This window comes from Oncorhynchus nerka, linkage group LG3, assembly GCF_034236695.1.
Source record: "Oncorhynchus nerka isolate Pitt River linkage group LG3, Oner_Uvic_2.0, whole genome shotgun sequence".
In the NCBI taxonomy this organism is placed as follows: domain Eukaryota; kingdom Metazoa; phylum Chordata; class Actinopteri; order Salmoniformes; family Salmonidae; genus Oncorhynchus; species Oncorhynchus nerka.
Window position 1 is genome coordinate 29,592,155 of NC_088398.1, and position 144,179 is coordinate 29,736,333.

The 144,179-nt window shown below is 43.7% G+C and overlaps 3 protein-coding genes across 5 annotated transcripts in view; 2 read left to right on the forward strand and 1 right to left on the reverse strand.

Annotated features, from left to right (window-relative positions):
• Positions 1-32,606: 32,606 nt before the first annotated feature.
• On the reverse strand, positions 32,607-52,072 carry LOC115106449 (E3 ubiquitin-protein ligase E3D). Of its 2 annotated transcripts, XM_029629222.2 has the most exons (10): positions 51,991-52,072; positions 46,324-46,529; positions 45,278-45,368; positions 44,652-44,886; positions 43,753-43,825; positions 43,296-43,374; positions 42,944-43,052; positions 42,614-42,801; positions 40,967-41,105; positions 32,607-32,995 (listed from the first exon to the last, which is right to left on the reverse strand). In XM_029629222.2, the coding sequence occupies exons 1-10, from the start codon at positions 52,065-52,067 to the stop codon at positions 32,975-32,977; spliced, it is 1,218 nt and encodes a 405-aa protein (XP_029485082.1). In that variant the 5' UTR covers positions 52,068-52,072; the 3' UTR covers positions 32,607-32,974. The 2 variants fall into 2 exon arrangements, with proteins under 2 accessions (XP_029485082.1, XP_029485089.2); XM_029629229.2 differs by lacking the exons at positions 32,607-32,995; positions 51,991-52,072 and adding an exon at positions 50,775-50,934 and having other exon boundaries at positions 41,016-41,105; positions 42,570-42,801.
• Positions 52,073-52,321: 249 nt separating this feature from the next.
• On the forward strand, positions 52,322-90,095 carry LOC115106432 (protein dopey-1-like). Of its 2 annotated transcripts, XM_029629179.2 has the most exons (39): positions 52,322-52,731; positions 54,078-54,273; positions 54,469-54,650; positions 55,053-55,223; positions 55,421-55,610; positions 55,989-56,087; positions 56,386-56,485; positions 60,199-60,308; positions 61,124-61,238; positions 61,560-61,680; positions 61,815-61,934; positions 62,255-62,360; positions 62,804-62,833; positions 65,807-66,028; positions 67,732-68,227; positions 68,475-68,758; positions 69,340-69,492; positions 69,643-69,743; positions 72,158-72,432; positions 72,706-73,986; positions 74,181-75,084; positions 76,709-76,820; positions 78,526-78,708; positions 79,260-79,385; positions 79,501-79,635; positions 80,477-80,532; positions 80,917-81,021; positions 81,835-81,901; positions 82,271-82,415; positions 82,803-82,882; positions 83,396-83,505; positions 83,711-83,860; positions 83,975-84,036; positions 84,179-84,331; positions 84,476-84,612; positions 85,007-85,062; positions 85,451-85,615; positions 85,968-86,097; positions 89,481-90,095. In XM_029629179.2, the coding sequence occupies exons 2-39, from the start codon at positions 54,136-54,138 to the stop codon at positions 89,772-89,774; spliced, it is 7,464 nt and encodes a 2,487-aa protein (XP_029485039.2). In that variant the 5' UTR covers positions 52,322-52,731; positions 54,078-54,135; the 3' UTR covers positions 89,775-90,095. The 2 variants fall into 2 exon arrangements, with proteins under 2 accessions (XP_029485039.2, XP_029485057.2); XM_029629197.2 differs by lacking the exon at positions 62,804-62,833 and having other exon boundaries at positions 68,451-68,758.
• Positions 90,096-97,460: 7,365 nt separating this feature from the next.
• LOC115106470 (clathrin coat assembly protein AP180-like) overlaps positions 97,461-144,179 on the forward strand; it is a 61,204-nt gene continuing 14,485 nt past the window's right edge. Inside the window, exons 1-18 of the mRNA XM_029629240.2 lie at positions 97,461-97,741; positions 98,206-98,434; positions 122,297-122,439; positions 124,570-124,645; positions 124,861-124,963; positions 127,403-127,496; positions 129,356-129,467; positions 129,646-129,752; positions 129,865-129,906; positions 138,262-138,323; positions 139,170-139,193; positions 140,151-140,163; positions 140,341-140,489; positions 140,771-140,847; positions 141,400-141,414; positions 141,987-142,172; positions 142,854-142,925; positions 144,039-144,179. The exon at positions 144,039-144,179 is cut by the window's right edge and continues 96 nt beyond it. Of these exons, the coding sequence (XP_029485100.2) occupies positions 98,305-98,434; positions 122,297-122,439; positions 124,570-124,645; positions 124,861-124,963; positions 127,403-127,496; positions 129,356-129,467; positions 129,646-129,752; positions 129,865-129,906; positions 138,262-138,323; positions 139,170-139,193; positions 140,151-140,163; positions 140,341-140,489; positions 140,771-140,847; positions 141,400-141,414; positions 141,987-142,172; positions 142,854-142,925; positions 144,039-144,179 (1,546 nt within the window). The 5' untranslated portion in view covers positions 97,461-97,741; positions 98,206-98,304. The remainder of the gene's footprint in view (positions 97,742-98,205; positions 98,435-122,296; positions 122,440-124,569; positions 124,646-124,860; positions 124,964-127,402; positions 127,497-129,355; positions 129,468-129,645; positions 129,753-129,864; positions 129,907-138,261; positions 138,324-139,169; positions 139,194-140,150; positions 140,164-140,340; positions 140,490-140,770; positions 140,848-141,399; positions 141,415-141,986; positions 142,173-142,853; positions 142,926-144,038) is intronic.

The window sequence follows — 144,179 nt, forward strand, 5'->3', positions numbered from 1 at the left end:
ACCAAAAACCAATGTCTGTGGATGTGGAAATTAAGTCTGGACTGCACCAAAACAAGCTGTTGGGCCGTACTTACTGAGGTGTCACCGACAGCGTTGCCTGAAATTCAATTTTATGAATGCCCATCCATGTTGTAGGCGCACCGTTTGTAAAACATGCTGTTGCATTGGCTTTATTGGTCCTGATTCGTTACTAATCAATGTCTATTTAAGTTCTGAATATCAGCTACCCAACTTTCAAGCAATATTCGTGAGCCTATTTGCAATGTCTTTACACAGCGGGAAATGCAGGGGTATTTTCTTTTTTTGCGATCAGCTTGTCAAAAATTGATGGACACAAACTTGAAACCACTGATCATGACAATGGGGTGAAACTCCTGGACAACAGTTGTGATTGTCTGTCCATATGGTCCATTTGACTTTGATCTGTCCCGTTGTTAGGATATGTCGTTTGTTAACGTGACAGCACATTTCTTTATTTGATTGAGCGCCATTTAGGTTAGGCTATTTGATCAGAGAAACCTGCATAATGTAAAAAAAAGGGTGCGTCTCATTGCATTGTCATACATTTTATCTCCAGCCTGTAGGCTTCAGAAAAGGCCACAATCTTTCTACCATATCCTATATCTGCTACATGATTTATGTTAGATTCTTTTTTTGACACAATGTTGGTTGAACGCCGCAGCGATGCGTCTCTACAGCACCCTGGAGAGGCGCGCTGGGAATGGACAAACAAAATACTTTGCGCCCCTGCCTTTGATAAAGTGGGCACTGCTTGTCACAGAGCGGCATCACCTAAAAATCCCACATGCAACTGGTTAAGAGAAATTGTCCGTTTTTTTGGCAGGTTGTGTGTGTTTTTGGAGATGCGTCTTGGGTCAGTTTACCTCAGAAAATTCCGCCCTTGTCAATCTACCGCCATAGACGGCGCTCTAATCCTGCCTAATGAGCAGGCCGGCCATGGTGGGATGGTCTGAGAGGAGCTGAGGAGTGGGATTAAGGAGCTCATTATCGGTAATGGTATTACTGAAAACACTACATTGTATACCAGAGTAACATCTAATGTATGCAGTGGCGACCCGTCATTGTTTTGAGCCCTACTTTTCACATCAGTTTGCAAACAATGTAAACATATCATTGAGTTAATAAAGCTGCATACAAACATGGTATATTTCTTGTTTTCTTGAGTAAGGCATGTGTTTCAGCCTAGCTCGGTGCTTTCTGTGGTGATGGGGGCCAGCCAGCAGAAAATACTGACTTCTAAATAAATCACAGACCATGTCACCAGCAAAGCACCCCCACGCTTCACGGTGGGAACTACACATGCAGAGATCATCCGTTCACCTACTCTGCGTCTCACAAAGACACGGCAGTTGGAACCAAAAATCTCAAATTTGGATTCATCAGACCAAAGGACAGATTTCCACCGGTCTAATGTCCATTCCTTGCATTTCTTGGCTTAAGCAAGTCTCTTCTTATTATTGGTGTCCTTTAGTAGTGGTTTCTTTGCAGCAATTTGACCATGAAGGCCTGATTCACGCAGTTTCCTCTGAACTGTTGATGTTGAGATTTGTCTGTTACTTGAACTCTGTGAAGCATTTATTTGGGCTGCAATCTGAGGTCCAGTTAGCCAATGACCTTCCGTTCCTATGGCGGTCCTCATGAGAGCCATTTATCATAGCGCTAGCTGGTTTTTGCGACTGCACTTGAAGAAACTTTCTTGAAATTTTCCATATTGAGACACCTTCATGTCTTAAAGTATTGATGGACTGTCATTTCTCTTTGTTATTTGTGCTGTTCTTGCCATAATATGGACATGGTCTTAAACCAAATAGGGCTATCTTCTGTATTACTCCCTACCTTGTCACAACACAACTGATTGGCTCAAACAAATTAAGGAATGAAATTCCACAAATGAACGTTTAACAAGGCACACCTGTTAATTGAAATGCATTCCAGGTGACTACCTCATGAAGCTGGTTGAGAGAATGCCAAGAGTATGCAAAGCAGTCAAGGCAAAGGGTGCCTACTTTGAAGAATCTCAAATTTAAGCATGATGGGATTTCAATTCATCTGTGACCAAGAAAGTAGTTTTAAATTAATTCTATGAAATGATTTATTATTTAGTTCTAAATCCATCTGAAAATACCACAGAGAGATGAAACTAGTATTGTTGCATCTGCCAGATTCTCCCTTTAAATAAACATTTTTAAAAGTAATTTATTCCCCCTCTCAACAAATGAATATGACTCCAAATCCAGACCTCCATGGGTTGATACATTTGATTTCCATTGATCATTTTTGTGTGATTTTGTTGTCAGCACATTCAACTATGTAAAGAAAAAAGTATTTAATAAGAATATTTCATTCATTCAGACCTAGGATGTGTTATTTTAGTGAATTAATGAAATATTCTTATTAAATACTTCAATTCTATCAATGGAAATCAAATGTATCAACCCATGGAGGTCTGGATTTGGAGTCACACTCAAAATTAAAGTGGAAAACCACACTACAGGCTGATCCAACTTTGATGTAATGTCCTTAAAACAAGTCAAAATGAAAATAAGCCAGTGGTGCAGCTGTAGAACCTTTAAGGATCTCAGGACCCATGTCGAATCTTTTTAGTTTCCTGAGGTATAGGGGTATAGGTTTTGTCGTGCCCTCTTCACGATTGTCTTGGTGTGCTTGGACCATGTTAGTTTGTTGGTGATGTGGACACCAATGACAGACTCGGTCAGGGACAGGTTTAAAATGTCAGTGAAGACACTAGCCAGTTGGTCAGCTCATACTCGAAGTACACGTCCTGGTAATCCGTCTGGCCCTGTGGCCTTGTGAATGTTGACCTGTTTAAAGGTCTTACTCACATCGGCTATGGCGAGCATGATCACACAGTCGTCCGGAGCAGCTGGTGCTTTCATTGGAATTAAGTAAACTGTGATATGACCAAAGACTTAATTCATGTAATTTTCCATAAATAGACAGGTATTTACCTCTCCGTGGTGGCAACATCTTGTGTATTTTTGCTAACTTTCTATTGAAATTGGTTGTGGTAAGATAATGTATATTTTTAGAGATATGAATACCAGCTATGTCTACTTTGCCATTAGACCATTTTATTGGTAAACCACAAGGGAGTGTAAACGTTATCTTTTAATGATCCAACACGTAATATGGTACACTTACCATAATTTGGTTTTAGCCCAGAGATGCTAGAAAAGTGATCTAGATCTCAATGAGATCAAAATCAACTTGAGTCATCGGCATACATTGACACTTTTTTGTTTTTAATTCCTGGATTTCTGGATCCAGTTTTAATAGCTAGCATTTTGATGGCCATAATAAATATATAAGGAGACAACAGACAGCCTTGTTTTACTCCTCTTGACTGCTCAATACTTTTACACCTGGTGTTGCTATACATAATTTAACCCATTGTATAAGAGATTCACCGAAATTAAAATAGTCCAGGCATTTATGTATAAATTCTAGTCGTACTTAGATTTGAGTCATTAAAACTAGTTTTTCAACCACTCCACAAATGTCTTGTTAACAAACTATAGTTTTGGCAAGTCGGTTAGGACGTCTACCTTGTGCATGACACAAGTCATTTTTCCAACAATTGTTTACAGACAGATTATTTCACTTATAATTCACTGTATCACAATTCCAGTGGGTCAGAAGTTTACATACACTAAGGTGAGTGTGCCTTTAAACAGCTTGTAAAATTCTAGAAAACTATTTCATGGCTTTAGAAGCTTCTGATAGGCTAATTGACATCATTTGAGTCATTTGGTGGTGTACCTGTGGATGTATGTCATGCTATTTCCAAATGTGTGAAGGCACCACACGCACTATTGTTTGTACAAATGAACAAGTGTAAACGCCATAGGACCACGCAGCCGCCATACCGCTCAGGAAGGAGACGCATTCTGTCTCCTAGAGATGAATGTGCGAAAAGTGCAAATCAATCCCAGAACAACAGCAAAGGACCTTGTGAAGATGCTGGAGGAAACGGGTACAAAAGTATACAAAAGTACCACAGTAAAATTGACATAACCTGAAAGGCCGCTCAGCAAGGAAGAAGCCACTGCTTCAAAACCGCCATAAAAAAGCCAGACTACGGTTTGCAACTGCACAGGGGGGACAAAGATGGTACTTTTTGGAGAAATGTCCTCTGGTCTGATGAAACAAAAATAGAACTGTTTGGCCATGATGACTTATCGTTATGTTTGGAGGAAAAAGGAATAGGCTTGCAAGCCGAAGAACACCATCCCAACCGTGAAGCACGGGAAGGCAGCATCATGTTGTGGGGGTGCTTTGCTGCAGGAGGGACTAGTGCACTACTCAAAAGAGATGGCCTCATGAGGAAGGAAAATTATGTGGATATGTTGAAGCAACATCTCAAACATCAGTCAGAAGAGCAGAACTGAAAAAGTGTGTGCGAGTAAGGAGGCCTACGAACCTGACTCGGTTACACCAGCTCTGTCAGGTGGAATGGGCCAAAATTCACCCAAGTTATTGTGGGAAGCTGGTGGAAGACTACCCGAAACGTTTGACCCAAGTTGAACAATTTAAAGGCAATGCTACTAAATGCTAATTGAGTGTATGGGAACTTCTGACCCACTGGGAATGTGATGAAAGAAATCAAAGCTGAAATAAATCTCTACTATTATTCTGACATTTCACATTCTTAAAATAAAGTGGTGATCCTAACTGACCCAATTTTTACTAGGATTAAATGTCAGGAATTGTGAAACTGAGTTTAAATGTATTTGGCTAAGGTGTATGTAAACTTTCGACTTCAACTGCATGTCTTCAAGATGTAATTGTGTTTTACTTTTCATATTATTTTGACAAATGTTTGAATTTTTCTTCCAAATTGACGTTACAGGATATTTTGTGTGGATTGTTGACAACAAAATTACAATTAAATCCATTTTAATCCTACCTTGTAACACAACAAAATTTTGAAAAAGTCAAGGGGTGTGAATACTTTCTGAAGGCACTGTATTTTGTTAATGTGGCTGGACTGGTCTGTGTTAGCAATCAGAATTGGAATAATATTACGTCAACATATTTCAGTTATATGTTACCCAAAATATTGTAGTCTGACCTCTCATTTGATGAGGATTTCACTTGTTCCTTTGTTGGTTTTTGGGTCTGCTAAATCAACCCCTGCCTAAATCAGCTGGGATGGGGTCTTTTTAATAGCAGAGAGCCCTGTGTGTGCGTGCGCGTATGTGGAGACTGGCGAGGAGCCTAGCGCAGGCACCAGTGGATGAATGCCAGCGGACGTACAGTAGCCCCACCTCCTCCCAACTGGGGAGTGTTCTGTCCTGGGAGGAGATACAGATGCATGCTGCACAATACACACTCCACGCTACACTATCTCATGTTTCCACGGCGACCATCTCAGCCCTCACTCACGCCACTCAATGACTTTCTGCGAGGAACAGCACTCTGCATATTTTTAATAATAAGGGTATGCTACGCACCCCTGGGCATACTTGGAGGAGCAGGTGTAATTACGTGGGAGACAATGTGAGGAGTTGAACGGGGGCAGGGGGCGGAGAGAAGTGAGACTGATGAGGAGAGGGAGTGTTCCGACTCAATCACACAGACAGTGCCCCTTTTGTGCTTGTTAAAACAGGTCTCCAAACCGCTCCAACAAGTCCCTCATCACACCTGCTTGATTTATGTTGTTGAGGCCAGGCCAGCAAGGCAGGAGTCTATCAGACAAAGAGAAAGCTGTCTCTGGGTTTTTTATTACCACACACCAGCCTGTTGACAGAATCCAATTCACATTCAGAGAAAGCAGGACTGGTGTTGTTCCTGTCACAGACTAGAAGCCTTGTTACAGATACACTAGGTGAAGGGAGAGTGACAGTGAGACATTCTCCTTCTTCTTTTGCCTCTCCTGTTGCCATCCTCCTTCCCAATATGTTCCCTACAGATTTCCATCTCTCTTCGTCTCCACTTTCTACTAATACAATCCCCCTTGTCTACTCTCTCCTCAACAGAACATATACTGTACTTCCAGTAAGATATATATATACACACACACACACAGCCCTGCTCACACTCATGTTTGTCAAGCCACATTTCACATGCCAGTGCTCTCTCCCAATGTCGAAAAATTGAAGTTGTTATCAGATGGTCAGAGTCCCTAATTATACTGAACAAAAATATAAACCTAATATGTAAAGTGTTGGTCCCATGTTTCATGAGCTGAAATAAAAGATCCCTGAAATTTCCTATATGCACAAAAAGATTATTTTTCTTACATTTTGTCCACAAATTTGGTACATCCCTGTTAGTGAGCATTTTTTCTTTGCCAAGATAATTCATCCACGTGACAGGTGTGGCATATCACGAAGCTGATTAAACAGCATGATCATTACACAGGTGCACCTTGTGCAGAGGACAACAAAAGGCCACTTCTAAAATTTGCAGTTTTGTCACACAACATAATGCCACAGATGTCACAAGTTTTGAGGGAGCGTGCAATTGTCATGCTGACTGCAGGAATGTCCACCAGAGCTGTTGCCAGATAATTCAATGTTCATTTCTCTACCATAACTCTCTGTGTAATTTGAGAGAATTTGGCAATCCGCCCAACCGGCCTCGTGTAACCACGCCAGCCCAGGACCTCCACATCCGGCTTCCTTACCTGCGGGATTATCTGAGACCAGCCGCGTGGACAGCTAATGAAACTGGGTGTGCACAGCCAAAATAATTCTGCACAAACTGTCAGAAACCATCTCAGGGCAGCTCATCGTCCTCAACAGGGTCTTGACCTGACTGCAGTTTGGCATCATAACCGACTTCAGTGGGCAAATACTCACCTTCGATGAGCACTGGCACACTGGAGATGAATCCTGGTTTCAACTGTACCGGGCAGATGGCATCGTGTGAGGGAGCAGTTTGCTGATGTCAACGTATTGAACAGAGTGCGGTGGGGTTATGGTATGGGCAGGCATAAATTACAAACAACTAACACAATTGCATTTTATTAATGGCAATTTGAATGCACAGAGATACTGTGACAACATCACCTCATGTTTTAAGCATGATAATGCACGGCCCCATGTCACAAGGATCTGCACACAATCCTGGAAACTGAAAATGTCCCAGTTTTTCCATGGCCTGCATACTCACCAAACATGTTACCCATTGAGCATGTTTGGGATGCTCTAGGTTGACGTGTACAACAGCATATTCCAGTTCCCACCAATATCCAGAAACTTTGCATAGCCATCGAAGGCCACAAACAGCCTGATCAACTCTATGCGAAGGAGATGTGTTGCGCTGCATGAGGAAAATAGTGGTCACCAGATACTGACTGGTTTTCTGATCCATGCCCCTACCTCTTTTTAACGTTTATGTTACCAACAGATGCAAATCTGTATTCCCGTTCATGTGAAATCCATAGAATAGGGCCTAATGAATGTATTTAAATGGACTGATTTCCTTATATGAACTGTAACTCAGTAAAATCTTTGAAATTGTTGCATGTTTCTGTTTCTGTTTCTGTTCTGTGTACATTCACCGCTCTGCTCTTTTGTTTCGCAAGCCCCTGGCAAGCACCCCCAGCCACTGAGATGGAAATGATGTTCATGAATTGCAGGCACACACACTGAGTTAGGTGGAATCAGGATTAATATTGCCATGTGACCCGATAACAAAACACAACAGTCTTTGAACAATAGATTTGATTTTGTTCAGTCGCTACAGCCAGAGGTGTCACACACCTCATTTCTTTGAAGGGGCTCTGATCAAACTGAGGGGGCCTTGTCCCCCCCCCCCCCCCCCATTTTCAATGGTCATGATGCCCCTGGCTGTAGCAGCTCCTCTGACTTTGGCCTTCTCTCTAGCTGGGTGCTGTTGTGTCTGGTCTAGTCCATGATGGGTGCCAGCCCCTCTCTGTAATACGCCTCTCCCTCCACATGGGATGCTTCTTTCCATTCTAAAGGGAATTTATGGTGTCACGCATTAGCGGGCTGCGGCAACAGCCTCCTGTTGGGCCATGCTGGGCTTTATTAAAGATGCATCCTCCCAAATGAAGACAAATTTGATCTGACATCCCTGCCTCGCTGACCCGGGCCTGCCAGGCCTCCACTGAGCACCTGCCAGCCAGGAGAGAAGAGAGCTGAGCGGGGAGAGAACAGGAATTAGTGCCAGTGCTGAGGGGGAAGACATTTTCAACTCACAAAACTTTATGACATTGTGTAAAAACAGCATCAGCTACATTAGTGTTACATGCATGTACCACTTTTAAAAGTAGACAAGTTACCTTGAGTTCATTTAACTTAAACATGTCATTTAGAGCATGCTAGCCAGGCTAAACAATTTGACCACTGTCAATACATTTTAAATCTTGGTAGTGTAGCCTAATTTATTAGTGTAGGCCTACCATGTAATAGCTCATAAATACTTGTGTTATGTGATTCCTGTCAGACGTACTGTAAGTGTGGGGTCCAAAATTATTGCAACCCTTGATAAAGTTGAGCAAAAATGACTATATAAAATAAATAACTCAAATAATTAGCTATACCCCCAGTTCAATGTCTAGTTTTTATTTATCAAATAAGGTGAATTTAACATGAAATCAACAAAATAATTCATCGTGTCATTGAATTTAGGTTAAAAGATGGGTGAAAATACTAAATTCCCTTACGTCAATGACTTTTTGCAAATCCAATCAGTTTTCCACATTGATTCAACGTCATCACATTTTTTGTTGTTGTAGAAATGAAAAACATTGATTCCAACCTGTTTTTGCCCAGTGGGTATTGTATGCCCCCCCAAAATTGGGAAATTATATTATACTATTGCAATTGCTCAGAGAAAGAGATTTGGTTTAACAAGTAATGATCTATTTTCTCAAAAAGTAGGGGTCAAAACTAGTGACACCCTTGTTTTCAATACCGTTCAATAAAAATAGAATCAAATTGTATTTGTCACATGCGCTGAATACAAGTAGACCTTACCGTGAAATGTTTACTTACAAGCCCATTAACCAACAATACAGTTTAAGAAAACATTTACTAAATAATCTAAAGTAAAAAATAAAAAAAAGGTTTTTAAAAAGTTTTTAAAATCAGCCTGGATTTGAACCAGGGTGTCTGTAGTGACGCCTTTAGCACTGAGATGCAGTACCTTAGACTGCGCCACTCGGGAGCCGAGTGACATACATTGCATGGACTCACTCTGTGTGCAATAGTGTTTAACATGATTTTTTAATGACCTAATCTCTGTACCCCACACGCATACTATTATCTGTAAGGTCCTTTCAACCACAAAGACCAGGGAGCTTTTCCAATGACTCGCAAGGAAGGGCACCTATTGTTAGATGGGTAAAAAAAAGCAGACATTGAATATCCCTTTGAGCATGGTGAAGTTATTAATTATACTTTGGATGGTGTATCAATACACCCAGTCACTACATGCAGGTGTCCTTCCTAACTCAGTTGCTGGAGAGGAAGGAAACCGCAGAGGGACTTCACTCCCACACACATCTTCCTTCCCCAGTGTCCTGTCAATACAGGGCCACAGTAGCAAGCGAAAGAAAGACAGAGAGAGAGAGGGGAAGGGAGGGAGAGAGAGAGAGAGGAGAAAGACTGATTAAGTGAACCTCAACTGTATTTAAAATTGTAAAAATGTCCAAATAAACAGTGACTGATTTAATGGCTTTGAAGCCTGGGGAAGCTATGGGATGCTAGGAGTTATTTACAACAGGAGTGGAAAAGAGGTCAAATGGGTTAAAGGAGAACTGCACCTGCTGATTTAGCCTCGTTTTTGGGCGTGCTCCTCAAGAAATGCTGGGGTTCGTGACAGAAACCAAATGTGAGTTGGCTTGGGTGTGCAGTTTGATGTGGATGTTTCTTGGGTGTGTCCTGCCACGACCAAGACACACCCATCTGTCAGAACCTTGAGGCTGTTTCCCCCAACTCAGTCCCAACCCAAAAAAATGTATGGAAGTTCAATAACTACAGGCACATGTATGGTACGATGCCAGAGGAAGTTTTGAATAGGTCAGTAGACTACAGAGTAATATGAGAAGACTGCAAATGCTGAATTTATGTAGATATTCTAAACTAAGTGTTTTGATAACTTGCAAATGTTGTAACAGTTCCATGTAGAATAAACAACCCTTTACATAAAACCATAGAATCAGTGTTCTGCTAATATAACAATGTGCACCTTTCATCAGATACTGTGCATATTGGCATTTTGTCTGGTGGTAATGGGGCTAACTTGGTAAACATATCAGAGTGGTCATAACTTCCTGCGTGGTGTCCCGTATTCAACAGGAGTTCCTTGATCCTGGTGCAGAATACACAGGGTTTCTCCCTCCCCATATTAACTGTTAACATTCAATTCAATAATAAAATTAGACAATACAATTCAAAGTTGTGTCTAGTAAAATGTGTATGCCGAGTGCCAGGTCTCTCTCCATTCAGAGACATCAGTATCAAGTCCGTCTGTCATTTTCGATTTCATCACATCATCGTTCAAGTCTCCTTGTGCTTGCGCCCTATCTATGGGGTTGAAGGCTGGGCTGTATGTCAATGAACAGCATTCTTACAAAGGTATTCCTCTTGTCCAGATGGGATAGGGCAGAGTGCAGTGCGATGGCGATTGCATTGTCCGTGGATCTATTGGGGCGGTATGCAAATTGCAGTGGGTCTAGGGTGTCAGGTAAGGTGGAGGTGATATGATCCTTAACTAGCCTCTCAAAGCACTTCATGATGACAGAAGTGAGTGCTACGGGGCGATAGTCATTTTGTTCAGTGACCTTTTGTAACGAATGTCATTGGGTGAAAGATAGGAGGACCAAGATGCAGCGTGATGATAATCCATATATTAATGGGAATACTTAAACAAAGAAGAAAAACAACAAACCGACAAATGGAACGAAGACGAAACAGTCCCGTAACGTGAACACTGGAACAGGAACAATCACTCACAAAATACCCAAAGAATATGGCTGCCTAAATATGGTTCCCAATCAGAGACAACGATAGACAGCTGCCTCTAATTGAGAACCAATCTAGGCAATCATAGACTTACAAAAACACCTAGATAGAAACCCCCATAGACATACAAAACCCAAGACAAGACAAAAACACATACATCACCCATGTCACACCCTGACCTAACCAAAATAACAAAGAAAACAAAGAATACTAAGGTCAGGGTGTGACACCTTTGCTTTCTTCGGTATACAGTGGCTTGCGAAAGTATTCACCCCCCTTGGCATTTTCCCTATTTTGTTGCTTTACAACCTGGAATTAAAATAGATTTTTTGGGGGGTTGTATCATTTGATTTACATGACATCCCTACCACTTTGAAGATGCATTTTTAAAAATTGTGAAACAAACAAGAAATAACACAAAAAAACTGAACATTTGAGCGTGCATAACTATTCACCTCACCAAAGTCAATACTTTGTGGAGCCACCTTTTGTAGCAATTACAGCTGCAAGTCTCTTGGGGTATGTCTCTATAAGCTTGGCACATCTAGCCAATGGGATTTTGCCCATTCTTCAAGGCAAATCTACTCCAGCTCCTTCAAGTTGGATGGGTTCCATTGGTGTACAGTCATACCATAGATTCTGGGATTTGACTAGGCCATTCAAAGACATTTAAATGTTTCCCCTTAACCACTCGAGTGTTGCTTTAGCAGTATGCTTAGGGTCCCTGTCCTACTGGAAGGGGAACCTCCGTCCCAGTCTCAAATCTTTGGAAGACTGAAACAGGTTTCCCTCAAGAATTTCCCTGTATTTAGCAACATCCATCATTCCTTCAATTCTGACCAGTTTCCCAGTCCTGCTGATGAAAAACATCCCCACAGCATGATGCTGCCACCACCATGCTTCACTGGGATGGGTTTCTCGGGGTGAGGAGAGGTGTTGGGTTTGCGCCAGACACAGCGTTTCCCTTGAAGGCCAAAAAGCTACATTTTTGTCTCATTTGACCATGAGTACCTTCTTCCATATGTTTGGGGAGTCTGCCACATGCCTTTTGGCGAACACCAAACATGTTTGCTTATTTTTTTCTTTAAGCAATGGCCTTTTTTCTGGCCACTCTTCCGTAAGGCCCAGCTCTGTGGAGAGTACGGCTTAAAGTGGTCCTATGGACAGATACTCCATCCTCCTCTGTGGAGATTTACAGCTCCTTCAGGGTTATCCTTGGTCTCTGTGTTGCCTCTGATTAATGCCCTCCTTGCCTGGTCCGTGAGTTTTGGTGGGCGGCCCTCTCTTTGCAGGTTTGTTGTGTTGCCATTTCTGTTTTTTTAATAACGGATTTAATGGTGCTCTGTGGGATGTTCAAAGTTTCTGATATTTTTTATAACCCAACTCTGATCTGTACTGCCCCACAACTTTTGTCCCTGACCTGTTTGGAGAGCTTCTTGGTCTTCATGGTGCCGCTTGCTTGCTGGTACCCCTTGCTTAGTGGTGCTGCAGACTCTGGGCCTTTCAGAACAGGTGTATATATACTGAGATCATGTGACACTTAAATAAAGTCCACCTGTGTGCAATATAACTAATTATGTGACGTCTGAAGGTAATTGGTTGCAGCAGATCTTATTTAGGGGCCTCATAGCAAAGGGGGGGAATACATATGCATGCACCCCTTTCCCATTTCTTTTTTTTGTGAAATTGTTATTTATTTTTAAGTTATTTTTTAAATTTCACTTCACAAATGTGGTCTATTTTGTGTATGTCCATTACATGAAATCCAAATAAAAATCCATTTAAATTACAGGTTGTAATGCAACAAAATAGGAAAAACGCCAAAGGGGATGAGCACTTTTGCAAGGCACTGTAGGAACAATGGTGGACATCTTGAAGCAAGTGGGGACAGCAGACTGAGATATGGAGAGATTGAATATGTCCGTAAACACTCCAGTCAGCTAGTCTGTGCATGCTCTGAGGACGCGGCTAGGGAGGCCGCCTGGGCCTGCAACTTTGCGAGGGTTAACACACTTAAATGTCTTACGTCTGCTACGGAGAACGAGGGCCCACAGTCCTTGGGAGCAGCTTGTGTCGATGGCACTGTGTTATCCTCAAAGTGGGTGGAAAAGGTGTTTAGCTTCTTCGGGAGCAAGACTTCAGTGTCCGTGATGTGGCTGGTTTTCCCTTTGTAATCCGTGATTGTCTGGAGTCCCAGCCTCATACGTCTTGTGTCTGAGCCGCTAAATTGCGACTCCACTTTGACTCTGTGCTGACGTTTTGCCTGTTTGATTGCCTTATGGAGGGCATAACTAGACTGTTTGTATTCAACCATATTCCTAGTCACCTTGCCGTGGTTAAATGTGGTGGTTCGAGCTTTCAGTTTTGTGTGAATCCACGGTTTGGGTAGTCGTCACAGTGCTAACAACACCCCCGATACACTTCCCTATGAACTCGGTTACCGTGTCAGTGTATACGTCAATGTTATTCTCAGAGGCAACCTGGAACATATCCCAGTCTGTGTGATCAAAACAATCTTGAAGCAGGATTCCAATTGGTCAGAGCAGCATTGAATAAGCCTTAGTATTGGTACATCCTGTCGGAGTTTTTGCCTATAGGAAGGGAAGAGCAGAATGGAGTTATGATCTGATTTACTGAAGGGAGGGCGGGGGACGGCCTGGTAGTCATCCCGGAAGGGAGAGTAATTATGGTCGAGAGTTTTTGAGGCGCGAGTACTACAGGCGACGTGTTGATAGAACTTTGGTAGCGTTTTTCTCAGAATTGCTTTGTTAAAATCCCCTGCTACAATAAATGTGGCCTCGGGATATGCGGTTTCCAGTTTGCCCAAAGTTCAGTGTAGATTCAGTGTAGGTGTAACGGTTTTCTAGGTGTGAAGGAGAGTCGGACCAAAATGCAGCGTGTAGATTGCGATCCATGTTTAATCAAACAAACATAACACGAATCAATACAAAACACTACAAAACAATAAACGTAACGAAAACCGAAACAGCCTATACTTGTGTCAACTAACACAGGAACAAAGACACTAAGGACAATCACCCACAAAACAACCAAAGAATATGGCTGCCTAAATATGGTTCCCAATCAGAGACAACGATAAACACCTGCCTCTGATTGAGAACCACTCCAGACAGCCATAGACTTTGCTAAATCACCCCACTAGCTACAATCCCAATACATACCAAAACCCCAAGACAAAACACACCACAATACAAAAACCCCATGCCACACCCTGGCCTGACCCAAACATGAAGATAAACACAAAATACTTTGACCAGGGCGTGACAGTAGGGCCTATGACAGGGCCTATGAATACTTATTTTCCACCATAATTTGCAAATAAATTCATTAAAAATCCTACATTTTTTTCCTCATTTTGTCTGTCATAGTTGAAGTGTACCTATGATGAAAATTACAGGCCTCTCTCATCTTTTTAAGTGGGAGAACAATTGGTGGCTGACTAAATACTCCCCCCCCACTGTACATATAAACTCAGTTTTTCACAATTCCTGACATTTAATCCTAGTAAAAATTTCCTGTTTTAGGTCAGTTAGGATGACCACTTTATTTTAAGAATGTGAAATGTCAAAATAATAGTAGAGAGAATTATTTATTTAAGCTTTTATTTCTTTCATCACATTCCCAGTGAGTCAGAAGTTTACATACACTCAATTAGTATTTGGTAGCATTGCCTTTATATTGTTTAACTTTGGGTCAAATGTTTTGGGAAGCCTTCCACAAACTTCCCACAATAACTTGGGTGCATTGCTCCTGACAGAGCTGGTGTAACTGAGTCAGGTTTGTAGGCTTCCTTGCTCGCACACGCTTTTTCAGTTCTGCCCACACATTTTCTTTAGGATTGAGGTCAGGGCTTTGTGATGGCCACTCCAATACCTTGACTTTGTTGTCCTTAAGCCATTTTGCCACAACTTTGGAAGTATGTTTGGGGTCATTGTCCATTTGGAAAAACCCATTTGCGACCAAGCTTTATCTTCCTGACTGATGTCTTGAGATGTTGCTTCAATATATCCACATAATTATCCATCCTCATGATGCCATCTATTTTGTGAAGTGCACCAGTCCCTCCTGCAGCAAAGCACCCCCGTGCTTCACGGTTGGGATGGTGTCCTTCGGCTTGCAAGCCTCCCCCTTTTTCCTCCAAATATAACGATGGTCATTATAGCCAAACAGTTCTATTGTTGTTTCATCAGACCAGAGGACATTTCTTCAAAAAGTATGATCTTTGTCCCCATGTGCAGTTGCAAACCGTAGTCTGGCTTTGTTATGGCGGTTTTGGAGCAATGGCTTCTTCCTTTCTGAGCGGCTTTTCAGGTTATGTCGATATAGGACAAATATTTCACTAATCCTCAACTAAATCTTGTAATTAAATAATATGGAAATTGAGCAAGTTGAGGAGACTAAACTTCTTGGAGTAACCCTAGATTGTAAACTGTTATGGTCAAAACATATTGATACAATAGCTAAGAAGCGGAGAAGTCTGTCCATAATAAAGCGCTGTTCTGCCTTCTTCACATCACTATCAATAAGGCAGGTCCTACAGGCCCTAGTTTTGTCGCACCTGGACTACTGTTCAGGCATGTTGTCAGGTGCCACAAAGAGGGACTTAGAAAAATGTATATTGGCTCAGAACATGGTAGTTCGGCTGGCCCTTAGATGTACACACAGAGGTAACATTAATAATATGCATGTCAATCTCTCCTGGCTCAAAGTGGAAGAGAGACATGACTACTTGTATTTGTGAGAGATATTGACATGTTGAGTGCACCGAGCTGTCTGTTTGAACTCCTGGCACACAGCTCAGACAGCCATGCATACCCCACAAGACACGCCACCGGAGGTCTCTTCACAGTCCTCAAGTCCAGAACAGACTATGTGAGGTGCACAGTACTACATAGAGCCATGACTACATGAAACTCTATCCCACATCAAGTAACACATGCAAGCAGTAAAATTTGATTTAAAAAACAGATAAAAATACACCTTATGGAACAGCGGGGACTGTGAAGCAACACAAACATTTACACAGACAAGTTCCTCCCGAGTGGTGCAGTGGTCTAAGGCACTGCATCTCAGTGCTAGCTGTGCCACTAGATGTCCAGGCTCTGTTGCAGCCGGCCATGATCGGGAGACCCATGGGGTGGCGCACAATTGGCCCAGCATCGTCCGGGTTAGGGGAGGCTTTGGCTGGTTGGGATGTTCCTGTCCCATTGTGCACTAGCATCTCCTGTGCCAGGATGGGCGCAATGCACGCTGAAATGGTTGCCAGGTGTACAGTGTTTCCTCTGAAGCATTGGTGCTTCTGGGGTAAGTGGGCGTTGTGTCAAGAAGCAGTGCGGCTTGGCTGGGTTGTTTTGGGGGTTGCTCTCGACTTTCGCCTCTCCTGAGTCCGTATGGGAGTTGCAGCGATGGGATAGGACTGTAGCTACCAATTGGGTATAATTAACATTCACACTATACACACACGTACCTTTGGATTTTGTGTTGTAGAAGAGTAGGGGCCTGAGGGCACAAACTTAATGTGTTGTGAAATCTGTTGTGAATATATTATGTTTTTAAAATGTTATAACTGACGTAATTTTGCTGGACCCTGGGAAGAATACCTGCCTTGGCAGCAGCTAATGTGGATCCATAATAAATACAAATACACCATGAGCAGTTAATCATGAAACGTATACCTCCCCCTTTCTTTTTCGCAGAGAGTTCTTTATTCCTATCTGCATGTACTGAGAATCCAATGGCTTTATAGACGGGGACAGTATATCCAGAGAAGGCCATGATTCCTTGAAACAGATTATGTTACAGTCCCTGATGTCTCTCTGTAAGGAGATTCTCGCCCTGAGCTCATCTACTTTATTGTCCAGGGACTTGAACATTAGTGGGTAATATACTCGGAAGCCGTGGATGGTGTGCACGCCTCCTGAGTCAAACTAGAAGTTTACAGCCGAATACCTCTTCTTCGCCGGTGGCGTCTTGGAGCAGCCTTAGGGATAAGTTAAATTGCCTTGGAGGTTATGAACAAAGAATCCAATTCGTGAAAGTCGTATTTCTGGTTGGAATGCTAGTGAGTTACTTCCGCTCTGATATCCAAAAGTTATTTCCGTCTGTATGTAATAACGCAAAAAACTTTCTGGACTAATAATGTAAGAAATAACACACAAAAATGTATATCGGCGCCATTTTGCATCTAAAATAAGCAGCAAATATGTCAGATTACATAAGTTATGTTTCATAATTGGGTTATTAAATGTATGAAAGTAATGAAGTGGGTTACCTTTCGTATTTGTACAAATTATGAGTCTGTGAAAGCTGTTGCCACTGACAGGTGAAGGTTGCTGGCCGGATACTTGCCAACATGTGGCTGACTGTTCCATTCATAGGAATGCTCACAGCGAGGGCATGTCTTCATAATGCTGATGATGGCCCCCTTGTTGGTCTTCTCTATGTTGCATGTTCGGATACACCGTTCAAAGGCACTTAAATCTTTTGTCTTGCCCATTCACCCTTTGCATGGCACACCTAGACATAGCATGTCTCAACGCTTAAAAATCATACTTTAACCTGTCTCCTCCCCATCATCGACACTGATTGAAGTGGATTTAACAGGTGACATCAATAAGGGATCATAGCTTTCATCTGGATTTACCTGGTCAATCTGTCATGGAAATAGCAGTTTCTATTTATTTGTTTATAAAGCAGAGTACGTAGAGGTAGGTATCTGGATGATAGACTTGTTCTCACTGAAGTGCATTGCCCCTCATATACCAGTAGGAGTCACTGTTCAGTCAAATCTTGGGACTGTGGCTTCACAGTATTTCAATGTACCTCTTTATTTAGGTTGATACTGCAGTGTTATGCCCACCTCGCTCTCCCTGCCTCCTCTGTGTTAGTGCTTTTATTTGCAGATTGGGGACAGGTGGAGCTGATTGGGTCGTTAAGGTAACAATTTGCACCTGGGTTTGAGATCAACTCGGAGATACAAGTTCCTGGTGCCCAGTCCTGGCTTTCTCTCTCTCCACAAGCACCATTTTGTTTTGTGATCTGGTTGATGTTTTTTGCACCTTTCAACACTTATACACATTTTACCTTCATCCATGCATCTCCATTACACCCCTCCCATGCCTACTTTCACACGTCACAGGTTAGTTTTCCTTTGTAGTTTTATGCTTGGTTAGTTATTTAATAAATATTTTTGTTACTCCTTAATTGCCAACGTGTGGACTCCCTTTCTTGTCACCATCTAAGAGCCAGGTTGTGACAGTAGCATGACGTTGAAACAATGACGTTGATTCAAACATACCATTTTACTATCATCATTGAAACAAGGTCAAATCAAATCTGTCTGATCAAATATGAAATTCTACATAAAATCATTCTATATTGGGTGGTTGGAATGACGTGGAATTTTCAACGCAATTTCAACATATACATCGTTTTAATGATTATGTTGAAATTAGATTGATCTAACAATTTGTTAGTCAGGTTAAGTGAATGTATTTAAGTTGAAGCTTACCCTAATTTCAATGTTTACAACACTGGATGAAATTAGATGAAAACAGTACTGCTTGATTACCTTTTTCAAATCCAATTCCCACGTTGATTCCACGTCGCAATACATTGACAAATTACGTTGAAACAATGTTTATTCAACCAGTAAAGGTTATTAAACGTGTTATTAAACTTCTGGTAATATGATGCAAACCAGTGCATGTCACAGTGAATAATGACATCACCACCACAGAGGCATGGCGGTGGAGTCTAGAGCGTCAGAGGGAGGAAGCTCGACCACGCCGCACGGCACGGCACAGCGGAGCCACTACCAAGGCCAGATGGAGGCAATCATATTAAAAAAATGTATTTCTTCCAAATTAAAATACTCAACAGACCTTGAAGAGGCAATGCGGCAGTCCCTCCTGAATACAAAAGCTGTGTCCCTGCCATTGATCTGTCTGTCTGGATGTTGGAGAACGGTTAAAGCTACTTACGGAAATCTGTCTCTGTGATATTCTATTTGAGATACACTATGATGTTTTACAGTGTTACACACTGGTCCTACACAGATGCTGTGCGAATTGATTAAACTCAAATGCACTTATCCCAAAGGCGTTATGGCTCATAATTGTAAGCCCGGTTGAATATATTAACACGGATCTTATTCTCTATTTAGGTGCCAACAAGTTCCCGCCTGGGTCTAAGAGGTGTGGAGTGTTCTATGTCTGAAACGACATGAACATACCATGCCATTCACCACTTACGTGCATTTGTGTGTGTGTGGGTGTGTATCTTTGTGTGTGTGTGGTGTATGCATGTGTGTATGCATTTATGCACTTGCACATTCATGACAACCCCCGAGTCCATCCATGAAACCTGAGTGCTAGTGGAAACACTCCCATACTACATTTCTCTGGTTACAATATCAGCTCCCTGTTGTCAACTGCATCGCCGTTCCGCCCGCCTGATCTCCATCTTGTCATTTTCCATTCTCTTTATGAAATGAGACGAGTCGCCTCACCAGGGAAGCTTACTGGCAGTCGACACGGGGAATAATGAAATAGGCCTGGGACAGTGAGACACAGCCACAGACCGCCTCCCGAGTCGCGACAGATGTAATGCAATATTCTTAAAGTGCTGTGTAATCTGAGTATTACATGTAGATATCAGATCAATTATGTGGCACTTGACTAGACCTCCCGCTATAGTCTACAATCCAACGTTTTGTGCAATTATGCCCCTCTCCACTTACTAACCCCTTCCAATTGGCTCATTCTTCCCCCCTCCTCTCCCCTGTAACTATTCCCCAGGTACCTGGTAAAATAATGGTTAAGTAAATAAATACAAAATAAAAGTCTATGAGCTCAGAGGAGATGACAAGGATTAAAGCTAATTTAGGTTTGCAGGGACTTGCCTATCTCCCTTGTGCCAGCCCATCTCTAACCACAGACCACACCCAGGTACTTTGTTGTTTCAAACACTGACATTTTGCAAGGGTTGACTGTTGTACTCACGACTCGTGATTTCAAAATGGAAATCCAAATTGTCCTGATAAAAGCAAATTCCTGAAATCCGCTGGAGTAGAGCAGAGCTGTAGAGAGGATTAATCTCTTGTGCTCTCCAACAAATCCCCTTAACTATGTGAAAATAAACGGTGAATAGACCAATAGACGGTTAAACTGTTTCTTTTTAAACCCGATACGACAACTTAGCCTTGAGTTTTTACATGTATTTTATTTAACCCTTATTTTACCAGGTAAGTTGACTGAGAACACATTCTCATTTACAGTCAATCAATCAATCAAATGTATTTATAAAGCCCTACTTACATCAGCTGATGTCACAAAGTGCTGTGCAGAAACCCAGCCTAAAACCCCAAACAGCAAGCAATGCATGTGTAGAAGCACGGTGGCTAGGAAAAACTCCCTAAACAGCAACGACCTGGGGAACAATTACAGGAGAGAAGATGGAGGTGAATGAGCCAACCTCATTCAATAACCTGTCCAGGGACTGCAGTTGAAAATTAGCTGGCTGGCTAAAACCGGCTGGCAAAAAACCAGGCACTTTTACTGAAACGTTGATTAATGTGCACTGTACCTGTAAAACAAATTAACTCAATAAATTAAAGAAAAAGTTGAATGATAGGGCAACATTTTTATTTCTACATAAATAGACACCCCAAAAGTATTTTTTTCCCCCAAGAGATGGCCATAAACAATCAATCTTTCTGGAACTCACCTTTCTGGTAAAATAGTAAATTGCTGAGGTGTACTCACTTTTGAGGACCCAAGCTCAAGTACATAGTACAAATATGATGAAAATATGAATATTCTTATTTAACAAAAGTAGGCAATAAGGCTTGAAATGACTGGAATGCTTTCTAAATATAGTAACAATACAACTTACTATAAGATTTCACATATCTTATAACTGTAAAATTAGTGGCAGTACAATATTGGCAGTATTTCATATATCCGCCGGAAAATAATTGTCTCCTAAACGTCCACTGAACTGCACATAGACACCGTTCAAATGTGGCCAGACTCATTACAACTTCAGCTTCAAGCATGAAGGGTTTCATCTATCTGTGACCAAGAGAAAGTGGTCTTAATTTCATTCTATAAAATTATTTACTATTTCTTTCATGTTGAGAGCTCTAAATCCACAACGAGATTAAACTAGTATTGTTGCATCTGCCAGATTCTCCTTTTTCATTAAATAATTTATTTCCCCGAAACAAATTAATATTTGGGGGGGTCTATCTTGCAATATAGGACACGGGACCATACTATGTTCACAGAGCACTTTGTACACCAAAATGTCAGTCGGAACCAGCCAGAACCGGTCAAAGTCCCCCAAATAGGACACTTGACATCTAAGAGGTTTTAATGGTACTTGAGTGGGTATTTAGGAATCTGTGCCTATAGGTTTTAATCATTGTTATGCACCTACTCATTCCACGCTTTTTCTTTATTTTTACTATTTTCTACATTGTAGAATATTAGTGAAGACATCACAACTATGAAATAACACATATGGAATCATGTAGTAACCAAAAATGTGTTAAACAAATCTAAATATATTTTATATTTGAGATTCTTCAAAGTAGCCAAGGTTCGGGATGAGTTGGCATATGTGGGAACTTCTTCAAGACTGTTGAAAAAGCATTCCAGGTGAAGCTGGTTGATAGAATGCCAAGAGTGTGCAAAGCTGTCATTAAGGCGTGGCTACTTTGAAGAATCTAAAATCTAAAATATATTTGGATTTGTTTAACACTTTTTTGGTTACTACATGATTCCATATGTGTTATTTCATAGTTTTGATGTCTTCACTATTATTCTACAATGTAGAAAATAGTAAAAAATAAAGAAAAACCCTTGAATGAGTAGGTGTGTCCTAACTTTTAACTTGTACTGTATATTGTGGATACTGTATAGCTATAAGAATCAGGAATACGTTATACCAATAATCTGCTGTGTATGCTCTCTGCCACTGAAAATGAATTTAGGCTGGTCTAAAACTTACTTTATATCCCTCTTATGTTTTCTCTCTCTCTCTTTCTTCTCTCTTTCCCCAGAGCAACTTGAACAATGCTGAATTCAGATGAATCATTTTAATCACATCACAAAAAACAAATATGCCAAGATCTGGGGAGGAAATCTTCCAAAACAATGGCCGCAGGGCACTGTTCCTTCCAAGTGCATGAAGGAGGAACACGATACAGCCCACTGCATGCTGGGAACTATTCTGTAAATATCTCTGTGATTAGAGTGGATATATGATGATCAGAGCAACCACAGGCAGACCATTCAATTCAAATATCTTTCATTCTGCATTTGTATTCAGCTCGGGTCTCCCTTGTTTAGCTCAGTTTGACCATGCAGTGAGAATATTCAAGTGCATTGAAGACTGAAAACAAAGTGCTACACTACAAGCTCACTCAGCCCCGGCAAGACAGCAGGTGAGGCTCCGGCAGTAATTACAGGGATCGATTACGAAAGACGGATAGAAGAGAGAAAATGTTTGCTGTGAGAGGGAGAGAAAGGGGGGAAATCAGGAGGAGGGAATAAAAAGGGGGATCGAGGGGGTTGTAAAGACGGAGTCAAGCTGGCATCTGCTGTGTTAAACGACCGTTTCCTCCACGTGGTTCTCATTAAGCAAACATTTAGGCAATGTCTCATCAACGCTGAGCCACAAAATGAACTCAGAGTGAGGGCTGAGAGGGGGGATGAGTCAGGGACATGACCGCGGGCACCTACATTTTGGAGATATTATGTCACAAAGGTGTAGTAGTTCTGGCCCTGGTGTAAGTATTAAGCTCTCTCTACCTACATCATAATGGCACTCAAACATAATGCAACATCATCACATATACTTATACAGAATGTGTACGCATACACGCATCTTTATTTGATTTGTTTGACTTATATGCGTATGAACATACGTCGGTGGCTCACACACATGCACAAACTAATGGCCTATAGTGTTCTGATGTGAGACAGTGAGTTTGGACTCCACTCCTCTCTGCGGTTTGCAGCAGGAAACTCCATTCCAATAATATGGAACCCAGTCAACCCCACAAACCAATCCTCCGGCCCGCTCATCTGAACAGAGTGCCCTGGGATTGCATGGCAGAAACAGGCATCCCGGCATAGGAATAGAAAGAGAGAGGGAAAAAAGAGAGAGAGTGAGAGAGAGAGACATTCTAATTCAGAGATGGAGACAGGCTTGTGAGACGTCAGATGGAGGCTAGGGATAAATGATAGCTAACAGTTCACTATGACAGCCAGAAACTACTGTAAGTGTGAGGGCATATGAAATTTAAAAAAAAATGGAAACTATTGATAGCGAACTGGAATTTTATACTTTTTTGTGTGTACGTGAATTAGCAAGGCTATGCCATGAGATACAAAGATAAAAATGTGTTAACATGTTGAAATGCCACATGGTCTCCAGTTACAATACACTACACAATCTCCTAGCTTTTGATGAGAAGCTGCAATTTGAATTTCAGAAGTCAAAATGGCAGCTAACTGACTGATGAAATAAAGATGGATTTAAAAAAAGGAAAAAGCAGCAACACAGCAGCACAGACATTGCATCAAAAGAAAATAGGGTGTCAGGGGGCGCTTTGAAGAGTGAGACCAAGAAATAAATGTATATTGTCCTCTCTATTTGTTAGGGTGAGCCCGCTCACTTCCTCCTCACCCCATTTGGTTGAGTCTGTCAGAAGACACGGTAACATAAATAAAGTCTGCGATCGGATAGAGCGAGCTGCATCCAAGACCTTTGTTTGGGGTGAACTGCAATCACAGACTGCTCTGTGAGACAGAACTAACAGATCACAAAGCACATCAGCGCATCAGAATAATGTGGAAAGTGCATGCCTCAATTCAGTAAGCAAAAGAAAGGTTTTTGGTTAGGATGACTTTCAAGTATCCTGCCAAACTCAGATGAATCCAGGGAAATGTGCATGAGACTTCTTCTGCAGAACTTAACAGTACTAGGACAACCTTTAGCCATACACAGACACGCATTCGGGATTACTGGCCAGCAGGATTAGCTGCTGGACATTATTTAATTTGGTTTCCAGCTCTCTTGAGCTAATCACATGAGTGGGATATTGCTCCCGTGTCCTGAGGCTTTGTCTCCCGCACAAACAGCAGCCCCTCTCATCAGGACCATGATAACTGAAAACAGAGAGACGAAGTAGGAGTGGAAGAGTGAGTGGGGGAGAGAGAGAGAGAGAGAGAGAGAGAGAGAGAGAGAGAGAGAAGGCGAGAGAAAGACATTTCTCTCTACAGACCTAATTTTCTGATCCTGCTATGACCCGGCAGTTTGAGGTGACAGAACATTTTTCCCTCTGTGCCGATGCTCCTACATGGGTAATGTAGGCTCAGGACACAGCTGCTGCAGGGAGGGATGCCACGAGGCAAACAGAAAAGACATTGTCCTGCTCAAATAGGGCCATTCATCTTGGCTTTGGATGCTAACAGATTGCCTCGTCCATAACCCCCTCCATCCATCCATGTATCTATTCACCTCTCATGTAGCACTCACCTAGAGAGGTCAAGTCAGCTAAGCAGTTCACTTTACTGGCATGTCATCTGGCACTTGGTGAGAGATTCGTCCCCGTGTTGGGAGTAAGTGGTTATCATCCCAACTTTCTTTTGTCATGGGGACCTCAGCTAGTCCAACTAGTCATACAAACCCTCAGATACCAGAACTCACACAGCCGAAGACCATGTTAATATATACTGAACGAAAAATATAAAACGCAACATGCAATAATTTCAAAGATTATACTGAGTTACAGTTCATATAAGGAAATCAGTCAATTGAAATAAATTCATTTGGCCCTAATCTATGGAATTTCACATGACTGGGCAGGGGTGCAGCCAAGGGTGGGCCCGTGTGCGCATAGGCTCTCCCACTGGGGAGCCAGGCCCAGCCAATCAGAATTCGTTTTTTCCCACAAAAAGGTTTTATTACAGACAGAACTACTCCTCAGCACTCCTCCCCCCCCCCCGTCCCCCCGTCCCCAGATGATGCCGCAGGTGAAGAAGCCGGATGTGGAGGTCCTGGGCTGGCGTGGTTACAAGTGGTCTGTGGATGTGAGGCCAAATTCTCTAAAACGACATTGGAGGCAGTTTATGGGTGAGAAATTAACATTAAATTCTCTGGCAACAGGTCTGATGGACATTCCTGCAGTCAACATGCCAATTGCATGCTCCCTCAAAACTTGAGACATATGTGGCATTGTGTTATGTGACAAAACTGCACATTTTAGAGTGGCCTTTTATTGTCCCCAGCACAAGTTGCACCTGTGTAATGATCATGCTGTTTAATCAGCATATACCACACCTGTCAGGTGGACAGATTATCTTGGCAAAGGAGAAGTGCTCACCAACAGGGATGTAAACGTGTGCGTGCACAACATTTGAGAGAAATAAGCTTTTTGTGCGTATGGAACATTCCTGGGATTTTTTTATTTCAGTTCATGAAACATGAGACCGACACTTTACATGTTGCGTTTATATTTCCGTTCAGTGTAGATCGCTATCTTCATTATAGAAACCATTCCTTTTCCATTCACTTACTTCAGCGGTCTGCTCACCAACTTGACTAAGCTGCGACCCAGCGTGCATTTTTGTTCCAGCCCTACACTAAAACATAGGATTCTACTTAACACCTACTCATCTCAGGTTATTGCCGGGCCGCAACCAATGCCACTATATCCTGTAGGTCTTTATGACCAAGGTTGATCACCACCATATTCTATGGTTACCACATCATGGAACTTTTCCATATTTATACTATGTGTATGTAATGACACTAATATACACTGAGTATTCAAAACATTAAGAACATGGATGGGTGCAAGCTATGATCCCTTATGGATATCACTTGTTAAATCAACTTCAAAGGAGAGGTTAATAAGGAATTCTAAGCCTTGAGACAATTGAGAGATGAATTGTGTATGTGTGCCATTCAGAGGGTGAATGGGCAAGACACAAGATGTTTCGTAAACTCCGTGCTTCTAACTTGCCCCTTATGCGGTTGACCTCGGACAGTGACGTTTATATCTCACTCTAAAATACTGAGCAGCTGTTCTGTTCCTCTTGAAAGATAATAAAATATCTACTGCTGCACCGTACAGGCGCTGTACACCCCGGTCTCATCATGACCAACGCTCCAATCTCTCCTGTCATCTGTCACTGGAAGGTCTATTCTCCTGACTGTCAGACCTGCCCCCTCTGACACTCCATCAATGTATTGAGAACTCCACGCTGCTTTTAAGGAAAGGTTTTTAAAAAATACTGAAACAACAACACATTGGTGTTCAAATGTTTCTTATATAGTTTAGATATACAAGTAACTGCCAAAATAAAGGAAACACAGAGTGTCTTAATAGGGCGTTGGCTGCCAGAACAGCTTCAATGCACCTCTAAAAGTGTCTGGTACTCTATTGGAGGGATGCGACACTGTCCTTCCATGAGAAATTCCATAATTTGATGTTCTGTTGATGGTGGTGGAAAACACTGTCTCAGGCAATTGGGTTGAGATCTGGTGATTGAGACACACACACCTTTTGAACCCCCTATGCTCCTTTGAGACCCCTCTTCCAAATTTACTGAGATCTCTTCTTCGAGTCATGGTAGCCACAATAATTGGCAACTGGGCATTTTATACAAAACCCTAAGAATGATGGGATGTTTTAATTGCTTAATTAACTCTGGGACCACACCTGTGTGGAAGCACTTGCTTTCAATATACTTTGTATCCCTCTATTACTCAAGTGTGTCCTTTATTTTGGCAGTTACCTGTATATAGATAGATATACCGTGTATTAAACGTTAGGAACACCTTCCTAGTATTGAGTTGCACCCCCTTTTACCCTCAGAACAGCCTCAATTCGCCAGAGCAAAGACTCTACAAGCCCATGTTGAGTCCAATGCTTCGCACAGTTGTGTCAAGTTGGATGTCCTTTGGGTCGTAGACCATTGTTGACACGCGCGGGAAACTGTTGAGCGTGAAACACCCAGTAGCATTGCAGTTCTTGACACACTCCACCCGGTGCACCTGGCACCTACTACAATACCCTGTTTAAAGGCACCTACAGTTTAAGTAGGAAATTTACATACACTTAGGTTGGAGTCATTAAAACTCGTTTTTCAACCACTCCACAAATTTCTTGATAACAAACTATAGTTTTTGCAAGTCGGTTGGGACATCTACTTTGTGAATGACAAGTAATTATTTCCAACAATTGTTTACAGACAGATTATTTCACTTATAATTCCCTGTATCACAATTTCAGTGGGTCAGAAGGAAACACGTTTTGTCTCCTAGAGATGAATGTACTTTGGTGCGAAAAGTGGAAACCAATCCCAGAACAACAGCAAAGGATCTTGTGAAGATGCTGGATGAAACAGGTACAAAAGTATCTATATCCAGAGTTAAACGAGTCCTATATCGACATAACCTGAAAGGCAGCTCAGCAAGGAAGAAGCCACTGCTCCAAAACCGCCATAAAAAAGTCAGACTACGGTTTGAAACTGCACATGGGGACAAAGATGGTACTTTTGGGAGAAATGTGCTATGGTCTGATGAAACAAAGGGGGGACTGGTGCACTTCACAAAATAGATGGCATCATGAGGCTGGAAAATTATGTAGATATATTGAAGCAACAACTCAACACATCAGTAAGGAAGTTAAAGCTTGGTTGCAAATGGGTCTTCCAAATGGACAATGACCCCAAGCACACTTCCAAAGTTGTGGAAAAATGGCTTAAGGACAACAAAGTCAAGGTATTGGAGTGGCAATCACAAAGCTCTGACCTAAATCCTATAGAGCATTTGTGGGCAGAACTGAAAAAGCGTGTGCGAGCAAGGAGGCCTCCAAACCTGACAGTTACACTAGCTCTGTCAGGAGGAATGGGCCAAGATTCCCCCAAGTTATTGTGGGAAGCATGAGGAAGGCTACAAAAAATGTTTGACCCAAGTTTAAATTGTTTAAGGCAATGCTACCAAATACTAATTGAGTGTATGTAAACTTCTGACCCACTGAGAATGTGATGAAAGAAATAAAAGCTGAAATAAATCATTTCTCTCTCTACTATTATTCTGACATTTCACATTCTTAAAATAAAGTGGTGATCCTAACTGACCCAAGACAGGGAATTTTTAATAGGATTAAATGTCAGGAATCGTGAAAAACTGAGTTTAAATGTATTTGGCAAAGGTGTATGTAAACTTCCGACTTCAACTGTAAATCTTTTGGCTTGCCCATTCAGGCTTAAAAATCCTTCTTTATCCTCATCAACACTGATTGAAGTGGATTTAATTGACATCAATAAGGGATCATAGCTTTCACCTGGATTCACCTGGTCAGTATATGTCATGGAAAGAGCAGGTGTTCCTAATGCCTTGTATAAATCATAAAATATAGATACTGAGTGCACAGATGCTGCTTCAGATTGTTTCGATTAGAATGTTAAAATTGACTGACTGAATGCCATCACACCATCTTGTACTATCATGAGTTTTCGTGGACAGCTGTGGGAGTACAACTCGCCAATTAACAGTTAATTAACATGTAACATACATTAGTAGTGTTTATAAGTGTAATGTGTGTCTGCTATGCTATTTACCCATATATGATGGCTTTTTATGTTTTGGAGAACAGTAGCACAGAATCCAGAGCAAGATTTAATCTTGAGCATCTCATGCCCACAGATGTAGTGGTACCACCCTTGCCCAGGGGAGGGCTGGCACTACTGAATGCTCAAACCTTTCATCGTGGGCATGGCATTTTCACGGGTTCTCGTTCGGGGGTGGCACCCAGGCCAATGGGCAAAGGAATGAGTCACAGATGACCCGCAGACACACCACGGTGCCATATTAGTGAGCGGTAAGGGAGGGAGAGGGAGTAAGGGAGGCGCAGAGGAGAGAGGGGGGGGGGGGGGGATGGGGAGAGAGGATAAGGAGCATAGGAGGGTAATAGTGGAAGTAGCTGAAGGTTTGGAGAAGGACAGAGGGGGATGAGGAAAGGGTTAGGAGAGGAAGAGAAGAAGCTGACAATGTAGTCGTAAGAGCAAGAAGAGAAATGTATAAGACGAGAAAATGAAAGAACAAGACGAATTATAGAAAGATGGGAAGAGTAATAAGCATGCTCAGAGACGGAGAAAAGAGAGAAATAAAAGATGGCAATATTATCTTGGCGTTCCCTACAGCAAAGAAAGATATATTAATTCCACCTGCTTTTGATAGCATTTATTTTTTACCCATATATTTTAACCCCAGTAATGACACTGATTCACAAAGAGAGAATATCAAAAGGTTCAGGAATCATTTGTAGGGGGAATAAGCTTGAAGATGCACTTAGGCAGAGAAAACATTAGGGCTGGTTGACTGCAGCAGGAACTCTATCCGATGCCTCATTGACTAAAAGAAATGAGGTAGGAGCTCGGTTCCTCTGACTTTATACCAATGGATCTCACCCTTTACACAGGTCACATGTAATCGCAGACACCACCCGTCCCAGTTAATCTAAAAATAATACAGAACTAATTCATTTGGGCACATGCCTGGAACATCCAATCTGAAAATGATATCGTAAAGCTCTGAATGGGTCTGTCCATACGTATGTGATGTTATCTAATAATGGACTATCTACAATGGGAGTTGGGAGAAAACTGAAAACACTAGCAGGGGTTGGAGAGTAAAATGGGGTATCCGTGTCTTATTCTCACTGGACGGTTTCCAAGACACAGATTTTAAAAAATTACAAAATCAGTCTCCAATGAAAATGTGTCTTAGTCCCGGATTGGACTTAATCTGTGTCTGTTTTGAGGGCACTGAGAACTCGAGAGAGTCAGTGAGGAAGGGGAGAAATGTCTATGAAAGGTGTTAATGCCATCCACAACTGAATGAGTTTGAATGGGTCCCCTTTCTTAAATTGGTGTGTGTTCTCCAGAAGTAGTGTGCCTAATCTCCCATGCAACACATTTTCAATCTTGCTATCACATACAAGCTCCCTGTTTGACAAACACACAGTCGCACGCAGCCAGTGTTACCCCTTAGATTAGATACAAATGTAAGACCGTAATCACATTTGAGAGTTACAGTAATAAAGGCTAGTTATAACCTTTTATTCTCTCAAGGTGGGTTCTCTCAATCTCTTCCTTTTCTACCTTTTCTAAAAGGCATCCCTCTGAGATGAAAAAACCTGTCAAGCCATATCCAAATCATAGGTCGAAATAGGACGAAAATGATTCCTGAAAATGATACGATTTTCAGTTGTGCATCTCTCTTGACATAACTAGCTGAGGAGCCTAATGAGCAGTACAATGACAACATGGGGCAGCCTGACGTCACCTTGGAGGATCACTTTTTCCCATTTGATACCGTTTTCTTTGATCAAAGATGAGGGGAATGAAAGAAGCTGCAAAACGCAGTGATTCCCTACAATAAACACTGTTAATGTATCTGTCGTGTGTGTGTGTGTGTCTTCAGAACGAGGGCAACTCTTCCAGTACCTCTTCCCACTCAGTCTGCTTCGGTTCACGCTGATGGTTTATTTAGAGCTCACATAATTGTCTCTCGTGTGACAAGGGCTGGAAAGAGAGCCGAGACCCTCTTGACTGTTCAACACTGGATATATTTAATTAGCCAATTCACTCTCTGCTTTGCCACCTCAGTGAGCACAATGTGCCTTTGTATTTAAAAAAAAAGTAATTGTTGCCGCATCAGCACATGGCAGATCCAGGGAGGCAAACAGGGGTATCTACATCTTCTGGGGAGCTTGTAAAAATAACATGACACCTTACGTTGGCAGAGACAATGCTGAATCGTCTCTCATTGTCTGCTATATAACCTATGCAGATAGCTTGTCTTAATCACAAGACAATGGAGAGGGGTAGGCCTGAATAGCTCCAAAACAGAGACAGCAAAAAAATTATCCAGGAATCGAGCTTAGTGCTTGATACATTTGTTATTTCTGTTGGATCCGTGTTGAGAAGCCCCCCCCGTTATACAGTACTGTTATCGTCTACCTCTGATCTTACTATAGACAGATACAAGCTGGTCTGACTCTGTATCAGCTAGGGTAGACCCTGTTACAGCTACCAACAAGGACCACCTTATACTGTACCCGTGTTGGGATTCACTATAGTTGTGTCCTTATATTGGTTAACAAAACCATGAGACAAGATGGGTCTGAAAAGCCTCAAAATAGAGGACAAAAAAAAATAATCAGTACATTTGGGTAACTTAGTTTTTCATGAAGCTCAGCTCCTGCTATTCAAATCATGACCTTTCAGCTTCTTAACTATAGACATTAAGTGATACTGAATATAACTCTTCCCTTATTCTTAGTAGTGCAGACCCTGTTCCACTTCATTGCCATTCGGTTTACAGTTGCTACCAACAATGACCTCCTTATAGCCCATGGGGATGCACAATATGTGTGTCCTATTATTGGCTATGCCCTGTTTATAGAGCCACTGTAAGAGAACATTCAAATCCTCAAAATGAAACGGAATCACACTGGCTTTCCTCGAGTCTAATGGAGCGTTAGAAGAATATTCTGCATAATGTATAATCATTCTGCATCGACCATATGTTGTCATGTACTTGTAAAGCTGGCTGATTTTCTAGTGCACATGAATCTAGGGAAGTATTTGTAATTAAAGCTTTGCTAGCTGACATTCAGAAAACTCTGTAGCGTTCGATCTCATAACCAACCACATAATTACTAGCTCTCTGGTAAAATATATATATATTTTTAAAGTAATTATAGCGGTTATTATAATGACACTGTCAGCTGATTATCCTCTCACACAGCAGTAGGTAGTGTGGTGAGGAAAAGTGGTTGAGAGGTCAAATGAAAAGCCTGTCCAAAAAGGTACCGCCTGTCACAGAGGTTACATACAGTGCCCTCCGTAATTATTGGGACAGTGAAGCATTATTTCCTCTTTTGGCTCTATACTTCAATAGTTTAGATTTGAAATCAAACAATGACTGAGGTTAAAGTGCAGACTGTCAGCTTTAATTTGAGGGTATTTTCATCCATATCGGGTGAACCGTTTTTTGTTGTTGCACATAGTCCCCCCATTTTAGGGGAGCAAAAGTATTGGGACAAATGTACTTTTGTGTATTAAAGTAGTAAAAAGTGAAGTATTTGGTCCCATATCCATAGCATGCATTGACTACATCAAGCTTGTGACTACAATTTTTTGGATGCATTTGCTGTTTGTTTTGGTTGTGTTTCAAATGATTTTGTGCCCAACAGAAATTAATGTAAATAATGTGTCATTTGAGTCACTTTTATTGTAAAAAAAAAAAAAAAAAAAAAGGGTAATCCTGAAGGAATCGTGAACAATGATGAGTGAGAAAGTTAGACACAAATATCATACCTACCCCCAAGCCATTTTTTGGGGGGTATGATATTTGTGCATCTGTAACTTTGTCACTCATCATTATTCACGATTCATACAGGATTATCCACAATCATGGTAGCATCCACATTCATGCCGAAGTGTTTCGAAACATATTATTTTCTTATTTACAGTAAAAGTGACCCCCCGCTAAAAAACATGAACTTCAACACGGGCATGTTAGTCAGATTCACTATTTAATCTGGGCAGGTCATCCATAACTCAGTCATTCCATTGGAATGATTAGTTACAAGTCTTTTTTTACATGGTCTGCATTACAGCAGCTATCAGGGTCATGTTCAGTAGGACCAAATTGAAGAAACCTTTTCAAAACGTATAACGGAATGATCGTTCTTTTAGGAGGAGAACGCTCGACTCGGAGGTATGCACCAGCTGAACTTGGGCAATGGAACTTGGTTTTCCATTACGTGCGTCTTGAACACAGCCTAAGACAGATAAGTAACTGTACTCTAGTGTTCCAGTGTTTCTTCTGCTGATCCTCCCTCTAGGAAAGATGAGTGGATCCATGGCTCTTGACCTCTGACATTACAGTCTCATGTACGCCACCTGTAAACAATTCAGACAGATCGGCTTAGATCCCTAGTGTAACAATAAGAGATACAGTATTACTTTTCTCACCTGTATATGTAGATTCAGATATACAGCCAGACAAAAATGACGTACAATTACGTACAATGAAACTGACTTATGATGAGTATACTGTATGGATTGTGTTAAAACAAACGAAAAAACAGTGACATTTAGGTAAACAATGTGTTCAGATGAAATGTGGATATTTTGTCGGCTCGTGGCACATCCTGTCCTCTCTTACACGGTCAGATGCCTGACATAACAGTGCAGGTCTTGCACATACACGCACACATACAACTTAAAGCCATCTCCTAGTCCTGGTTGTTTGCCTGGAAGAGGGTCACAGCTCTGCCTGACTGGATCTCCTGTGAGACCGCTATATTGGGATGATGGATGAGGGCATTGGCTTCACTCAAGGCTCCCCCCGAAACTCATGACTCAGCCTGCACACCGCATCAACACTCATTAACACAAATGATAACAAATTAGTCTGTGATGGCAGATTAAGTCCAAAGGTGAACGTGCTACAAAATAGCTAAGCCCCCAAAGAAAAATACAAGGAAAAACGAAGCAAGAAACAAGCTACTATTAATTCCCTTTGACTTAAGAGAGTGAACCTCAACCTCTAACGTTAACGCTTTCAAGTATGCTTGCAGTTGCTAGCTAATTTGTCCAATTAAGCTAGCTTTCTGTCGCTAGCTAATTTGTCCTGTGATATAAACATTGTGTTGTTATTTTACTTTAAATGCACAAGGTCCTCTACTCCGACAATTAATCCACACATAAAAACAGTCAACCCGAATCGTTTATAGCCATCTCTCCTCCTTCCAGGCTTTTTCTTCTTTGGACTTATATACTTAAATCTAATACTTCTTCCACCACACTTTCTCCCTCACCTCAAACTTTCCAAATGCCAGTTGTTTTTCGGTTACAGCTCATGAAGTATGCTTCATCACCTTCTCACCCCAGTCTCTGTGGCCAGGCTTCTCACCTAACATGCTGACCGTGTTGCGTGCGTCGCAAAATGAATTTAAACATGCATGTTATTCAATTATTGCACCCACACTGCTCGAGTGCGCCAACGAGCGTCTGCGTTGCCAAGCGCTAAAATAGAAGTCAGTTCTATTTGTGACGCTGAACACGGTGCAAGTCCTGCCTCTCCCATCTCATTGGTTTATAGAAGCAGATACCCACGTGCCATCTACTCATTGGTTATACCCACGTGGGTGATTGAAAGATGAACTGAGTTTGGTCATCGTCGTGGTAACTCTGAAAGTTAGATGCCAATCGCCATGTAAAAGTCCAAAGAGGAAAAGTCCTGGAAGGAGGAGAGATGACTAAAAATTATTCGATTGACCGTTTTATGTGTGGATTAATTGTCGGTGTAGAGGACCTTGTGCATTTCAGGTAAAATAACAACTGAACGTTTATATTCCAGGACAAATGTGCTAGCAACAGCAAGCTAGCTAAATTGCCATAAATGTTTAATGCTTTAAGATCTCTCCACAAATGAATATAATTGCTTCAGTTTGTTTTGATATTTCAACCTGTGTGTCGTGATTGCGTTTGGTGTGGGGGACAAAATCAATTTGCAAGCTGCCAGTTTGGGTACGGTGTTACTCGTTATCGTTCAGGGGACGCGCTGCTGTAACTGACAAGCTGCCTTCCTTTCCAGAGCACGCACTGATGTTGTAACGACTAAATTGGTTGTCTCTTCTTTCTTCAGTCGCGTGCTGCTCTGCATTCTGTTATGTGAACGATTGGCTGAGCTTTAGATAAAGCCAGTATTGCTCCAAACGCGCATCACTCGATCAGCCAGTAGTGACCCACCCCCCCAAAAAAAACTCATTGGATCTACACAAATCACGTAGGTCACCTATTTCGGATTCAAAACAGCAAATTCCACTGAAAGTTGACTAGTTTTCATCCCTAGTGGCAGACTTGGTAGTTTACTCCTGCAAACTTAATTATTAAGTGTTTATGTGCATTCTAAAATAACAAACTTAGTTTTTTGTATTGAACACATCTAGTTTTTCTTTTTTAAATCAACAACATTTAAATTAGTTAACATATTTGACTACTTCTGGCTAATAATTTGGATTCAAATACCAGCTCAGATCCTTATATCTCTTCTTATCTACTGCGCCAAAGGCTGAACCAAAAGATACAGAAATGGCAGCAACTATCGCTCACTACACCCAATGATTCCTCAGATGTTTATGAACATATTAAAACAACCCTGTGCAGGGAGCAATACGGGATCCTCTGGAAAAACTACAGACGGCGAGATCGAATGGGCGGTAGGAGACTAATGAACAGACTTAAATATTTTGTGTGCACTTGCAATGCGAACAGTAGATCATGCACACTGGATGTGGATGATAAAGGACAAAGGCCAGTTCTGCAGGTTCCCCCTCAGGCAACTTCCAAAGTAATTCAACCGAGGCTTTTAAATGTATCCATAAACAACAAAGGCTTACTAATGAATGACATCACTAAGAGGTCGAGACATTCACTGTGAAGTCTACTCCAGTACCAGCTGTCTCATCTTTTGAATGCATGGCTTTCAAAATCACTGGCAATGTATCAGTACTTGCTGTGCTGATTTATCGGCCTCCTAAACTCACCTGACTTTCTTGTGAAACTATCTGCGGCTCAATATAAACACTGCCTTGGCCTCCATACTGGATGAAGTTGCTCCTTTAAAAACCCACCTGGTGTCTTTATCCAAATCTTCTCCCTGGTACACTGAGGAGCTACACTCTCTCAAAGCAACGGGCCGTCGTCTAGAACGACAGTATCAGACAACTGGGCTAACAGTACATGCGCAGATGTTTGAGCAACATCAGCAAGAACACAAACAGACCATAAATGCAGCTTGGGCAATCTACCTCTTCCAACTGCTCAGGACCTTGCAGTGGTAACTCCCGGGTGCTGTTCTTTACTGTGAGTAAGCTCCTCCAACCTGACAACAATTCGGTTACCTCAGCCTCCCTAGAACAGTGCAACAAATACCTGTGCTTCTTCCAAAGCAAAACATAAAACCTCAAAACACCATCCTGTCCTCTCCAGCCCCTGTAGTTGATCTACCCAGTCCTACGCTCCGAGTCAAGGTCTTCCACCTTCACCACAGTCACTGCAGCTGATGTAAGCTGGCTAGAACAATGAGGCCCACCACTTGCTCACTTGACCCTATCCCCACCTCCCTTGTAAACACCTGCTTACCTGCTCTAGAGCCTTTCTTCACAGAAATGATCAACAAGTCCCTCATCCCTGGATGTGTCCCTCCTTAGCTCAAAATTGTTCGCAGTCACAGCAGTACTTAAAAGGGCTGAATATGACCCAAACAACCTCCAGAAATACAGGCCTATTTCCAACCTGCCATTCCTGAGTAAGCTCCTTCCTCAAATATGCCGTTTCTGACCAACTCCAAAACCACCCGGCCACTCACAACCTACTTGAGCCCTTCCAGTTGGGTTTCAGAGCTAGACACAGCACCAAGACTGGCCCGGTAAGGGACACCAATGACCTCCTCATGAATGCTAACTCTGAGCCTGCCATCATCCTCATACTCGACACGGTCAGCCACACCATCCTGCTGGACTGCATGGAGAAGCACCTGGGCCTGTCAGGACCTGAACAGTCTCTCTCTCACTGCTCGCTACCAGTTTGTAGCCATCGGTCCTAGTAGGTGAGACAGTTGTGGTGCAACAAGGTGTCCCCCTCAAGGCTTAGTTCTGGGGCCACTATTGTTTTGCATCTACATGCTGCCACTGAGAAACATCTTGAGGAAACACGGACTGGGCTTTCACTTCTATGCTGACAACACTCAGCTGTATGTCTCCACAAACACCGACAATGCAGTTTAGTTTCCTGCAGAACCTCTTAAGGATTAGCCCCTTTTTAAAATGTTCACTTACCCAAATCTAACTGCCTGTAGCTCAGGCCCTGAAGCAAGGAGAAAGGAAACACTGACATTTATGGAAATGTGAAAGGAATGTAGTAGAATATAACACAATAGATCTGGTAAAAGATAATACAAAGAAAAAACAACAACCGTTCTTTCGTATTTTTTTAACAATCTTTGAAATGCAAGAGAAAGGCCATAATGTATTATTCCAGCCCAGGTTCAATTTAGATATTGGCCACTAGATGGCATCAGCGTATAGGTCTTAAGTTTTAGACTGATCCAATGAACCATTGTATTTCTGTGTAATTTTGTATCAAGACTGCCCAAATGTGTCTAATTTGTTTATTAATAAACTTTATGTTCAAAATTGTGTACTCTTCTCAAACAATATAATGGTATTATTTCACTGTAATAACTACTGTAAATTGGACAGTGCAGTTAGATTAACAAGAATTTAAGCTTTTTGCCAATATCAGATATGTCTATGTCCTGGGAAATTTTCTTGTCACTTACAACCTCATGCTAATCGCATTAGCCTACATTAGCTCAACCTTCCCGTGGAAGGGACACCGATACTGAAGATGTCTTTTTAGACAGAGGTCGTCTTGATTGGCACTCGCATCATCATTGACTAAATCAGCAGCTACAGCCTTAATATTGATGGTGTCAAGGTCCTCCCCTCCAGTGAGGTTCACAACCTGGGCGTGATTTTTTAAGTCCGCTCTCGTTTGAAGCCCACATCAAGAGTGTGGCCAAAGTCTAAGGTGCGTGTCCTCACCCACACCTCCCCCGTGAGCACATACATTTACATTTACATTTAAGTCATTTAGCAGACGCTCTTATCCAGAGCGACTTACAAATTGGTGCATTCACCTTATGACCTCCAGTGGAACAGTAGTGCATCTAAATCTTTTCAGGGGGAGGGGGGGTGAGAGGGATTACTTTATCCTATCCTAGGTATTCCTTAAAGAGGTGGGGTTTCATCAATCCAGCGCTATTCAACTTCCACTGGCTCCACATATGGTCACGCATCAACTACAAAATCCTGTTTCACACCTACCAACCTATCCTAAACTCTGGACACAAGTACCTGTCTGACCTGTTCTATCCTCCTGCCTCACACGCCCCCTTCACTCCCTCCAGGTCCGTCTTCCTTCAGCAGACTAAAAAACTATAGGTGACAGGGCTCACACTATTATGGTAGTCTCTTCCAGACATTATTAGTGCAGTGTCTCGGTCCTCCTTGAAAACACTGCTCAAGACAGTGCTGTTCACAAAAGCTTTTCACAGACCTCTGCTAATTCCGTTCTCATGTCCTCCGGACCTGATGATACCTGTATATAGCTTTGTTTCTTGTCCACGTTCTGTTTCTTTGGATTGTTTTTATTATTTCAAAGAAAATGCCACCTTGGGTGTGAGACAAACACTTTCAATTAAATGAATTATTATTGACACAAGGTCCTGCTATACATTCCAAGAATAGTTGTGATGTGCTGATGTACTACCCAGGGGTGAAACGGTTTCTCATCACAGCTTCGTCGTGAGCTCACTGCAGTTACAAATTCTAATAATGGAAATACAATTTCAGCCCGCCTCGTTGAAAAACATCTACTCTCCTAGGGATATGATTATTATTTTCTTTTAGATACATGAGAGAAACACTTCTTCCCGTACCAGGAGATTGCATTTGCCAGTACAGTTGATTTCCTTTCCATCACTGTACTATGGCTCTTTTTCTGTCAGAGGTAGTAGTATTCACAGCGGGGTGTTTATCTGTCAGCATTAAAAGGGCTGATACGACTAGAGAAGAGCAGCCTCAGAAGCTAAATGCTCAGCTTCGGTGCTCTCGTACAGGCGTTCTGTTATCACAACACTCAACATCTTGGCGAGGTGACAGAGGGAATATTATTTACTCCACTTGACGAGAAATATACTGGGGGGGGGGGGGGGGGGGGACAAATGACATGTGTGAATGGTGCTGCTGAAGTGAAAGCAGTTTACCTACACTGAAACTGTGTTCTGTAGGGAATAAGGCATTTCTGAAAGTGTGGTCTAAACTACTGACTGAGGGATTCTGATTGAGGAGTGCCACAGCAACTGACCGAGTAATCTAAATTATGGGGACCAGCCACACTGACTGAGTGTCACAAGCCATTCAGTCTAATACAATACAGTGCTGGTTAGCAGAGAATTCTTCTTCCGACAAATCCCATTTTTCATGCATTCCCTTACCTCCCTCAGGCGCGTGTACCTGAGGGAGGTAAATCGTTTCAACAATACGACACAGGAGTGTGCAAGACATCGTCAGGGTGAGACTTGATATAGATCTCATTTTTCCAGCATGTTGCCCCTTGCCTTTTTCTGTCCAGTTTTTATCTTCCAGTGTGCCTCTCTGTGTGGGAGATTAATGAGCTGGCAAGCGGGGGGGGGGGGGGGGGGGTCTGTGGCAGGGGTGGCACACTGCACTGGAAGTACTTTACACCCCATTACACCGCAGCACAGCTCGGAGGTGGAACACAACATCCCAGACAACACACCATTCCTCCTCCTCCAGTAATGAGAGGCAAGATCTGGTTAAGAGGGCTAACACAATAGACTGGCACTGGAAGGCCCACTCACCATTTCACATGCCCACACACACACACTATTAGGGCTACATTATCAATTTGGGAGTTTTCAGCCCTCATCCGCTGTAACTCTATCTGACTACGTGATCGCATTACTCTCTGGTACTCCTAGGTCTACAGCAGAGCAGTGAATCCATCTCTCTAGTGGAGGTATTTAAGTGGCTAAATCAGACGCTCTTCATCACTCCCCTTAGTCCCTCTCGTCTCTTCCCCATTTTAGTGACATGCAGTCAGTGTAAAGTACCCCCGTCCTAAAACAAGTCCCTTTTCAGCAGTAGCATAATCACTCACGGTCAGGACAAGACATTGATATCCTCGATTTCCAGACTTTCCAGCTGAGTGATGAACGGGACTTGGGAATATGGTAACATGGGGGGGGGGGGGGGGGAGTATGGCATCGCAACTGTAGACAACTGATGGTTTCTCTGGAAAATATATATTTTTTTTTACTAAAAAGACTTATTGCAACACCTGGAATGTACCGAATGACTCACTCTTAACACCCTACAAGCCTATCAGACTGAAATACGACAAACTGAAGATAAATGGAAAAAGTAAGGAAAGAAGTTCTCTCCAATCCCCTCCATCTAAGTGGAATTGATAGCGTCTGCCAGAGTCAAAATGAGTTCCTCCTCCCTTGTACAGACCCAGAGGGCAAGTAACAGAATTTTGTGAAAAAGGGAAGGAACACAAAATATGAGATTGCAGAGCGTGGGAGAGAAAGAGAGGGAGTGCTGAAATATAATAAGCAGTCTCGTAGAGGTTTGGTAACATAGTAGTGGTGGGAAGTGAAAACAGTAACTGGTAAGCATTTTAATCAAAGGGCCCAGAGTCATGATAACTATATAATGAGACAGGAGCCAGTGGCCTTATTTTCAGCCACGTTGAATATGCAGGAGCTCAACTGTTTGTTTACTTTATTTTTCAAAAATGTTAGGCTACTTCCAACTTCTCAAACCTGACGTCGTGCTCGCAGGTGAGTGCTGCTGTGACAGGTAAAGAGGCAGGGATGAGACAATGGTGGTAATTACTGTGCAACTGTCTGGAATGTCTCTGGAGAGTCCCTGGTGAAGTCAGCCAAATTTACAACTCCTAGTCTTGCCTTGGTGCAAGAAAACTCTCCCTTTTTTGTACTGTAGAGGAGATTGTTGTTGTGGGCACTAAAACAGACTGCCCAGCAGTATTGGTGGTGCTCCGGCATCTTCTAAGAACAGTTTGTCACAAAATCCCTCTGAACCTCTTTTCGAAAATGTGCTTTACATTTTTTTTTTTTTTTTTTTAAATGGTCGCAACGATAGTTACTAGGGTAGAGGCTGTAAATAATGGATATCAGACATATGGAATCAAACAGTGTCATGTTCATCCTGCCAAGGGAGAAGCTCTGCCTACATTACCCAGAGGCCCTGTTACCTGGTAGGAGTTCATGGAATGCAGCGACGGAGGGAGACAGGAAGTACTGGCTGTCAGCACCGACAACAGCTCCTGGCACGTGGTCAGGGGCAGTTCTAGGGGGTGGACACCGATGTCCTTCTCCCAGGTGTCTACAACGCTGGACACACACAGAGATAAGGGATAGCGAGAGAAAGAAAAATAATGAGACCGAGAGAAAGACACGAAGAAAGAGAGAAAATGTACAACACTGCATCAGTCAGAATAATACATAAAAAGTCAAATATCTCCCCGAGGTTCACATCTTCTAGGCAAGGGGACATAAATCCCAGTTTGAAGCATTACGATGCTAATCAAATCATTATAATCTATCACTGGGTAATGTTGAACAGAGTTTGAAAGGGATGGAGGAATGAGAAATTGAGGGAGAGATTGATTCCCTGTCACAGGTCGTGGAAGCGATCTAGGTTTTTTCATTACATTTGGCCATCTGTGCAGTGGCTCTGCGACAGACACTCTGAGTTAAAATGCTGATAAGTCCTTAGTATAGAAAGTAACACTCACTTAGTATACAGTGAATGCTACTGCTTTTACAGTAAAGCAAATCCTAACACATACAGCACTGGTTATAAAACCTCAACGGTCACCCAAGGGTGTAGTGTTTAGGAACCATTGTCCAAAAGGAAACAAATGGGCCGAAACAGGGAGGGACTAACCTGAACTTGTCCAATGAGAAACCCTCGTATTCGTAGCAAAATGTTTTGCTACGGTTTGTACTAATGAAAACACCGCTGGTAGTAAATTTGATTAGTTCTGCAGCCGTCAACTCCACACTAATCAAGTCATCGCCCTCGGTGACAGTCACAATTCAATTAAGCAGAGGCTCACTGATTCTCCCACCAATTAGAGACACGTTACTGGCGTGCATCTCCAACGTCACCTCCAGTGCGTTCAACCAAGACAGACGGTGCTCAGTGACTTACACGGCTGACTGAATTAAAACATGGTCAGGGATGAATGTCACGTATGTAACAGTATGTAGGGCCTAGAGGAAACAGATGTTTCTCTAACACTTCCCCACCTTCATACAAGCTGTGTCAGCCAACCGCCACGTTGTTTTCTTCCAAAATGTTGGAGGAGTGATCCGGTTTAAGCTAGTGTAGGTCAGGGCTCTCCAACCCCTGAGCTAGTGTCACACTTAAAACAGCAGGCAATTTCCCATCCTACACGCAGTCAACAGCGGTGATGTGCTGAGCTACGCTGTACTGGAGTGCCGTGCGGAGAGGAGTCCTCTCCTTTCATCTACAGTTTGTTAATTACAGCTCTGCTGCCAGTCTGCTGGAGGGGCTGTCACGTTATACGAAGCAAAACAAGACAAAGGTGAAGCGGGAGAGGAAGAAGGAAATCATAACAGAAGAGAAGAATCCTCCTGCGGGGAACTCAGCACGGAGGAACATGGAGCACCCACCACATCTATCCGTGACTCATTTCTGTTCTCAGTTGCAAAACACAATTTTATAATAAAAATAATACCAATAGTCGAAATACCCGTTATAGTCAAATATCCTGAACAAACTGCACTGAAAGACCCCCCCCCCCCCAACTCAAAAAAAATAAATCATACTCTATCAGAAATGCAGCAGGAGATGGGTATGTAGGCTGTCTTACTCCTGGTGTGTGCTGGCAGAGGGAGAACAGGGGAGATAGAGAACTTTGACGGCGCTGCCAGCCTCAGTGGGTGATTGATGCTCAGAACACTGGCGGTGGCCGGGAGAGGTGACAGCATCACCTCTGACAGTCGATGACGGAGTGGCAGAGAACGAGGCAATGAGGGAGTCGCTGTTCAGGAGCCAGAGCTGAGGATCAGAAGAAGTTATTTAACACTTCACACCCGCTCTGTTAAAGCCACACACATTTCACCAATGCACACACCGTCTCTGTCTCACATATTTCAAGCTCGCTCACACACACACACACACACACACACACACCTCTTACCAATATGAAGGCTTTTCCATCTGAGGCCTGGATAGAGAAACGAAACACGCTCTGTGAGGAGGACAGCTCCACCAGTCTGGCAGCTATGGTCTGTTCTAGGAACAGTGACCTGTGGAAGAGTAGGGCATGGTTAACCCTCAATAAGAATTCTACCTAGCTATGTCTAAAATAATATTCTACATCGCTCACTGGCATTGTAGCAACAAAAGGTCATATATTGCATCTGCATAGTGAAAAACTATAGATTTACATCGATTTGCACTTTGAGGAGCTGAGTATCCGAATGATGAGGATGAGTATCCACAGATGTTACAGCAACATGCACCAGTCTGAGAAGCAGCACCATAGTTACCTGTCTGGAGAGGTATCAAACTGGCTGTCTCCCACACTGGGTCTCACCGTCACCTCTGTGATGTAGAGTTTCAAGGTCCCTGCAACGTTTACAGAAACGGTTACTATGGAGCCAACCCTCATGCAGACAGAACCTGACCTGGGCATCTTTTCTAATGCAATGCAACTTTCTTATGGTTCAAGTCCCAGGGTAAATGATACAAGTGGGAATTGAACTGGCAAATGAAGGGCTGCTGGTCCCATGCCATTCACTGCCTTTGTGCCCTTGAGCAAGGAAGTTAAGCCCTAAAATTGCTCTGGTAGTGCCACTCTAAGGTAGACGCTGTGCTGCTCCCAACCAGTGTGTGTATGTGTGTGTATGGCGTTGGGTATTATGACAGCAAATCAATAAATTCCTGTTGATTTTTTAAAAACAATATACAGTATACAGTATCTATTCTATAAAGACGGTTGTGTACCTGGTGCCACAGCCTCTCCCAGGCCGGCTGTGCAGCTCTTACAGGAGACAAGCGTACGCCTGCGGTTGGGTTTCTACAAAAAAGAACAGAAAAATACAAAATAAAGCTAAAAGACAAGAACACACAGTTCTAATTTAAGTTCCTCCAAAACGGAAATCGATAACCACAATCAAACAACCTAAAAAGAGGAGAGAGCAATGGGCAGGCATAAATCTTCTCCTCATCCCTCTTTCCACTTCCCATCCACTCAACCACAGCCACACTAAAAGGCCCAGGCTGAGCCACAGATAGTGACTAATAGATGGAGAGCGAAATCAATCCCACTCCAGATAGTGATGGAGCGAGAGAGAGAGGCAGAGTGAGAGAGAGAGGCAGAGAAAGAGAGAGAGAGGCAGAGAGAGAGAGAGAGCGAGAGGCAGAGAGAAAAAAAGAAGCTTGGCTTCAAACACCAGGCCTGGCTGTAGGCTCGGGTTAAAGTGGCTCACGATGTGTGTTGATGTGCTGCCTGTCTGCCCGCCTCCTCAAGTTTCCTCTCTAAAAAGGGAGTGCTGCTAGCTGCTGCTGCTTGTGAAGTAGAGTGTGTCCATCTCATCCTGCCAGTCTCAGGCCCAGTGGGATGGGGGTATACAGATAGTGTGAGACTAACAAGGAGCCTGAAGCACACACTGCTGATGTAACTACAGTACACTTCCCGACAAACATGAGGGAAACTTTTGAAAATGACCAATGTTTTAGCTTTACTTTTCGGTAAGTATACAGCACATTGGGGAGGGAGTGAGAGCGAAGTGAAATGCCAAAATCTTAAATTATGTATCTAACAAACATCAACGTGATGATCAAGGCTAAAACGGCATTGATCTTCTGCCACGGACGTTCCTTCCTCCCTTGCCTCCTCTCACCGGTGTGTCCTGATTTTGACCCTCAGCCATTTTGTTGGTGATGGGGCTGAGCTCCTGGGTGAGAGTCTCCTCACAGCCTCTATCCAGGGGCACAAGGAGGTGAGTGTCGCCCAGTAAACAGTCCTCCGCTCGGGGCAGCAGCTTCAGGTTGGCAAAGGGGTCCGGATGGCAGCACCAGTCATCCACCAGGGAGCTCCAGTTGCAGTTGGGGAGAGGGAGCACTCGCTTGAACACCCTGAGAAAAATCAATGACATTACATTGCTATACAATGGAGACTATTTGTACTGATGAAATGAATTGATAACTTCAATCAAAAACCTATTTGCACGAATCAATCAAAAAGATATTTGCATTAACAGGGAAAGCTGGGCAATATTCCAATTTTACCCATTTTCCATTTCTACGTTTTGGCAGGTGTGTGTGGGTGTGCGTGTATCCACCTATCCAATGTCAACATGACATTGGGAGATGAGACAGAGCACAGCATCGTCCTTTAGCTCAAACAGCCATCCATCTCCCTCACTGAACCCATCTTCTCCACTACTGTGAGCGGCACCACTTCCTGTGTCTGAACGGAGGACGTAAATGAACCAACAAACCAACTTCCTCCCTGTGGTCGTCTCACCTCTCCTCCAGCACCCTGGTCCCACAGGACTGGCAGTGGAAGGAATAACTCTCACGGACCTGCAGCCTCTCCATCACACTCCCCAGGGCCCCTGTTAGGAGAGAGTAGCCACAGAGCACATAAACAACTCTTATCGGCGGAAAAGAGCTTCACCTCGAGACGGAGTAAAAGTCGATAAGCAGAGTGAACGCGGACAGAGAGATGAAGGCCTGGGGTATTAGGGGTCTGGGCCCATATCCACAAAGATTTTCAGAGGAGTGCTCAAAAACAGACTCATTGCCACCTTTCTTCCAAGCTGCTTTCCCCTCTGCCAGTCCGCCACCACCCCAGTGTTTATCCAATTTCCCCCCGTAGATCAGATATCTTTGTGGATACGGGCCCTGTTCTCTCTGGGAGAGAGACCGGTTCCCAGGTCCCAGGTCAGTGCAGTGACTCTACAGTTAATATAAGCAAGACCTGATGGAGTGAGACAAAGTAAACCTGGGGTGTATTCATTTGACACCAAACGGAAGAAAACAGACTGACTACCTGAACCAATAAGAAACTCTAGTTTTGCTTTCCATTCCCTGCACAGTAGCACCAAAACATGCACTCAGTTCTTTCTCAGGGAAGATGGTAGAGTATTACTCCACGAAAAATCAGGTTACAGCTGATTCAGGTCAAAGATTCAGTGTCTGTATATCCATCAGTGGGTGTAGTTTTAGGCACCAGACATGACGGGCAAATTACTGAGCTCATGACTCAGTCCTTTATAGATCAGTACTGTGTGGGCTGATCAGGCTACAGGGGATACACAGGAGGATTCCTCCACTGTCTCAGTTCGAGGGAAGGCTTCACAGCCACGGAGTAACTGACTCAAGCCAGATGAGAATATATTATATAATCAGCCATAAATAAGAAATGATCTACTGATACTGTTCTGTCTTACCTGAAGTGGAGATGGTAATTAGGCTATGATATGTGAGAAACAAACATTTACATGGGAGTAATTCTGTCTCTGTTTGTTGTGTGTGTGTGTGTGTCCATACAGCTAGCCTCCCCATTACCTGTGTCATCTGTGTGCTGGTCCACATTGAGGCGCATTCTGAAGTGTATCTCATCTCCTCTTTCAGGTGCCTCCCTGCAGGAGCCCTCCACGAGGCTGACCCCTGCTGGCAGCTCCACGATTAGCAGGCCCCGAGGAGTCCGGATGTGGAGGGACGAATCTCCTCCTGTAACCCTCACCTCTGCATAGCTCTTCGCCACATCTCTCCTGAGGGAGGGACGGACAGACAGACAGGCAGACATGGTGTTCAGCAACATGTCATATTTTGATATGGACAGGTAAACCTGGTAACAAAACATATACAATTGGATTAATGATTCAGCGTAATAGCAGGCCTCTACGCAATGGCTGAGACACAAATGGGACTGCGTTCCTTGACAAGTGGATGACAAACAAGTGAATGGTAGACCAGTGTGTGTGTGTGTGTGTGTGTGTGACAGTACTAAAGCCATTTATCATAACCTTCCAACTTGTCCTTATCCCCCTCTACCTCCTGCCTGTTGCTGTCTCAGCTGAAAGTAGAAGTCTAATGAGTTAGAGGAACGTTTGCAGAGAGAGAGGATGCACTCACTGCTCTGATGGAAGAAGGGCAAAGGAAAACAGCCGTAGGCCAACTGAAGAGATAGAGAGAGAGAAATAAAGCAATATATATATTGTGTGTGTATGTGTGAGACAAAGGAAGAAAAAAAGAATGGTGTGTAGGGTAAAGTGATGTACAATGTTTGGCTAATCCAGATTTTTTTTTCTCTTGCAGTGACAGCCCTGATGCACTGATGCACGGAAGATACGTTGCCCTCTGCTCAATCTCTGGGTTCGATGCAATTATTTTCACTAGCCATGCAATGCGTCTCTGTCCATGCTTGACACAAGTGCTGTCCCCCAGGAAGAGAAACATTACCCAGCGAAGGCCGCTTTAAAATCACAACTTGGTTGGCTGCATTGAATTCTCTCACTTCCAAACGAGTGGAGGAAGCAACAGCAAACAACTGGAAGGAACTATAGCCAGGAACCACAGTAGCAGCCTGTCACACCAGACAATACACAAGCGACTGGTAAAACAAGGAGTCTCTAAACAGTAAACCTGCTCTTTTTAACAAGATATTATCCAACTATAGAACAATTAGGCAATGCAGCAAAGCACAGACTAGGCTATAGGCCTAACCTACAGAATCCCACACCAATGTTTATGAGTATCAAATGTAGAGGCTCCCAAAGGATCCAGCACCTGGACACGATTCTATTTATGGTGCATTTTCATTCAGGATTTACATTTACATTACATTTACATTTATTTAAGTGCATTTTCATTCAGGCATTCACCTTATGACCTCCAGTTAGTGCATCTAAATCTTTTTATCCTATCCTAGGGATTCAGGTGTCTCCGGAAGGGTGGTTTAACCCAAAGGTGTTTGGACTTTTCTATTTCCTGCTACAGTTTGGGACAGCACCCGTGTCTCACTGGAGGCCAGGGCCTGACTGGACCTGTTCCCCTCACTGAGGCAAGCACCATGGTCACTCAACTGGAAGCCAGGGGGAAAACAGGCCAGGCCACTGGATGAGTTGTAGGGGTTTAATGCCCAGAACTTTTCAGACTGGATTGACCATTTACATAACAGGGTGTTGTCCAGGATCACGCCAAGGTTCTTAGCGCTCTGGGAGGAGGCAATGGAGTTGTCAACCGTGATGGCGAGATCACGGGAGGAAGAGCAGCTCCGTCTTTAACTTGAGGTGGTGACATCCACACGGATATGTCTGCCAGACATGCACAAATCAGAAGGGGAAAACTGTCTTAATTACCTGCATGCAAAGGCGAGACCATTGATTCTGTTCTTTTTATTGACTTTAACTAGCCAGGGACAGTTAACAGAGCAAATGGGGACAATGAGACCTACATTCCGCCACGCCCCGGACGACCTGTCAGGTAGACGCCAACGTGTGCCGCCCGGAGATGCCCAATCGGAGAGGGTGGAGAGGAGGATCTGATGGTTCCAGTATCGAAGGCAAGCCGATTGGTCTAGAAGGATGAGATTCAAACCAGCGTGTTCTTTAGCAGTTCAAGCACTGAGATGACAGTGCCTTAAACCAATGATTTCCAGGTCATTCTGAGGAGCCACTTAAGTGGAAGAGTGTACACTTATTTTCAGAGATGGAAAGATGGTCTTAAATTCATAAAATATGGTTTTTAAGCCAACTCTTTTAAAAAAGCGGTCAATGAGTTATGTCAACTTAGGTCTCAATGGTCTGGAGAAGAGAGGAGGGGAATAGGGCCCTAAATGCTGCGAGATTTCATTGGTATAGTTGAAAAGGTCAGAGCACAGGGTAGGGCAGTGTAAAGCAGAACATTATGACTTAGCAAGCGAGGATACGTCGACCTTCTTTTCAAAAATGTGAAGTCATCTGCAGAGAGGGAGGAGGGGGGGAGGGGAGGATGGATTCAGGAGGGATGTTAAGGTTGAGCTTCCCAGAGCTTGAATGGCCCATTTATTTTGATTTAAGCAGAGAGAAGAGGAAAATGTAGAGAGGAGGGAGTGAAAGGATGTCAAATGTTGATGAAATGTTAATTTGAGCTACTCCACAACCCCACCTGGTAGAGAGTCAAAGGATGCAGGAGGCAGAATCAGGAGATAGGTTGGAGAAGGTTTGAGCAGAGGGAAGAGATAGGATAGGATGGAAGAGGAGAGAGTAGCGGGGAGAGTTGCTTTCATTTGCTAGCTAAGGTTGGATCATCACTCACCATCAATTTGGCTGGGAAGTGTTTCCCAGCCTAAAAGTAACCAAATATCCAGACTTGGAGATTCACTGGAAGAAAGCATCTAGTAAAATGAGGGACGTATTTCCTGATTTATAGGGGGAAGGTGAGATGAACTCCAGGAGAGGAGTGGAAAGAAGGACAGAGCAATGACGCGTGGAGAGGTTAAATCAAAAGAGGTGTCCTCAGGAAAGGAGCTTATCAAGGCATCAAGCTCATTGTTGAACTCTCCGAGGAACCTGGAGGGCGATAAATGATAAGGATGTTAAGCTTGAAAGGGCTGGTAACTGTGACAGCATGGAATTCAAAGGAGCGATAGACAGATGGGTAAGGGAGAAAGAGAGAATGACCACAGATGAGGATCCCGGTGCCACACCCCGCTGACCAGAAGCTTTCGGGGTGTGAACACGTGGGCAACGAAGAGAGCAGTAGGAGTAGCAGTGTTGTCTGTGGTGAATGTTTCGTCAGTGCCTGAATGAAAGGGAGGCACGGAGATGAACTCTGCCTTGTTGTATAAAATCGGCAGTTCCAGAATACCGGAGACCTGGAACTCCACAATGCATCCTGGGACCACCAGATTACACGATTATACCGTTTGTATGGTCTGTGCAGAGAGGAGAGAACAGGGATAGACAGACACATAGTTGACAGGCTACAAAGAGGCTCTAATGCAAAGGAGATTGGAAACAAGTGGACTACACGTCACGAGTGTTTTAAACGTAGCAAGAATCTTATTGACTAAAATGATTAAAATGATACAGTACTGCTGAAGTAGGCTAGCTGGCACTGAGTTTACCCAAGTGTTTAACCCAAAAGGCTTAGACTTTTCTATTTCCTGCTACACGGGACAGCACCCGTGTCTCACTAGGCCATGACTAGACCTGCTCTCACTTGGGGGAAAAGCCAGGCCACTGGAACTTTTCAGACTGCATTTACATAACAATGGCTAACTTTAACACTTTCTCACAAATAAACTGTCTTAATTACCTATGCAAAGGCGGTTGATTCTGTTCTTTTTTATTTATTTAACTAGCCAGGGACAGTTAAGAACAAATGAAAATGCGAACACCTTCAAAGCACGATTAGGCCAACTGTGTGCCGCCCTATGGGACTCCCAATCACGGCCGGTTGTGATACAGCCTGGATTCAAACCAGCGTGTCTGTCGTGACGCCTCAAGCACTGAGATGCAGTGCCTTAGACCAATGTTCCACTTGGGAGCCATTAAGTGAGAAGAGTGTACACTTATTTTCAGAGATGGAAAGATTCATTAAATTCATAAAATATGGATTTAAGCCAACATTTACAAAAAAATCCAATTTATGTCAACTTATCTCAAGTCTGAATAGGGCCCTAATGCTGCTTTTGGTATAGTTGAAAAGCAGCAGAGCCCTATTAAAACAAAACATTATGACTTACGTCAATGTTTTATGGACTCAATTCCATGTTAAGTCTGACTCACTGCCACAGCTTGAATGGCCCATTTATTTTGATTTAAAAAAATGTTGATGAAATGTTAATTTCCTACTCCACAACCCCACCTGGTGTCAAAATATAGCATTACATCCATGAGAACATGTTGGCCCAATAGATGAATAAACATCAGCGAAGCTCAACAGGTAGGCTGTAGGCCTAATGTATGTTGTGTGTGTAGAGAATATCTGAGTTGCTTTCATTTGCTAGACTAAAGATGATCATCACTCACCTCAATTTGGCTAATATTTCCCAGCCTAATTGTAACCAAATATCCAAACGGAGATTCACTGAAAACAAAAATCGGACATTGACTGATTTATCAAGATGAACTCCCATGCGTAACCCAAGACAGGCAATGCCGCTGTCTCAATCAAAACGGTGCTGGTATTATCAGTTGACCACATACGGCAATTGCTTTGCATTTATTAAAAACAGTGGTGTAGCGCAATATTTTAGGTTGCCTAACGGAGCGCAATTTTGTATTCGTCACTCCTGAATGAAAGTTGGCACCGATATGAAGCCTATTGTATAAAATCATTTTAGAATATACATACAATGCATCATCCAAATTACACGATTATACCGCGTAGGCAATCACAGTATGTACGTGGCTCAAGGAGAACGCTCTATTTTTTAAATCCTAAAACACCAATTACTATAAATTAGGCCGTCATCGCGATTCGTTCGTGAATGACAATCCTTCACGTTTTACATATTAAACACCCATGCTGCATGCATGCCAACCACTTAATCACAATCCGTTCCATGGGAATATTCATTTAGACCTTCTAGGGATGGCTAACCGGCCTAACTACTATTTAATCGAATTTTCTAGCAGATGGAGTTCCAACAGAACAAAACAAAAATGCAACAACTTCAGCACGATTATCTTAAAACTGACATTTAAAAAAAAAATAGGTGTTTTTGGTATAACAGTAACCGGACATTATCTATGCCATTATATTCGGGTTGTCATGTAGAATACTAATTAAATCATCAAAGTGATCTTGCGAGACATATCACCGTCACGAGAAGTGGCGGAGCGTCGCTACGCACCAGCAACACTACACCCCTGACTATAACGGTTGGATGACTTCGGGTGTTATACGTAACCACCGTTCTATGAACGGAGTGGTGCATTCAGTTGACGAACAGTAGTACAATTGTTTTACATCATTGCAGCAGCGCAAACGATTCGTGGTTGACCCACAATCATCCAGGTCCTGATGAAGTCCCTGATGTAGGGCTCGGAGTTGATGTTGTACAAATGTAGGCTACGATGTGTGTGGTCCTTGAGATGTTAAATACATTTATATGCGTCTGTTCTGCGCAGTTTGTTCAAGGCAGGAACGCGTCCTCAATCATGTCCTGCTAGCGCAACCAGCCGACATTAGCTAAGACTAGATACCTAGCTAGTGGTAGCTAACTATTTCGCAAATAATTACCAGAGAACAAGAAGACCACTTTGCAGCCGCTTCCTTAGTTCGAGAAACACTCCAGCTCCTTTGGCATTTTCGCCCATGGTGTGTGTCGTTATCTTCTATTGCTCGCAATGGCTAGCTGGCTAACCTGGTTTAACAACGAAGACACGTGCAGTTGACTTTTCGCTCTAATAGAGGTAACGGAGTCCAAAGCGAAATGGCTTCGTACATCTGATTGTCAGTATGGCGAATTAAAGCAAATGTAGCAATACAAATCATCAGCCTATAAATTTAAAACAGCGAAGACTTCTACGGAATATATTTCACTAGCTATCAACACGAGCCGGAACCTTTCTACCGCCAGGAGGGATTGCAAGTCGGACAAATGAAGGAGGCGTGCAAGTAATCTTTCAACGCAGTCTGGGACAACTGTGAACGCGATTGTTTGCTCTGTGAACCTGAACGTAGGGCAGGTGTGGTTTTGATGTTGGTTTGTTTTTCAAGCAAAGACATCGATACCTTGAAATATGTAGGATACACGTATTATTTAACTCGTGAGCGTTGTATGCTTACTTGAAAAGTGACACGGTTTAACCGAGTCGACGTCGGGGGCCCGGCAGCAACAACAACATCATCAATAATACGGACATAGCTATCAAGGATACATTTCCCACTGAGCCAAATGGCTGAATTTTTATTTTATTTTTAATTCGTCAAGCGGGATACATTTACTGACAGTGTGGGTTTACAAATATCCTTCTAACGGTAAGCATTTATCGTCGGCTGTCGCGGCCGATAAATAAGACGTTGCTACGCTAGTTTCGGGACACAACATCGGGAGTTAGTCAGGCTGTAACGTTACGTCTAAGTTACTTGGTACTATTGTAGCCACCTGGGTGTTGTATCGCTGCCTTGGCTGAGTTAGCAAGCTAGCACATTTAACTTACATGGAGGGCAGGTTTCGATATTGCTGACCACGCAGGACTTATTACGATAGATGATGTCATTCATATTTGGTTGCGAGTTATGTCCTATGCCTTGATAAGTGTTTCACCTTGTTGGCTATAGAAATTAATTATATATTTTTTTGTATCCATCTTGTTAAATAGATGACTTGCTAGATAGTTTGATCTAGCGTTTTATAATTTGCATGTCGTTCTATTGTTCTTTGTCAGTATATCTAGTAGGTGTGTCGTCCTAAAATTAGGCTGTCTCGCCAAATATTTCAACTCGTGACAACTAGCTAGAGATCCATATAGCTGCAACTACAAAGACCAGGGCTGTCATTTAGTTTCCTGTGTCGCCCACCCCACCAAGAACACATTTCATTGTGAGGCGCTGGGCAGGGCTGACATGTGATGCATGTACTGTACCACTCAGGTCTGTCACTTCCTTGATTACCAGGTGGGAGGAATTTAGGTTTCTGCCTTGGATAGAAATGCCATGAAAAAAATCTATTTTTGGTGAAAGGATGACATTGTACTGGTACTCCCTATATATAGGCATGTTATTTTTACTCTTTTTATTTGCTGTTCACTGTGCCACTATTTCTTTATTATTATTTTTAATCTTTAACTCTGCTCTGTTGGAAATGGACCCATAAGTAAGCATTTCATTGTTAGTCTACATCTGTTGTCTACGAAGCGTGAGACAAATAAAATGTGATTTGATTGTAGTTGGAACCCAACCCTCTCATGTACATCTCTTTGTTCACTTGACTTCTATATTGTCTGTTGAAGCACATCTATCTACCTCTCCCATCCCCAAGGCATCTGTTTCACTAAGACATGTCTGGAAGAAGACACCAATGATTTAGCACTATCTTCACATGCCAACATTAACCGTATCAAATTCTTGTAATCTGTCAGACTTTGCTCCTAATTAACATGTGTCATTTGTACATGACTGGTCAATAAACAGCTCCATCTGTGCACCATCATCAACCCATGTGCTTCTCCTCTGTAACTCTCATTCTGACAGATTGACTGGCGCTGGCCTGTACATTAAGGACACATGTAGTTTGAGACTAATGCTTCCATACGTAAAGTTTTGATTAATCCACGCACTATGACTCAGAGTAACGAACCCCCCACCTTACCCATTCACTCCAGGTGTGATGTGTGTATGTGAGCCTGGTGTTGGCAAGTAGCTGAATAACCACCCAGGAGGATGAATGCAGAGGAAGTGGAGCTGCTCAGTGACTCCAAGTACAGGAATTATGTGGCGGCGGTGGACAAGGCCCTCAAGAACTTTGAGTACTCCAGCGAATGGGCAGACCTCATCTCTGCACTGGGCAAACTCAACAAGGTAACTACCACTGTTTGGATATTTCACATATGTACATTTAGTTTTGGAATGGATACACAATGACCACATCCGCAATTAAAACCGGATCTGCATAGTCTCTAATGCACTAAATGCATATATTTTTACCGCCAGCTATTGTGGAAAGATGTAGATTGATCTGGTACCCCACATCTGATGTTTGAATCTGTTTCTCAGGTATTGCAAAGCAATGCTAAGTACCAGGTGGTGCCCAAGAAGCTGACGATAGGCAAGCGTCTGGCTCAATGCCTCCATCCAGCTCTGCCCAGCGGGGTGCACCGCAAGGCCCTGGAGACCTATGAGATCATCTTCAAGATCATAGGGCCCAAGAGGCTGGCCAAAGACCTCTTCCTCTACAGGTACTGACTAGGCTACAGGATGTCAACACTTGTTTAGGACAGTAGTAGAGAAGTACAGTAGCTTTATTGTAACTGGCGAACATGTCATAAACTGAATGTGAACTAGTAAAGTAAGTAAATAAGCCTTGTCCAAGCCAGAATGGTCCATAGGGCAGGAGCCTGTTTCTCCTGCTTCTATAGCGTGAGGCAGCATGATGTACAAGTACACCCCCTGAACAGAACGCTAGTCTATCGCAGGGCCTTACCCTTAATCAATCTCCTTTGAACTAGTAAGATAATAAAATGAATGCATGTGGATTTTGTTCAATTGTTATTTTTCTTCAGTTGACCTATCAACCCTATAATTTCAACTTTACTCTAATACCCCACCGCCTAAAACCTCTACCCTGCTTTCTGTTTCAGCTCTGGGCTGTTCCCTCTACTCTCCAATGCTGCTATGTCTGTGAAGCCGGTGCTGCTGGGCCTGTATGAGACCTACTACCTGCCCCTGGGAAAGACCCTCAAACCTGGCCTGCAGGGGCTGCTGACTGGGGTACTACCAGGCCTGGAGGAGGGCTCTGAATACTATGATAGGTAAGAGATGGAGGGCTGGAGAAAGAGAAATGGATGTCATTGAATGAAGTGAATTGCTAATTACGAGAGAAAAAATACAAATATATATATTCAGTCAGAATCAACCTTAGTAACAATTCAATCATCTGGGATTCAATTGTCTTGTCAATGTATGCAACCCAAATGAATTGATTTAAATTCGATGCAATCCTCTCCAGGACCAACACGTTGCTGGAGAAGGTGGCTGTGGCAGTGGAGCAGTCGGCCTTCTACAGCGCCCTCTGGGGCAGCATCCTGACCAGCCCCGCCGTGCGTCTGCCCGGGGTCACCTTTGTTCTGCTACACCTCAACCGCAAACTCTCCATGGAGGACCAGCTCTACGTCATGGGCAGTGACATCGAGCTCATGGTACACGAAAAGAAGAATCGTTTTCAGAGACCCTTATCTTTTTCCTTTATCCCAACCCCCCCAAGACACACACACGCACCAAGTAGAGCTTGAAGTGCCTGTGTTTGGGGAACATTTAGAAATCATTAGTAGTGTATTCATGATGCAGCCTGAGAAATTAAGTCACGTGAATTGAGTAGGGCCAAGAGTTTTTCCTAATAAAAACATGAAAAAACTTCAGGCCCTAAGTTTTTCCTGAAGAACAAGCAGAAAATGCAATAGGAGTCAACCAAGTCTGGTTGTTCTGAAATTCTACATATTCACTCATTTATTTGCAGTACATTAGATAGATGTAAATGGGGCTTGATTTAACCCTGTGTGTTGTGTCGCTCCCTGCAGGTGGAGGCAGTCAGCATATCAGTGCAGGACTCCAGTGTTCTGGTCCAGAGGAGCACCCTGGACCTGATCCTCTTCTGCTTCCCATTTCACATGAGTCAGGTAAGGACAGATATGCTCAACTGTCAGCACTGCTCAGCACACAAGACTGCAGTCACAGCACTTTTGGGAACTGGCCATTCTTGATGATGAGGCTATCTGACATCTAGTTAGAGGGAGAGAGAGCATGCAGTGACTCAGAGGATGCTTGTTTGGCCGTTCACCTCTCTATTCAATCATTGAAGCACAATGTGCCTCAGAGCCCAAACAGCCCAAATTATGGCATCCTTTCTTCTAAGTCAGAACTCATCTGAAATCTCCTATTATTTCCTTATTTTTGTTGTGTGTGTTGCTGTTCCAGGCCACCCGTCCAGACATGATTCGGATCCTCTCTGCAGCGCTGCACGTGGTTCTGAGGAGGGACATGTCACTCAACCGTAGACTATACGCCTGGCTGCTGGGTAAAAGACACATTCATGCACATGCAAGGGTTTCCGTTAGCCGGTAATAGCCGGCTGTTGGCAGACACATTTTTTTGAGAATCCGATTAATAAAATTGACGCCGGCCAATTGTCCAGGAGGAGAAGAAGAAGAAAAAATCCCATTGTGAAATAATGCTTTTTAGCCTATTCATTGATGGAAATACCAGTCTATGTAAATACATTTCACTGGTCATGCTTATCGGTCTATAAGTTTATTTACATAATTTAGTGGAATTAAATTGGCGCGTGTTCAGTATATTTGTTATTTGTCACATTCGTACAGCATATAGACACAGAGCCTTTCAGTGGAGAATCTGTCAGACAGTGAGATAGCTGCTGCTACATCATCTCAAACAGCAAAGGCATAGACAGTGGAAGGCAGGCTTCATCAGTGTGTCACACCAATTTGCAATGCGTTGTGTCAAGTTGGCTGGATGTCGTTTGGCTGGTGGACCATTCTTGATACTCACAGGAAACTGTTGAGTGTGAAAAACCCAGCATCGTTGCAGTTCTTGACACAAACCGGTACACCTGGCACCTACCATCATACCCTGTTCAAAGGCACTTCAGTCTTTTGTCTTGCCCATTCACCCTCTGAATGGCACACACACAATCTGTGTCTCAAGGCTTAACAATCCTTCTTTAACCTGTCTCCTCCCCTTCATCTACACTGATTGAAGTGGATTTAACAAGTGGCATCAATAAGGAATCAGCCCTCACCTTGATTCACCTGGTTAGTCTGTCACGGAAAGAGCAGGTATTTTCAACTTTCTTTCGTTGTCCAGTAGCCAAAGGCGCAATCCTAGTCATATTTGCAAGCCATGCTAGAGGCTGCATATTAGATCTCCTCTCTCCCTGTCACATGAAACCACTAGAATGTGTGTTGAGCTTTCGACCACTGTGTTTTCCCACTAATTGCGTAATGTAACGAACATTCACGCCTAACCTGCTGCCTTGTGCGCATTGCTGCGCTTATAATGTGAAGAAATAATAGTTGATCAACATTTTAAGCTCAACGTTCTGATCTGTTGCATCGGAATCTTTGCTTTTTAACTTATTTATTTTTTAAATGTAGCCTAGGTCTACTGGTTATATGAATTTAGGCTCTATTGTCCCACAACAGTCCCAGCGTCTGTTGGGAATAGGTTATTTCTTTCTCGCACAGAACGACAAGATGACCAATAGAATAGGTCAACTTTTCTACTATGGAGGGGATAGTAGATTGACATAGGCTAGTGATTTGGCGGTTTGTCACTCGCTCGCCTTGTTGGCTGAGGAAAAGTAAATATGGACAGTTATTCTAACATCTTCAAAGTGCACATCAGAATTTGGTAAGAACGTTGTTGCATCCTCGTCTTGCATGTTCTTTTTTATTTTTTTTATGTGTTTATTTCACCTTTAATTTAACCAGGTAGGCCAGTTGAGAACAAGTTCTCATTTACAACTGCGACCTGGCCAAGATAAAGCAAAGCAGTGCGACAAAAACAACACAGAGTTACACAAACAAACGTAAGGTCAATAACACAATAGAAAAAAAATGTAGAAAAATCTATGTACAGTGTGGGAGGTAGGCAATAGAAGAGTAGGGAGGTAGGCAATAAATAGGCCCTAGAGGTGAAAATAATGACAATTTAGCATTAATACTGGAGTGATAGATGTGCAGATGATGATGTGCAAGTAATAATATGGGGATGAGGTAGTTGGGTGTGCTATTTACAGATTAGCTCTGTAGAGGTACAGTGATCGGTAAACTGCTCTGACAGCTGATCCTTAAAGTTAGAGAGGGAGATATAAGACTCCAGCTTCAGTGATTTTTGAAATTCGTTCCAGTCATTGGCAGCAGAGAACTGGAAGGAAAGGCGGCCAAAGTAAGTTTTGGCTTTGGGGATGATCAGTGCAATATACCTGCTGGAGCACGTGCTACGGGTGGGTGTTGCTATGGTGACCTGTGAGTTGAGCTAAGGCGGGGCTTTACCTAGCAAAGACCTATAGATGACCTGGAGGCAGTGGGTTTGGCGACGCATATGTGGTGAGGGCCAGCCGACTAGAGCATACAGGTCGCAGTGGTGGGTAGTACTTGGGGCTTTGATGACAAAGCGGATGGTACTGTGATAGACTACATACAGTTTGCTGAGTAGAGTGTTGGAGGCTATTTTGTAGATGACATCGCCGAAGTCAAGGATCGGTAGGATAGTCCGTTTTTCAAGAGTATGTTTGGTGGCATGAGTGAAGGATGCTTTGTTCCGAAATAGGAAGCCAATTCTAGATTTAATTTTGGATTGGAGATGCTTAATGTGAGTCTGGAAGGAGAATTTACAGTCTAACCAGACACCTAGGTATTTGTAGTTGTCCACATATTCTAGGTCAGAACCCTCCAGAGTAGTGATGCTAGTTGGGCAGGAGGGTGCAGGCAGCAATCGGTTGAAGAGCATGCACTTAGTTTTACTAGCATTTAAAAGCAGTTGGAGGCCACTGAAGGAGTGTTGATTAGCGTTGAAGCCTTTTTGGAGGTTTGTTAACACAGTGTCCAAAGAAGGGCCAGATGTATACAGAATGGTGTCGTCTGCGTAGAGGTAGATCAGAGAATCACCAGCAGCAAGAGCGTCATCATTGATATATACAGAGAAAAGATTCTGCCCGAGAATTTAACCCTGTGGCACCCCCATAGGAGACTGCTAGAGGTCCAGACAACAGGCCCTCCAATTTGACACACTGAAATCTATCTGAAAAGTAGTTGGTGAGGCAGTCATTTGAGAAGCCAAGGGGGGCAAGTTGCTGCAGGGGGTGCTGAGATGTTGGCCAGGGTAGAGGTAGCCAGGTGGAAAGCATGGCCAGCCGTGGAAAAATGCTTATTGCAGTTATCGATTATCATAGAATTATCGGTGGTGACAGTGTTTCCTATCCTCAGTGCAGTGGGCAGCTGGGAGGAGGTGCTCTTATTCTCCATGGACTTTACAGTGTCCCAAAACCTTTTGGAATTAGTGCTACAGGAAGCAAATTTCTGTTTGAAAAATCTAGCCTTAGCTTTCCTAACTGACTGAGTATATTGGTTCCTGACCTCCCTGAAAAGTTGCATATCGCGGGGGCTATTCGATGCTAAAAGGATGTTTTTGTGCTGGTCAAGGGCAGTCAAGTCTGGGGTGAATATGAATTACCATAATCTAAATGTGATTTATGTCATTCTGATCACCTAATCAGGTCACGCACCCAATGTATATTGGTCCAGTATATTTCCGGTAAATTAAAGTGCTGCCGGTCAAAAGTCCGGCGCCACATTTTCATAATGGGAACCCTGGTACACATGCACAAACAAGCACATGCACACATACATACCACTGCATGCGTTCTGTACAACTTTGTATAGTTGAGCTGTTGGACTTTACCTGTTGGAATGATCATCTGGCCATATGTCTTGTGCAGTAACATGTCTTGTTGTCATATATCCCAGTGCTTATTTCCCTACTTTGTTTTGTCTTATTTGCTTCTTACTCGCTGTGGATTTTTAAAAAATGCTGGTAAGTGTCTACTTGGCTGAGCAGGGCTCATGTTTTTACACTCAGAAAAGCTTGATTGTTTGCTGAATGACTGGTAACTCAATCTCACCCCACCCTCTTTTCCCTTGTGTTTTGTCATCGTGTGTGTGTGTGTGTGTGTGTGTGTGTGTGTGTGTGTGTACTGTACTGTACTCCTAGGCTTTGACAACAATGGTGTGAGGACAGGCCCTCGCAGCTCTCGACAGAGCAACCCTGAGGACCACGCTACCCACTATTTCAATACCTACTCCAAAGACATGCTGGTCCAGGTACGCCTTGAACGCACACAAACCCACCCACCTACACACTCACACACAGTTATTTGCATAAATTATTATTTTCAAAAACCTCAAAGTTTGAGTGGGTCTTCTGAAAGGGAACAAGGTAAATGCCTTACATTTTTCAGCAGGTGAAATTCAGACCCATACTGCTCCCCCTCTGTGCCCCCTTTCAATCTCTAAACTACCCCCCCCCCCCACCACCTACACACACACGCACACCCTTAGGGGTTTGCCTGTAATGCCTGTAGCCCCCTACTTCCACACCCCTCCTAATCCCAGGGGCCTTCCCTTTGAAGCTCTCCCAAACTCTGCTCCATGCCTGGGCCACGATCACACACTCACACACTATTCCCCCTTGTAATGCAATGTCACGCTCCAACAGCATTGGCCCATATGACGGCGGGGGCCTACATGTGATGTGTCCTGTTACTCCAGGGGTTGGGACAGACAGACCAGGGCTTTAATTTGTTCATCTGCCATCTGCTCATGGACACTTGTTGGGTCTCCCCCCGCTGGGAAATGGGGCTACTGCAGGGGACCGCCTGTTCCGTGGGCCCCATCCGCTTCTGTGTTAGACGAGGCGTGTGAAACACACACACACACACACACTGAAGGGCAAAAAGAAGACTTGCTGTGGAAAATGTCCTCTGGCCCTAACCCAAAAATGTAATCTCAACCAGAAACTAGATCGCTAACCAGCTGAGTCCATGTTCTGCAGTCTTGTCTCGGGAGTTGCTTTGGTCGTTACGTTTTTTTTTTTTTGAATGCGGTTTGATCCAGAAGTTTTGACCGTGTGTGTGCAGGCAATGGTGGGGATCCTGCAAGGGAAGGCCCGAGGCGGGGAGGAGGAGAGCGTCCTGATGCATGACCTCAAGCCTTTCCGCATTCTCATCAGCCTGCTGGACAAACCTGAACTCGGTACGGTATCTTACTACATCAGATCAATGCAGCGCATATCATTCATGTCACTGTTACACACTGAATAGAACACACACAACATTTTGGTCATAGTGACCCACATATCACTACTGGGCTGTGTTCAGTAGGGAACATCATAGCAAAATATTTCACAGCGGACAACTAAAATTAGCACTTATTGGACAAATCCAGGTAGTCACTCTCCGTTTCAGTCCATTTCCTTCCATTTGGTGCCTAATGACCCTCTTTCCCTGTGACTGTTCCAGATACATTTGTAAATGGACATGATCAGTGACTGATTTGTAATCCTGTGTGTTCCAGGACCAGCCATCCTGGAGGACGTTCTGATCGAGGTGTTCAGGACATTACACACACAGTGCCGAGCAGAGCTGGACCTGCAGAACCACCACCCGTTCAGCAAGGACCATGCTCATCTCAGCAGGTGTGTGTGTGTGTGTGTGTGTGTGTGTGTGTGTGTGTGTGTGTGTGTGTGTGTGTGTGTGTGTGTAAAAAAAAATAAAGCCAAAGCTTTAATAACCATTGTAAGCTAAGGGTCGCATTGATCGTTTCCCTCAGCAAACTGCGAGAGAACAAGAAAACTGCAGAGCTTATCAAAACGGCCAATCTCCTCTTCAACTCTTTTGAGCCATACTACATGTGGGACTACATTGCTCGCTGGTTGGAGGACTGCTGCAGGTCTGTGTGCATGTGCTGCTCCATGTGTGTATGCTGACATGGTAAGATTGCGAGATAGAACCCGAGTCGGTGTCCATTAGGCCACACCGTAACAAAATGTTTCGCAACAGACAATAAATTACATTTAACATTACATTTAAGTCATTTAGCAGACGCTCTTATCCAGAGCGACTTACAAATGTAAGCATTTCTTATTGGACAAGTTTTACCCTGTTTTTTTTTTTTTTTTTTTTTTTTGCGGGATGAACACCATCCTGTTTTGTGTTTGTAAATGGGAGAGCTGAGTTTGACGTAAATGGGTCACTCTGTCCATCTTGCAGGAAGGCAGAAAGTGGACCAGGGAATGCTGGGAGCACGGATTCCTCAGGGCTCTCATTGGTGGAGTTCTGTCAGCTGGTGGACTTCCTACTGGACATTGTGTCCTTGGTGAGACACACACACTTCTCACCCCGCCTTCCTTTCTCACTCATACTATAGTCTCTCAAAACAGAACAACAGCCATTGAAATATCAGCACTCATACAATAGAATATTTACTAATTATAGGTCTGTTTCTGAATGTGAGTGCTCATGGCAATCCCTTATTGTGTGTGTGCGTGCAATGCATTAACAGGTTGTAGACCTGCCTGTCTTCTGTGTAATTGCATCTTCTAGTAGAGAGAATGCTTCTCTTCCATTCAGACTAGGTTGGAAAGCCCCTGACACCTGTACTACTGTGCGTGTCTGTGTGTGATTGCTTGCGGCCGTGCGCAGGTGTGCGTGCGTGCAGATGTTTCTGTGCGTGGGTATGTTCTGCACACAAAGTGTCCTCTGGCCTATGCTCTGCTTGCTCTTGTCTGTTCAATCTATCTGCTCTCTCTCTCCTTGAAGCCTACTAGAAGCATGAGGGTAATCTGCCAGGTAAAGTACGGCTCTCTCCTGCTTCTTCACCCTTCATCCCGCCTGCCTGGTTTACTATGGCTTGGATAACATTTTAGCAACGTCCCAGCAACATTCCTAAAGCCAAATTTGAATTTCTGTTATTTTTCTTGTTTTGAGTATGGTTATTGTACTCCAGAGTGAGTGAAATAGGCCTGTATTATTGGGAATATGGTGGAATTTCTACCTAGACCAATAGAATTGGGATTTTTTTTGTGGGAATATACTATATATATATATATATATATATATATATATATATATATATATATATATATATATATATATATATATATATTCATAGTTTGGTGGGGGATGTTGTGAAAATGACATTTCAGCCTGGTGTGTCATTGTCCTGCATGCACAGAATAATATGCTCCCATTGCTCACATATTTTAAGTAGCCTATGGCTTTTTGAACATTTCACGTGTGTTTATTCTTCATTTGCCCATTGTTCTTTTTTCTTTTAGCATTACTTTTGTTAAAGTCATTTGTAAAGAAAATGCCCATTACAATATTCAAGGAAAATGTAAGATGACAATGATTTGAGGAAGCCTGCTCATGATTAAATATTTTAGTGGGGGTTGTATTTTTCAAAGGGTCTAACCTCGTAAACTTTGACGGCCTCTGATGGCTTTTACTAAAACAACGCGTAATATTGTGTACCACCCTCATAAAATACAATGCTTTCAGAAAGTATTCCCACCCCTTGACTTTTTCCAAATATTTTTTATATTTTTACAAAGTGAGATAAAAAATGGATTTAGTTGTAATTTTTTGTCAACTGTACACACAATACTCATGTCAAAGCCTAATATATATATTTTTAAATGAATATAAAACAATAATACATCTTGATTAGATTCCCTGAGTCAATACTGAGTCAATAGCGTCTATAGCTGTGAGTCTTTCTGGGTAAGTCTCCAAGAGCTTTGCACACCTGGATTGTACAATATTTGCACCTTATTCTTTTAAAAATTCTTCAAGCTTTGTCAACTTGGTTGGTGATCATTGCCAGACAGCCATTTTCAAGTCTTTCCATAGATCTTCTAGCAGATTTAAGTCAAAACTGTAACTAGGCCTCTCAGGAACATTCAATGTTATCTTGGTCAGCAACTCCAGTGTAGATTTGGCCTTGTGTTTTAGGTTATCGTCCTGCTGAAAGGTGAATTTGTCTTCCAGTGTCCATTGGAAAGCAGACTGAACCAAGTTTTCCTCAAGGACTTTGCCTGTGCCTGGCTTCTGCTAATTTTTATCCCCCCAAAAACTCACTAGTCCATAACATGATGCAGCCGCTACCATACTTAGAAGTATGAAGAGTGGTACTCGCTGATGGGTTTTTGTTGGATTTGCCCCAACATAACGCTTTGTATTCAGGACAAAAAGTGAATTTCTTTGCCACAATTTCTTGCAGTATTACAAGTGCCTTATTTAAAACAGGATGCATGCTTTGGAATATTTACGTTTTGTACAAGCTTTAGTATTTTTGATTTATGTTAGTGTTAGAGTCACTCAGTTATCTCCTATCACAGCCATTAAACTCTGTAACTGTTTTGAAATCACCATTGGGCATTGGCAACTGATTTGGAAAGAGCATCTGTATCTTTGTAGTGAGTGTAAAATGAATAACTGACACCATTCTCAAAGGGATATTCGAATGTCAACTTCTTTATTTTCGGGGCAAACCATTGGAAAGCCTCCCTGGTCTTTGTGGTTGAATCTGTGCATGAAATTCACTGCTGGACTGAAGGACCTTAGATCATTCTATGATAACTGTACAGAGATGGGGGTAGTCGTTTAAAAAGCATGTTAAACACTTATTGCACACAGTGAGTCCAGTCAACTTATGTGACTTGTTAAGCATATTTTTACGCCTACATTTATTTACGCTTGCCATAACAAGTAGGTTGAATACTTATTGACTCAAGATATTTCAGCTTTTCGTTTTTAACCAATTTGTAAACATTTCTAAAATCAGCTTTCCTCTTGGATTTTGCCTGTGCTTAGCCATATTCCATTTATTTGTATTAACAAAAAGACCTCCCTCGTCCTAGCCAGTGACACAATCTCAATGCAGGCTGTAACACAACAAAATGTGGGAAAAGGGGTGTGAATACCTTCTGAAGGCGCTATACATCCTACAAGCACCTGCTTAGTACTGTTAGAAAGGTAAGAACGGTTGGATTCTTGTAAAGAGAAACAGCGTGACGACTACAGAGCCTGAGATGCAGCAGGCAACAACAAAAAAAAAGAAAGAAATGTACCCGTTTTTTTTGCCTTGCCTCCATTTTTTGTCTTGATGGAAGGATATACCATGCCTTCAGAAAGTATTTATACCCCTTGACTTATTCCACATTTTGTTGTTTACAGCCTGAATTTAAAATGGATTTTAAAAAAAATGTTCTCTCACCCATTTACACACAATACCCCATAATGACAAAGTGAAAACATGTTCATAGAATGTGTTGCAAATTTATTGAAAATTAAATACAGAAATATATCTCATTGACATAAGTATTCAGACACATTTTAGTTTTTTTTTGCATTCTGTTATACAACTGACTAGGTGTCCCCCTTTCACTCATTGGACGTGGTACTGGGGCCCAAAACAACCACAGATTATTTCTCTAATGTGTAGACTTATTTTAAAGAATCGAGAGACTAACCACAGCGTTGTGCCGATAACTAATAATAATAAACATCTAATATAGATTCGGAATTTGATTTTAATTACATCAATCTCCAACGAGCTTTCTCAGACATACTTGATGCTGCCTATTTATTTTATTACATTTATTTGACAGGGACTATTTACACTTTTAAACACAAATCAAGTAATGTGATGCATTGTACCAGATGAATCTAGGCATCTAATTTCCATCTCCAGTCACCAGGCGAGTGGCGACTCCCCTATTCTCCAGAGCCCTCTCACCCTCCTCTTCCTCCTCCCTTCAGGAGACCTACATAGAGATCCAGACGGAGCACCTTCCCCAGCTGCTGCTGCGCATGGTGTCTGCCCTGACCTCTCACCTCCCGGCCCTGGGCCTTGGGGAGCTCACCCACTGCCTGCGCCTCTGCTCCAAGATCCTCAGCAAGGTGCAGCCCCCCTTGGTGCCCCCCCTGTCCCTGCCCACGGGCCCCCTCGCCTCCACAGCCTCTGCTAAGGAGGAGAAACGGGTAAGAAGTACTGAGATGGTGCCCCCGCCCGGGACACCTATACGAGTTAGATTAACCTTGGTTGTTACAGCCAGAGCATATTCTATAGCTTTTGTTGTTTATATGCAAGTTTCTTTTTAATCATTGTATGCATATGTAGAATGTATCTAAAATAGATGCTTAGATTTATGGTGAATCAATATTTTCTGCAGACATTTCCCAGGTAATAAGGATAATCTTTTGGCTACCTTTTCATGACATAACCAACTGTCTAACTGTCTATCCTGATTTACGCTTTTAACCCAGTTCCATTTGATCCCGTAAAGATTTTGGTGGTGATGAATGAGCTTCAATCATCACCTCTGCCAAGTCTGAAAGCATCCTGTTGTCATCCTAGTTCTTCCCTGCCTTAACACAGTTTGCTTTAGCGTATTGTCTCTGAGCGTTTGGTTGATCATAAAAGAAAACGGTTCCTTTTTTATCTCTGAACAGTATGTGAAATCCATGCGAAGGTTAAATCGTTTTTGCCTTTTGTCTTTGTCCAGCGGAGATGAAATGGAACCAAATTATGTTCAAAAGCAAACATACTTCCCACGTTCATTGATTCTCACTTTGAAAATTAAAACTTTGTCCATCTTTCAGCTCCAAACTGATGACTGACTACCTTTGATAGTACACGAATGTCACTTCTTTCACTTCCTGCCAAATAAAACCATCAGAGCAGGGCTCCTCAGTTTGGTCTGCTTCCCTCGCCCTCAAAAACATAAACAACCATCCAAGGCCCTCATGGTGTCCCCTGGTCCCTGAGCTGGCCCCCACCCTTCTACCCCCTCAATTTGGCTGGGTGGTCCCCGCTCCAGGACTGGAGGGTAGCTGGAGAACTGTCCCTCCCTCTCTCCCCAGACAGAGGTGTTAGAAGCTGGGATCAGTCTACTTTCTCCGCCCCCCCGTCTGTTACCTGGCGGTCTGGTAGTGTTTCAGTGCTCAGTAAGGCTTGACTAAAAGCTGACAGAATCCTAGGCTGGAGGTAGAGGCCTGGGAGAGGTGCAGGGGAGGGGAGCACATAGAGACACACACAAGTGGTAACTAACAAACAGCTGAGCCTCTCTTTCTCTCCGAGGAGGATCAGCCCACCCGATGGTTTCCCCTTGGGTCTGTTTGCTCCATTGGTGTGGAAGGCTTCCCTCTCTCCCTTCCTCCTGTTCTCCAGCTACCCTCCTGGGGACATTTACAGGACGTAGTTTGCCATCTGAGTCCTGGCGCCAGAATGTGTAGCCTCAGCCCGCTACACTGCATGCTGAGAATGCCCTGGGGCTTTCTTGTGGCATGGCAATGTGGGAGTGGGGCTCTGTCGATATGTCCTAAGCTGGCTGGCATGATGCAGGGAGGGAGCTGTATGTAGGGTGTAGTAGAGGAGTCCATTCAGTTTGGGGCATCAGCTGTGCACTTCCCTGTCTGCTGTGGGTGCCCAAGGTGGAGGGGGGGGGTCTGTCAGGGAGTGCTTAGAAATCCTCTCCCTCCTAGTCTCCTGAGAGACCTGCACTCTTATCTTGACCTGATGCACTTTGGTCCCCGCTGGCCATCCTAAAACAGGGGTACTGTTTTCGGTTTCCAGATTTTTTAAGATGGACACCTTTTTGTTTCCACTCCTGATATGTATTGTTACTGTCTGTGTTTGATTCTCTTCTCCTTTCTCCTCTCTTCTTCCTGCTCTCTCTCCCCAGCCCCTGCCCGCTACTCTGGAGCTCCCCACTGGCGAGGTGTTTGAGACAGGGGAGAACCCCAACAGCAGTCGCTCCTCCGAGAGTGGCTTCACAGACTTTGTCCAGTACCAGGCCTCTGAGGAACCAGCACCCACTCAGCCTTCCCTCAAGACGGGCTGCAGCAGCTCCCTCCCAGCCTCCCAGAACAAGCCGCAGGACAAGCCCGTCATGCAGTGCTGCCTGGAGCACTTCCAGCACTTCCTCTCCCGCCTGGTCACCCTTTACATCACCCCGGGGATGGTAGAGGGAGCTGGGGGCGAGAGGAGCGATGTGGTGCGAGCGGAACCAGAGGGCAGTGCCCAGCACAACGGCCGTGACGTGGTTGAGGTCCCGGGGCAAAGGGAGTGTCTGGCGGCTTTTACTGCTGCCTGCCAGCTCTTCCTGGAGTGCTCCAGCTTCCCTGTCTACATCGCCGAGGGCAACCTCAAGTCAACGCCTCCGCCTAAGGAGCAGACTGGTAAGACGGACGGACAGTGTGACCACGTTTTAGTTACAATACTGGCTCTGTGCAGATTAACAGATTTTCACTATGGCTGGAGAAGCGGTTAACTACATTCCATTTTGATATGATAATCTCATACCCTTCTCCATATGTTAAGCATATCTTCTTTGTGTTAGATGAGCACATCTGGACTACAGCTATTTACTATTGTATGTCTTCTCCCTTTTTCTCAATACAGTGTCGTTTCTATTCTCTCCTGCAGACAGCGAGCAGATGTGTCCTGCCGTGTGGCTGCAGACCCTGATGGACGCCTGCTGCCTGGCCAGTGACTTCAGCGTCCAGGCCGTGGCCATCTCCCTGGTCATGGACCTGGTGGGCCTCACCCAGTCTGTCGCCATGGTCACCGCCGAGGGCAGCATCGCCGGCGGCAACCCTGACTCCACCCAGCCCATGAGCCCCAGCCAGGGCCGCGTTGCTGTGGTGATCAGGCCACCACTCACGCAGGGAATCCTGAAGTACATTGCAGAGAAGACGGACTTCTTCAAGGTAAGTCACAGGGAGGAAATGTGTGGCTTATTTGCATCTGATATGATTGAGATGCTTAGAGCTGGTTCAGTACAGAGGACACAGAATGTAGCTCAGCATGATAAATGGAAGAAACTTTCTCTTTGTCATTGCTCACCATGGTAAATGGTCAAATGATAAATGGTAGAAATGTATGTTGATAAGTACATTTTTCAACATAATAAATGGTAGAAATGTATGTTGATAAGTATGACACATCTTGGAAGCTTTAGGTCTCTGGTAGAAATGTATGTTGATAAATACATTTTTCAGCATGATAAATGGTAGAAACGAATGTTGAAAAATACATTTTTCAGCATGATAAATGGTAGAAATGTATGTTGATAAATACATTTTTCAGCATGATAAATGGTAGAAACGTATGTTGATAAATACATTTTTCAGCATGATAAATGGTAGAAATGTATGTTGATAAATACATTTTTCAGCATGATAAATGGTAATAAACCTATCCTAAGAAATCTCTCCGTTGCTCACCATGACACAAGTTTTAAGTCTCTCTGTAACACGACCTCCCTCCTCCTTCCCCCTCACCTCTCCAGAGTGTGGCCCTTATCCTCTGGGGACAGTTGGGGGAGGGGGCCCCTCAGCACCACCAGCGCAGCGTGGAGCTCTTCTACCAGCTCCACAACCTGGTGCCCTCCTCCAGCACCTGTGAGGACGTCATCAGCCAGCAGCTCATGCACAGAGACAAGGTTGGTCTGCCCAGTACATGTGCAGTCAGACACATAGGAACACACACAGCTTCACGGTATGCTTGTAAGAGTCCTGTATGCCTGAAGGAATATGCTCCGACACACACGCGTTCCACACACGTCATCTAAGACTTCTGTGTGTTTTCTCAGAAAATCCGTCTCGAGGCCCATGTGAAGTTCTCTGTGCTTTGGCATCTGACCAGAGACTTGAACATCACCAAGTCTTCCCCTTTCAACCGTACCTTTGACAGGTAGGCTTTCCCTCTCTATTGACTTGCCACTGTGAAAGTTTGGTTTTGTCCCTTGTTTTATCAAGGGTGGACAAAACAGCTGCTAATATATTAATGTGATACATGTCTCATACTCTTTTTCTGTCTCTTTCTCTCACACACGCACGCACACACACACACATACCGTTCGGACGCTACAGATGTTTTTGTGAGAGTACCGATTTTCGGGATGTCTCATGGTCCGACAAATGCCACTGTTGCCGACATTGGATGGATTGAGATGCAGCCCATGCTAAAAACATGTCTCTACCATAATCTGACCCTATTTTGATAGGGATCTTTTTTTAAATGAGGTTACTTAGATTGACGCTCGGTGGATTATTAATATACGCCATCACAATAAATCCATGAAGAAACATATGAATGGAATGTGTCTCAGAAGAACTGAATAGCATAGAATGGCAGCCTAGGCTGTAGACTAGTTCATTGAGCAGACAAGATATGCTTATAATTCCCTTACCATTATATTATTTTAGAGTTATACGAATATATTTGATCTTAGCCAGAATAAAATAGAAAGGACATTTTCCCCAAACGATTATTGAGCTGAGTGCGTACATGGAGGTCCTGTACGGTTGATTTGTAGTTATTTGGCAACTTTAACTGTGAATGATTGTTTTTGACTTAGAATGGTGCCATTATCAGCTAGGCAGGAACAGGGGAAAAAAGACAAGTAATCCGTATGCACTCTAATAGGATATGGAGGATGCGCTTTCCCATGGTTCCTTTTTCAATCATGCCGGGTAGGCTACTCCGGTTGTAGGCTACAGCGGAATTGCATGTACAAATTTGTGGGCTTATAAGAATGTCTTTCACTCCACGCATTAACCAGCTCATACTACGTATGCCAGACTCCAACCCTGTCCTTGCAAGCTACCCAGTGCTTAATTTGGTAACGGACAGTAGCCCACTTAAGCCACAACATCGAAAACCAAGTGAAATCTATTCGGGAACATCGCTAGTAAACCCCCAGCCCCCTTTGCCCTCAGAATAGCCTCAATTCGTTGGGACTCAAGTGTTGACACAAGGTGTCAAGCGTTCCACAGGGATGCTGGCCCATGTTGAATCCAATGCTTCCCACAGTTGTCAAGTTGTCTGGATGTCCTTTGGCTGGTGGACCGTTCTCAATCTGAACGGGAAGCTGTTGAGTGTGTGAACCCCAGCAGCGTTGCAATTCTTGACACAAACCGGTGCGCCTGGCACCTACTAACATACGCCGTTCGAAGGCACTTAAATCTTTTGTTGATGCAGTGTCAGAGGGGGCAGGTCTGACAGTCAGGAGAATAGACCTTCCAGTGACAGATGACAGGAGAGATGGGAGCGTTGGTCATGATGAGACCGGGGTGTACAGCGCCTGTACGGTGCAGCAGTAGATATTTTATTATCTTTCAAGAGGAACCGAACAGCTGCTCAGTATTTTAGAGTGAGATATAAACGTCACTGTCCGAGGTCAACCGCATAGGGGCAATTTAGATACACAAGATGTTTAGAAAACTCAGTGTCTTGCCCATTCACCCTCTGAATAGCACACATACACAATCCATGGCTCTATTGCCTTGAGTCTTAATACTCCTTCTTTAACCGGTGCCCTCCCCTTCATCTACACTGATTTGAACTGGATTTAACAAGTGACATCAATAAGGGATCATGGATTTACCTGGTCAGTCTGTCATGGAAAAAGCAGGTGTCCTTAATGTTTTGTACACTCAGTGTATGTATAAGCTTTAAGATAGGCTTAGGCAGAGCTATATGTATTTTATAACAGCACAATAATTATTTGAATTGAGGCTTTTTGGGGGGCTTGGGTTCATATATATGTACATTCTTATTCATTCCTTTACACTTGTGTGTATAAGGTAGTTGTGAAATTGTTAGATTACTTGTTAGATATTACTGCACTGTCGGAACTAGAAGCACAAGCATTTCGCTTTGAAACAAGATCCATGACTACCATGTTTTCCCACTCAGTTTCAACCTGTTGTTTAATTTCTTTCTTTGAATTGATTGATCACAATGAGGTCAACCATTGTAGCCTAATGCTGAGGTTTACAAGCATGATACTCCCAAACACCCACCCAAAATAATTTGACCGCCATTGATGAAGATGAATGAACTCCCGCCATCACCACTTTCAGATTCTTATAATTCAGTCTTGAAATGTTTGATGTGATTATTGCTGTCATTTTTTTATCAGTCGGATTAGAGGGACAATAGATTGCTGAGTACCAGGCAGTTAGCGAGTTGGGTACTACCAATGCATCAACTACAGAAGCGGAGAATAGGATAGATATATATATATATCAAAGACACGCTACCCCTTTGCCATTACAAATGAATATCTCTGCTGTCTTCTTTTCTCTCTCTCTCCCTCCCAGGTCTCTGTTCATCATGCTGGACAGTCTAAGTTACTGGGATGCGTCGGCCAGCGCAGTGGGCCGGGCCTGGCTCAACCAGGTGCTCCAGAGACACGACATCGCCCGGGTCCTGGAGCCCCTCCTGCTGCTGCTGCTGCACCCCAAGACCCACCGTGTGTCCATCCAGCGCGTCCAGGCCCAGCGCCACTGGGCCCAGGAGGTCCCTAACCACAACGCCCAGGCCGAACAGGACACCTCAGAACCCATCTACATGAGGGACTCGGGAGTCTGTGACAGTGAGTAGAGGGGAGACACGGGTTAGAATGGTGGTGGATAGGACAGCCATGGTCGTGAAGAGATACAGGACAGTGCAGGATTTTGTTCGCTAATAGATTCAACACTCATCTCATGATTGTTTAATGTTGGGCTGGAAGAAAAGTCTATAGCTCTAAAGGATCAGTGTCGTTTGGTGAACGTTGGTTTGGAGTGAATCTAGTTCACGGTTCATTTCGACTCCCTAATTTATTTGCATAAACAGTATGTAACATCCTCTTCTCTTCTTTTCTCAGACTTCAGCCAGATGCCAGGGGACTCTCTGAAGTCAGGGCTCCGAGGGCTGCCATTGGGCGACATGGAGCCCTTCTGCCTGACAGTCAACCCTCTGAGTGACAGCCTGTCCCTGCTCAGCCTGAGCAGTGAGAACCTGGTGCTGAGGGGTGACTGCCATCCTCCTGACCAGCAGGGGGAACCCCACCACCACGGCTCTGAGTCCAGCAGCTCACACTCCTCCTCCATAGACAATGGCAGCTTCGAGGAGCCAGACAGCACCTGCAGCACAGTGAACGGATGTGGTTCCGACCAAGTCCCTTTCCTTATAGAGTCAGACAGTATGGTTCCTGATGAGGAGGGTTCACTAGAAGAGGCTGTGTTGTCAGTGTTAAATGAGTTGATAGACAGGGTGGTGGGTATGGGAGAGGAGGAGGGGCCACCTGAAACGCCGTCCCCCTCTGAAGCGTGGGCGCAGACGGACTCCGATAGCTCCTCGTCAGATACGCCAACCGGTCTTCGGCTCGATTCAGGCCCCCACGCCCCCTCTCACCGCCTTGAGATGTTAGCGGGTGGCACCCTGGGGTTCTTCCATGTCACCCCACCGGACCAGACAGGGGAGGAGGGGGAGAGGCACCACGAGGTCATCACTCGCCACAGCTCGTCCCCCTCCATCGTGACCCTACAGGATAGCTCGGGCCCGGCCACCCCTCACGACCGGAGCCTCCGTTTGGACGTTGTGGACCAGCGGGCCCGTAAGCGCTCCCACAGCAGCACCCAGCTCAGCCTCAAGGGGAAGATCATGGAGCGTCTGCAAGACAAGTCCCCCGGCGCAAAGCCCAAAGTGAAGAAGAGCAAGAGGAAGGACGAGGAGAGGCAGAGGAAAGCTGTGCAGGCCGAGAAGCTCCGGCCGCCCAGCATCTTCTTCGGAGACAGCCTGGATCTGGAGAACTGGTACAGCTGCGGAGAAGGTGAGGTGTCCGAGATCGAGAGTGACACCGGCTCGCCCAGTGGGGTTGGAGACGTGAGCGGGGACAATGGTCCCAACGGGAGAGTGGGGCGTAGAGCTTCTGCCTCGCCTCCTCGGTTCAACATCCACCCCCTCTACCAGCACGTGCTGCTCTACCTGCAGCTGTACGACTCATCCCGCACGCTGCACGCCCTTTCGGCCATTGCCGCCATGCTGCGGGCGGTGCCATCGGACTTCGTGGACGCCATCTCCACCACGAGCATCAACAACACCTACACACCCCAGCTGTCACTGCTGCAGAACCTGCTGGCACGCCACCGCGTCTCCGTCATGGGCAAGTCATATATTTTTTTTAATGCATAAATACACAGATAAAGGACAGTTAAACACAAATTAACTAAACAATTCAAACGTATTCCAGAGGTGTAAGTTGCGCTGGATAAGAGCTACCCTAAAAACCATACAATCGGATGTTTCTTGTTATTAGAATGTAGAATAATGTGGTGTTCAATCTCCTTCTCCTCCCAGGTAAGGACTTCTACTGCCCCATCTCCCAGGACAGCCACTCCCACTCGTTCCGCAGCGCCATGTTCCTAGAGATCATCATCTCCCTCTGCCTCTACTTCCTGCGCTCCTACTACTCTGCCCACGTGGGCACGGCTGCCACCGACCTGGCGGGCAACCGGGCCATGCAGCTGACCAGCTTGGAGGTCCTCACCCTTCTCTTCAGCGAGCTGTCCAAGGTGACCGGCGGCTCGGCCAAAGGCTTTGCCAGCTTCATCAGCGACGTGCTGTCCAAGTGTAAGGTCCAGAAGGTGGTGCTCCACTGCCTGCTCTCCTCCATCTTCTCGGCCCAGAAGTGGCACGAGCAGCGGGCGGCCTCCGTCAACGTGGCCTCCCAGGAGGAGGGTCTCTCAGAGGACAGTGTCATCAACCTCTCAGAAGATCAAATGGACGGCTGCAGCGCTGTTCAGTCCCAGCTGCTCAGGCTTCTCCAGAGCCTGGTGGTGCTGGAGCACAGGGTCCTAGTGCCCGCCGAGGAGGGCGCCGACGGAGGGCCCGTGGTCGTCCCGGGGGGTGTAACATTAGGGGGTGTAACGTTAGGGATGGGGAGCGGGGCAGGGTCGGGCTTCGAACTGCTGGGAGGCGAGGTGGAGCACATGAACCCACAGCAGCCAATGACGTCGCTGCAGTACCTTCACGGGCAGCCTATCACGGCGCAGGGCATGTTCTTGTGTGCGGTGATCCGGGCACTGCACCAGCACCACGCGTGTAAGATGCACCCGCAGTGGATCGGCCTGATCACGGCCACGCTGCCCTATATGGGCAAGGTACTGCGCAGGGTGGTGGCCTCGGTCACACTGCAGCTCTGTAGGAACCTGGATAACCTCATTCAGCAGTACCGCTATGAGACCGCCATCACAGACACCAGGTAACTGCTATAGGATAGTTTCTTATAGGCCCATATGAGCTAGGCATTTTGAGATGGTGCTGAGACATCCATATCCACCCATCCATCAGTACTGGTTAGTGGCTGTATTGAAGGGTTTGTCTGTGTTTTTAGGTCTACCTACTTAAGTTGAATGCACTGATTGTAAGTCACTCTGGATGAAAGTGTCTGATAAATAACTGAAGTGTAAAAGTGGGAATATTGTTGTACCAGGATCTGGTGTGAAGACAATTACAAGCAGATTGTTAGTAACCAGGTTTCCATCCAACCGTTTCATGAATTACCTGAAGTCACGACCGGGCTAATAGAAACAGGAAATGTTGGGACAATTTCATAAATGTCGGGGGTCAATTGGTTTATTTGACATGGTGGGACCTTTTTGTGTCAGTAAAATGTGGATTTATGCGCAAATATTTGATATAATAACCAAAGTAAACTTGGAGTCACGCGATGATATGTTGTGTGGTCCTCCCACTACCACTCGGAGAAAGCATGCAGTTTATTAGGCTACAGATGAAATAAGTTATGATGAACTTCAAAAGGTTGGTGAAAGTGCACGGTGATGAGCTTGGTGCGCCAATATCATTGGTCTTATTCTGGTGACATGATAATCGATGCTTGGCTGCCATTTGACAAATAAAACTGATCTTCATAATAATGTCATCATATAGGTATCTGCAAACTGTTGTCTACAGCGCACGTGCCAAGACCGTAGTGGGCACATTTGCTATTTAACAGTTTGTGTGACAAACCCATCGGTACAGTTGAAAATGAGATGATGACACATTGAACTATATATTTCTATTTGGTACCTGAAAATTTAAAGGGATAGTGGCAATGAAGCCCTTTCTCTATTTCCCCAAAATCAGATGAACTACCATATTTATGTCTGTCTCTGCATCCAGTATGAAGGAAGTTAGAGGTAGTTTTGTGAGCCAATGCTAACTAGCGTTAACGCAATGACTTGAGGCCTACAGGAACACCTGGCATGCTTGCTGTTCCCATAGACTTCCAGGCATTGCGCTAACGCTAGTTAGCATCTTCCTTCAAACTGCAAACGGCGACATAAAAATGGTATCCTCGAATTCATCTGGCTCTGGGAAAGTAGATAAAGGGCTTCATTTGCAAAATCTCAAACCATCCCTTTAAGAAGAAAAAACACCTTTTAATGTGCTCTTCTTCATCGTTCATGCGTTTCTATCTACAGCCACTCAGTTTGGTGGAAGCACCACTGGTGGGAAAATACAAAGTTCTTTTATACAGATTTTTGAGTATTCACCTGAAAATCTGTCGCCTATTAGATGAACCTAGCTAGTGAAGTATGAGGATGAATTGGTTAATTTAAGTACATATCCATGGCAATAGATTTACAGCTGCTTTGTAGCAGAGGGTTTGTTTGTAAGAAATTGGTTGAGTGATGCTGCCACAAGATGGCTCTCTTGACCAGCAGTTGCATCAAATTACCCACCTTTGACTAATGACTTTGTAGATTCTACATTGTTACTGTATATTCTATGACAACATGAATTGTTTACGGCAAAATAGTTTTTTTTATATACCAAACGGCGACTATTCATTTATACTTTCCCCACTATCCCTCTTCCAGACCTCAGTGGATGGCCCTGTGCATCCCGCCAGATTTGATTCTAACAGTACTGGAAGGAGTGACAGCCATCATCCACTACTGTCTACTGGACCCATCCTCCCAGTATCACCAGGTGAGGGCGCTAAGTCAGCCACGCTGCACTGCCAAGTAGACAGACATGTCATATCTGCATTGATTTAATGCTGATGTCACATATTTACACATCGATTAGACCTCCTTCATTGCATGCACGCACTCTGACTCATTCCTCCCTCCATCTTCTCAGAGAGCTATTTGTGCTTGTTCTTTTACATCATTTTATGTATTTGTATGTATTTTACTCTGTCACAGGATTTGCGTGTGCTGACAGTGCCTCGTGAAAGTCTGCTCACCTCTTGCACAGTCTTCACATTTTGCTGCCTTAAAATTGTATCTAAAGAGTATGACATTATCTGTACAGATCTACACAACCTACTACAGCATTTTCAAAGTGAAAGAAAATTATAGGACATTTTCCCAAATTAATAAATAAAAAAATACAATGTCTTGATTGCCTCACACTCCAGAGTTAATAGTTGGTGGAAGCACCTTTGGCAGCCATTAAAGCTGTAAATCATTCTGAATAAGATTTGACCAACTTTGCACTTAGGGCAACATATATCCATTGTTATTGTCAAAATTGCTCAAGCTCAGTGTATTTGGTTGGGAGTCATTGATGGACAGCAATATTCAAACCGTGATTGCTATTATCATGGCTTTTTTAAATTTTTTTTTATTTATCCCTTATTTTACCAGGTAAGTTGACTGAGAACATGTTCTCATTTGCAGCAACGACCTGGGGAACAGTTACAGGGGAGAGGAGGGGGATGAGCCAATTGTAAACTGGGGATTATTAGGTGACCATGATGGTTTGAGGGTCAGATTGGGAATTTAGCCAGGACACCGTGGTTAACACCCCTACTCTTACGATAAGTGCCATGGGATCTTTAATGACCTCAGAGAGTCAGGACACCTGTTTAACGTCCCATCCGAAAGACTGCACCCTACACAGGGCAGTGTCCCCAATCACTGCCCTGGGGCATTGGGATATTTTTTTAGACCAGAGGAAAGTGTGCCTCCTACTGGCCCTCCAACACCACTTCCAGCAGCATCTGTTCTCCCATCCAGGAACTGACCAGGACCAACCCTGCTTAGCTTCAGAAGCAAGCCAGCAGTGGTATGCAGCATCAAGTTATTGGTATGCTTGTCACCGGCAGGGACTGGGAGGTTTGTCATGATCAAAATAAATTTGAAAGAAGCAAAGCCCAGGTAAAAAATTAGAGGGAAACCCAATAGAGTGGTTTCTCTACCCTGGGATAGAGTTTTATTTTTCAGTGTGACAATTACACAAGCTTTAATGCCGAAGACACACCAGAATGGCTTTCCCAAGAGGTGGTGAGTGTTCCTGAACAGTCCAGTCTCAGTCCTGACTTGAATATCTGCTTGGAAATGTAGAGACAAGGTTTGAATATAGCTGTCCATCAATGTCTCCCATCCACATTTACTGAGTTGAGCAATTTAAAAAAAAAATGGCTGCCAATGGTGTTTCCACCATGTGTTAACTCTGGGGTGTGAGGACAATACATCTTCCTTTTACATTTTTTTACTAATTTGTTCATGTTTCTATAATTTTTCTTTAACTTTGAAAATGTGGAGTAGGTTGTGTATGTTGGTAGGGGGAAAAATCGAATGTAATCCCTTTTCAGATGTAATTTTAAGGCAGCTAAACATGAAGACTGCAAGGGGTGTGCAGACTTTCACCAGTGACTGTATCTCCATGTCCCTATCTCTCCTCTCAGCTGCAGGCGAGTGTGGACCAGAAGCACCTGGCGGAGGCTCGCTCAGGGATCCTGTCCATCCTCCACACCATCATGTCCTCCGTCACCCTGCTGTGGAGCGTCCTGTACCAGGCCGACTGCTCTGACCGGCCAGCCGCCGCCTCCGCTGCATCCACTTCCAACATCAACCTGGGATCCACCAAGGTACTGCGTCTACACCCTGACCCTAAGCCTTTTCACAGTACTGAATCAAACTAAGGCGAGCCGAACCAAGCTGTACTGAGCTGCTCTGGTTACTCATCCATCCAGAGTTGCTGGAACTGTGCTGAAATGGACAATGTGATAATAGCCAGCACAGTTCAGTCTGAGTCTACACGATACTGTGAAAAGAGTGCCTGCAGTTGATACCCAGATCATTGTTCTTCAATATAATCAAAACAAAGTTTTTCTTGGTAGTGGACACAGTTTAGCAGGTGTCATAGTGGATGCAGCAAAATGCCTATGCTACTAGCTCGTAACTATCCTGCTCCTAGGCCCCCTACAGGATGTGCAGGCTTTTGTTTCAGCCCAGTACTCCTGATTTGAGGATTTGGCTAAGTATCCATTAGCGCTGGACTGGAACAAAAGCTTGCACAACATGTGTGTTTCCCCAGGACCATAACATTATTGAAGGAGGATGGACCGTCCACTGCCCGTCGGCCTGGTCTTATTTCTGACACTGAGTAGAGCGCTCAATCGTTCCTCTTTCTCCTCAGAACTTGCGTCAGCAGATCCTGGAGCTGCTAGGACCCATCTCCATGAACCACGGAGCCCACTTCATGGCAGCTATCGCCTACGTGTGGAACGAGAGGAAGCAGGTCAAGACCACTACCGCTTACAAGGTAAGCTCCAGAAACCAACATGACAGAAACCCTTACTAAACACATACATTTTGTGGTTAATGGCAGGGCGCAGAGGTCTCTTACCCCGTCTGTGTCCATGTTCGTGTGTGTGTAGGTGATCCCCACTGCCAGTGAGGAGCAGCTGTTGCTGGTGGAGCTGGTACGGTCGGTCAGCGCCATGAGGACTGAGACCGTGATGCAGACGGTCAAAGAGGTCCTGAAGCAGCCGCCGGCCATCGCCAAAGAGAAGGTTGGTACTGCGGGGTCTCCCAATAGCCTGCAATCTAAACTGGCATGCTCTGTTTTACCGTTGAAACAAGGCATATTCGTTTCCCAATACATACCCTTAGAACACACTGCTACGCTAACCTTGTTACAGTTTATGACTATATAAAAAGCTGCACGACTCCTAGCCTCCTGCTTGCGTTAGTCCTAATTCACTCTAATGTCGGTCCTCTGTTACTATTACATGTTACCATTAAGCTGGGGCCGAGAGATTTAAAAACAGCTTCTATCTCAATGCCATCAGACTGCTAAACAGCCATCACTAAGTCAGAGAGGCTGCTGCCTACACTGAGACCCAATCACTGGCCACTTTAATAAATGGATCACTAGTCACTTTAAACAATGCCACTTTAATAATGTTTACATATCTTACATTACTCATATCACATGTATATACTGTGTTTTATACCATCTACTGCACCTTGCCTATGCCGCTCGGCCATCGCTCATCCGTATACTTATATGTACATATTTTCATTCACCCCTTTAGATTTGTGTGTATTAAGTAGTTGTTGGGGAATTGTTAGAGTACTTGTTAGATAATACTGCACTGTCAGAACTAGAAGCACCAGCATTTCGCTACACTCGCATTAACAACTGCTAACCATGTGTATGTGACCAATAAAATTAGATTTTGATTTGATTGGACAGATACCATGTTATTGTTACAGTATATCAAAGTAAACTGGCAGCTTCCCTGCCACGACCTCATTATGTTCTAATGAAATGTAATGTAGTCCAGTGTCACCTCTTCCTCAACCCTCTCCTCCCCCTCTCTCACTCGTCTTCCCTCTTTCTCACCGTAGAAGCATCTGTCTCTGGAGGTGTGCATGCTGCAGTTCTTCTATGCCTATGTTCAGAGGTGAGACCAACTGCCCTCCTCCACCTGTCTGTCAAGTGTGTTGAGCATAGGTAGCAAATATATGAGATGTTGGCAATGAAAATCCATGTGAATCCTAAAACAATCAATTAGTTTGAGTTTCACCTCTTTTGTAGTTTAGTTCATGCGATGTCATGTTTAGTTTGACATTTTTGTATGTCAAGTGTGTTGAGCGTTTAGAATACAATTTATTTAATTTCAGATAAAACCCCTGAATTTCATTACTTCGATAGTCGAATTCATTGAGTTCTGTAGCGTTACTATTATTGTTACTAAACTGTTTATAAAGGTATCGGACTTAAATTAATACTTGACCCATCATTAGAACATTGTTTGTGACTGTATCTTGCCTGTCGGTCTATGTAGGATCCCTGTGTCCGGTCTGGTGGACAGTTGGCCGTCTCTGCTGGCCCTACTGAAGGACTCTGTACAGCTGGGGCTGCCTGCTCCTGGACAGTTCCTCATACTGGGGTTAGACCATACACACACACACCAGCTCCCGGAGTGGCGCAGTGGTCTAAGGCACTGCATCTCAGTGCAAGAGGCGTCACTACTGTCCTTGGTTCGAATCCAGGCTGTATCACATCCGGCCGTGATTGGGAGTCCCATAGGGCGCCACACAATTGGCCCAGTGTCGCCCGGGTTTGGCCGGGGTAGGCCGTCATTGTAAATAAGAATTTGTTCTTAACTGACTTGCCTAGTTAAATAAATATAAATTATACCAGGCACTACCTCTAGTGATCAAGCTACCGAAGACCAGTCAATTTCAATAAGGGGATGAAGACACAAGGATACATTTAAGCAATAAGGCCCGAGGAGGTGTGGTATATGGCCAATATACCACGGCTAAGGGGTGTTCTTACGCGCAACGCAACGCCTGGACACACCCCTTAGCCGTGGTATATTGGCCATATACCACAAATGCCCAGGTGCCTTATTACTATTATAATCTGCTTACTAAAGTAATTAGAGCACCTGATATACCACAGCTGTCAGCCAATCAGCGTTCAGGGCTCGAATTAGCTAATTGGAGGAGGAGGGAGAATCTTGCAAGCTATCGTTGACACTGCTGGATACGTGGATATCCATGTGATGTTGTGAGCCTGTTGTTTGGAAGCTACAACCACAAAGGGGAAGAGCTCTGCGATTCCTTACTATATAACTGAGCTTTACAACACTCTCTGAGACTCTGCCCTCTCTCACTTCCAACATCACTCCTGTCCCCTTATCTACGCTGTACATATGCAGCCACCAGACTAACCTATCCATCTGTCTCTTCCCCAGAGTTCTGAATGAGTTCATCCTCAAGAACCCGAACCTGGAGAGCAAGAAGGACCAGCGGGAGCTGCAAGTAAGCCTCAGTCCAAATGCAAAAGGATTCACTATTTATTATTTTATCTTAAAGATGACATTCACAATTCTTATCTCCTAGAAAATATAAGATAATATTCATCGAGGTAAGCCCCATCGAGGACCACTTCGGAATCAAGTGTTTTGAATAATACTTGTATGTGCTATCTTCTGGGAATACAATGTACATATTGCTGAACATGTTTTTACCCAAATAAATTCAATTCAAGAGTTCCGTTCCATTATTACCCCAGCATACCAATTGGATTGAAGCAATGTATTGGGCATGCATTTTACGTAAGTGGTATGGCAGTATTGTAATGAAGCCAGTATGATTATTCACTGTCTGTGTCCGTGTGTGTGTGTGCAGGATGTGACCCACAAGGTGGTGGAGGCCATCGGAACCATCGCAGGCTCCTCTCTGGAGCAGACCACCTGGCTGAGGAGGAACCTGGAGGTCAAGGCGTCGCCACAGATCGTGGTGGACGGGACCAGCCTGGAGCAAGACGTAGAGGGTAGGAGCGATGAGAGGACCCTGGCGGTCTGTGCTAGTTGTGTACAATACGTCAGCTTCATGTTCATTGGGGCACCAAATTCTTATTGGACAAGTCCAGCGAAGTCCCTCCCTGTTTCAGTCCGTTTTCTTCCGTTTGGCCCCTAATGAACACACCCTTAATCAGGAATGTGCCGATTTCAGAGGTGTTTCTTGTGTGACTGAATGTATGGCTGTGTTTCAATATCCACACTATCATACCACTTACAATGACCCGATGTATTGGGAATGCATTCAAAATGGTAGGTTATGTTAGTGTGGACATTTGATTGTGCTCACGTACAGCGTGCGTCTGCATGTGTGTCTGTGCTGCGTATGATGTGCCACTAATCGCGTGTGTGTGTTTCAGATCTAATGCTCACAGTGATGGAGGCGTCCAGCTTCACTCCATCTGTGTACAGCGTTCACGCCCTCACACTGCTAGCGGAGGTAAAACACCAAGCGCTCTGCTCTGTCTGGCCGCCTTGTCTGTCGGGGTGTGTCCGTGCGTCCTCTCCACTCATGGCTACCAACAGCCTTGCTTCTGCTATTAGGACCCGCGCACAGTCGACTCGCACTCAGCTGATTTACGATCAGCTCTCCCTCCCCAGGCCCAACCTCAATCACTATTAGCAAAGCAATAAATCCTTCTCTGGACACAGTCGCTGTTGAAGCCAAATATAAACCGGAGCCACTGACTGTGCCTCTCTTGCTTTAGTGTTATGAACAGCCCTCCCTCTCTTCCCGTTGTTTAGGCTTATGTCACTCTCATGTGACCTGTTTACTCATTGCGGTGCGTGAGTGTTTATTGGTCGCTTTATGTCTGCTGTAGCGCACGGATGTATCTTTAAAGCAATATCGCAATGTGCTAGGTTTTATAGTACTTTTTAGGGTAGCACGCTGTTGCCATGTATCCTATCTGAACAGTGCAGAGTATTGAGAGTAGCGGTTGTGTGTTGTCAGGTGCTGGCCCATCTCCTAGACATGGTGTTCTACAGTGACGAGAAAGAGAGGGTGATCCCTCTACTGGTGAACATTATGCACTATGTCGTGCCCTACCTCCGCAACCACAGGTAGGGATGGACCAGCCAATACACTACACTCCTCCGCTAGAGCCTTGAGCACTCCCGGCTCCTCAGTTACTAAATAACATGCCCATGAGATCTGCCTAGGAAACACTCCCACGCTGTATGACTAGGGCCCAGTATTTCCTGGTCTGGTCATGTCTGGGTCCTATCTCTAATGTGCACTGTGTCTCTGTGCCCTCTTCCTTGGCAGTGCCCACAACGCCCCCAGCTACCGGGCGTGTATCCAGCTGCTGAGCAGCCTGAGTGGGTACCAGTACACCCGGCGGGCCTGGAAGAAAGAAGCCTTCGACCTCTTCATGGACCACACCTTTTTCCAGATGGATTCCTCCTGTGTCAGCCAGTGAGTTGAGAATTGTTGAGTGTGTGTGGGGGAGGGGACAGGGGTTTGTGTGTTCTTGTTATATGTGCTTCATATAATAGGATTTTATCTGACATCCTCTCCTGCATTTTCCAGTTGGAGAGCCATCATTGATCATCTTATGACCCACGACAAGACCACGTTTAGAGATCTTATGAGTAAGTATAATTAGTAGCCTGACTCTTCTAAATGAGAATTTCTGTGTGTAGTTGTATGTGAGGTTTACAGGTAAATATATGGGTTGACTTTATATTATAACTGTTATAGTATAGTAGTTAAGGCGTGTGTGTGTGTCTGCAGCTCGTGTGGCGGTGGCTCAGAGCAGCTCTCTGAATCTGTTCTCTAACCGAGACGCAGAGCTGGAGCAGAGAGCCATGCTGCTCAAACGCCTGGCCTTCACCATCTACAGCAGCGAGGTGGACCAGTACCAGAAATACCTACCTGACATACAGGGTAAACACGCACGCAAACACCCCCCCTCCCCGCTTACAAACACACACTACTAAGACACAAACACACACATCCTTCTGTTTTCAAGTATTTACACACACAGCGGATGGTGTATTGACTTACATGAGTGCGTGTTTCCCCCATCAGAGCGGCTGGTGGAGAGTCTGCGTCTGCCCCAGGTGCCCATCCTCCATGCCCAAGTGTTCCTGTTCTTCAGGGTTCTACTGCTGCGCATGTCTCCTCAACACCTCACCTCACTGTGGCCCACCATGATCACTGAACTGGTGAGAGAGAGCTAGAGCACGCTACAGAACACACACCGCACTTAGTCACACACAGACACGAGCGCCATCTGCCGATGGGCAGCCTGATGAAGGCCTACGCCAAGCCTCAAACACCTCTGCTTTTGTTTGTCCCGCTGTTTATAAATATTTTGATAGAATTTCCAAGAGATAATGTCGGCTTTTTTAAGTGAAGTAATGGGTGTCTTGATTGGATAAATAAGCCCAACTGTTGTTCTTGCAATACTTTTTCGATTACTGAGTTGTGGCGATCATCCCCTTTGTCTCGAACTACTGTACTATAAATCATCGACCAAGGTAATTGATCGTTATATATAATCCTAACCGTGTGTGGCTTTTCTCCTATTTACTTACCTATATATTCCCTCCCTCTCAGGTTCAGGTCTTTTTACTCATGGAGCAGGAGCTTACTGCAGATGAGGACATGTCAAGGTAACTGTTAATCCACCAAATGGGAGTGGACATTGATTAATACATGACAGTGAGAGAATGTGTGTTTTTCCTGCCATCGAAATGATGTGCCCTGATGATGATGATGGATTGGATTTATTGAGTTTCATGTGCTCAACGCGCTTTAGATTGTATGGTGGGGAAACTTCCACTACCAATGTGTATCCTCAACCTGTAGGGCTGGTTTCCTGGACACAGATTAAGAGTAGACCTGAATTTAAACGCATGTTTAAAGAGATTTTCCGTTTGACAGAAAGTGCATTTGAATCCAGGGCTAGGTTTAATCTGTGTCCAGGAAACTGGTCCGTTCCGTCTGAGTCTATGCCATGTGTATGCGTTGGTCATGTTTCCATCTGGGTTTGACCTGTAGGACGTCGGGTCCATCGGTGGCTGGCCTGGAGACCACCTACTCTGGAGGGAACGGTTTCTCCACCTCCTACAACAGCCAGCGCTGGCTCAACCTCTACCTGTCTGCCTGCAAACTGCTGGACCTGGCCCTGGCACTGCCCTCCGAGAGCCTGCCCCAGTTCCAGATGTGTGTACTAGCCCACTACTCCTGCCTGGGTTCATACACTCGCATGCAGTACATTCATCTGAAGACTGTAATGCACACTGCACTCTCTCCTTTAGATTTGTTTTTGGAAGGTTATAAAAGGTTTAAGCACAGATTGTGTTTCAGAACACATGAAAGTATGTCGCATCACTTTTACCCAGTGAGGTCCTCAAGCCTTTTCACACGTTTTGTACTGGATGATTTCGTTCAGTGATGGCTCCTATATTTTCCTGTCACTTTGTCCTTTCTGTCATACATTGTGTGTTTTTTGCTCAGACGTGTGAAAAGGATTGTGTGTGTGTAAAGTTTGGGCATTGGTTGTGTTCTTTCTTAGGTACCGCTGGGCCTTTATCCCCGAGGCATCTGATGACTCGGGACTGGAGGTGAGACGCCAGGGGACCCACCAGAGAGAGTTCAAACCCTACGTTGTCCGACTAGCCAAGCTGCTGAGGAAACGAGCCAAGGTAACTGCTCTGGTCTACCTTCAAAGCAACATAATGCAAGGCTAGACATAGACCCACATTAGCAAAAGTGACCAATCGCAATGACCTTGTTAACTTTAGCTATTACCGACATTTGGGACAACTTAGTGTACCCCTAAGGTCAGTAGTTTAGCAGCCTGAAAATCTTTTCCGAAGGCCATCAGTGGGTGAACATCAGCTGCAGTCCCCGCGGTGTGTTCCAGGGGACACCTGCCGGTGGTCAAGAGTGAGGCAGTCTTTCACGATTCAACATGTAGAATCTTGGATGAGCGTCAGGGATAACTTCACACCCTTGAGCCAATCGGAGCGCTAGGGCGCTTTCCCCACGTGACAACAAAAATTAAACTTGAGAAATGTAAATGTCAGCTGCTAATTTGAAAAAGAAAAAATTCTGGCAGACAATCAAGTCAGATAATGGCACACCAACAAAGCACATAAAGTTGAAGTCGGAAGTTTACATATACTTAGGTTGGAGTCATTAAAACTAGTTTTTCAACCACTCCACAAATTTCTTGTTAACAAACTATAGTATTGGCAAGTCGGTTTGGACGTCTACTTTGTGCATGACACAAGTAATTTTTCCAACAATTGTTTACAGACAGATTATTTCACTTATAATTCACTGTATCACAATTCCACTGGGTCAGAAGTTGACGCACTAAATTGTCTGTGCCTTTCCAGAAAATCATGTCATGGCTTTAGAAGCCTCTGATAGGCTAATTGACATCATTTGAGTCAATTGGAGGTGTACCTGTGGATGTATTTCAAGGCCTACCTTCAAACTCAGTGCCTCTTTGCTTGACATCATGGGAAAATCAAAAGAAATCAGCCAAGACCTCAGGAAAGAAAATTGTAGACCTCCACAAGTCTGGTTAATCCTATGGAGCAATTTCCAAACACCTGAAGATACCACGTTCATCTGTACAAACAATAGTACATAAATACAAACCGTATAAAACAATTTTTGGAGAACTGTCCTCTGGTCTGATGAAACAAAAATAGAACTGTATGGCCAAAATGACCATCGTTACGTTTGGAGGAATAATGGGGAGGATTGCAAGACCATCCCAACCGTGAAGCACAGGGGTGGCAGCATCATGTTGTTGGGGTGTTTTGCTGCAGGAGGGACTGGTGCACTTCACAAAATAGATGGCATCATGATGTTTGAAAATTCTGGATATACTGTAGCAACATCTCAAGACATCATTAACGCTTGGTCGCAAATGGGTCTTCCAAATGGACAATGACCACAAGCATACTTCCAAAGTTGTGGCAAAATGGCTTAAGGACAAGAAAGTCAAGGTATTGGAGTGGCCATCACAATGCCCTGACCTCAATCTTATAGAAAATTTGTGGGCAGAACTGAAAATGTGTGCGCGAGCAAGGAGGCCTACAAACCTGACTCAGTTACACCAGCTCTGTCAGGAAGAATGGGCCAAAATTCACCCAACTTATTGTGAGATGCTTGTGGAAGGCTACTCAAAACGTTTGTCCCAAGTTAAACAATTTAAAGGCAATGCTACCAAATTCTAATTGAGTGTATGTGAACTTCTGACCCACTGGGAATGTGATGAAAGAAATCAAAGCTGAAATAAATCATTCTCTCTCTTATTCTGACATTTCACATTCTTAAAATAAAGTGGTGATCCTAACTGGCCTAAGACAGGGATCTTTTACCAGGATGAAATGTCAGGAATTGTGAAAAACTGAGTTTACATGTATTTCGACTTCAACTGTATATATAATGACGAGATCGTGGTGATCCTAACTGTCCTAAGACAGGGAATTTTTACTAGGAATTGTTAACAACTGAGTTTTAAATGTATTTGGCTAAGGTGTATGTAAACTTCCGACTTCAACTGTCCTCTCACTGTCAACTGGGTTTATTTTCAGCAAACTTAACGTGTAAATATTTGCATCACCTCATGGACTGCACCAGATTTGCCAGTTATTGCTGTGAGATGTTACCCCACTCTTTCACTAAGGCACCTGCAAGTTCTCTGACATTTCTGGGGGGAATGGCCCTAGCCCTCACCCTCCGATCCAGCAGTTCCCAGACGTGCTCAATGGGATTGAGATCCGGGCTCTTCGCTGGACATGATGTTGTGACACACCGACCCAGACCATGACGGACCCTCCACGTCCAAATTGATCCCGCTCCAGAGTACAGGCCTTGGTGTAACGCTCATTCCTTCGACGATAAACTCGAATCCGACCATCACCCCCGGTGAGACAAAACCGCGGCTCGTCAGTGAAGTGCACTTTTTGTCAGTCCTGTCTGGTCGAGCGACGGTGGGTTTGTGCCCATAGGCGACGTTGTTGCCAGTGATGTCTGGTGAGGACCTGCCTTACAACAGGCCTACAAGCCCTCAGTCCAGCCTCTCTCAGCCTATTGTGGACAGACTGAGCACTAATGGAGGGATTGTTCATTCCTGGAGTAACTTGGGCAGTTGTTGTTGCCGTCCTGTACCTGCTGCGCAGGTGTGATGTTCAGATGTACCGATCCTGTGCAGGTGTTGTTACATGTGGTTTGCCACTGTGAGGACGATCAGCTGTCCGTCCTGTCTCCCTGTAGCGCTGATAAAATTAATCCCTTACTTTTGATGATCTTCATATGGTGGCACTCAGAAGACATTCATTTACTCAATAAATGTTCCTTTTGTTCGATAAAGTCTCTTTATATCCAAAAACCTCAGTTTTGTTTGTGCGTTTTCTTCAGTAATCCACAGGCTCAAACGCAGACAAAAAATCAAAATTGTATCTGTAAAGTTCATTGAATATAAACATCGTTTGACATGTTTCTATTCAATCATCAGGTTGTTTTTAGCCTAAATTATCTATAATATTTCAACCGGACAACAAGAAAGGCACTCTCTCGGTATTGCGCAATTTGGAACTGCAATTTGAGTCCTAAGTCAATGGATACTGAAATGGCAATGAATAGAAAACTACAAAACCAACAAAAACAACTTCCTGAATGGATTTTTCTCAGGTTTTCACCTGCCAAATCAGTTCTGTTATACTCACACTATTTTAACAGTTTTGGAAACTTTAGAGTGTTTTCTATCCAAATCTACCAGTTGTGTACATATCATATCTTCTGGGCCCGAGTAGCAGGCCGTTTAATTTGGGCATGCTTTTCATCCAAAATTCCGAATGCTGCCCCCTACCCTAGAGAAGTTAACTTCACAGATCTTCATTATAAAAGGTTTATTTGGATTTTTACGAATTATCTTTGAAAGACAGGGTCCTGAAAAAGGATGTTTCTTTTTTTGTTGAGTTTAATATGTGTAGTCATAGCTATATAAAGTCACATCTCTTTGATCATTCTGCTGTCATCTGTTTCCATCCATTCCTTCGCATAGAAGAACCCAGAGGAGGACTGTTCCCTGCGTACTCTGTCCTGGGAACCGGGCCACCTCACCCTGACGCTCTACGTGATCCGCAGTATGGAGCAGCTCCTCCCTTTCTTCAACCTGCTCAGCCAGGTGTTCAACAGTAAGGCCAGCAGCCGCAATGCCGCCCCCAGCCACTCTGGGCCCTCCTTCCCCAACAAGGAGGGCAAGCTGGAGAGCCAAAAAGTGTTCTGGAGTCGGGCACGGCAGAACATTGAGGAGATGGTGGAGAAAGACTTTCTAGAGGGCCTTATCAAGACGTGAACACAGAGGGACAGAGGGAAATGTATTTTCCGAATGGAAATAAATTAATAAAAAGCACTAGTGAATAAAACTCATCTTGTATATAAGGGAACATATTAGGGACATAAACCATGGGAACTAAAAATAAATCAAGTTTGTACATTTTATTTATTCTATTTATAATGACTGTATTTTACTTTTCAAAGGCTTTTAATTATTTGTATATACAGGGCAGCTGTAAAGACTGCCTGACAGTTTGTGCAAGCCCTTTCTGGGACAATGTGAAGATGCTGTGCAATTCTATATTGTTGTGACTTACTGAATTAAAGACTTATCATGAGATCTTACATGTCATGTGTGTCTCGGTCTCACCCTCACCATGGACAGACAAGTTATTTGAAATGGTTTGAGCATCATAAAGAGTGGAAAGCACTTAAAGGTCCAGTGCAGTTGTTTTTATCTCAATATCACATTTTCTTACTGTGATTGTTTTCAATTAAAATTGTCGGAAAATATGAATAGCTTCATGGCAAAGAGCAATTTCTCAAGCAAGAATTTCGCTAGGACTGTCTGGAAGTGGAGAGGGGAAAACTGAAAGCTAGCTGTTATTTGCAGAGAGGTTTGGAGCTCTTTCTTATTGGTCTATTCACCAGTCAGGCCAAAAGTCTATCCCACCAAACAGGCTGATATTTCACACTGTCTTTTCAAACTGCTCTCACACCAAAACTGTGGAAATATAAAACAGGAAAATCACTTTTTACTGCACTGGGCCTTTAACATGTTCTCTCTCTTATTGTACATATATAGTCTGTGTGCCATTTGTATGCATAATTTCATGTATAGGGTTGACTAATAGAATGAATAGCTAGAATGTTGACACCCCTTTTGACCAGTTACATCCACCACTTTGTGAAATATGATATTAGATAGATTTGAAAAAGACCAAAACTACAATGAAATTAGTATATTAAGACGAATACATTCCTCTACAAGGTTTTGCAGCAGGAGGACTTTTTGGAAGTCTTCCTCAAGCATGAAAACATCCTCACAAAGAGGGAGCGCTTGCATGGTGTCTCCTGTGGTTGAGAGGTAGAATTTCTGGCAATATGTACGGTGCAAGGCAAGAGAGGGCAGACATGAACATAAATTGTGTCTATCAAACATTTCCCTCCCAACTTTTCTGTTTACTGTAATGACTGTCCATGTTGAGGCATTGGAAGTACAGTCGTGGCCAAAAGTTTTGATAATGACGCAAATATTAATTTTCACAAAGTCTTCTGCCTCTGTTTATATGATGGCAATTTGCATATACTCCAGAATGTTATGAAGAGTGATCAGAGGGGGATTGCAATTAATTGCAAAGTCCCTCTTTGCCATGCAAATGAACTGAATCAACAAAAACATTTCCACTGCATTTCAGCCCTGCCACAAAAGGACCAGCTGACATCATGTCAGTGATTCTCTCGTTAACACAGGTGTGAGTGTTGACAAGAACAATGCTGGAGATCACTCTGTCATGCTGATTGAGTTCAAATAACAGACTGGAAGCTTCAAATGGAGGGTGGTGCTTGGAATCATTGTTCTTCCTCTGTCAACCATGGTTATCTGCAAGGAAACACGTGCCGTCATCATTGCTTTGCACAAAAAGGGCTTCACAGGCAAGGATATTGCTGCCAGTAAGATTGCACCTAAATCAACCATTTATCGGATCATCAAGAACTTCAAGGAGAGTGGTTCAATTGTTGTGAAGAAGGCTTCAGGGCGCCCAAGAAAGTCCAAGCACCAGGACCGTCTCCTAAAGTTGATTCAGCTGCGGGATTGGGGCACTACCAGTACAGAGCTTGCTCAGGAATGGCAGCAGGCAGGTGTGAGTGCATCTGCATGCACAGTGAGGTGAAGACCTTTGGAGGATGGCCTGGTGTTAAGAAGGGCAGCAAAGAAGCTACTTCTCTCCAGGAAAAACATCAGGGACAGACTGATATTCTGCAAAAGGTACAGGGATTGGACTGCTGAGGACTGGAGTAAAATCATTTTCTCTGATGAATCCTCTTTCCGATTGTTTGGGGCATCCGGAAAAAAGCTTGTCCGGAGAAGACATGGTGAGCGCTACCATCAGTCCTGTGTCATGCCAACAGTAAAGCATCCTGAGACCATTCATGTGTGGAGTTGCTTCTCAGCCAAGGGAGTGGGCTCACTCACAATTTTGCCTAAGAACACAGCCATGAATGAAGAATGGTACCAACACATCCTCCGAGAGCATCTTCTCCCAACCATCCAGGAACAGTTTGGTGACGAACAATGCCTTTTCCAGCATGACCGAGCACCTTGCCATAAGGCAAAAGTGATAACTAATTGGCTCGGGGAACAAAACATTGATATTTTGGGTCCATGGCCAGGAAACTCCCCAGACCTTAATCTCATTGAGAACTTGTGGTCAATCCTCAAGAGGCGGGTGGACAAACAAAACCCCAAAAATTCTGACAAACTCCAAGCATTGATTTTGCAGGAATGGGCTGCCATCAGTCAGGATGTGGCCCAGAAGTTAATTGACAGCATGCCAGGGCAGATTGCAGAGGTCTTGAAAAAGAATGGTCAGCACTGCAAATATTGACTCTTTGCATCAACTTCATGTAATTGTCAAAAATAGCCTTTGACACTTATGAAATGCTTGTAATTATACTTCAGTATTCCATAGTAACATCTGACAAAAATATCTAAAGACACTGAACCAGTAAACTTAGTGAAAATTAATATTTTTCATTCTCAAAACTTTTGGCCACGACGGTACATTAAAGGCCCAAAACATTCTTGATTGGCAGATTAAAATGTAAAGATTCAGTTTCATTTTATGTACACAGTTAAACATAACCATATACTAAAGGGGTCTTATTGTATGGACTTACAAATTCAGTAGTCATCCTCGTGGATAATCTTTACCTGGTCCCATGCTGCCTCTGAGGCCTGGCTGTTATTTATATATTGTATATACAGTGCCTTCGGAAAGTATTCAGATCCCTTCACTGACATTTCCACATTTTCTTAGGTTACAGCCTAAATCATTTTTTTACCTAATCAATCCACACACAATACTCCATAATGACAAAGCAAAAACAGTTTTTTTTTGTTGTTGTTAATTATCTTTAATAAAACTGATATCACATTTACATAACTATTCAGACCCTTTACTCAGTACTTTGTTAAAGCACCTTTGGCAGCGATTACAGATTCGAGTCTTGGGTGTGACGCTAAAAGCTTGGCACACCTGTATTCGGGGAGTTTCTCCCATTTTTCCTTCAAGTCCGGGCTCGGGCCGGGCCACTCAATGACATTGAGACTTGTCCTGAAGCCACTCCTGCGTTGTCTTGGCTGTGTGCTTTGGGTCATTGTCCTGTTGCAAGCTGAATCTTCGTCCCAGTCTGAGGTCCTGAGTGCTCTGAAGCAGGTTTTCATCAAGGATCTCTCTGTACTTTGCTCCATTCATCTTTGCGTCGATCCTGATTTGTCTCCCAGTTCCTGCCGCTGAAAAACATTCCCACAGCATGATGATGCCACCACCATGCTTCAATCAAGCAATCAAAAGTATTTATAAAGCCTTTTTTACATCAGCCGATGTCACAAAGTGCTATACAGAAACCCAGCCTAAATCCCAAAAAGCAAGCAATGCAGATGTAGAAGCACGGTGGCTAGGAAAAACTCCCTAGAAAGGTTGTTGTGACGTTGGTACCATTAATGAGATGATTTTTTTATCAAATCAATTAACTATATTTACTTATTACGATGATTAAATTAATCATGTAACAATGAACTCGTTAGCAATCTTGGGGCACCACGGAAAAAGTTGGGTTTCATGAGTTACCGTTTCCCGAATTAACTCTAAAGATATAAATACACTACCATTCAAAAGTTTGGGGTCACTTAGAAATGTCCTTGTTTTTGAAAGAAAAGATCATTTGTTGTCCATTAAAATAACATCAAATTGATCAGAAATACAGTGAAGACATTGTTAATGTTGTAAATGACTATTGTAGCTTCCAGTTGAAGCTCGCATCCGCTATAAGACCATGGTGCTTGCCTACGGAGCTGTGAGGGGAACGGCACCTCAGTACCTCCAGGCTCTGATCAGGCCCTACACCCAAACAAGGGCACTACGTTCATCCACCTCTGGCCTGCTCGCCTCCCTACCACTGAGGAAGTACAGTTCCCGCGCAGCCCAGTCAAAACTGTTCGCTGCTCTGGCCCCCAATGGTGGAACAAACTCCCTCACGACGCCAGGACAGCGGAGTCAATCACCACCTTCCGGAGACACCTGAAACCCCACCTCTTTCAGGAATACCTAGGATAGGATAAAGTAATCCTTCTCACCCCCCCCCCCCCTTAAAAGATTTAGATGCACTATTGTAAAGTGGCTGTTCCACTGGATGTCTTAAGGTGAACGCACCAATTTGTAAGTCGCTCTGGATAAGAGCGTCTGCTAAATGACTTAAATGTAGCTGGAAACAGCTAATTATTTATGGAATGTCTACATAGGCGTACAGAGGCCTATTATCAGCAACCATCACTCCTGTGTTCCAATGGCACGTCGTGTTAGCTAATCCAAGTTTATAATATTAAAAGGCTAATTGATCATTAAAAAAACCTTTTGCAATTATGTTAGCACAGCTGAATAGTGTTGTTCTGATTAAAGAAGCTATAAAACGGGCCTTCTTTAGATGAGTTGAGTATCTGGAGCCTTTTGTGAACACATTTGTGTGTTCGATTACAGGCTCAAAATGGCCAGAAACCAAGAACTTTCTTCTGAAACTCAACAGTCAATTCTTGTTCTGAGAAATGAACTGCCAAAGAACTGAAGATCTCGTACAACGCTGTGTACTACACCCTTCACAGAACAGTGCAAACGGGCTCTAACCAGAATAGAAAGAGGATTGGGAGGCCCCGGTGCACAACTGAGCAAGAGGACAAGTACATTAGAGTGCCTCATTTGATAAACAGACGCCTCACAAGTCCCCAACTGGCAGCTTCATTAAATAGTACCCGCAAACACCAGTCTCAACTTCAACAGTGAAGAGGCGACTTCGGATGCTGGCCTTCTAGGAAGAGTTGCTCAGAAAAAGCAATATCTCAGACTGGCCAATAAAAATAAAAGATTAAGATGGGCAAAATAACACAGACAGTGGACAGAGGAACTCTGCCTAGAAGGCCAGCATCCCGGAGTCGCCTCTTCACTGTTGACGTTGAGAGTGATGTTTAGTGGGTGCTATTCAATGAAGTTGAGGGCTTGTGAGGTGTCTGTGACCCCAAACCTTTGAACGATAGTGTATATCATTATACCAATCATCCATGAATTATCATTATTACCTCATCAGTCTCATTCTGAACGTTGTTGATTTCAAATCTGCACGAACCATGATGAATCAGCGATACACAAATTGTCTTAATTATGTATTTACTAACTAAATAATCACACAGAATTACATAAACACACACAGAATAGATTATACATTGATTACTAACATGATGCAATGAAAAGTCCCTAGTGGACTAACCCGATATGACGGCTTGTTACACAATGAAAGGGGGCGGGAAGAAAGAGCGGAAGGAGGAGAGACAAAGGAATTCAACTTTCAAACATGCAGTTGAATAATACGCTCATCGTAAATGTGGATATTTAGCACCATAAAAACCGCTCGATCTGATTTAGAAATGCAAAGTACATATTTACGCTTGTATGTCTTTGTCGTCTCTTTCTGGTGAAATCAACCGGTCCATCTATGGAGAGTAGTTCATCAGAAGTCTCTGGTTGTCCACCAGAGGTCACCATGTCCTTAGTAGTTGTAGTAGGTTGGTCTCGGAGTGTCTGTTAGAACATATCTTTCAGAGGTGTACCATGCGGTGTTCAGTGGGCTTTATTCTTCACTCTGCTTGTTTAGAATAGATACCCTAGAGATACCTATAGTGGTGAGAGGAAATTGTTCCTTGTCTCTCGTCTTCGGTCGAGTTTCCTAGGTGCATAACAGTGCATAAACAGCTGCAGACTGAATGTTCCTGTGTAGTCTTCTTCTTCTTCTTCTTCTTCTTCTTCTTCTTCGAGAGAGTTTCAGAGGGTTTTACCATTTTCTGGTATTGTAGTTTCAAACCTTTTTTGCCATATCCAGCTCGCGCTGTACTTTGGCTGGTCTCTTCTTTTTTTAAACCATTTCTCAGCCGTGTAGCCACCGCTTCACGCTGTCTGGTCTGGTAGAGATTTTCTTCTTCTCTGTTGAAAGTTTCAGAGTTTCTAACCATTTCGTAACTTTCAGCTCATGCTGTCGTTCACGCTGGTCTAATATGTTCATTCTTCAGCGAGTCCTTTTAAGCAGTCGCCTTGGAGGGCGGTTCCATCCCATTGCCACAATGTCTGTGCTCACGTGGGTGGGGTCACTGACTTGGCAAAAGTCTTTTGATGTTACAGTATTATCTCATTTAGAAGGCAAAAATAACATTTCATTTTCTCACAAATAGTTTCATATTGAATCATATAAGTTCTACAACATTTAGATGTATATCTGATAACTGGGACGTATACATTTGTAGAGCTACCATTATGTGGTTATACAGTCCTTAATTGTATCACGAAACAACAACTTATTTGACGTGATTATTGTTTAGAGCCCCACGAACCATTTACCACTTTATTTACATTAGAAATATTGTTTCAATGTCTAACCTTTTGATGTTACAGTACTGCAAAATCCCTCTCTGTTGTAACAAAGGGATGTTTAACTTCCATTTATGCAGAGTGGGGGAGAGAAAATTCACCCAACTTATTGTGGGAAGCTTGTGGAAGGCTACCCAAAACGTTTCGAGACAAGTTAAACAATTTCAAGGCAATGCTACCAAATATTAATTGAGTGTATGTAAACTTCTGACCCACTGGGAATGTGATGAAAGAAATAAAATCTGAAATAAATCATTCTCTCTACTATTATTCTGACATTTCACATTCTTAAAATAAAGTGGTGATCCTAACTGACCTAAGACAGGGATCTTTTACCAGGATGAAATGTCAGGAATTGTGAAAAACTGAGCTAACATGTATTTGGCTGAGGTGTATGTAAACTTCCGACTTCAACTGTATATATAATGCCGAGATCGTCTTGTCTCCACCCTAACAACGGTAGTCCTCCCAAAGGCCTGAAGGCAGGTGGTCTGCTTATTGTGGACAGATTTTCACGGGAGTAAACCCTCTCTCTTCGTCTCTTCATCTTTGGTAGAAACCAATTGAGGACAGCGCCATGATGCTGAAATGGTTCGAGACCCATAGACTCGGCAGCACATGTGGATAGCGCAATGGTGCTGAAATGGTTCTAATATAAATAACTGAAGGTTTCTCTATCATCACCAATAGTTGCGCAAACATATGATTGTGAACAAACAATTATTGTCAGGGAATCCAGAGGGAAAGGCAGACTTCCAACAGGGATTACATATGAAAGCATAATAAGCAGCGTAACACAATACAGTTGAGTCAGGGAGCTTTCCACATCCTTCTCCTGTACTGGCCAGATCCGCTTTTGATTACTCGTGCGCATCTGCATATCAGTTGCATCGTTGGCTTCTGTAGTCCCCTTTAACCCTTTAAGAACTAGTCTCGCCATGGGGATGCTGCCACTTGCCTACTGGGTTCTTAAATGACGTGTCATCTGAATCAGACGAGGGGGAGGAGTGAGATAATAAATAAAGAAACAAACAAGGCAAGTCCACCGAAACGCCACCATCCACCTCCTCTGTTTCAAGCATCGTCGGCGGTGAACGGTGGGATCACTGGGGGGAAAGAACGCCACTGTTATTTAATGGCCCATAAATTGAGAGGCAAAAGAGTTGGCTGAATAACGGGGGTCCTTGGCGAGGATTATAGTCCTTCGCAGGAAGAGAGAAGGACGCCTTGTCCGTCGAGCATCATCCACAGCGAACCATCATTGTATAAGGAGGCAACCATCCAAACCGTTACAGTAAGGACTTTAGAATATAATAGCCTATAGGTAATTGAACGGATATTTCATTGTAAAACATGTATTACTAATGTAGAAGTATACAAATCAAACATAGCAAAAAACAAATACCCGTTTATAGACAATTACAACGAGAAGGTATCATAGAAAATAAATCGATCTCATCTCTCCCTTTGCCTTGTTGTATTGCATATTCAGGATAAATTACACCTCTGATAGCCTATAGACCAATCTTATTTATCAAATCGAGTTAATATAGCATGGGCCAGCCCCAAGTAAGATATAGGCTATCGGTAAATTGGACTCGAGAGGAAAGCACGACGCAATCGTATTTGCCATTATCCATGTCAAGCATCCTTCTCAACTTGTCGTTTAATTTCCGATCTCAGATAGGGGCCTAATATCCTACAGCATTTCCCCATAACTAGGCTGAGAGTCTTTTTTTCCAATATCCACCTCCCCAGTGGATTTTTAGGGGCAGCCTGGAATACGACGACTGGTTGTGCTTTGGGGGGGACCATTTTTGACGTTTGATTCGTGAGGTTGGACGCCACGGAGAGAAGATGTCGGGACAGACGCTGACGGACCGCATTGCCGCGGCGCAATACAGCTTGACGGGATCGGAGGTTGCTCGAGCTGTCTGCAAAGCCACCACTCATGAGCAGACAGCACCCAAGAAAAAACACCTGGAATGTAAGCATGGCCTCCCCTCCCATTTCTACACACACCTTACAAGTACTGGTTCCCTGCCCGTGTGTGTGTTTGTGTGTGTGTGTTCCTGTGGAAGTTCCCATGGTATACCTATCAGTGGAGGCTGCTAAGGGGAGGACAGCTCATAATGGAGCAAATGGAATGGCATCAAACTATGTGTTTCATGTATTTTATACTAGTCTACTCATTTTGCTCCAGCCATTACCACGAGTCTGTCCTCCTCAATTAAGGTGCCACCAACCTCCTGTGATACCTATATCCGTATTATAATATTATTAAATCAATAATAATGGTTCCCCATCTTTATTTGCTTGTGTGAAACACATTTTTTCATTATTTAGACCTAAAAAACAAGTGAAGTTTTGCTTTAGCCAGACTATCCAGGCCCCTTGCCAGGCATCACCGATCAATAGTGATGCCTGCTGTGCAGTTAGACTAGAAGTAGTCAACTCCCAGCCAGGACATTGAACAGAACAGAGCCACCGGCCTCCTACCCATGCTACCCTCTACATCCCTCCTTCCACCCTCATCTGAGAAATAAGTGATATGATATGGTTGGAATGATAGAAGCTATGGGATAGAACCATGGCTTACATTTAGCAATTTTCGTTAGATCAGGGATTACCTCAAATAAGGAAGGAAGGAAGGAAGGAAGGCTGTGTTTTTAAAGCATTGGATCATGGCCTCTATCTCAGTCTGAATAATGGATTCCTGCTCCAGTGCTGCTAAATGCATATTGCAAAAGGTCAAAGGTCCTGTTGTCACTACCAGTAACACAGGCCTGTATCTGGGGACCAGGCCAGTTTGAGGAGGTACAGGAGGCGGAGTGGCACTGTCTGTCAGCCCTTAACCCCGATTTAGAAGCTGTGTCTCGTATCAAAGCCCCACTTTTTTTGATGGTGAGGAGAATAAGAGGGGTTTTTTTGCGGGTTTTGCCTTACAGTAACATAGGAAACCTGATGTCTTGAATTTAGTTCTTAGTTTCAGAGTTGTATTTTATTACATGTCTGAAATCCCCAATATACACTGAGTATACCAAACATTAGGAACACCTTGTTGTACCCCCAACCTTTTGCCCTCAGAACAGCTTCAATTTGTCAGGGCGTGGACTCTACATGCTGTTGAAAGCATTCCACAGGGATGCTGGCCCATGTTGACTCCAATGCTTCCCACAGTTGTGTCAAGTTGGCTGGATATCCTTTGGGTGGTGGACCATTCTTGATACACACAGGAAACTGTTGAGGGTGAAAAATCCATCAGCGTTGCAGTTCTTGACACAAACCGGTGAGCCCGGCACTGGTGCGCCCTGTTCAAAGGCACTTAAATCTTTTGTCTTTCCTATTCATCCTCTCAATGGCACACATACCCGATCCATGTCTCAATTGTCGCAAGGCTTCAAAATCAATCTATAACCGCTCTCCTCCCCTTCATCTACACTGATTGAATTGGATTAAACAAGTGACATCAATAAGGGATCATATAGCTTTCACCTGGATTCACCTGGTCAGTCTATGTCATGGAACGAGCAGGTATTCTTAATGTGTTGTATACTAAATGTATACCCCTGTATGTGATTATGTGTAAGCATTTTAAAGATCATTCACACCTACTGTACCTGAGAGAATCTTTGCCAGGGGTTCCCAGGCACCAGATCAATTTAATTCAAAGGCCTCTGATTTGCATCAGGCCGACATTATCAATGATGGCAGGTGGCTTGTTTGCCTCGCTTTCTCCATACAGAACCATTAGTGATCGGTCTGTGGCAATTAGGCCAAGAGAGTCTGCTTGCCTGGATGGTAGCCCAATACTGTGCCAGCTAGGTAACCTAAGGCTATAGTTTCTCATCAATATGAAAACCAAGAGTGACCTGGGCAATACATAACTCAAAACCCCACTAGGAAAAATCTATCCACCCAATCCATCCTCCTTGAGTCTGGGAGTAAAGCATATTTATGTTCTCCACTTAATCATGGGATTGGGCGATTGGAAAGTCCACCCCCGACCAATGATGTGTCAGCAATCTTTTGACATCTCGGAAAGTGCTGACTCAGGGTCCTCTGGTCTTCATAGCCAGTCGCTCTCGTTTAGTGCTTTGAGTGTATGTGATGTCGCCCACTGACTAGCCTAAGGGACAATGTTCTCCAGTGAATACACAACAGGTTCACGCACACACACACACACACACACACACACACACACACACACACACACACACACACACACACACACACAAAATAGCACAAGTCTAATAAAAATGCAATATAATCACGTGTATTCACTTTTTGGTGGGAGGGTAGGAGAGGGAAAGGGGGAGGTTTATATGAGTTGCGATCTGGGAGGGCTCTTGGGAAATGTAGTTTCTTTTTTCTTTATACATACTGTATTTGATTCTGTATTCTATACTTTTTATTTACTTTAAAATGGGATTGTACTCATTACTACATTTGCAACAAAGTATTTTCCAGATGTTTAATGGTTAAGCTAACTGTGCTTTCTTGTAATTTACAGGGCATAAGAGGAGAAAAAAAAAAGCGTACAATTTTTTTGATATTATGAATAGGAAAGGAGTAGATATTGCCATGCTCCAGGAAACTCATATAAGGAAGGATGATATAAGCACAATAGAAAACAACAACTTCAAGGTGGCTGCCTTTTCTTCTGTTAATAATAAAACAAAAGTGGTAATTGTTGTTTTTCGCCGTAATCTCAAGTTTCAATGGTCAAGAAGGGAGGATTGCCTATGTGAAAGAAATGTTTTCTGGCAAATATACAGTACCAGTCAAAAGTTTGGACACACCTACTCATTCAAGGGGTTTTCTCTATTTGTACTATTTTCTAAATTGTAGAATAATAAGTGAAGACATCAAAACTATGAAATAACACATATGGAATCATGTAGTAACCAAAAAAGTGTTAAACAAATCAAAATCTATTTTATATTTGAGATTCTTCAAAGTAGCCACGCATTGCCTTGATGACAGCTTTGCACACTCTTGGCATTCTCTCAACTAGCTTCATGATGTAGTCACCTAGGATGTATTTTAATTAATAGGTGTGCCTTGTTAAAAGTTAATTTGTGGAATTTCTTTCCTTCTTAATGCGTTTGAGCCTATCAGTTTTGTTGTGACAAGGTAGGGGGGTATACAGAAGATAGCACTGTTTGGTTAAAGGACAGCTCAAAAAAGCTAAGGGAAATTACAGTCCATCATTACTTTAAGACATGAAGGTCAGTCAATCCGGAAAATTTCAAGAACTTTTAATGTTTCTTCAAGTGCAGTCGCCAAAAACCAGTCGCCAAAAACCATCAAGCAGTATGATGAAACTGGCTCTCATGAGGACTGCCACAAGAAAAGGAAGACCCAGAGTTACCTACCGCTGCAGAGGATACGTTCATTAGAGTTACCTGCACCTCAGATTGCAGCCCAAATAAATGCTTCACAGAGTTCAAGTAACAGACATATTTCAACATCAACTGTTCAGAGGAGACTGTGAATCAGGCCTTCATGGTCGAATTGCTGCAAAGAAAGCACTACTAAAGGACACCAATAAGAAGAAGTGACTTGCTTGGGCCAAGAAACACAAGCAATTGACATTTGACAGGTGGAAATCTGTCCTTTGGTCTGATGAGTCCAAATTTGAGATTTTTAGTTCCAACCGCCGTGTCTTTGTGAGACACAGAGTAGGTGAACGGATGATGTCCACATGTATGGTTCCCACCATGAAGCATGGGGGAGGAGGTGTGATGGTGTGGGGGTGCTTTTCTGGTGACACTGTCAGTGATTTATTTAGCATTCAAGGCACACTTCACCAGCATGGCTACCACAGCATTCTGCAGCGATACACCATTACATCTGGTTATCATTTATTTTTCAATAGGACAATGACCCAACACACTTCCAGGCTGTGCATGGTTTATTTGACCAAGAAGGAGAGTGATGGAGTGCTGCATCAGATGACCTGGCCTCCACAATGACCCAACCTCAACCCAATTGAGATGGTTTGGGATGAGTTGGACCGCAGAGTGAAGGAAAATCAGCCAACAAGTGCTCAGCATACGGGGGAACTCCAAGACTTTTGGAAAACATTCCTCATGAAGCTGGTTGAGAGAATGCCAAGAGTATGCAAAGCTGTCAAGGCAAAGGGTGGCTACTTTGAGGAATATAAAATATATTTAGAATTGTTTAACACTTTTTTTGGTTACTACATGATTCCATGTGTTATTTCATAGTTTTGATGTCTTCACTATTATTATTCAATGTAGAAAATAGTAAAAATAAAGAAAACCCCTTGAATGAGTAGTTGTATCCAAACTTTTGACTGGTACTGTGTATATTTTTGTTTATGCATATGCCCCCAATACTTACGATTATTTGTTTTTTGTTTCTCTACACATAATAGTTGCTGGAATATCTGATTTCCATGTGGTCTTAGGTGGTGACATGAATACAACCGTAAACCCGACAATGGATAAATCTAACAAATCTGGTACTGCACCACTAGCCACTATAGCATAGCAAAATATAGTTTCTGATTTTTCACTATTAGATATACAATATGTGCATAATCCACAACTGAAAGAATATACTTTTTACTCAGCTAGGCACAGATAATTTTCAATGATGGATTGATTACATATTACTTTCATCACAGTCATTGCATCTTGTACAAAGGTGGAAATTGTGCATACTGTATGTCTATGTCTGATCACGCAAACGTATGCAAACGATAACCAATGCTCCAAATCATGCCACAAGTAATCTCACTCTCTTAAAAAAAAAGATTTCTGTAGTCAATTCATGTCTGATTTACATTAATTTATCCTCCTCATCAAAGAGTCTGTGAATGACAATGGATTCCTGTGGGATGCCTTTAAAGGGCTCATTAGAAACAATACAATAGCATTTGCTTCTGGTTTGAACAAGTCTCAACCAGTCTCACTTTATCCTCACTAACTCTTCAACAGCAGAACAGTTTCTCCGCCGAGAAGGAGAGATGATTATTAATCATCATATCTGAGTTAAATTCCTTAACCAGATCAAGAGCAGAATTTCTAATTCACAGAGTCAGACGAACTGACTATGTCGACGGTGATAGACCTAGCTTCCTCTTAGCTAGTAAATTACCTTATAATGATAGTCTTGCTAACATTGTTTCTATTCAGTCTGACGTGTGTTCTCTTGCATGATTCACCATCAATCAATTTACATTGAAAAAAAATGTGTTATGAAAAGGGCTTGAATCTACCGCAACTCTCCTTCGATGGCACACACTCTAAATGCACCTACAGTAGTGTAATGCTCAATGAACTGCACGATGCATCGAAAGACATGAACTGAGGCAAATCCCCTGGATGGGATGGCATCCCACCGGAATTCTATTTAAGCTTTTGGTCTGAACTTGGCTCGATATTATCAGAAATGGTACAAACATCTATTCAACTGGGCTTTTCATTAGTGATGTTAATACTGCAATTATCTCTCTGTTACATAAAAAAAGGTAAAGCTACAACTCTCTATCCAAGTCATAGGCCTCTCTCCCCCATTAACAGTGACATGAAATTGTACGCAAAGGTTCTAGCCAAACGTCTTGAAACCATTTGCCCAACCCAGTTAATCCTGATCGAACAGGTTTTTTCAAACATAGACTGGCGTCAGACGATCGGAGACGTCTCCTATGGATAATGCACATGGCTCCTAATATACCATCCCCCTTTGCGGTCATGCGAATTGATGCGGAGAAGGCCTTTGACCGTCTCTGGTAGTCTGTGAAAAGAAAGATATTTGGCTAAATATTTATGACTATGTATCGTAACCCCTTTGCGATGTTCTTGATGAGCAATAAATGCTCCTCACAGTTCGCCATCAAATGGGAAACTCGTCAAGGCAGTCCAGCATCCAGTCTCCTATTTGCCCTATCACTGGAGCCTTGAGCTAAAATAAATATGTCAATCCCAAGATATAGGGCAAATATCAGTTGAGGACACGGACCACCAAATCTCATTATATGCAGATGACATACATTCGGAAAGTACTCAGAACCCTTGACTTTTTAGACATTTTGTCACATTACAGCCTTATTCTAAAATGGAATAAATTGTATTTTTTCCTCATCAATCTACACACAATACCCCATAATGATAAAGCAAAAACAGGGTTTACATTTTTGGGGCAAAAATAAATAAATAAATATCACATTTACATAAGTATTTACTCAGTACTTTGGTGGCAGCGATTACAGCCTTGTGTCTTCTTGGGTATGGCCTACAAGCTTGGCGCACCTGTATTTGGGGAGTTTCTCCCATTCTTCTCTGCAAATCTCTGCAAATGTCTGATTGGTGGAGTGCTGCAGAGATGTTTGTTTTTCTGGAAGGTTCTCCCATCTCCACAGAGGAAGTCTGGAGCTGTCTCAGAGTGACCATCGGGTTCTTGGTCACCTACCTGACCAAGGCCCTTCTCCCCCGATTTCTCAGTTTGGCCGGGCGGTCACGTCTAGGAAGAGTCTTGGCGGTCCCAAGCTTCTTCCATTTAAGAATGATGGAGGCCACTGTGTTCTTGGGGACCTTAAATGCTGCAGACATTTTTCTAACCCTTCCCCAGATCTGTGCCTCGACACAATCCTGTCTCGGAGCTCTATGGACAATTCCTTTGACCTCATGGCTTGGTTTTTGCTCTGACATGCACTGTCAACTGTGGGACCTTATATAGACAGGTGTGTGCCCTTCCAAATTATGTCCAATCAATTGAATTTACCACAGGTGGACTCTAATAACGTTGTAGAAACATCTCAAGGACGATCAATGGAAACAGGATGCACCTAAGCTCAATTTTGAGTGTCATAGCAAAGGGTCTGAATACTTATGTAAATAAGGTATTTCTGTTTTTATTTTTAATACATTTGCAAACAATTCTAACAACTTGTTTTTGCTTTGTCATTATGGGGTATTGTGTGTAGATTGATGAAGATTTTTATTTATTAACTCCATTCTAGAATAAGGCTGTAATTTAACAAAATGTGGGAAAGGGAAAGTGTCTGAATATTTCCAAATGCACTGTGTTATTGTAACTGACCATGTATCACAATCCCTCCCTAATGTATTAACTATATTCAGACAATTCAGCAGTCTATGAAGTTGTAAGATTAACCTCACTACATCATCTCTGCTTCCTCCTAACGAAGCAATGTTCAACCTCAATATAGAATTGAAGATACCAATTGTGACCCATTTTAAATACCTAGGCATTGACATTTTTCCTTCTCTATATCAAATTGTTTAGAAGAACTACAAACAAGTCCCAGCTGCAATTACAGCAGATCTCAACATATCTAAAGATGAACTTTATCAGGTCGAATTTCAAAAGTTTAAATGAATGTCTTGCCTCGACTCAATTACTTTGTTGGCAATCTTCCTTTGCCCACGCCATTAGGGTTCCTGGAAAATATTAAAAGTTCAGTCTTGAATTTTATATGGAAAGGGAAATGTCCCAGAATTAAAATGACTTACACTCCAGCAATCCAACGATTTGGGGGTCTAGGATTACCCAACTTCAAGTAATATACTTTGTCTCTAGTGCGCTGCCCACTTAAGAAATTGTTTGATTAAGATAAATGTCTTCCTTGGTTGGAAATTGAGGAAAATATAGTGTCACCATTTACATTGAGAGATACACTATTCTCTTCCTTATCTCCTAAGTTTTGCTGTACTCAGTTAGAGCCAATCATCTGCCACACAATACAGACCTGGCAACAAATTGAAAAACTGGGTAATTGGGAAGTGCAATGGTGTACCCAAACACCACTATTTAGAAATAACTCCCTACTTTTGGGAGGGAAACCTATTCTTTTAAAAAAATGGTCTGAACAAACAATTCATAGATTTTCAGACATAATGAATGATGAAGGTTTATTATCCTTTCATGACCTAATAACATATGTATAATTTGGTGTGTCATTTTTTAAAACATTTGCGGTTAAGAACCGCTATGCGCACTTATGAACACCATTCCATCCACTCACTGAGTTTTGGAACCTACATGCACATGATGTGGGACTGCCACAGTGTAAGACCTTATAGTCCCAGGTTGCCAGGTCTATGTCGAGCATAGTTGGTGCTATCATTCCCCATCTCCCCAGTATTTTATTGTTGAACGATGACACTTCATTGACTTTCACAGTCCCCCGGAAACGAGAATGGTTGTCTGGACTGACTGCGGCAAGAAGAACGTTAGTGACCAGACGCAAGCCTCCACATAACCTCAGCATAATGCAATGGCTACAAAACGTCCTTGACGTTCTTTCCCTATAGCTCTCCATAGCTCGTGTGAACAGTGCCAAGGAAACAACATTAGATACATTCAATAGAGTAGTCGAAAATGTAGAATTGTTTGAATTTATCAATTGTATTTTGAATGTCGGTATAGAGTATCGATGCATGCAGGCTGATTCTATTCATGTGTGCCTTGGTCCCACAATTATTTTGGAAATATAAGATGAGTTACCCATGATGTTTTGTTTTATGCATAGATATGTCCTCAACATGAGCTCATGGGGGGAGAGAGGGAAGTGGGGAGGGGGAGAGAGTGGGGAATAGGAATGGGAGGCACGTACTAAAAGGGGGAGGGGCGTGGAGATGGGACAGACAAGACAAATAATATATATTTTTTTTTTTAATTGTTTAAAAAAAAATGTATATATGTACTTAAAAATAAATATTATTGCAGGTCTGTGATCTGAACCCCTCACAAGATCTAACAACATTATGAATTTAATAACCTTCGGATCCAGCAGATTTTCCACTCAGAACTCAATAATTGAGAGAAGAAAAATGAAGTAGACAAGAAGCAGGATTTTTACAGAACAACATGAGTTATTCTCAAATGAATGGTGAATGTTCTTTTAACTTTTTATTTCAACTCTTGAGCAAAATGGGAATCCTACTGTTTTATTGTTTATTTTTAACTAGTTGCGATGACGTCCTTCCACGTCTTGTTCATCAAGGCTTCCCCATCGGCTAGAGGAGGACTGGAAATTGATATTCATTCAGAATATGTTCTTGCCTGATTGATGTACACCAAAGCACACTTAACGTTAAGGCCTTTCCCAATCCTATGTGTTATCTTGTGATGAAGGACTAGCTTGTCTGGATATAGAGTGGTGCCATCTAAAATGCTGAAAGGTCTCGCAGGTCTTTTTCATATGAAGACTGTGCCCTGGTATGTATCCATGGTAATTCCGTGAGTGTGATATGTCAAGCACCAGGCCTGTGAGCTTTCCATGCTGACCCATAAGCGAGAGAGAGAGAGGGAGAGAGGCTCTCTCTCCCCATCCTCCTTACCCCGCCCCTATTCATTCTCTCCCAGTAGAGATGCAGTGCTAGTAGTGTGCTGCAGTGAGGAGAGAGAGAGAGAGAGCCTCCAACACCTCTCAGGTGTCCAACCCTCACTGGACAAGGGCTTTCACTATACATAATACAGTAGTAGTGTAATAGGACACCAGTGTAGTAGCTGAACTAGGTCACCTGGGTCGTGTTCAGTAGGGTACTCTGTAGAAAAACCTTTTCTATAATGGAAAGCATCAATTTGCATTTAAAATCTCCCTATTTCAAAACCTTTTCTCTCTTGAGAACGTGACTCTGAACAAAAATGAGTCCTCCTCCTGCCAGACAACACAGTAGACCTGTAATGGTCCATCTGTCAGGATTCCTCAGAGCCCACCTTCACACCTAGAAGATGGTGTAGACACCCATGTAACCAGCTTCACACCACAGCTGACATTGAACGCCTTGAAAAGAGTGGGATGTCAGGTCAGCTATCATCTTAGCAGGGGATTGGAGACACACCTGTGTGAAAGATCCATGTGTCACTTATTTTAGAACTGTCATCATTACAGCTGAACAGCAAGGAGGTGCCTTAGCACCTTTCCACACTCTTGATGGTGGCTCGACAGGGCCTGCTTGTGTCTTCAGTGCAGGCTCCAGCAACCTTACAGCTGTTGCACTGCTTGTGTGTGAATGAATCCCAAGTACGTTCTCCTGCCAAGTTCTCATTGTGTGGAAGGAGATAGAGAACACAACTGTATGGGGACGCTATGGATTAAGAAGCCCAGCTGTGTGTCTCTATGCCACTCATGGCTGTAGTGAACACTTTGGGAGACAGAGAGCTGGTTTCAAGCGCAGGGCGCAGCAGGTGTTTATTGGTAAAGGACCACAGGAGGAGGCAGGTAGCTGGATCCAGGGGCAGGCAGAAGGTCATACACAGTGGGTCCAAAAAGGCAACAGTACAGGCAGGGAAAAGGCTAGTAACGTAGTTTGGGAGATCAGGCAATAAATTGATAACAAGAAATCCGATAGGCTAAAGTACAGGCAGGGAATAGGCAAAATGCGTTGTTAGTGAAGCAGGCAAAAATTATCATACACGGGAGGATTAAATCACGGGAAAAACAGAGCTCCGGCTAGAAGTGTGTCACAAAACAAACAATACCTCACAATGATGGGGTGCAAAGAACTGAAATAAATAGTGTGTGGATAATGTCATACCTGATCAGAATTCCAGTGATTGGGATCTGGAGAGTGAGCTGCGTTCAGGGGATCTACGTGTTTGAGAGTGTGACCTGGACAGTGGGCTGGAGAGTGAGCTGCGTTCAAGGGATCTAGGTGTTTGAGAGTGTGAGCTGGACAGTGGGCTGGAGAGTGAGCTGCGTTCAAGGGATCTAGGTGTTTGAGAGTGTGAGCTGGACAGTGGGCTGGAGAGTGAGCTGCGTTCAGGGGATCTACGTGTTTGAGAGTGTGAGCTGGACAGTGGGCTGGAGAGTGAGCTGCGTTCAGGGGATCTACGTGTTTCAGAGTGTGAGCTGGACAGTGGGCTAGAGAGTGAGCTGCGTTCAGGGGATCTACGTGTTTCAGAGTGTGAGCTGGACAGTGGGCTAGAGAGTGAGCTGCGTTCAGGGGATCTACGTGTTTCAGAGTGTGAGCTGGACAGTGGGCTGGAGAGTGAGCTGCGTTCAGGGGATCTACGTGTTTCAGAGTGTGAGTTGGAAGCAGACGTTACAATGGCCCCCAGTTGCCTGGGCACAAGTCTTGGGCAACTTTTAACCTCTTCGTGACTCTCAGATCAACTTGTTTATTTGCGGCCATGTTGGAATTTTAGCTTCTACCGTGTTTTTTGGTCCCTATGGTCAGAAAAACGGATGGTTTTCGTGCTGACTTCAAAGGTTACGGCTCTAGTAAGAGGATGAGAAGGACAGCCTTAGCCTGAGCCCAGAGGGAGGTAGTGCACTGGCAGGATTTGGATTACTGCCAAATTAGATGGTTCAGAAGGAGGAGACCTCCCACCCTGCTGCTCAGAAGAACCACCATCTTTATCCAATGCGGTTTAAACAATATGGCTTCCATCCTCTTGCCCTGTGTCACGGCTGGCTGAAAGACTGGACCAAGGTGCAGCATGGTAAGCGTACATTTGAACTTTATTTAAAAATGACGCTGACAAAACGAAGAACAAAAAACCAAACTGTGAAGCTTTGGGCTATGTGCCCTGAACAACTACAAAGTTAACTTCCCACAAAACAGGTGGGGGAAAAGGGTACCTAAGTATGGTTCTCAATCAGAGACAACGATAGTCAGCTGTCCCTGACTGAGAACCATACCAGGCCAAGACATAGAAATACAAAACATAAGAAAAAAGGACATAGAATGCCCACCCTAGTCACACCCTGGCCTAACCAAAATAGAGAATAAAAAGCCTCTCTGTGGCCAGGGCGTGACACCCTGCTACAACAGCTGTTTGAGGAGTGTACATGAGTCAAGAGCAGGGTTATGGACACACACGCACACACGTACACACACCAACACACACACGCAGTCAACAACACACACACACGCAGTCAATATTCATGATTATATCTTCTATCATGACATCCGACAGTAATTTGTAGCAGAATAACACCCATCTGTGTGTTTGTGTGTGTGTGTGTGTATGATGTTAATGATCACCAGCACTGTTAATTATCACCTGCACTGCCTAAATCTAAATCAACAGTCATTCCAATGAACAGGTTTTATGTAGTACATTGTTACATTTAATAAAATTAGAGAGTCAGAAATAGAAGATGGTATATCATACACTGCAGTTGAGGAACAATAGGAAAGTTATTCTGCTTTGAAAGTGAATAAACTTGTAATGCCACTATTGAGAAAATGGACCTTAAATATTTTGGTACACCTACTGGAGAGCTCTTCTTTGTCTACACCCATTCAGCATTGTTCACGCCATCTTAAACCTTAGCCCCACCCACCTCTTTAAGGATTCACATATGAGGCCATGTGCTAAACAGAGTGAATAAGGTAGTGTAGTAAACAACCAAATATTTCAAGACTAAAAGTAGTAGCAAAAAGTAGTAGTACAAATACACTTGATCTAGTCCATGGCCAATATCCTAATCTAACTTTGGTGCAGGTCATGTTGTTCTTCACATTACCATCTCTGGTTAATATGTACTATATCAAATAAAATAAAGTTCATTTTCACATGCAGAGGATGCAAAAGATGTAAACAATACAGTGAAATGGTTACTATAGGGGAGTCTTTTGTTTAGACATGTAGCTAGCTAAACAATGAACCATAATCCCATGCACCATGCATGAATCTGCAGGTAGCTAAAGCTAACCAACTACCTAACCAATTAGGCCATAACTAGCCATGCAAATGGTTTTCTGAGAGATGATTAATATTACTACACAGATCATACACATAACGTAGCTAGCTAACAGTACGCTTTAACTTGCAATGAAAATGATAATATCTGAAAATGTAGTTAGGCTCTTACCCGTCCGTATACATGGATGAGTGCTTCCCCCTCTCTGCCATGGTTGCCCTTAGTTTGAATATGTTATCCAGAGACGTGTTTTATACAACAGCCTTCTGTGTTATCTGTTCGACTCCCTCTGCATTTGCAATCATCTCTCTGCTTCCACCGGGAATTCCACTGATTTCAAAACACGGTCAACGCCTTCCGTGACAGCAACACCGTTGATCACCGTTTCTTCCCCATCACTGTCATCAGAAGACTCTACAATGTTTGGTTCAATGAAAATGTTTTTATATAAATCAGGGATTTGCTCATCGTCTGATTCATTTTCAGAGTCAGAGTGCCAGCATGGTACGATCGTCCTCCAGAAAGTAGTCCATCATAACTTTTTCCCCCTGATCTTTGTCGATAGCGCCTGTTAAATTCAGGGCAGCTATGTTGAGAGCAGTAGCAACACTTTAGCAGTTCTTCATGATGTCTTTCAAATGAAGGCGTAGTAGAAATTGTTATCTACACATACTGAGCAGCTCATGTTATAGAAAGAAGCATGCTACATGGCAAACCAATCCGAACTCATCTCTCGGCATTTCCAGCCCATCCATTATCTCAGCCAATCATGGCAAGCGGGAAGGTTCCTGTATTTTTCCCATGTCTAAACTAACTAGGATCGTTATTTAACCATTTTATTCATATTTACAGATGGCATACAAGTTTGGTATTAAGGCACATGAAAGTTCACATGTTCCATATTGATAAAATATTTTTTTCCAAGTATCTCTCCTGTGAAGTAGTGACATGCAAACATGTTTATTTAACTAGGGAAGTCAGTCAGTTAACAACAAATTCCTATTTATAATGACAGCCTACCAGTGAACAGTGGGTTACCTGCCTTGTTCAAAATGACAGATTTTTACCTTGTCATGTCGGGATTTGATCCAGCAACCTTTCAGTTATTGGCCCCACACTCTAACCACTAGGCTACCTGCCACCCCAGACATACACCTATCTTTTTGAAACGGATCACATACTCCATGAACAGTGTGTTCAGGGGGGGATCAGGTCCTCCCTGCCCCTTATTCAGTACAATCTAGGTCATGTGTAGGGCCCTGAGTTTTTCCTGACTATGTGAACCAACCAGGAAAAACTCCCCCGACTGTAGTTACAGTGGCAAGAAAAAAATATGTGAACCCTTTGGAATTACCTGGATTTCTGCATAAATTGGTCGTAACATTTGATCTGATCTTCGTCTAAGTTCTAACAATAGACAAACACAGTCTGCTTAAACTAATAACACACAAACAAATATACGTTTTCGTGTCTTTATTGAACACACCGTGTAAACATTCACAGTGCAGGGTGGGAAAAGTATGTGAGCCCTTAGATTTAATAACAGGTTGACCCTCCTTTGGCAGCAATAACCTCAACCGTAGTTGTGGATCAGACCTGCACAGCCAGGATACATTTTGGACCATTCCTCTTTACAAAACTGTTTCAGTTATTCTTCAATATTCTTGGGATGTCTGGTGTGAACCGCTCTCTTGAGGTCATGCCACAGCATCTCAAATTGGGCCACTCCAGAAGGTGTATTGTTGTTGATTTACTTCTGTGTTTTGAGTCGTTGTCTTGTTGCATCAGCCAACTCCTGTTGAGCTTCAATTGGCGGACAGATAGCCTTACATTCTCCTGTAAAATGTCTTGATGAACTTGGGAATTCATTTTTACGTCGATGATAGCATGCAGCAAAGCAGGCCCAAACCATGATGCTCCCTCCACCATACTTTACAGTTGGGATGAGGTTTTGATGTTGGTGTGCTGTGCATTTTTATCCCCACACCAAGTGTTGTGTGTTCCTTCCAAACAACTCAACTTTAGTTTAATCTGTCCACAGAATATTTTGCCAGTAGCGCTGTGGAACATCCAGGAGCTCTTTGCGAACTTCAGACGTGCAGCAATGTTTTTTTTTGGACAGCAGTGGCTTCTTCCATGGGGTCCTCCCATGAACACTATTATTGTTTAGTGTTTTATGTATCGTGGACTAATCAAAAGAGATGTTATTATATTCTAGAGATTTATGTAAGTCTTTAGCTTACACTTTAGGATTCTTCTTAACCTCATTGGGCCTTCTGCACTGTGCTCTTGCAGTCTTCTTTGCAGGACGGCCACTCCTAGGGAGAGTGGCAACAGTGCTGATCTTTCTCCATTTCTAGACAATTTGTCTTACTGTGGACTGATGAACGTCAAGGCTTTTAGAGATGCTTTTGTAACCCTTTCCAGCTTTATGCAAGTCAACAATTCGTAATCTTAGGTCTTCTGGGATCTCTTTTGTTCAAGGCATGGTTCACATCAGGCAATACCGCTTGTAAATCACAAACTCAAATTGTGTCCGTGTATTTTATAGGGCAGGGCAACTCTAACCAACATATCCCATCTCATCTCATTGATTGGACTCCAGGTTAGCTGACTCCTGACTCCAGTTAGCTTTGGAGAAGTCATTAGCCTAGGGGTTCACATACTTTTTCCAACCTACACAAATGTTTAAATGATGTATTCCATGTAGATGAGAAAAATACAATATTTTGTGTGTTATTAGTTTAAGCACACTGTGCTTGTCTGTTGTTGTGACTTAGATGAAGATCATATCAAATTTTAGGACCAATTTATGCAGAAATCCAGGTAGTTCCAAAGGGTTCACATTATTTTTCTTGCCACTGTATGTGTAAGGAGCTGTATTTATGTCCTATGTTGCTCCCACATTTTAAGTCCTATCAGCTCGTTAACGGAGAGTGAAGATCTCCTTCGGAGTAGAATGAAAGAAAACATTCATCTGTCGTGGCAGAGGGAGAGTCAAAGAGAGTCAAGGTGGAGCAACGAGAGACTAGATTGAGCAAGCTCACTTTGTGAGATGTATGGAGTGTTAGTATAGTAAGAATAAATAAGAGGGAGAGGTAGTGCTAAGTGGTGCAGCTACGCCCCCCCAACTTCCTTGTGCACTTTCCATTTTTCTCCATCTTTTCCTTGCTGCTTGTTAGGCTCTCTCTCCCCTCATCCTTACCCCACCCCTATTCATTTTCTCCCAGTGGAGAACAGTGAGATTATGCAGTGCTAGTAGTGTGCTGCAGTGAGAAGAGGGATAGAGAGAGAAAGAGGAATATAAAATTGAGATCTTCCATGAATACTGTGATAAAATAACATGCTCCCTCTATTCAAACTATTATGCTACATCTACAGCTGTGCCACGGGTGGCACAACAGTCTAAGGCACAGTAGGTCAGTGCTCAAGGTGTCACTACAGACCCTGGTTCAATTCTAGGCTGTATCAAAACAGGCTGTGATTGAGAGTCCCATAGGGCGGTGCACAATTGGCCCAGCGTTGTCCGGGTTTGGGTAGGCCATCATTGTAAATAAAATAAAAATCTTAGCTAACTTGCCTAGTTAAAATACTAACACCGGTAGTGCTATTGACCTGGTTTTATGGATATGATGTCCTGTTATGGAATGGAAAGGGGATACCTAGTCAGTTGTACAACTGAATGCATTCAACTGAAATATGTCTTCTGCATTTAACCCAACCCCTCTGAATCAGAGGTGCGGGTGACTGCCTTAATTGACATCCACGTTATCGGCGCCAGGGGAACAGTGGGTTAACTGCCTTGCTCAGGGGCAGAAGGACAGATTGACCTTGTCAGCTCAGGGATTGGATCCAGCAAACATTCGGTTATGTCTGGGGTGTAGCTCATAGCAATGCTCCAGGAGCTCTGTGGTCACACATACGTATTCTCAGACATTCTGAAATCCCATTGAAACATGACCTACTGCTCTAGCACAGATATAGACCAGCAGGCCTATGACGAATAGTTGTTTTGCTGCATCTGTGACTGACCAGCGCTCAAACCCAGGCCACAAGACTTTTAGCCAGCTGAGCTAAAAACTATTAGTCTGCTGAGCTAAAGACTGTGCTAGCCCACTGAGCTTCAATAACTTAGGGACGCTTGTGTTTCCTGTTTATTCACCCTGGAGCCTCACCGCTTTGCTCCCAGGGGCACTGCTACAAGCACCCGGGAGGGAACCCGGGACAGGGCAGCCCCATGGGGATGGTGAAGGGGGAGGAGGAGGGAACCCGGGCAGGGCAGCCCCATGGGGATGGTGAAGGGGGAGGAGGAGGGAAAGCAGCCCCGGGAGGGAACCCGGGCAGGGGGCAGGGAACCCCCCCCTTGGGGATGGTGAAGGGGGAGGGGGAGGGAACCCGGGGCAGGGCAGCCCCATGGGGATGGTGAAGGGGGAGGAGGAGGGGGAACCCATGGAGATGGTGAAGGGGAGGAGGAGGGGGCAGGGCAGCCCCATGGGGATGGTGAAGGGGAGGGGAGGGAACCCGGGGCAGTGCAGCCCCATGGGGATGGTGAAGGGGGAGGGGGAGGGAACCCAGGGCAGGGCAGCCCCATGGGGATGGTGAAGGGGGAGGGGGAGGGAGAGAGGGCAGGAAGAGACGGGACTGATTTAGACCCATCGGGAGTGAAGGGATAGTAGGGATGTAGGAAGTGGGAGTAGGCAGAGTGTCGGATGCTTAGGGAGAGGTGGTAGGCTGAATGTATGGTCACTATGGTGCTTAGGGAGTGAGGGTGGTAGGGTAGGTGTCGGATAGTAGAATGTACAGAATGAGATAATGTACGTGATTCACAGTGGTACACACAAGGGATTAAAATCAGAGTGCTCTGGAAGTGACAGTGACAGATTTATTCCTCAAATGTGTGTCTCTCTTTCCCCATTGTCCCTGTCCTCTCGTTGTCTGCTCTGGATTACGCTGGTTCTCTCTTGGCTGATATGCTTGCAATCGGCTGGCCAGGGGGGGTTTCTGGGTAATTTGACCTGTTCTGCTCGCGGAAGAGGTCTATAAATAACATGGGTCTTTCATGGTCCATTCATGTGCAGTGGAACATGATCTTACTGCGCATGCCTCCAACAGATACTAGACCACTCCCGGAAACAGGACCTTTGACATGCTTCGGTTAAATGGTTTGATATTCCGGTGTATCTGACTCCAATCAATATGGACATACTGAAGAGAGGGCACGGCATATATTGAAATCATTATTTTTTCGAATCCATTTGTATTGTCCATTGGATTGCATTTTATACCTTTGGTGATCAAATCAAATCAAATCAAATCAAATTTATTTATATAGCCCTTCGTACATCAGCTGATATCTCAAAGTGCTGTACAGAAACCCAGCCTAAAACCCCAAACAGCAAACAATGCAGGTGTAAAAGCACGGTGGCTAGGAAAAACTCCCTAGAAAGGCCAAAACCTAGGAAGAAACCTAGAGAGGAACCAGGCTATGTGGGGTGGCCAGTCCTCTTCTGGCTGTGCCGGGTAGAGATTATAACAGAACATGACCAAGATGTTCAAATGTTCATAAATGACCAGCATGGTCGAATAATAATAAGGCAGAACAGTTGAAACTGGAGCAGCAGCACAGTCAGGTGGACTGGGGACAGCAAGGAGTCATCATGTCAGGTAGTCCTGGGGCACGGTCCTAGGGCTCAGGTCCTCCGAGAGAGAGAAAGAAAGAGAGAATTAGAGAGAGCATATGTGGGGTGGCCAGTCCTCTTCTGGCTGTGCCGGGTGGAGATTATAACAGAACGTGGCCAAGATGTTCAAATGTTCATAAATGACCAGCATGGTTGAATAATAGTAAGGCAGAACAGTTGAAACTGGAGCAGCAGCATGGCCAGGTGGACTGGGGACAGCAAGGAGTCATCATGTCAGGTAGTCCTGGGACATGGTCCTAGGGCCCAGGCCAGTTGAAACTGGAGCAGCAGCATGGCCAGGTGGACTGGGGACAGCAAGGAGTCATCATGTCAGGTAGTCCTGGGGCATGGTCCTAGGGCTCAGGTCCTCCGAGAGAGAGAAAGAAAGAGAAGGAGAGAATTAGAGAACGCACACTTAGATTCACACAGGACACCGAATAGGACAGGAGAAGTACTCCAGATATAACAAACTGACCCTAGCCCCCGACACATAAACTACTGCAGCATAAATACTGGAGGCTGAGACAGGAGGGGTCAGGAGACACTGTGGCCCCATCCGAGGACACCCCGGACAGGGCCAAACAGGAAGGATATAACCCCACCCACTTTGCCAAAGCACAGCCCCCACACCACTAGAGGGATATCTTCAACCACCAACTTACCATCCTGAGACAAGGCCGAGTATAGCCCACAAAGATCTCCGCCACGGCACAACCCAAGGGGGGGCGCCAACCCAGACAGGCTGACCACAACAGTGAATCAACCCACCCAGGTGACGCACCCCCAGGGACGGCATGAGAGAGCCCCAGTAAGCCAGTGACTCAGCCCCGTAACAGGGTAGAGGCAGAGAATCCCAGTGGAAAGAGGGGAACCGGCCAGGCAGAGACAGCAAGGGCGGTTCGTTGCTCCAGAGCCTTTCCGTTCACCTTCCCACTCCTGGGCCAGACTACACTCAATCATATGACCCACTGAAGAGATGAGTCTTCAGTAAAGACTTAAAGGTTGAGACCGAGTTTGCGTCTCTGACATGGGTAGGCAGACCGTTCCATAAAAATGGAGCTCTATAGGAGAAAGCCCTGCCTCCAGCTGTTTGCTTAGAAATTCTAGGGACAATTAGGAGGCCTGCGTCTTGTGACCGTAGCGTACGTGTAGGTATGTACGGCAGGACCAAATCAGAGAGATAGGTAGGAGCAAGCCCATGTAATGCTTTGTAGGTTAGCAGTAAAACCTAAAGCAGATACACTTTGTCTTGCACTGTTATGTGAAATGGGGTAGATTGGGACATGAAAAACCAGGTAAACTTGTGTTTCTGTGTAGCCTGGCACTACTATGTTATGTCTACAACTGTTGCAATGAAAATATATACCTGTAACACGTTCTGCAAAGGTATTTTACTGCAACCTTGATGCCAGGCAAAAATATGAGAGATTTCTAGTTGCCAAGGAAACAGTCTTGGCTCATCCCCATTTGTACTCTAAACCCATTTATAAAAAAAGACTCAATACATTTCCTGTGTGAGTGAGTGTGCACATGCATGTGTGCCTATGTATGTATGTATGTATGTATGTGTGTGTGTGTGTGTGTGTGTGTGTGTGTGTGTGTGTGTGTGTGTGTGTGTGTGTGCGTGTGTGCGTGTGCGTGCGTGTGACTTTGTGTGTCCCTTTTGTGTCCTGTGGCACCAATGAGAGCTCATTGGATCAGTAGCAAGCGCCATGTCTATGTTTAGCCTTGGTCTGAACCCACGCTTAGAGTAAGCAACCTCAACGTAAGTTCCAGTCACATTGTACCACTACACCTGCTTCAGAGATGAATAAGTGATGAAAGCACAACGTGAGCAGCGGTATGGCAGTGTGATGATGATACTGTCACAGTGTGGGGGTTGGACGTTCTCTGTCTTGTCATGCATGATAACGGCAGAGTGTTTGTGCAATGTCCCAGTCAACGTTGTGGCTAATTGACTGACGTACTGAGCCCCGGTGTAAGCGATGGATGCATTTGAGGTAGAGTAGTAGTATCTTTGAGGCTGACAGGTTTCTCTGCCTACTCCTCCCCCTTCCTGCCTTTGTTTCCAGTACAACAAGAGGATGAGATTATGTCAGACCCGTGATGTTCCTCTTCTGCTCGCTCTGCTGCACGATGACGCCTCAGGTGGCGGGGCTTTATAAATAGAGCAGAGGGGCTGTGTGTAGTATGTGTACTGTGTTTGTGTATGCTTAGTGGTGGAGACGCATGTCCCTATGCTTGTGCGATGAATAACCTTGCCTTAAATCAATCCTGAAAACACGCATACGTTTTAGCTCAGTGGGCTAACACTGTCTTTCTGTGCGGACACCCTGCCTGCGCTAGTCAGTTAGTTACGCACGTCTGTGTGTTTGATAATGTGTGTGTGTGTGTTTGTGTGTAGGTCTGTGTGTGTGCGAGGTACATACATAACTGAACTATGTGCGTGTATCTGAGTATGTGTTGTCTCTCTGCTGCATCATGATGGTGCCGTTGAGTGGCATCTAGTGCAGCGGGGAGATGGGGACGTGACTGTTACAGTAATCCCTGCCGAGGCTGCTGCTATTACTGCCTCCACTTCCCTAACTGCCACTGCAATTCCTGCAGCCACTGCTCTTCCTCTATGGCTCCCTACTGATAACATACTGCTCTGGTTACGTCTTCCACAAGGCTAATAATCCCATTTATGGCTTTTTGTGATATTATCTCAAGAGCTCAGTGCCCACCCAGTGAATACATTATGTTTTACATGTTAGGCAATGAAATGACTTCAAGAAAATACGATCACGCGGTACAAGTTTTCACTAACACATTTAACATTTACATTTAAGTCATTTAGCAGACGCTCTTATCCAGAGCGACTTACAAATTGGTGCTTTCACCTTATGACATCCAGTGGAACAGCCACTTTACAATAGTGCATCTAAGTCTTTTAAGGGGGGGGGGGGAGAAGGATTACTTTATCCTATCCTAGGTATTCCTTAAAGAGGTGGGGTTTCAGGTGTCTCCGGAAGGTGGTGATTAACACCCTTGTCACCTTGACTGTTCCTCCTTATGTCAATATGACTAGGCTATTTCAACTAGGTAATTATACTTGATCCACAACAGGAATCTTTAGAATCCCTCCTCCTTCATGTGTTGGCTCCAGTAGTGTCACAGGGTGGTGATTCACCCTGTCTGTCTCATGCAAGTACACCGCATGCAAGTAGTCCCTAATAACTCAGGCAGTGTTACTGCCGTTACCAACGGTGCTGCTGCTATGACAACATTGTCTACGTGCATGCATGACTCTGTGTGCATACTCATGTGTTGGTATTTGTTTAGTGTGAGTAGCTACTGTACATCCCTTGTGGGTCTAAGCTTCATGCATGGGACTTTGTGAATAGGGGATATTCGTGAAAACACACACACACACACACACACACACACACACACACACACACACACACACACACACACACACACACACACACACACACACACACACACTCTATATCTCTCTCTCATCACTTTCAGTATGAATAATGGAGAGAGGGGTACAGTGTGCTGGGGTTCCCGCAGCTCAGCATCCCAATCCGAATAGCTCAGCCCTGAGTCACGTTTCTCCTCACCTCTAATCCACCCTTTCTCTCTCTCTACGCTCTCTTCCTCCTCTCTCTCTCCATCTCCATTCACTCTCTGTCTCTTTGCTCTCTCTCCCTGCTCTGTCTCTTTGCTCTCTCTCCCTGCTCTTTCTCTTTTCTTCCTCTCCCCCATTCTCTCTCTCTCTCTCTCTAAATGTTATTTAAATGATCTCTTTCTACCTTCCTCGCTCTCCCTCTCTATTTCCCTCACTCCCTCTCTATTTCCCTCACTCCCTCTCTATTTCCCTCACTCCCCCTCTATTTCCCTCACTCCCTCTCTATTTCCCTCACTCCCTCTCTATTTCCCTCACTCCCTCTCCCATGTCGATGCATCTCTGGGAATGTATTATTGTGACCGCTCTGGCTGTTATGTGGATCCTGCTGACCATAGTGGATGTCTAAGTGAGAAGAAACAGACATCCACATTAGTCTATCTCTGGACTTGTCGTGCTCTGATATGTCGCTCTGGGAACAGCGCGTGTTACTTCCTGTGCCCAGATCATCCAGAGGAAGCAGCAGGATTGGTCTAACAAGGCACGGAGATTAGCTGCAATGATTAGAACAAAGGTCAGGTAATTAACGGTGATGGATTTATTATTCGTGTAATGATGCCTGGGGGATCCTGTCTGTTTGTCATTCAACTTTATCCTATCCAACCTGCACGTCGTGGGTCTTCATTTATGCTGGTTTGGTGAATGCCTAGGCTCAGCAGGGTAACACAGATTTGAGGCACCCGGGAGACTCGGCTTTGAACCACAATCGGCCACACTGGGTCTCTGCGAGGAGTTGAGTTGAAGTCACCATTGGTTAGCCCCCAGAATTACCCCAGACATTATGCGTAGCCTTTGACCCAGAGGTTTCTGTTTCTGTTTGTTGGTGTATAGATAATCTGAATCCGTGTTTTAACTTGGCCATTGTGTGTGTTGTCCATGTATGACTCAGTGTTTGTATTTTGAGAGAGAAGGAAATAGTGAGGGTGAGAGAAACAGAGGAGGGGGTGTACAGGCTGCTGGCTCATCAATACACACACAAGAGGCACCCTACCTCACTGGAGGGGACATCCACACCAATCAGCCCTTGTGTAACCTTTATTCAACTAGGCAAGTCCGTTAAGAACAAATTCTTATTTACATTGACGGCCTACCAGGGAACAGTGGGTTAACGTCTATCACTACCTGCCTCCTTCTCTCTATGACTCCAAACTCATCTGCAATATCTCATGCATTAGGCATGTACATGTGTCATTTATATGAGGAATTTGACTGAAAACTACCAAGCACGACAGGAATCCATCCTATCCCACCACCGTAAATAGATTTTCTCTGAGCACATGTTGGCTGATTTGTGTTGGTGAGGGGGAGGCAGAACAGCTTGAAATTTCCCATCCTGTCTGTCTGCTCAGATGGCACCACCGCTCTCTCTGGCTCTCTGTCTGTAGCTTTGCCCTGAGTGATGCCTTTCTCTCACAATTGTAGGGAAATCCCACTCTCGTCTCTCTTCTCCTCACTCTGTACCTGCATCAGTGTAACCCGGGTGATGAAAGGACACTATTGACCAATAGGATGCTCTGTCTGTCTGTCAGTTCAGGACCAATGTAACTATTTCCAGGAAGCAGAAGCTCTGGATTAAAGCGATAGGGCCGGTGGCAAATACACTGTGAAAAGGACAATGTATTATCATTTTGACAATGTAAAGTACTTGGAGAGTTTGTAACCTATTTGTACAGTTTGTAACCTGTTTGTAAGCATGATCATTGTTGCTGTTCGCTCAGACCTGATCGAGGTACGAATTGACCAAGCCTGATTATGTATGGGATTGTACATTAAATGTATGGGGAAATTTCATTGAACACTTTTTTTCATTTTTCACACTATTTTTCACACATTATTCTCCCCCAGACCTGATTGAGGCCACCAAGGAGACCAATGTGAACATCCCACAGATGGCGGACACGTTGTTTGAGAGGGCCACCAATGCCAGCTGGGTGGTGGTGTTCAAGGCCCTTATCACTACGCATCACATGATGGTCGCTGGCAATGAGGTGAGTGAAAGCCAGCACCACCACTGCTGATCCTATGGGAGGGCCTGTAGTTACAAGGGCTGGGATGTGATTGGCTCTTGTTTATATACTTTGGTTGTATTGGACATGCAGAGTTTTTCGTTTTTTGGTCTTCGTTTTTAGTTGGCCAACCCTCCTCCTGGAGATCTACTGGGTATATAGGCTTTTGCTCTTTCCCTGCTTTAGTCTAGTAATCAGCTACTCATCAGGACCCTGATTAGCTGAATCAGGTGTACCCAGTAGCTTTCCAGGGGAAGGGTTGGCTACCTCTGCTCTGGAGGATTTGTTAGGTTAGGTTAGAAGCCTGTTTGTCTGAATACATTGAGTGTACAAAACATTAGGAACACCTTCCTAATATTGAGTTGCAGCCCCTTTTGCCCTCAGAACAGCCTCAATTCATTGGGGGTTGAAGTGGATTCAACAGGTGACATCAATAAGGGATCATAGTTTTCACCTGGATTCACCTGGTCAGTCTTGGAAAGAGCAGGTGTTCAGTCAGCCATCTAGATATTCAGTAGTTCCATCATTCTGTCTGAGAGAGAGTCTGTAGATCAGAAATCAATGGGGAAGAGGACATGTGCACTTATGTTGCCATTGGTGACACAGTGTAACTGGCTCTTTGAAGAGGTCTCTTCAATCATATGCCCTCCCCCCCCCACCATTATTAATCTCATCACAGTGTGTGTATGTATGTGCGTGCATCTGTGTTTGTGCATGTTTGTGTGTGTGGGTTTGTATTTGACTGGCCAGTGCATTGCAGCCCCTCCGCATACATTTCCCCAGAGCCTTATGTGTAGAGACAGATGTGTGGGGTTTAGCTCGACGTCTGGAGTGTGTCTGTTGGCATGAGACTGTACGCTGTCTGAAATAGGGAAGAGGAGAAGGAGTGTACTACAGTATCACAAAAATATATGTTTTACACCAGATAGGTGCAGTGAAATGTGTCGCTTTATAGGGTCAGACACAGTAGTTCCCAGAGAAAATGAGGGTTAAGTGCCTTGATCAACAGCACCTCAACAGATTTTTCACATAGTCAGCTTGGGTATTTGAACTAGGAACCTTTCTGCTGCTAATCAAATGCTCTAACCACTCGGCTACCTGCCGCCCTAGAGAGGGTCTCTCTTTTATTTCACCTCAATAAACTGGGCTTTGACTTTCGAATTAACAGTGTAAACGAAAACCCAGGTGTGTATGTGTGTGTGCGTGCACGTATCATGTGTATATGTGTGAGTGTGTGCAGAGTATGCTTTTCTTGTCATGTGTCACAATTCCTCTGTAGAAGCCTATTTGTCATTCATGTATTATTGTTTAGTGGGTGATACGTTCTGTCTCATTCTCACCCTCCCACTCAGGCACTGTTTTCTCTGATGTTGGCTTTCTGTAATCAATTAAGCTGCAGCATGATCATATCACACTTTGCACATGAATTCCAGTTCCCCCTCAACACAATTATGTGTTTATGATATGAAACAGCTCCTCTGAAATTACACATCTAATCCACTTCCTTTTGCGACTCGTTCGATCCTTTGAAGATTAATGATCTTTTAAAGGCTGTTATGTGTTTGTGTGTGAGTGTGTGTGTGTGTGTTTTTTAATATGTGTATGTGTTTTAATACTCGTCAAAATGTCTGGTTCTTTAGGATAACAGACAAAATGATTTGATGAGCTGGTTTGTTGTTTTAGTGTATTGATCCTCTCTCCTCCTCTGACTGGTGTGTATTATCTCTCTCTCTCCCTCTCCCTCTCTCTATCTCTCTCTCTCTCTCTCTCCCTCTCCCTCTCCCTCTCTCTTTCTCTCTCCCTCTCTCTCTCTCTTTCTATCTCCCTCCCTCTCTCTCTTTTTCTCTCCCTCCCTCTCTCTCTCTCTTTTTCTCTCCCTCCCTCCCTCTCTCTCTTTCTCTCTCCCTCTCTCTTTCTCTCTCTCTCTCTTTATCTCTCCCTCTCCCTCTCTCTTTCTCTCTACCTCGCTCTCTCTTTCTCTCCCTCTCTCTCTCTCTTTCTCTCTCCCTCTCCCTCTCCCTCTCTCTTTCTCTCTACCTCTCCCTCTCTCTCTCTCTCTTTCTCTCCCTCCCTCGCTCTCTCTCTCTTCCTCTCCCTCTCTCTCTTTCTCAGAGGTTCCTCCAGTTCCTTGCCTCCAGGAACACCCTCTTCAACCTCAGTAACTTTCTAGACAAAACTGGCTCCCATGGTGAGTTAACTCTTGTTCCGGCAGCTCCTCCCCTCCCTGCGTTTACCAGTCCAGCTGTCACCCAGGGTGATCACTGTGAAAACAGTGTCCATGGTGATGAATATGAGCTCCCATGGCCATGCAAACTGGTTTCTCTGGTGATGGCAATGGTCCTCTGTGAGGTGTTGTTGCTATGGAGACGTTGAGGTGACATTGGCCTGTTGTCCCTCCCCCAGGCTACGACATGTCCACGTTTATTAGACGCTACAGCCGGTACCTCAACGAGAAGGCGTTCGCCTACAGGCAGATGTCCTTCGACTTTGGCAGAGTGAAGAAGGGGTATGCTGTCTCTCAATAACTCTGTATATCCTCTCCATCAGTGCTGCTTACATTTTTGCATTTCATTTCAACCTCTTCTCTTTATGGGTTTTTAAAAAACAGGATTAAGCTTCAAACAGAGCAAAACACACAGTCTAGCTGCAATATACAAGATGTGTTTTGACCCCTCACCCTCCCACCCCCTCAGAACAAAAATATAAATGCAAGATGTAAAGTGTTGGTCCCATGTTTCATGAGGTGAAATAAAATATCCCAGACATTTTACATACACACAAGCTTATTTCTCGCAAATTTTCTTCACAAATTTGTTGACATCCCTGTGGTGATATGCCAGGTGTGGTATATCAAGATTAAACAGGATGATCCTTACACAGGTGCACCTTGTGCTGGGGACACTAAAAGGCCACTCTGAATTGTGCAGTTTTGTCACACAACACAATGCCACAGATGTCTCAAGTTTTGAGGGAGTGTGCAATTGGCATGCTGACTGCAGGAATGCCCAACAGAGCTGTCGCCAGAGAACTGAATGTTAATTTCTCTACCATAAGCTGCCTCCAACGTCGTTTTAGAGAATTTGGCAGTATGTCCAACCGGCCTCACAACCGCAGACCACTTGTAACCAGTCCAGCCAAGGACCTCCACATCCGGCTTCTTCACCTGTGGGATCATCTGAGAGCAGCCACCTGGACAGCTGATGAAACTGAGGAGTAGTTCTGTCTGTAATAAAGCCCTTTTGTTGGGGAAAACTCATTCTGATTGGCTGGGCCTGGCTCCCCAGTGGGTGGGCCTTGCTCCCAAGTGCCCTCCCATGCCCACCCATGGCTGCACCCCTGCCCAGTCATGTGAAATTCCATAGATTAGGGCCTAATGAATTTATTTCAATTTAGTGATTTCCTTATATGAACTGTAATTCAGTAAAATCGAAATTGTTGCATGTTGCGTTTATATTTTAGTTCAGTATAAAAACAGAGAAATAGATTTATATTCTACTTCTCATAGAGACAACACTTGGCAGAATCACAGCCACCTGACCTGTCTGTCAGTCTCAGGGGTCAGTAGGTGGGAGTGATTCGTCTTAAAGCCAGGGTTGCATCAAAGACAGTACAGTAAGAAGATTGGCTAAAACTGCTTCTCCAATAGAAATTCCTGATCACATTTGTAGGCGATATCATGGCAACGTTGCCTAGCATGCTCTAACGGTTATCTCGTGACGAACTGCGCATGTGCAGGCCGTCAAATCAAAGGCATTCCTTTGGTATAAAGTTGTTGTTTACATTTTTTTTTTTTTTAAAAACGTGTCAGTTTGTGACTTTCACGAGGTTGGAGTAATAACATGTTGGCTCGAATCCAGGTTATGTCTTTAGTTTTCCCGAAAATGTTCAATTAAGGAAGAACTTTTCACTTTTCTCATTGACATCTCAAACCCCAAACATTAGTCTGGTCTGTTTGGTCTATTTCACAAGCCTTCCCGGTAGTATCGCAATGTTGTGCCTCTGGGTTTAGAAACTCTGTGATTGCACTGTGGGTGAGGGCAGAGTGAGTGGGCTGTCCATGCTTGTGCCTGTACAGAAACAGACAGATGAATATAGACTACACAGTCTGAATACAGACAGTGAGCTATTACTTAGACTCCTGTCCAGACTGTTGCGTTTTGCTGCCAGACACAAGGTCCCACAGCACAGTCTGTGCCAGCCATGCGGCAGACAGACAGAACAGCCAGGTGTGCAGATAGAGTCCCAAGTGTCTCATATCAGGTGTCATTTTCTAAAGTAGCTAGGAAGCTGGATCCATCTAAAGCCGTTGCTGTGTTAGTGTTGCATCGCAAGGCCTTGACAGATCTCTAGTAGTAATATAATTGTAAATGCCACTTAGCAGAAGCCTTCAAGCAATGCCACTAACAATAAGTCTTTAGTATGTGCATGTGATCCATGCAAGAATTGAATATTACATGCCATTTATCCAAAGCAACTGATTGTCATGCGTCCATACGGGTGTTCCTGGGAATCAAACCCATAATCCCGGCGTTACACACACCATGCTCTACCAACTGAGCCATACAGGACCACAGCACACTCCCTTTGTGTCGCTAGCGCCACAGGATCCCACCTCTCTACAGTACTTCCCTATAGATTCGCTGTCCCAGTGGTCTCAATGTGATTTATCCCAATGTAGAGAGTATTAAGTTGTTTCCTCTCATCTCATATCGCTGGAAAAAGAAATGGCAGCGCATTATTGTTTTGCGCCACAATGTTTGTAATGGCTCGTAAACCCATGTATTCGTCAATAGACCTTCATTAGGGTTTAACTCATCATCCTGTATCGGGAAAGATTTTTGTATTGATCCGCTAATGGGAAATTTGACTACACCAGATCATACAAACAAGTACCAATTGCTCCTCTGTCCGCCTGTCTGTCTGTCCGCCTGTCCGTCTGAATCAGAGCTGAGGGGGTGATGAGGACGATGCCTGTAGAGAAGCTGTTGAAAGGAATGCCCACTCTGCAGAGCCAGATCGATGCCCTGCTGGAGTTTGATGTGAGTATTATGATGATGGTGAAAAGGATATTTGTATCCGTTAGGAAGTGCATTTTTGTTTTTGCCTTAGCACTAGACACCTGATACAATTCATAAAAGCTTGGTGATGAGTTCATCATTTGAATCAGTTGTGCAGTGCTACTGCAGGGCAAAAACAAAAATGTGCACCTCTTTGGTCCCCAGGACTAGGATACAAAATACACTGCCTTAGGAAATTCTCTCTGTCATATAGCATGCCATATAGCATGCCAGTATACCCACAGTACCAGTCAAAAGTTTGGACTCACCGACTCGTTCAAGGGTTTTTCTGTATTTTTTAAACTATTTTCTACATTGTAGAATAATAGTGAAGACATCAGAACTCTGAAATAACACATAGGGAGTCATGTAGAAACCCAAAAAGTATTAAACAACTCATAATATATTTTATATTTAAGATTCTTCAAAGGAGCTACCCTTTGCCTTGATGACAGCTTTGCACACTCTTGGCATTCTCTCAAGTCATGAGGTAGTCACCTGGAATGCATTTCAATTAACAGGTGTGCCTTGTTAAAAGTACATTTGTGGAATTTATTTTCTTCTTAATGCGTTTGAGCCAATCAGTTGTGTTGTGACAAGGTAGGGGGGTATACAGAAGATAGTCCTATTTGGTAAAACACCAAGTCCATGTTATGGCAAGAACCGCTCAAATAAGCAACGGCCCATCATTACTTTAAGACATGAAGGTCAGTCAATCTGGAAAATGACAAGAACTTTGAAAGTTTCTTCAAGTGCAGTCGCAAAAACCATCAAGCGCTATGATGTAACTTCCTCTGATGAGGACCGCCACAGGAAAGGATGGCCCAGAGTTACCTCTGCTGCAGAGGATAAGTTCAGTAGAGTTACCAGCCTCAGAAGAGTGTCTAGTTTGAGAAACAGAGAAACAGTTGAGGACTTGTGAGGCATCTGTTTCTCAAACTAGACACTCTAATGTACTTGTCCTCTTGCTCAGTTGTGCACTGGGACTTCCCACTCCTCTTTCTATTCTGGTTAGAGCCAGTTTGCTCTGTTCTGTGAAGGGAGTAGAACACAGCGTTGTACAAGATCTTCAGTTTGTTGGCAATTTCACGATTGGAAAAGCCTTCATTTCTCAGAACAAGAATTGACTCAAGAGTTTCAGAAGAAAGGTCTTTGTTTCTGGCCATTTTAAGCCTATAATTGAACCCGCAAATGCTGATTCTCCAGATACTCAGCTAGTCTAAAGAAGGCCAGTTTTATTGCTTTTTGCATTAGCACAACAGTTTTCAGCTGTGTTAACATAATTGCAAAAGGGTTTTCAAATGATCAATTCCCCTTTTAAAATGATCAACTGGATTAGCTATCACAAAGTGCAATTGGAACACAGGAGTGATGGTTGCTGATAATGGGACTCTGTACGCCTATGTAGATATTCCATAAAAAATGTGCCGTTTCCAGCTACAGTAGTCATTTACAACATTAACAATGTCTACACTGTACATTCGGATGAATTTGATGTTATTTTAATGGACAAAAAATGTGCTTTTCTTTCAAAAACAAGGACATTTCTAAGTGACCCCAATCTTTTGAACGGTAGTTTATGTTTTAGCAATTAAATTTACTTTTGATACTTAAGTATATTTAAAACCAAATACTTTGAAACTTTTACGCAAGTGTTTTTTACTGGGTGACTTTCACTTTTACTTGAGTCATTTTCTATTAAGGTATCTTCACTTTTACTCAAGTATGACCATTGGGTACTTTTTCCACCATTGCCAAGCAGTTTACCTACAAACATATTACCTCTCAACTCAAATCTCCCATCCTCAGTGTGATCTAATCTCACCTTGTTTAATCTATAGGTCCATCCCAATGAACTGACCAATGGGGTGATCAACGCGTGCTTCCTCCTGATGTTCAAAGACCTGATCAAGTTATATGCCTGCTACAACGACGGGATCATTAATCTATTAGGCAAGGCTTGGCCGTTTTCTTCTACTTCCCGGGACAATAATTATGTCTTTTTATATTTGAATAAATATTACAGGCTTAATTGGATTCAAGACATGGAAATAGATGTGGTCCTGTTCATTTTATGTAATAGTAACTCTATGTAACAATAAACATGTTCATTCCCCCTTTTTCCTCAAAGAGAAATTTTTCCAGATGAAGAGGGGACAGTGCAAAGACGGGCTGGAGATCTACAAGAGATTCTTGACCCGGATGACCAGAGTCTCTGAGGTCTTCAAAATCGCTGAGGTAAAAGACAAACCCGACAATACACTTTACTGTTGAAAAGTTCAATCCGCAGCCTGTATGACAAACATGGTAAATGGAGGCTCAGCTGAAATGTAAACATCTTCTTTTACAGACCATCGGAATCGACAAAAATGATATCCCCGAGCTCACCCAGGTAAGTCCTGTTGGACCTTTTAAGCCTAATTTCCTACACTTTCTCCTTATCTACTAACATTGTATTCACATTGTATTTACATTGTACCAGCATTGCATCTCAGTGTTATGGTTTTCTTTAACCTGGGGAAGCATGCGTTTTGGGCAAAGCCTACAACTCAGAAATCTCTTCTCTAGCAGCATTGACCAATCACAATATTGTTCATTTTTTTGGGGATGAGTAGCCCTGCTAATCACAGTCATGAACAGAGTTGACAGGTCATTGTCTACCTGACCAATGGCGAGCTATTCATAGAGTGAGGGTGTATCCCATTGATCCATTCTGTCATCCATGCAGCCAATGAGCTGTGCTTCCCCTGTGATTGACAGCCACTCTGCCCCCTCTCTTCTAACTTGCGAGGTGTTGCTTGATCTTCCAGGCTGAGAGTGTGAGTCGTGTGTAGTACATACAGCTCGCCTTTGGGTCATGGCTAGAAGAGGTACAGATTTTGTCAAATTGACGAGTGGGTGAATGTATAATGTGAATGTGTAGCAACCCAAAGATGGCACATTCGAATCTCGTCACGGACAACTTTCGAATTTTAGCTAATTAGCAACTTTTCAACTACGTTAAAGCTACGTTGCAACTACATAGCATGTTAGCTAACCCTTCCCCTTTAACATAACTCTTAACCCCTAACCTCTAGCATAACTAACATTAGTAACCTAGCTAAAGTTAAAGTTAGCATTACGAATTGGAGTTCGGAACATATTCGTTTTGCAAATTTGTGACATTGTACAAATTGCAATTTGTTACATATTGTACACATTACATTTGTAACATATCATACAAATTGTAATTCGTAACATATCATACGAAATGGATGGTGGACATCCACAAATTAATACATACCATATGAAACCGTGACATATCATACTTAAAGTGAGTGTCCCGGATTTACATTTACTATGTTACGTCTTCCCTGGAGTCCAGGTTGATGCGATTGAAGGCACAGATTGGAGAAGTCGCAGTCCTTGCTTAGCTATTCCGCTGATAGCTAAGATCTGAGGTAACATTGGTTTTATCTCAACAATTGTATCTTAGTGGGCTAGAATGTTACTATAAAGTTTCCATAATGTCAAAATCACCTGAGATGGTATTTAAAATCCCATGGGCAGTATACGTCCCTCAATTAAGTATGTAGTAGCTCACTGAGTGCTGAGAGTCGGGAAGCAATTTCAGGGGGTTTGTGTTTTAATCAATAAACGCAACTAAATACAAAACAAGAAACACAAACAACGCACAGCCATGACACTGGAACAGAAACGACAACGAACCCAAGGGAGTGACATATATACGGAAGGTAATCAGGGAAGTGATGGAGTCTAGGTGAGTCTGATGACACGCGTAACAATGGTGACAGGTGTGCGCCATAACAAGCAGCCTGGTGACCTAGAGGCCGGAGAGGGACCACACGTGACGGTGTGTCCCAACTGCTCCCTAACCCTTCTCTTTGGCCCTATAAAGCTTCAATTTCTGCAGATCTGAAGCTCAACCCCGACACTGCTTTTACCTTTTCCTATGCACTGGAGACTCTTCTGATCTCCAAACATCAAAGGGGTTTAGGCCAAGGCCAAAGGGAAGGGGTATACTCACACTCATTCACGTTATGAAGGCTCTATAGACATGGCTGGGTTATTTCCATCGCAAATGCGGTCAGTGTGGATGACTTTACACTGAGAGCATGATGCACTGATGACCGTGTGGGCTGCTTTAATATCACAGCCTTGGGCCGATCTACTCGCCAACCGGGAGGGTGGTGAGATGTGAAATGGGGGGTTGACGGCTTACTGTTATGTCAGCTGGTTAAAGCATGGTAATGATACGTTGATTCATGACTGGGGGGTTGGGGGAGTTGTGGAGCATGGATTAGGGTTGAAAGCCCTGTGTGTTTGGATTTTAATGGAGTCCATTGGCTAACTAGCAGATTGACTGGTTAACATTATGTCACAGTTTGGACATTCTGGGTGTTCCTTATTGTGTAGAGAGATTCCTGTCATATTACTATTACTATTACTAGTTGTTTATAAACTGTCAAATGAAATGACTGGCTCGTAGAACAATCTATGTGTCTTCATGTACTGTATGTTTGTATGCATGTGGTGGAGAGGCAAAAAGAAAGCCTACATACACTATGTCTAGACTTGGCTTCTTCTTAGGCAGTATCCTTTAAGGCTCTTTCTTAGGCAGTATCATTTAAGGCTCTTTCTTAGGCAGTATCCTTTAAGGCTCTTTCTTATGCAGTATCCTTTAAGGCTCTTTCTTAGGCAGTATCCTTTAAGGCTCTTTCTTGGGCAGTATCCTTTAAGGCTCTTTCTTAAGCTGTATCCTTTAAGGCTCTTTCTTATGCAGTATCCTTTAAGGCTCTTTCTTAGGCAGTATCCTTTAAGGCTCTTTCTTGGGCAGTATCCTTTAAGGCTCTTTCTTAAGCTGTATCCTTTAAGGCTCTTTCTTAGGCAGTATCCTTTTAGGGATGCTGTCCTGGCCTAGAGGTTATTAGACTCCAAGTGCCAGTGTGTAGGCAATTGAGACAAGTGAAGCTCCACAATAAATTCTACTGAATTTTCCGTCCCATGAGTCACCATTTGGGCAGTTAAACGACCTGGTGATTTAGCAGTAGCCATTAGAAATCGAATACGAAAGCCATAGAGTTAGTTAAGCGAAATGAAAACAAATCATGTCGTCTCACCAGATGTTATATATTTCTCTTATTACTGGATTTACCTGAAAGCCGTATGCATGTGTATTGTATTATTCTCTGTTGTAAGGAAACAGCAACCTCTTGTCTATGACTGATATGACCGATATGTCAATTCCAGGTGGATCTTGACGATCCCACAGTGCTGTAGGGAATACAAAAGCATTGGAACGGCGCGAAGCAGGGGCATGACATGTTTGCACCCCTCTCCTATGTTTAAGGCTGTGCTTTGTCTGTAATAGCATCTAAATTACATCTAAATAGATTGTATTAGCGTCTAATCATCGGATCTCTTAACCCCTCTTTGGAGTGTATCGTTTGGCAGAGTCAAAATGCTGAGTAACGATTTGCATTACAGCCATCTTCATAATGCATTCATGACATACAGTGGGGCAAAAAAGTATTTAGTCAGCCACCAATTGTGCAAGTTCTCCCACTTAAAAAGATGAGAGAGGCCTGTAATTTTCATCATAGGTACACTTAAACTATGACAGACAAAATGAGCAAAAAAAATCCAGAAAATCCCGTGTGTCTGTACATGACCCAATTGGCCTCAGGAAGTGGTGGAAGTGTCGCTACTCCCTGTGGAAACTTTGTGACAGTCAAATCACACACCTGGGTTGTTTTCAATAGGCACGAAATGGAAGAAAACTGTCCAAAACGAGGTTAAATTTAGGAGGTGTTATCTGAATGTGCCCAGTAACAAACACTGTTTTTTTTCGTTGTCCGTTGCAAAATGTTTTTCTACAGTTGTGAGCTAATAAAAATGACCCAGCTGTAGAAGAATGGTCAGAGTAGACACACTACTACTGGTATTTAGTTCTGAAATGGGTTGTCCTCTTTCATATTGAAAAGGCCTAGACGTTTATTGGGTTATCAGAGGAAGGAGACCAAGGTCATCTCTCTCCACTGGCTTCCAGTTGAAGCTCGCATCCGCTACAAGACCATGGTGCTTGCCTACGGAGCTGTGAGGGGAACGGCACCTCAGTACCTCCAGGCTCTGATCAGGCCCTACACCCAAACAAGGGCACTGCGTTCATCCACCTCTGGCCTGCTCGCCTCCCTACCACTGAGGAAGTACAGTTCCCGCGCAGCCCAGTCAAAACTGTTCGCTGCTCTGGCCCCCCAATGGTGGAACAAACTCCCTCACGACGCCAGGACAGCGGAGTCAATCACCACCTTCCGGAGACACCTGAAACCCCACCTCTTTCAGGAATACCTAGGATAGGATAACGTAATCCTTCTCACCCCCCTTGAAAGATTTAGATATACTATTGTAAAGTGGCTGTTCCACTGGATGTCTTAAGGTGAACGCACCAATTTGTAAGTCGCTCTGGATAAGAGCGTCTGCTAAATGACTTAAATGTAAATGTAAGGTAAATGGGGCAGGAAAATAACAGTGATTTGAGAGGGAAGTGTGTGAGACTTATTTAGCTGGCCCATTTAGCTTTGACAGCACACGTTTGGCTTGCTAGATGCTAACTGCTTAGCCTATCAGGTGTACTGCCATCTGTGGCTGCGTAGCATGTTTTTCTATGATGTGTTTACTGTCTGTCTGTTAGCCTGAGCATGCAGTATAACTGCATTGTTGGAAGCATTGTTCTTTAACATAAGCATGAGTAGTTTACTACATTTAAATTATGGATGGACTGAACTGCTGTGCGAAAGACATTTTGAAGTGCCACACAATTAGCATTGTTTTCCTATTGTCCCCTCGACTTTGTGTGTTCCCTGTTAGGCCTGATGTGATAATTCTTTGTGTGTTCCCTGTTAGGCCTGATGTGATAATTCTTTGTGTGTTCCCTGTTAGGCCTGATGTGATAATTCTTTGTGTGTTCCCTGTTAGCCCTGATGTGATAATTCTTTGTGTGTTACCTGTTAGCCCTGATGTGATAATTCTTTGTGTGTTACCTGTTAGCCCCAATGTGCCCATTCTCTATATTCCCTGTTAGCCCCAATGTGCCCATTCTCTATATTCCCTGTTAGCCCCAATGTGCCCATTCTCTATATTCCCTGTTAGCCCCAATGTGACCATTGTCTATATTCCCTGTTAGCCCCAATGTGACCATTGTCTATATTCCCTGTTAGCCCCAATGTGCCCATTCTCTATATTCCCTGTTAGCCCCAATGTGCCCATTCTCTATATTCCCTGTTAGCCCCAATGTGCCCATTCTCTGTGTTCCCTGTTAGTCCCAATGTGACCATTCTCTATATTCCCTGTTAGACCCAATGTGACCATTCTCTATAGTCCCTGTTAGCCCCAATGTGACCATTCTCTATATTCCCTGTTAGCCCCAATGTGACCATTCTCTGTGTTCCCTGTTAGTCCCAATGTGACCATTCTCTATATTCCCTGTTAGTCCCAATGTGCCCATTCTCTATATTCCCTGTTAGTCCCAATGTGCCCATTCTCTATATTGCCTGTTAGCCCCAATGTGAGCATTCTTGGTGTCAGACCTCCTCTGTCTCTTCTTCTCATCCCTCTATGTGTTTCCCTCCAGACCCTTTAATCAAATCAAGTGTAATCACCTGTCAAGAGCTCCCCTGTTACTCTGTGTTCCCTGATATCAATTTTCCCTTGAGTCTTCATGTTTTAGCGTTGAACATTTCCCTAACGGGAATTGATGGGAAATGATGTAAAATATATCACTAGCCACTTTAAACAATGCTACCTAATATAATGTTTACATACCCTACATTATTCATCTCATATGTATACGTATATACTGTACTCTATATCATCTACTGCATCTTTATGTAATACATGTATCACTAGCCACTTTAACTATGCCACTTTGTTTACATACTCATCTCATATGTACAGTGCCTTGCGAAAGTATTCGGCCCCCTTGAACTTTGCGACCTTTTGCCACATTTCAGGCTTCAAACATAAAGATATAAAAGTGTATTTTTTTTGTGAAGAATCAACAACAAGTGGGACACAATCATGAAGTGGAACGACATTTATTGGATATTTCAAACTTTTTTAACAAATGAAAAACTGAAAAATTGGGCGTGCAAAATTATTCAGCCCCCTTAAGTTAATACTTTGTAGCGCCACCTTTTGCTGCGATTACAGCTGTAAGTCGCTTGGGGTATGTCTCTATCAGTTTTGCACATCGAGAGACTGAAATGTTTTCCCATTCCTCCTTGCAAAACAGAGCTCAGTGAGGTTGGATGGAGAGTATTTGTGAACAGCAGTTTTCAGTTCTTTCCACAGATTCTCGATTGGATTCAGGTCTGGACTTTGACTTGGCCATTCTAACACCTGGATATGTTTATTTTTGAACCATTCCATTGTAGATTTTGCTTTATGTTTTGGATCATTGTCTTGTTGGAAGACAAATCTCCGTCCCAGTCTCAGGTCTTTTGCAGACTCCATCAGGTTTTCTTCCAGAATGGTCCTGTATTTGGCTCCATCCATCTTCCCATCAATTTTAACCATCTTCCCTGTCCCTGCTGAAGAAAAGCAGGCCAAAACCATGATGCTGCCATCACCATGTTTGACAGTGGGGATGGTGTGTTCAGGGTGATGAGCTGTGTTGCTTTTACGCCAAACATAACGTTTTGCATTGTTGCCAAAAAGTTCAATTTTGGTTTCATCTGACCAGAGCACCTTCTTCCACATGTTTGGTGTGTCTCCCAGGTGGCTTGTGGCAAACTTTAAACAACACTTTTTATGGATATCTTTAAGAAATGGCTTTCTTCTTGCCACTCTTCCATAAAGGCCAGATTTGTGCAATATACGACTGATTGTTGTCCTATGGACAGAGTCTCCCACCTCAGCTGTAGATCTCTGCAGTTCATCCAGGGTGATCATGGGCCTCTTGGCTGCATCTCTGATCAGTCTTCTCCTTGTATGAGCTGAAAGTTTAGAGGGACGGCCAGGTCTTGGTAGATTTGCAGTGGTCTGATACTCCTTCCATTTCAATATTATCGCTTGTACAGTGCTCCTTGGGATGTTTAAAGCTTGGGAAATCTTTTTGTATCCAAATCCGGCTTTAAACTTCTTCACAACAGTATCTCGGACCTGCCTGGTGTGTTCCTTGTTCTTCATGATGCTCTCTGCGCTTTTAACGGACCTCTGAGACTATCACAGTGCAGGTGCATTTATACGGAGACTTGATTACACACAGGTGGATTGTATTTATCATCATTAGTCATTTAGGTCAACATTGGATCATTCAGAGATCCTCACTGAACTTCTGGAGAGAGTTTGCTGCACTGAAAGTAAAGGGGCTGAATAATTTAGCACGCCCAATTTTTCAGTTTTTGATTTGTTAAAAAAGTTTTTTGATTTGATTTGTTAAAAAAATATCCAATAAATGTCGTTCCACTTCATGATTGTGTCCCACTTGTTGTTGATTCTTCACAAAAAAATACAGTTTTATATCTTTATGTTTGAAGCCTGAAATGTGGCAAAAGGTCGCAAAGTTCAAGGGGGCCGAATACTTTCGCAAGGCACTGTATATACTGTACTCGATACCATCTACTGTATCTTGCCTATGCCGCTCTGTACCATCACTCATTCATATATCTTTATGTACATATTCTTTATCCCCTTACACTTGTGTGTATAAGACAGTCGTTTTGGAATTGTTAGTTAGATTACTTGTTGGTTATTGCTGCATTGTCGGAACTAGAAGCACAAGCATTTCGCTACACTCGCATTAACATCTGCTAACCATGTGTATGTGACAAATAACATTTGATTTGATTTGATTTAACCCAGGGTCCTGGAAAGTTACTGGCTTTTGTTCCCAGCCCAGTACCATCACACTAATAGTACAAATAATCTACTAATTATAGTATTTTCCCATCTAAGCCTGTGTCGTGGAGGATCGTTACAAAATATAACACTTACAAGAACTTGTGAATTCAATATAGGCTTTTAATACAATCAGAAGCCTAGATGGTCCGCGGAACCCACCCGTTTCCAGAGCACTGGCTCTGATTTATACACATACAACATATGAGTCCATCCCACATGCAAATGAAGTTACTTCCCTCAGTCCATCTGCCACCATTATATCCCAATCTGTGCTTCCTGCTTGTTCACGCCCAATAACGCCCATATCTGCTTTCAGTCAAGTTATAATTGTGAAAGGACCTCTTCATGTCCCAAAAATAATACATGCCCATCTTATCCTATGGGCCCACTTATGTTTAGCGTGTCCTTATTAGGACTAGTAGACTATGTGTCTCTTCTCTTCATGTCCTAAAAATATATGTCCTATGTCTATAGTCCATCAGTTGGTCATTTGGCTGACCCCCTCCTTTGTATGTCCCTCTGACCTTGGTATGTCCAGCTGTCCTATGCTCTCATGGCCTTACTTTGGTTTCCTGTCCTATACAATAGATAATGCATTTTACCAGAATGGCAAATGCACTCTAAGTGTATCTTTCTCTTGTGGTACAGTATTAAGGTTCTCCCTATATTTACATCTTGCTCCCACACCTGCTGGGCTGGAATAAAAACCTGCACCGCCAGTAGCTCTCTAGGTTCAAAGTTGGAGACCCCTGCTCATAACCTATGTGTCTGATCCATGTACTGTACGATATACTATAGCACTGTGGCCCCTGTAGTAATATGTTGCTCATCTCTTCTTGTTCTCCAGGCCCCTGAAAGTCTCCTGCAGTCCCTGGAGACTCACCTGAACACTCTGGAGGGGAAGAAGCCGTAAGTACCAACCACACTCTCCACCAACCACACTTGAATCCTTACCCCATGGTCGTCTTTGTAACCAGGGTGCTACTTGGGAGTGGGACTACTTTACTTACTATTTACTTCATGTTTGAGAATTCAGCAATCTCACTATGGTTCATATGCATGCATGAATGCACATCCTTAAAGTCTGTGGAGTAAATAAATAAAGAACACACCCTAAAGGTGAAACAGAAAGTCGTACTGGGGGTGGCAGGTAGTCTAACTGTTAAGAACGGTTAAGAGCATTGGGCCAGTAACCGAAAGGTCTCTGGTTCGAATCCCTGAGCCGACTAGGTGAGAAATCTGTCAATGTGCCCTTGAGCAAGGCACTTAACCAGAATTGCTCCTGTAAGTCGCTCTAGATGAGTGCATCTGTTAAATGACTGAAATGGAAACATTCTGACTCTTTTTGCTGTGGATTTATTTCACCAACACTTCGGCTAAAAAGCCTCCATCAAGGTGTGAAAATAGTATGTGACCATCCGGTGGACCTAAATTAGACCTGTGCTTGACCCTGATGTCCCATAGGCTTTAATTAGGCCCAGCCTCTCTCAATGAACATCATGAAGACTTCCAGTGTATGCCCTCTAGATTGTGTGATTTTTAGGGGCAGTGTTCAGACCGAATCTGTCATCACCAGACTGTCAGTCGTGTGTTCTCGACAGGACCTTAGTAGGGCAATGATCCAGGGTAGTATTTGTGGGGGGCATCATCAGATCGGATGAAATTTCATACGATGACCTTGCTGCTAGAAGTATGGAAAGAAACTTAGCAGATTAAGTTTTTGCAAATACCAGTGATTGTCAATGTGTGTTACAGAGAGGATGTTCACAGAGACGATGTGTGAGTATTGTGTTGGATCTACTACAGAATGACTTGACGGGGAGGGCCGGGTCATTACTTGCTGTTGTCTTGTATTGAAATGAATGAAACTGTAAAAAAAAAAAGTCCCCAGTTGTTTCGTGACGTTCACATGCGGATTCTATGGAATTGACATTTCAACCTCCAGTTTAAAGTCATGTCTTGCAGCGTTGTGAAGTTCAAATGGGATTCTATAGAGTTTATGTGAACTTGGCATATTTGTGGTTGTTCGGTGTCTCTCCTGAGTTTTGACTCTCTCTCAATATTTAATATGAACTTTGACAGCTGACTCACTTTGCGTCATTTTTTTAATAATGTGACGTGAATCTGGTGGCCTAGCTCTTCAATGTTCATGTTAACTTCATTGTCATGTTATTGGGATCAACCCACCTCCTCAAAGCTTTTGATGCATGTCATTGCTAAACATGGGTTTTGTTATGTGTGGAAAGTAAGAATGAAAAGCTTTGTTCAAGGAAGTGGTTTAATATTGTTTTATTCTGTGTTGCAAATCTAAACTACGGATGCAGTACACTCCTAGAAAAAAGGCTTCCATAAGAGTTTTTCGGCTGTCCCCGTAGGATAACCCTTTTTTGGTTCCAGGGAGAACTCTTTTGGGTTCCGTATAGAACTGTCTGTGATAAGGGTTCTACATGGAACCCAAAAGGGTCCTACCTGGAAGCAAAAATGGTTCTTCAAAGGGTTCTCCTGTGGGGACAGCCATATAACCCTTATTGGTTCTAAATAGCACTTTTTTTTCCTAAGAGTGTATCTTTTCACAATGGAGTTGCCTGGAAATGCCTGCTCTCTGCCACCAAAACAACAGGGCTTCTTTAGCTGTCAATCTGACACAGCTCAGTAACAGCCCTTGTGCTTCACCGTGCATATCATCTGGTGATGCTGTGGTGGTTTTAACTCGTTCTTATTGTTTCATTGTTGCAGGTCACCGACCAAGGTGAGTCGGCTACCCCTTATTTTACACCTCAGCCAAACTTTTTGACAACTGCCGACAATTTGAGGATCATTTATTTGTTTATGAGTGTATTCATTTATGAGTAAAACATGTCTGCTTCTGTAACTGTGGCGCGTCGCCATTGCAACTGGCTAACGAGGCTAACCCTCTGTCTGACAGGAGTGTGAAGAAAATGGCTCCCCGGCCGCAGCCGCCACGCCTACAAAGGCTCCAGCGGCCCCTGCAGCTGCTGCTGCTCCAGTTGCTCCTGCCCGCCCTGGACCACCTGCCAGACCCACAGCGGCACCCACCTTCAAGAGCTCCAACAAGTAGGCGCCCATCTGCTATGGGCTCTTAGGTTGGCCACTTCAAGTGCCACTTCAGGGGCCACACTAGCTTTAACCAGCTATGTTGTACAATCTACAGTCTCCAATCTCCAATTAACATTTAACATATCAACAATGTATCTCATTTAACCCTTTTGTCGTTCTCTATTCCTGTCTCTCCTTCTCCTCTCCCCTTTCTTCATTTTGTCTCTTGTCTCTTTCTCTCTCTCTCTCTGTTACTCTCTCTCTACCTCCCCCCTCTCTTTCTCTCACTCTATCTGCAGTGCTTTGCTAGACTTGGACCCATTGTCAGCCTCCCCATCAGCAGGTGGAGCAGCAGCCTCTATCTCGTCATGGGGAGGTAAGGCCTTTAATACATTTCATATCTGGGTTGCAATTCTTTATGCCACACAATATATAGATTTTTTTTACATGAGCGTTTCTCATTACAGGCCGAGGACTTCCCTCCCTGTTTCAGTTAGTTTTCTTCCGTTTGGTGCCTAATGAATTCCACCCTGCTCTCTTTCATGCTTTCTACCTACATCCTCCTCTCCACCCTTACTCAAGGGAAGGGCTGATATTGGCATATATTCAAACCTGGCCCCTCTGCAGATTGAAATTGCTTTAAGGGCCTCTTACTCATAGAAAACTGTATTTTTCCTTGGAGTGTTTTGTTGTTTTCAGATGGCAGTTTGAAAATCAGAAGTACAGTAGTTACGTGGTATGGTAGTGAGTTATTGACCCTGATAGGCATTTCCATGTTTATATTCTCTGTATTTAATCCCTCACTCACGTCTTCTCTTTCTCTCTCTCTCTCTTTCTCTCTTTCTCTCTCTCTCTATCGCTCTTCCTCTTTCTCTCTCTCTCTGTCTCGCTCTCTCTCTCTCTCTCTCTCTTTCATTGTCTTGTACAGACCTGCTTGGTGGCGGTGAGTATCGAGGAACATTCTGTTCTTTACAGCTCCCATCCACAGCAGAGCATGCCAACTGCTAGGATTTACACCTGAAGTTATGATCAACACCTATCTGGAGGCTTAGGCCACGTTCCAGGCTGACTGCAGTAAACACCTGGATAGGGGTTTAACATATCAGCTAACCACATCATCAGCTAGCCACATCATATGATACAGCAATCTGCTACCGACTGCGCAGTCAAGTTGATGCAATGATGTACTGCAATGTAGTCGGTCTGGAAGATGACCATTGTACCTGTGGTTCACTGGGCTTTCAGTGCATGACTCCAGCTGTAGACCTAGGATCTGAGAGGATCAGCCTTCTTCTTAGTCTTGCTCTGTGATCTCTAACAATGTCTCTCAAGGTGTAACATACTCCTCTCCACTTCTCTATTACCACTGTTTTCTTTGACATATCCTACATGTATCTTCTTTTTCTCAACCCAATCCCTCTACTTATCTCTCCCTGTTATATTCCCCCCTATTCCTCTATCCTGTTGTGATTGGGGATGGGCTTGGGTGGGGATGGATGGATGGGTGGGGTGTAGGCTTAGATACCCCCGCTGATCCAACTAGCACCTCTGAGCCAGCCGCTGTTCCCGCCGATGCTGCGGCCGCTCCGGCTGCCACGGCCACAGTGGCCCATACGGATGGCCCCGCCGCGCCCTCTGTGGACCCCGTGGTGGTGCTGCCCGTGCCCGCCACCACCGCCTCTGACATGGATCTGTTTGGAGGTCAGTGGGGGTCAGCCTCATGGGAGGGATCATCATGGCAGACTTGACTTCCATCTCGCTAAACATTGATTAGCTTGACAGATTAATCATTATTTGGGCACTACATCAGTCAGTCAATTATTTATCCAAGACAGCAAGCAGGTGAGGAAGTTTTTGCTCTGCACTGTATGGAGAACAGTAGAAACTGTAGGCCGTACTCGGCATATCTCCTCTTTTCACTCTCATTTCTAATAGTAGATATACAGAATTAAATCCCCTATAAAAATTGTATGGCAAAATGTGGCCCACTTTTCCTTGGAAAAAAGCCTCTGTCAAAGAGAGGGTTTGCATTGCCCATCGCTGAGCTTGGCATTTCCTGTCACACAGTACAAGCTTATGATAACATAATGCTATCTTCACTTTCCCAGCGTGTACAAACATTGTGCACACTGAATGCAGCTTTATGCAGCCTGGAAAGTACAGGCCCCATCCATATGATACTAATAAGATCAGCAATTTCAGCAACATCTCGTATTCTCTGTTTTCTCCTAATGCTGATCTCTCATCTTTCTGTGTTTACATTTACATTACTCTCCTGCTCTTTATTCACCTCATCTCTCTTTCTCCTGCCTCCCCCTTGTTTCTGGGTGTTGCGTTGTGGTTTGTGTCCACGGTCCCCTCCTCTCATGTCCGGTACTCCAGATGCGTTTGCACCCTCCCCGGGTGACGCCCCGCCCAGCAGGGCGCCTGCTGCTGATGCATGTGCCGGATCTGGTGGGTGATAACACTGCTCAGTGTGTGTGTGTGCGTGTGTGTGCGCACGTGCATGTGTGTAAGGGAGCATATGCTTGTACGCGCGTGTGCACTCTTCCAACACACGTGTGTGTTGTCTGTGCAAGAGTGTATGCGTGAGATCCTGAAGCTTGGGTAGCTCAATGCTGCTTCTGCTACCATATGGGACAGTAGTAAATCATCTGACACATTGCATTGGGGCCTACCGTCCCGACCCTAACCCCACTATCGGGGGCCCAAGCCTCGGCCTCCCTCCACCACCTAGCCCTGCTTCAGAACAGCCCCCCTTCTTCTCTCACCTCGTAATATTCACCTAGTGATGAATACTTGAGTAAAACACAGTTGTAGAATTCTTGCCCAAATCCTAGAATTGTTTATATTTCATGTAGTTGATACCACTTCATACTAACTGACCAGCTTTTATTTGCCCTGTTTTTGTTTCTCTCTTTGGCCTGAATGTGTAAGTATTAATCGACTTCTGTAGAAGCCCAAAAGTACACTGTGTGTAATTCACATGGCTCCATTACTGTGTGTGTGTAGGGCTTTGGTCTTATGGCTTAGAATAGTAGGACAGTTTTACGTTGAATTATGCATATATGCGCCTTTATCATGTATTTGGATTCTATGTAGACAGAGCTTATTAGTGTGGAAGCAGATTCATGCCAAAATGTCATTATTTGTATTTGTTTTGGCATGATTCTGCTTCCGTGTGTGTGTGTGTGTGTGTGTGTGTGTGTGTGTGTGTGTGTGTGTGTGTGTGTGTGTGTGTGTGTAACCATTGGACATCACCCTCTGTGGCCTGTCTATGTAACTACAGTATTTACCAAACCAGCTGCAGCCCATTCCCTGAGTGTGAGTGTGAGTATTCTAACCTGTGGCTGTAGTACAAGGTTATTGGTTTCTTTTCTTTACTTCCCCCGAAACCTCATTATGGAAGCTGCTCTAGACATACAATAATATGTATTTTACAGCGTTTGTTGTTTTAACAAACTCTCAACTCCCCCTACTCTCTTCCCCTCCTCCCCTCTTTGGTCATATCCCTTAAACCCCCTAACCCCCAACCTCCGCCCTCCCCCTTCTTCCCTCCTCCTGAAGACCCCTTCGCTCCATCGGAGGGGAGTGTGAACATGGCTCCAGAGATGGACCTCTTTGCTATGAAGTTCGATAACACGCTGGCTGCCCCAGAAGCAGCCAGCCCCACCTCTAGTGCAGTGCCTATCATCGTCGCCCCCATCG

Excerpts from the sequence above, each read along its gene's own strand:
- LOC115106449 (XM_029629222.2), bottom strand. The coding sequence starts at position 52,067 with ATGGGCGAAAATGCCAAAGGAGCTGGAGTGTTTCTCGAACTAAGGAAG. Across the intron at positions 44,887-45,277 it reads ACCAGGGTGCTGGAGGAGAG|GGTGTTCAAGCGAGTGCTCC; the intron begins GTGAGACGACCA and ends GATTTTTCTCAG. Across the intron at positions 43,826-44,651 it reads GTCAAAATCAGGACACACCG|AAACCCAACCGCAGGCGTAC; the intron begins GTGAGAGGAGGC and ends TCTTTTTTGTAG.
- LOC115106432 (XM_029629179.2), top strand. The coding sequence starts at position 54,136 with ATGAATGCAGAGGAAGTGGAGCTGCTCAGTGACTCCAAGTACAGGAAT. Across the intron at positions 61,935-62,254 it reads TGGTTGGAGGACTGCTGCAG|GAAGGCAGAAAGTGGACCAG; the intron begins GTCTGTGTGCAT and ends TCCATCTTGCAG. Across the intron at positions 83,861-83,974 it reads GATTCCTCCTGTGTCAGCCA|TTGGAGAGCCATCATTGATC; the intron begins GTGAGTTGAGAA and ends TGCATTTTCCAG.